General features: G+C 34.8%; 1 protein-coding gene across 1 annotated transcript; it reads left to right on the plus strand.

Moving 5' to 3' along the window:
* The first annotated feature begins 7,233 nt into the window (after positions 1 to 7,233).
* LOC132562767 (G-protein coupled receptor 54-like) lies at positions 7,234 to 118,569 on the plus strand. The gene is made up of 5 exons (XM_060227530.1): positions 7,234 to 7,892; positions 66,660 to 67,029; positions 76,684 to 76,819; positions 97,640 to 97,860; positions 116,340 to 118,569. Exons 2-5 carry the CDS (start codon positions 66,676 to 66,678, stop codon positions 116,763 to 116,765), a joined length of 1,137 nt encoding a protein of 378 aa, XP_060083513.1. The 5' UTR covers positions 7,234 to 7,892; positions 66,660 to 66,675; the 3' UTR covers positions 116,766 to 118,569.
* The last annotated feature ends 25,610 nt before the right edge of the window (positions 118,570 to 144,179 follow it).

The following is a 144,179-nucleotide window of genomic DNA, read 5'->3' on the forward strand; positions in this document are numbered from 1 at the left end:
CTCACGTGGGATCATATAAGCATGGCTGTCTTATATATTTATTATAAACATACAAATCAAAAACGTTTTTCAAGACTTGTTTCGGCAGCTGTGTTAGGTTTCAGTGGAATATGGTAATTGGTGTTCAGATGGCTCAGTATATCACTAAAATGAGGTTAGTAATTTGTGTGACCATCATTGGCTAGGACTACGGGGTATTAAAGCCGGTGCTAAGAGTGTCGAATGTTGTTAGACGGGATAGCGTTCTACTCAATGCCTGCACTATTTTCTGTTAGTTGGTGGGCGAATGTGGACGTGTCCTTACTTGCCTTCCTGGAATATCCCAGATATTGGATCCAGATTGGAGGAATTTTGCAGACCAAATCCAAATACTTTGACATTTTCTGCTGTGCGAACGTTCTAATCAAGTGGGGAATATCGCATAATCATGCTGCAAAATGGACCCAGTTCCTTGGCGCCGTGAAAACGGAATGGCGAAGGGTGCGCACTTTTCGTTCCGACACCGAATAGCATTTAAATAGTAATTGAAAATGACTAATGTAATTCGATTTCTATCGAAAATGCCACCCCGACTAAGTCCCGCTTGGCTACATAGCAGTCTGCGAAGCGTTCCTTCTGATGTCTCCATATTCGCTGCCTTCAATTGTACGTCAAACAAAATTTCGGCTCAGCGGTGAACAAAACATTGTTCCAAAGCCGAAAAAGCCATCGTCCGTGTCGCCGAGCCAAATCATATCGGTGCGATTATGTTCCCAAAAGACCAAGTCTGTGTTAGGCGACCTCAAACACTTTTGGCGACGTTTAAACCTGTTACGAATGGTCTGTCTGGCTGCAAAGTCCTTGCTGTTATGATTGCAGGATGATAAATGTTGTCAACTAATCCAGAGATTCCTACAAAGCACGATGAACCAACGGCAATGTATTCATATAACCTTTTTCATTGTTGAGTATATAACATAAACATATGTTACATATAAGATATGTATATGTACATATTAGAGTATAGATATTTCAGTGAGGAAGTAAAATAAAAGGATATGATATAATCCTCCTCCATGAAGAACTTTAAGATGACTTCCGCTAGCGCCGGAACATGAATCCAATTCTTTAATCTATTTGGACTTTTTATTGCAAAATATTCCTTTCCTACGATGACCGGCAAATATGAAACAAACATAGAAGACATAAAAAGCTATCTCTAGTGACTTCCGTGAAGTAGATATTCCGAGACAATGTGAATCCAAACTGGAAAGTCATTTCAAATGGGCTTTAGGGGATTTATAATGCGACAGGGAGGACTGGATCGCTCGGAATCAGCTGACGCAAATCCAGTCCGTACATTCATACAGACATTGTTTCCTACGGAGTCCTTTCGCATAATTGCATCTCTTACATACAACAGGAGACAGAGTGGACACGCTGATAAGCAATATGACAGCTTGATACAATATTCCTATTCTGCAAAGGTCAAACAATGACACCCGTATTAATTTCAACAAAGGGTGATTGATTTTTCATTTCACATAACATATTTCCTTATTATCAATAGTAATATAAGTTATCATTTCTGTCGTATTTTTTTTTCGATATGCGCTTCTATCCGTTCATGTTCAACCCCAATTTATGTTCCATGTCCACACTTTTAAACAAATTTGTCGCTTGCAGCGTATTTGGCCTTGAACCCGCAATTAAACATTAGTAAAAAGAAAGATTAATTGGTTTAACGTCTATTCTAGTTTCAGGTATTAAATTGATAATGGACGTTGCCTATTTTCAATTCACCAACACAATTTATATTAATAAATGGATGCAACATGCAACAATATATTTATACTGGCGATCTTTTGCCTTTTTACAGACATGTGCCTGTGTGAAACTGGCCTTTGCGCGACGTAAATCTTTAAATAAACATATACATCAATCCATCTTTAACACAGTCATTACCTGTGCAAAGTGAAGACATGTTGATGTTTTTTCTTTCATGCTTACCCTGACCGGAAGTATACGACATTATTTATATCCTTTCCTCTATATTCGTTTGCTTTATTTTGCTGATAGCAAAAGGTTTAACATGCGAATTAGCCAGTTACTTTTGATCTGGTTGACAGTAACCGCTGCATTTCTAACCCTGTCGACAAGTGTGTTACAGTACCACGAATTTCGATATGACCGGGCACTTCAGTATTTCATAATAAGCTTCATGTTAGGAATACGTTTTTTATTGTAGCCTTTGCTGATTGATGTCCCTCCCGAGGGGACTAATTTACCTCTCCCTCTATCTGCTTCATTCCTTAAATGGTTATCATCAATCGTTATATACTTATTAAGCATAAATAATCTTCCATAAGTTCGAGTTGCTTTGTCAAGCTTTCTTTTCCAAAAATATATCAGCGGTTTAGCTGCTTCATAACTTGAGAAATTTTCAAAGAAGTTCAAACACCTGGAAAACATATCAATAAGTAAATAAATAAATAAATAGAACAAGGTAAATATCGCCATAACTATTTTCAGAATTTTTTATCGAAGGGCTAGAGGCTTAAATCCTCAGGGGATTTCGATCAAAAATTACAAACTTACAATTGACTTTAACATTCTATTACACATTGTTGATGGAAATGTGTTACATAATGTCATATTTATTGCTGCTTAAAAATCACTTACGAAGTGATTATTTACTTTTCTTATTCATTGCAAACTACCAACAAACAACAACATCTTTATAAACCATTACAGTGTTATCGCTTGCGGGGGCCGGCAACGGATATGTATTGCCTTATCACTACTCAGAAGGCTTGTCTTATATACTTCGGAGTACTCAAATGAATCCAAACTTGTCATTGCTCTTTGTAGTTCACAACTAGGAGATGGTGGACTGTTCAAATCGCCATTCTTCAGTAAATCGCCCGTAAACAGTCATTGATATCGTTGTTTTCTTTAGTTGTAATGGAAGGATATTTCTCGATGATCGATACAAATTCTTCTCTTTTCCTATTAAATTTTTAGCCAGAGTAAGGAGAAGATATATTTTCTTAAAGTCTAATTAGTCATTTCTATCATTATCATTTCAATATAAGAAAAATACTCTCCAAGCGATCATTTTACTGCGCTATCACGTTTTCCTGAGAAGTACAAGGTGAAAATGTCTCTGAGATGATGCGTAAGTTTCATTTTGGTCCCAACCGTACCAGTCACAATTTCATGTCTGCTAAAAGAAATAAAAGGAGACCATTTTGGGTATAGACATATTTGTTATCGCTATTTCTCAGAAAGACCTTCTTTGATTTACATATAGGATTTCCTTTTTGTAAAATGATTAAGTGGAAAAGGAAAAGTAGAGAAAATGTCAGTCTTGCATAGAAGTAATGAATATTTTGCACTTCAGGGCCCAAAGAGCCCTCTGGGATCTTTTGTTAAATGACGGTTTCCAATGTCTGCCAAACCAAGCAAAATAGCTTTTGTTCCTGCTGTAGGGTATCAAGTGATGTCCTTTCACGAATGCTGGTTCTATTGATAGTTTGGTTTATTTTGCCACTACTTTGAAATATCATCATCCTGACACGAAACACAACTGGAAAATACCAACATGTCAACATAATCATAATCCACCCACTTAACTCACTTAAACTGGAGCAAACTATGAACAAAAGAAGCAGTTACATGGAGACGATTGAACAGAAAAAGTACAAAGGAAGAGTAAGCGTCTTCTGCTTCATCGACATCATATGCCATTTTAATCTTGGTCACTTAAATGATACCACGTTCTGAAATTATAACAAAATATATAACTACGTAGCCAACTGGCAAACTAGCGAGCGTCGTATCGCACAAAGAAACAAACTATTTCTCAATGATATCACTACAACAACCATTAAACTTCTCCATAATATCCATCAACCAGAATCATTTGAAACACGAAATTGTTCGTAAGCTTACGATAATTGCAAGAAAACTGTAATAATGGGGACATAACGCCCAATTCATACACATCCAAGCAACAAGGAACATAGAGTAGGTCAACCATATTCTTTGAAAATGTTTTCAATATCAACATCGATCTGATATCGTTACCATTTGAGATCTCAAACAACGATTTGGAGTCTACCAAATGCAGTCTAATCTTAGATCAGTTTAATCTTGAAAACCATTTGCGTTACGTTGCCTTAATTAAAAGGTTAAATGACTAGACTTGATATTTTGTAAGCTAGATTAAAACTTTTTCCACTGTTAAGATCTCAATCTGGAAAAAATACAAGAATGAATCATCTTGAAAATTAAAACATATCATTTCGTGCATAATTTGTTGATATACTTGTGCGTTGATGTCGTGCCAATTCAAAAGATCCCAGAGTTATCCGTTTTAGATTTTACTAATATTACAGAAGGATGATACACCTCATGTTGTTACACCCAACGTGAAGCAGAAAACAATACCATCAAATATCATACGGGACGAAAAATATCGCCAATCGTCATAACAATGTGGATTTTGGGAGTATACATTTCCTAAGCTAGACGTCTTCAATGATTTTATCGATCACCTTGATATCTAAGCATTCACAAGTCAAATATTTTGTTCAGAACTATTTCGCAAGGCTTTGCCAAGGAAAGAGGCATTTCAAATGAATTCAGACTCTTGTACTAGGCACAAAAGATTTCTTCAGACCGAATTAAGTCATGACATTTAAATATGGAACCTCATCTGTTCTCATACTGAACACATTTCCCCCTAATGGCTCCCTTGACATTTCCTGATATCTTGTCTTTAGTTGAACCTTCGTCCCTTTCTTTGACCGATATATCAATCAATCTTTCAAATTATTTGAGTTTATAGCCGTGCCTTCCTTCTCTGTCTTTTAAATAAACATCCTGGATTTTGAGTTTTAGATAGTGAAATACAGAAAATATGTATTGAAGATATTAAAAAGTCAGGTGTACAACGCGAGAGCAAAACATGAAGTTCATAGATTAAGATGAATTCAGTATTCATATAGTTAATTTGTTAGGGTGCTAAACAGGAATACATTGTTAGTAAAACATAGTATTGCGTCTAAATGCATGAATGAAGATACTGCTTTTTACAAAGATGTTATTGTGGGTTACCAATATCTACATATGCAAACCTATCTTTAAAGATTCAGAGTTATCATATGTATTGTATTATCTAGGTGCTTATACACACCAAGCCTTAGCAACTCTCACCAATAACTAGTGAATTAAAAGGCACAATCCCGCCTGTATATCGCCGTAAATGAAATCATCATTATGTAAACAGTGTTATCATGAAACAAATCGCTAGTTTTCATGAAAACACTAAATAATGTTTGAGTTACAGATTTAAATGAAAATTTATGACTTGATATTAATTTTTTTCGGAAGTTTGTGGAGAGGCAATACAAGTAGATATGGACATAAAGGAACAATTTCTATAAATAAAAGATCGGTTGCATTATACCAACATTGGATGGACGAATCTGTCCATCCAATGCTGAGCGTCAGGCAAGCAGCGTGTAGTACAATTTAAATGGCTGGCATGTCACGGTTTTGGATGAGGACCCAGGGCGTTTCACTCCAGCCTATTCTTAACACGCAAGTGAATTGTTTGATGATTTTCCAAAGTTTGCATCCGCTATAAAGTGTTGCTGCACGGGAGTGTTGAGAACGATATGTCAGTCTATTCAACCATTGCTCTGAATATGCATTCTGTATGTTCGAGGATAAAATGATTTTTTTTTAAGTAAAAACAACTTCTGTGATATGTTTGTTCCTCGCAATGGCTAAGAATTGTAATAAATAGTACATTTCAATGAAAATTAAAATTAAAAACTTTATATCATACAATGACCATGTCCACTGATAATGGCACCACCGGAAGACGCTTTAATACTAGTGTACACTTGACACGGGAGAACGATGATCCAAGTTGACACATCATACTGAGAATTGGCAATGGTATAAAGCATAACAGCAACATGATGGAAATGTGACGTTCTTCTAAAAGGGAAAAAATAATATTTGATAATTATACACGAAACGATAGATAGCAAAACGTTGTATTTGCACATTTCAACTTCACAGAAAATATTATTAAACGAATATTCTATTATACTGACGATTTACTAATGTTTAGCCCTTGGTATTCAGCAGGGTATGAATACTTTCTAAATATCTTATTGTTGTGGTAACCCGGGTCTACGTGTGAAATTTGACCTTTATTAAAGCAAAGATGGTTTCTACGCCGTGTAAATCTTTCTTTTGTCCATTTTTTTGCCCTAGTTTTATTAAATTTGCGTTAGGATTATGTTTATGGTGACATGTTGGTATTTCCGTGTTGTTTCTTAAATATTGTCATAATGCTGTAAAGAAAAAGTCGGCAAAGGTGGGTGAAATATAGAAAACGGGAAAATCTGACAAAGACTCGGCGGCATGCATCTCTCGAAGTTGTGTTATCTTAAAACGAATTTAATACTGTCCACATGGATGATAAAAGGGAATCATGTTCTGTAAATGACGCAGACACATTTTGTATGCCCAAACAAGGAATCAAATCTAAAACGCAAAGTTGACCTATGCCCATTCATTTGCCAAGTAACACTTCGACGTGAATATCAGTTTCGTCTTTTACCTTTCATTTGATGATGTACCGTTTGCAATATGCACGTTTTTGCTTTTATTGTCCTATTGGCTCTTTTCTGAACACTGGCGGGCCTTTACGAGTGCAACATCTGTAGTTTTCTGCTATATTCACGGTTTAACGATTCGTTTCACGTTACCTTTTTAACAACGTAATTGAATCCCAGACGCTAACTCCATTGGTCACTATTTTGTTTCTTTGTCGTTGACAGTGCTGCTGTTAATGGTCAACGTCGCACTATGGGTATGTCTACTCTTTAAATAAACACCACAGATTAAGTGATATTGTATTTGAATCGTTGATTGCTCTGTTGCAATAACGTTATAGAGAAAAGAAGTGCGTCCATGCGTATTGACTAGTAAGCAGAAAAGTAACCACGCGGTCAGCGCGAGACGAACTGCTGTTATTATCACGGCAGATTTAAAATCAGACCTACCATTAACCCGTTACAACGATTGCTGCTGGAAATTCTACTCACAGAGAGCAGCGCCATTCTAAGTTTGATACATATATTCGCTGCCAGCAGCAACGAAGTCTGTGTTTAGTGAAGGCCAGCGACAGCGATGGAGCTCTGTTAAGTATACGGAAGATTAATGCAATCGAATCGAGGTGTTAATTAAGCTTCACAGAAGAAAATGGAAATGTTTATAAATTTGGACAAAGAAACAAACACATGTTATTATATAGAAACTGGATGCAGTTCTACTTTGTAAAATGTTGTGATTTAATTTGTATACTTCTCGAGAAAAAAAAATTCAATGTAAATGCGCAAGGATTGACATTACATATGTTAAAGATAGCATTCTTTTGATATGTTGCAGCTGTACATTTTCCGCAACGATGTCAAACACTGATATGTGTTGTAAAAAGTGATACTTAGTTGGGCACTAAACAGACATGCTATATGATTGATGATAGGGTGTTATCATTATCAGTCTTTTTTTCTCGAATTCATTAGTGGACATAACTTGTTAAAGACTAGAATTCTCTTGGAACATTAAATAATTCTGTGTTACTCAACAGCAGTCTTCACATAGAAAACTCGCTTGAACATCCCGGGAACAAGTTTTTATTTCCCGAAGAATAATAGACATGTGTGTTACTTCATGTTGTATCTAAAAAAAAAAAAAATGAAATAGACTCGTCATATATTTTCGATGTTGTGTCAAAGAGCTATAAGCGGGACGTCTAACCAATATAACATCAGCAAATAGAGGTACAACAATATTTTTAAAAAAATCAACTCCGTGGCTCTCGCAAGGTAAGTATTTTCTTATCTTTTCTGTTATAATTCTTTCTTTGAATTAGTGTACATATTACATATTATGGTCAAAATCTACGCTAGCAAAATGTTTTGTCGTGACATTTAGTGTTCACATGAACGAAATTATATATCTTTCGATCTTGATACAACAAATTAAATTATTAAAATGATTAAAATATTAATCTTTAATAAATGACGAATAAAAAAAATGGAACGAATTTCTAATATTAATTAAAATAATTCTTGATTTCAAAAAACAAATCATGAAACGAAAAAAAATTTAAATACTTTAAAAATGAAGTCTTCTGACTATATTTTTATCACTGCTGAAATATACGTTGTAGTACAAGTATGAAACAGATAATGGATAGCATACATCTATCATAAATGGATGCATGCTTACTGTAATAAATATGTATTGTGATATTTTGAAGATTTCGATCATGTTTTATGCATGTGTACAAACTTGATGTAGATACTGATGTCGATCATTAACAAAGTATGGGCTAAGCCTGCAATAGGAGAAACAGGTCGTAATGATACGGTCGATTTGTGTGATGTTTACCTTGCTGTTTCAAACGTGTTCAATACGATACTCAGATAATGACTTATACCTGTACGGAGATACGTCATCAACCTGTTTAACCAGCTAAATGCAAATACGTCTTGTGATCTGCTCACCAAACCAAATACTTACTGTATGTTATATCTGGGTTTGGTAAACATATCGATCTTTTAATGTGTTTCAATGGACAGAAATACGGGACACTCGCAGAATCATCGATGTCCAGTGCCAATCATGCGATTGACTACAGTGAAAGCACAGAATAGCATTTTCCTATTCTTCACTGTAAAAGCATACGATGTATGATCATAGCATCAAGTGTATATTTGTTTAAATCTTTACATCCCAAACGTTATACAGTACATGTTTTGACCTTAATTTACTACCCACAGTTACGAAATGACCTTATAGATTTTTAAAAGTAATAGCCAAAATTGCAGTGCGCAGCAACTGAAAACTCGGGAGGAATATCCTAAAGTGTTCATACATTTTCAGGTCGGGGAATCGTAGACAAAACGACGAGAAGAGAGAGAGAGAGAGAGAGAGAGAGAGAGAGAGAGAGAGAGAGAGAGAGAGAGGGGGGGGGGGTGGAGAGAGAGGGAGGGAGAGAGAGAGATGGAGTGAGTAGGAGAGAGAGAAAGGGAGAGAGAGACAGACGGACGGACAGAGACGCCCTAACACCTGTTATAACGATTAAATATGTTTACTGCTGTAGCATTATTGTAAAGGTTGAGTTTCAGTTGTACGAAAAATGTAATATTTTCCGTCGTTTTTATCGTTTTCTTAGTAATAGTACAGTAATATTTCATCCTATACAAGTCGGAGACATTATGTCTTGCTAGCATGACATATGTTTCGACGTTAGTTCAGGAATATAACCGTTCCCTCAACACTTTCTGTACTAATCACATCATCTGCCTCCTGACTAGAAGATTCATTATTAAATAAGATACTTCATAGGATTACTACAACAATAAGCTCCTTATTCATTAGCACGAAGTATTCACTTTTACTCGCTATCGTAGATAAAAAGTAAACATATTACTCAATAGCAAAATTAAGCCTTACGCAGTATATTAGCTAGGTTAATTTAGCCGTAAGTCATTTACTAAATACGGCTATTAAGGCACACTCCCTTGTAGTCAATAGTATAATTAAACCGTAGATTATCTACTGGATAGCATAATTAAGACGCAACCCCCTTACCCACGTAATTTAGCCGCAAGTCCGTTACCCACGTATTTGAGCTGTAAAATCCTTACTCATGTAACTGAGTTTAAATCTCCTTTCTCTCGTAGTTGAACCGTAAATTCTTTACATATACAAGTGATGTGCAAACCCCTGATCGGTGCCATTTATCTAAATCCCTTACCCACGAAATATTAAGCGGTATATCCCTTACAAACGTAATTAAGACATCAACCCCTCATCAACGTAGTAGATCTAAATCCCTTACCCACGAAATAGTAAGTCGTAAACCCCTTACAGACGTAATTAAGACCTTAACCCTTCATCAACGTAATTGATCTATTTACCTTACCCACGAAATAGTAAGCCGTATATCCCTTACAAACGTAATTAAGACTTTAACCCCTCATCCTAGTAATTTACCCACGCAGTATTTAACCGTAAGTCGGGCCCCTAATAAACGTAATTGAGCCTATGAACCCCTACCCAAATAATTGAGTCGTAAATCCCTTATTTGATTACCGATATGAGCCGTATGCTCTTTTTCATAGATGTCAATAAATCCAACTATCCTATTTCAAGGAGAGCGTTAAGCTGTTCTATCGACTGAAATACTTCAGATTGTCATGGTTGGCTACTGATATAGAGTAGTAATTATCATTGGTGGTACGTTAATGAAACTGAAGTTTTAAAATACTGTTTTAATTATTTGTTAATCAAATTCCGTTTTGCTCTCGTTATGAAATTCAATGATATGTGTTGTACTGTCAAAGTAATTTGTTTATTGTCCCGTTTCTAATTGGATTTTATTTTCTCGGTGTTAATATTCTGCATCTTAGTAACAGCGTTGATTATATTCATTTTGACAAAAATTATATTGTAATATATACCAATACGTTGAGTATACAATTCCACATACGTTAACGAAGATTCAAGCATTGCGCTTGGCTTATTTTTTTCGACATACAAAACCGTACCTGCCTGTGCTACAGTATTCAATACACATGTACTTACAATCAAGTATGATAATGAAAGGAATATTTTGTGTTTGACTACATGTTGGTGTTCCTACCTTTTTGAAAAAAAGAGATGGAGACATCTGAATCTGAGATGTAATGTTACACCCTTGCTACTGCGTAAACCGCAGCTGTATGCCTGTTAGATTACTCTCCACGGCCGTGATATTTAAATATTTTCTAAGTAATACGATTCATCGTGAATGCGCTATTTCTGTATTTCCCCGTGTAATACCAACCCGAGGATTGGGGGAGGTGGGGGCAAGAATACGCTGTAGTGTTTCTGAGATTGTATCCATGCATTGCCAACGAATAGGGAGCACCTAGCATTTAAGGGTATGCTTTTTCGGTCTATTCCTTAATACATATATTTTGAGAAATTCCAAATGATTCCGAGGTTCACAGTAACTGTTCCGTAGCAGTTATGTGCACATGTGCTGGTGTCATTATGTCTTGTTGACTCTACAACATACATGATTGCTTTCAGCATCAATCATTGTATGGTAAACACTGTCCTGCGATGCAGAAAGCGGTCGAATACGTCAAGTTAGGTTCACACATGGTAGCATGCCATGCCAACACTTACTGCACGGTGCTGTTATAATAAAGGATGACGACCCTACCCAGCGTACCTCTACATTTTCTCCCCCGGGGGTTTTACGTGGCAAATGTATGTGCTGGTGGGTAATCACTTGGCTTAGATTCATGCGCTATCAGTTGTGACCAAGTCAATAAGGTTAACAACCTACATCGCTTTGCTATTTAAATGGACGACATTTCCTGGTATACACACAACTCTTGACCCCATACAGTAAGCATTGCCATTAGCGACTGTAATTACAAATAGATTAACTTTAATCGACTTTTACGAATTACATATTCTCGGACAATGTATTTATATATATCAGTTACATTTTAGAATAATCACTCGTATTTATACAAAACTACTTGATTCGAAAACATATACTATATTTGTTGTTTGAGATTACTTATGTAACTATATAACTGTTTTATATGTCTTTACCCTCTGGCTCAATGAAGTAGTTTGTTAGTCACGGTCACATGACTAACGACAGATGTTCAAATATAGTTTCTCCTTCGGTTTATAATTGTGAATTAATAATTTTGAGAATGTTCGGAAGAAAACGAGATGGCCGGCAGGCGGCCATATTACATGTTGTCATTTAAAGTTAGAGATACGGTAACCTCTGTATCTGGTGCATTGGCTATCTTAGTACTGACTGCGGAAAACACACAGCCATCTGCAGCCATCTTGGATGTTGCCAGTAATAATTTATTCATTCATGACGGGTTCTTGAAGACTCATTCTCAAATTTCTTTTTTTTTCTCTTGACTCTAACTTCACGCCGTCCATTTCAATCCTGATGGGGACTGTTTTTGATAGAGAAGTTCTGGATAAATCATTCTTCTAAGAATCCCCTTTGTCCTAACTTTTGAATTGTCCATTTTAGGATCAAATAGTTTTAGGCTGTTAAGGTTATATATTTTTAAGTTTTTGATGGCTCATTCGTAATTCTCCTTTTTCAATTTTATCTTAGTCCCTAGTTGTGCATAGTCAAATGAAAAACAATTAAAACAAGAAATAATTAAACATTTAAAAAACCGATAAATATCATACAAGATTGCCACCAAAATCCTGATTCAAAAATTGATTCGTGTTTAGAGTGCCAAGGCGACGCAATAATTGTCAGAGGGTCAATGTTAGGAAGCAATTCCATTTAATCGACTGCTTTGAAATAAGTAAAAACATGAGCTCCTATAGTCATCATCTACCTGCCTATGAAACCATAATTATTGTCTCTGTTAGTGGAATGCACTTCAGCGAATAATGAAGGAAGTGTTTATGTATCTTTCAATATTGGAACTCTTCTGAATGTTATGAATTGCAAGACTTCAACAAACGCAAATAGACTTACATATTAATCATCAAATGGCATAGCCCTAATTGAATGTATTCACTAAATGTAGATATTTAGACGTAGTATGTAAAACTGTTTAAATTTAGAAGTTTGGAGATGTGTATTCTGGGTCCTTAAATAATGTCATAATATTTTCAGTGATGGCCGATCATGAATGCGCAATCGAAATGACATTTGATGTCTTAAGCAAATTAAGATGTGAAAATACATATATTGGCGCAAATGACACGCACAGCAGTTGAATGGTCATGGGGACCGACATGTATAATATTTTGCAGATGCAGGATGTCTGTGAATGGTACGGCATGGTTGTATATATATCAATAACAGCGCTTGTACTGTTTCTTGGCTAGTTAGAATATGATGCTGTTTGTTATTCCACAAGAAGTAGAACCATTGCTCGTTTGTGTAAGTGGTGTATGAATTCGAAGATTACTACTTGATATAATTTATAGAGCCGAGTGGCATCTACAGATATGTGAATCTTATCTACCGATGATAGTTTGATAATTTGTAAACCATTGCTTTCTAATCCATTTGCTCTTGCAACGCACGAGGGAATGACGGTATGTTTACAAGATGAATATGATGTCTAGACGGTGGAATGTGCAAATTAAACCTGTTTAGATTGACACGGAAACAATAAATATAGAAGAATAAAGTCTTAACAGAATATACGATTGGCTACAGTTACTTGGTCAATGGGGGTTAATATAAAATAAGAAATGAACGTTAACCGCGAATTCTATGATGGCAAAGAACACTTAAGTTATGAATTATTTATTATCTCAACAAATCATTGCTACATTGACATTGGATATTCTTTTGTTCTTGGTGCGCAAGGTTAAAAAGGTCGTGTGGCCAAGTCATTTGTGCGAGGTTCTCTCAATTAGTGATCTTTGTATAGTTAATTATTAACAAAACTGCATCCTCTATTCCATTTAACGGATGTTTTAACTAACTCATTTTCGTGATGTTTGAACCATTTCACTGACGCTGCACAACCGTTAGAAAATCGATGAAATGAAGAGATCATCATTTTCATAGTTTCAATTGTTTCTGTGCTTGCCATCGGCGCGTTGACGACGGTCATATGTTGGTCACTCACTGGTGCTACAATAACACAGTAGTATGGCACTCCCAGCTGTTTCAGTTACTGTACCTGTAACACATAACTGGCGGTGCAACTGTAATGATAAGTGGATTACATTTTACAGTAACTTTCGACTTAAATGCTTTCCCTACGCTGCGATATATCAAATGCACTGTATAAATAAGTCCTGCGTATTCTTTTCTTCCATCGTTGAGTTTGATGCACAAGGACAGATTTGTTTCTTGTAATACGGCCTTTTCAAGGTTATGTCATTTCAGTGTGTTGACAGAACAATAGAACATTCCCTAGTGCCATGTAAACATATAGAAAGGTATGGAACGCTTCCTTATAACTTACATTATCGTTTTCTACAATAATCAAGATTTATATTTAAAATGGTTTTAATTGATGTGTATGTTCCATAAATAAACTGCTACAAGGCTGTTTGATTGAGAGACTTAAGTATTTCTAATATACAGAATTTATTTTTGGCTGATGACAAAACTGTTGATGTGTCATCATAAAAGCCTGTCGTAGTATAAATCTTCAGTTATTTCACTTTATTTTTAAACACCGTGTGCGAAACAAATTATTCAAATTAAACTTAATTATTCCGGTTGCCCCGGTTCCGCTCGAGGGATTTTACTGTGGAAGGAAACCGGGAAAACGCAACTGCTTTGGCAGATGAACCCATATCTTTACACATCCGGTCGAGGATTCGAACCAGGGACGTAATTGTGAATGACGAGGAAGTTACTGAAGCGCCATTAGACTACTGCAATGATAATGGATAAGAAATGTATTGAAGCGACTGTTTGCTTGTCTGAAACACTTTTACGGTTGTTGTGTTGTCTTATATTTATTTGGAAAGTTATTTCGTCGCGAAAGCTTGTACACTGTAATTTGATGGTGTTATTCACGGATTGAGCTTGTCAAGGACATGCTATCCCTGTAGTGGCACGACCTCCTTTTTCGTAACAGGTAAAACAATATCTACATTGACTTAAACACATCAACATATCTTGCTAAGTCTATTAGGGAGGTAGAGAGTCGGAAGATAAAAACGCAGTCGATATATCATGTAGAGAGAGCAAAGGTCTGGAAAGAAGTCTGACATTGGTCAATACTTTATACGTCTTATAGAGTACGTGAATCTACACAAGAACTTCGAAACCGCTCAACTGAATTTAAGTATAAAATACAGATACTGTCTAGTGAACACGGAGAAAACATTCATACATGTTTAAAACGTTTGCTGTGCTTATTTCTCTCCGAATTATTTTCTGGAATACTTGTAAAACCATTTTGGGAATAATGTCGAACACAAACAAGTTTGTTCAGTCAAAGTAGAAACGATATACATAATTCTACTGTGCTTAAGATTTTGTCCTTAAAGCTGTTGATAGGACGTTCAACAGTGCACTAAACCAAAATTATAATTGATAAAGTAATGACATTTTAATGTTCTATTCGGCTTTTTTATGTGTTTTAGGCGTGTGTCCAAGCTGATGCAGACAATATATTCTTTCATTGAATTAATTCTTTTCGCTCTATCAAATGTCTCCCTTCGCATTTTCATTCTAATGGCAAATATCCGGATACAGAGTACTTGCCTATAACCTTGATCTTTAGTCACACTTCCCGTACTTCCTCTTAGATCGTAATGGCAATGATGATAGTAATCGGTACATCATTATATTGGTAATAGCATCAGTATGTCGGTAGAGGAGGGAATTTTAGAAGACGCTTCACTCGGTGACCCTTTTCCAAGAAGGATTAATAATTTGGTCAGTAAAAACTGTAACTGGGTCAGCTTAATTTTCATTCTATGGCTGAATTTGTCTGGCGGTTTCTGTATTCGCGCTGTGTTAATAACACTTCTTCATAAGAAATAATGATGGAGCGATGCGACCACGGTCATGCTTACAACTACGCAGATGTAAAACCAGTTCACCATGACGTAAAACACATCGACCTAAGGTTTACGGCATGCTGGGGTCGTGGTGCTACAACGTAAACATTAGCCTGTTTCAGACGAACTTTTCTTACAGAATAATTGCAACTTTGGGCACATATGATTAATCGGTTTGTTGTTTTATTTTTTTTACATTTATATATATATATATATATATATATTTCAAAAAAGGAATATAGTTATCCATCTTCTGAAACATTATGTGTTCCACCGGTTGATGACCCTGATGATATTTTTATGTGTTGACTGGCGGTTAAGAAAGTTATAATAATAATTGTTTAAACACTAGGTAGATAAAAATCACCACAAAAAGAGAACATCTACAACAGAACATTACTCATTGAATATTGATTTGGATCATTACAGCCAGCAATATTTCTTATAAATCATGCCTCATCTACTATCGCCTAGGTGATTATTATAACTATAATCTTTTATGAATATTATCGGGATGTCATACCGTGTACTTAATTCGCAAGTCATATTTAGCATTGATAGAGAAAAACATCTTTTAACTGGTGAAGTATGTTTTATGTTGTGACTGATAAATTAAAACATTGACATGTCTGCGCAACGGACAAAATAGTATAGACATAACGCATCTAATTTTGACAGAGGATATTTTGAAAAATGATTTACGTCATAAACTTTAATTATTGATTTCCATTATTACATAGATTGAACAACATTAGTATTGTACAAGCGGTACATATTCGCATTCATTTTAAAGATACTATCAAGCGCTTGAACAGATAATATCAAACATTGATCCATTAGATAGTTGCGGGTATCATTAACTTTAAAATGAATATGTATCAATTTGATCTTGTACATTCATCTTTTCAATTATATATAGGATGTATAAATTCCTCATTTCCATATTAATTGTTTGTCTAACGCGACGGTAGATTTGAAATGAAAATTGATTAATATTTATATATCCATTACTGGATAATATATGAGATACACCTACAACAATAACATTGTCACAATTATTCGGTGGTTAATAGGAAACGTTGATGATGTAATATTAAAAAACATCGGGAAAAATCAATCAGTGATAAATAATATATGTGTGTAATGTAACTACAGCGCAATAAACATGTCGCGTTTGTAACAACAGCATAGCTGAAAACAACACCGTCTGTAGCCTCTATGGCACTGTTCGCAATTGATATCATTATTTTGAGTCCGTCTATGTGAAAAAAATTTGATAATAACACTGTCGAACTAATTTTTTTTCCTTTTCAATGGATGCACAATAATGTGGCAAGGCATGGTTTTATATATCAGATATGTTTAACTTGTATGAGCATTAAATTATTATCAAAATTATCACCAACTACGCATTAATCTTTTTGATTCTATAATCATAATTTTTATTCCACATTCTACGTAGCTTGATCTAAAGAATCATCCTATTTGTGTCGCGTTCGGCCATTTGTTCGTCCGGTTTCAACCGTTCTCTTCATAAGATTTTTTTTTAAATTCCAACAACCAAGAGGCCTATAGTCTTGATAGTCGACAAAGTTTGTGAGAAGAAGAAAAAGTTTTTTTCAATTTTTTTCTTTTCTTTTTCTAGCAAATTGTAATTAACTAGAAGACATACATGTACAAATATGCTTGACAAGACAAAAATGTTATTGAAGCCCGATAAGAATGGTGAAACGAATTGACGTAGACGTTTAATCAAAATAGCCGTAGTCACATTTGTTAAAACATTCAGAACACGTCTTGTAATTAATCAAAACGCAAAAAATATTTGGCTTGTATGTTCCCGGAAAATAAAGCCCGGCAACGCTAGCAAATGTAATTCCATGTTAAAGGTCAGAGGTATTCAATTTGTAAAAGCCTTCAAACGACATCTCATTAACAAAAACAGTTAAATCTTTACATTGAATACCGTATTCTGAATTTTCTATCAACAAAGAGGTTATTAGGGCCGAGAAATGGAATTTAAAAAAAAGACAACTGTACGATATCAAAGAAACGACAAATTTATTGAAAGACTGACAGAAACAGCTAAAAACAGAGCTGCTATGAAAAAATAGTAAGTCTTATCTTTGTGAGTTGAGATGTTGAGCATGTTTTAAGGCTCCTTAGTTTGCCTGTTGGTTCCTTTATTGTACACATTGTTCTCCTTTGGGAACGTGACATTAATTACTTGAATTGACCAAGGGTTTCATAGCAGGTGTCGTCGATGAATCAGAAGACGCTTCCTCTTCCGGAACACCTACTCTTTCTGCTCCTGATTTTCCAGAAGTCGCTGTATAATTCTGCGATAATCTTGGTACTTTCTTTTTGTTGTTGCTTAAAGGTTACGACAACTTTCAGATATGGTTAGAAAGTCGGTTATCGACTTTGTTTCTACATGATGTATTTGACGTATAGTTTTTGATAAGAAGATATAATGAGTAGACTGCCAGTCGACGGGATTCAATTGAATGAGTTATAATGTAAATTGGTCATTGAATGCTATATACCGATGAGAAGTACTTGATGGATCTCTCAAATTGATATGTATGTTTCTTTTACGTCCCTAGTTGTCCTCGTTTGGTTTTCGGACTGATCGGGAAAACACAACGGCTGCCAGGCGCCATATTGGATTTTCCAGCTAAAGTTTATCACCGCTACTTCTGCAAATGAATGTTTAAATTTCGTGTCATTAAGAACAACAACAGAGGAAATAAGAGAAAAGTGAGAAAAAGATCTAACTTTTAAAGAACAAAAACGATCAAACAATGGTGGGCGCTAAGACCCCTCTAATGTTCGTACGACCCATGGAAATGAAACCAGAGTTGCCTTTGTCCTCTAACATTATATTATGTTACTCCATAATTTAATCTCTTAATACTTCAATAAGAAATCAAATGTAAGATGTACTTTTAACAAAAGGAAAAACAGCAAAGCCTGAACATTTAGATTTTTACAAAAGTAATTTAGTGAGAGCACAAATGCATGTACTATTTGACCACACGTCTTTGGTCAACACTGATACAACTATTTCTTTTTCTTTATCCCTTTTCTCGAAAAAATTCTAAGTATATATAAGTAATCGACTTACATACAATAACAGTTCCTCAGTTTTGTCATTTTTGATAATCAGTTTCACTAATGATTTTGACACGATGCTGTAGCAACAAATTCTTTATCCAGAATTACAGAATGGGATAACTTTGCCTTGAACCTGAAATCACTTTCCGATCGCCAAGTCAAGTAGAAAATAAATGGCTACCATAATTGAAGCGGAAGTGTGTTTAGAGTGTCCATCTCGTGACTAGGGCTTATTGGATGGACCAATGGCTTTATTTGTCTGTTTTGCGATGCTTTCTATATCTGTCGATTGTACACACGTGCGTTCGTTGCGGTCATTCACCATACAGTAAATTGATTTCAAAAAGGGAAGTATCTCTTGTACATGCAAAAAAACTGTGCTAATAAAGTTAATATTTCATATTTGATTGATGTTTACTTCTTACTGTTGTTTTTTTGAATTGATGTATGTAGCGTAATAATTTGTTCTGATGAGAGTATGCAGTAGTTGTATCCATAAGTACATTGGATCTTATAACAATCTATGTGCGTTCTATGACAGGCATTTGCATGTTTGACCTTTTGACCACAATCTCAGGATTAATGTATAGCTTCGTAAATGACAGATCTAATGAATCCTGTTCTTTATTGAATATACTGTCTTAACGCCGAAAATAGATTTTTCCCATATATCCTTTTTTGGAGAGACACTGACAAGACAGGAGATATACTGCCCTCATCACAACACTAGTGAACTTTATTGGTTCTTGTCTTCATGCCTATTCCGAACTCCATGTTGTTGCCCTCGATACTGACTACAACATACTCTATCTGGTGTTCAGCTTTAACTTCAAAGCGATAAGAATTGGTAAAATGTTTTCATGGAAGAGAACGTTGTTCTACTTAATGAGTTTAGCCCCCGAGAGGAGTTTTTATTTATAAGGTTATTTGATACCGCAAACTCTCGTAAGGAACACAACCGTGTACTCAATACAGTGTTTCCCACTGTTATATCACACCCTATACACACTAGCTTGTCACGCCATACTGCGACATTGCTCGGTGGATGAGGTGACCTCTCCCAAAGGCTCTCTTCACATAAGGATATTACATCACAAAGGCATTAAAATGGTACTTCATGCTTTCTGCTTGTCGCTGAGCATTAACTGGGATGAATAAGGACTGTTTATGCAGTTGTTGTTATAATATGATCGGGTTGGTTGCTTACAGTCTCCAGACTGACATTTCAGTGTGATGACACTATCAATAAAAGCGACAGTCTTTTGCCTGATCATTAGTGGAAACCGTCTCCCAATAACATTGGTTAGTGCGAGGACGAAAACTATCCGCATATATTTTATTGGAAACTTGAGCTTAATGAATGACTGAATGTATAATTTTCACATAGGGGACAGAACCTTGTCAAGACAAGTAATGTGCTGAGCAAAGATATTGCAGATATAAGGTTGAGGAATCTAAATTGACGGAGCCATTTTGTTTTTATCACTTTTATGTCTTGGATTACAGCACAAAATTGAATGACAACTAATTATGTTGGATGTTCCCATACAAGGCAATTTCCTGGCACAAACAAATGGTTAAAAGAGGAATTGTGTTCAATTCACCATAAAGTCGCCAGTGAAATGTACTTCAGAGCATATAACATAAAAACGACGCCACAAAAATGATTTATTTTGAGGAGAAAAAAGTAAGATTTGTTTTCTGATATTATATTCAAGAATAACAAAATATGATAGCTATTACCTCAAGCTCATACACAGATTGATATGTTTTTGTTTGGAAAATGATTCAAGTCGTTGGCGCCTTGACAATTTAGAGCAGACATATTTATTTTTTAGCTTGGATTTGTTTTCTTTACCACAACTTACTATAATCAACTAGACATAAATGATTAGGGCAAATAAATTTCAGGAAATATATCATAATACGTATACATGCGTATATCCTATGACAGAGAGATTAGAGAATATAATTTATCGGCAAATAAAATGATAAGTAGACAAGATATACATTATATGATATTTTCTGGAGAATCATTAAATACGTCTCTGAGACAACACTGAATACAAACAATTACTATTCGGGTTAAACTTCCGTAGGTTAGCCTATTCAAGATCCTTTGAAATAGTACTGTAATAGCCTTATAAAATATATGGGTGACATCTTGTCTTTAAATAACAAGAAATTTATTAACAATCGTATGTACCTACCAGAATTGAAAAACCGAAAAAAAAAAAAAAAACGAAAGACTCCTCTACATTAGCCGCTTATTTCGATCTTTGCCTACAACAATACCAATACGGACAGCTCACCACAAAGATGTACGAGTCGTGTTATGATTTCAATTTCCAAATTGTGAATTTTCCATTGAACCCAAATAAATGGTGTTTACATGTCGCAGTTAATTCGATATTCAAGGGCTGATCCAATTATTATGATTTCCGTGCATGAAGTCGTCAACTGACTGTTGGACGTATTCTATACACAGATTTTCCAAAAATGGCTGATGAAAATAACGGGGAAGTTTTACGGTTGTCACAGTGGTGTCAGTGGTGTCGCTGTCATATACCTTGTTCTCATATGAGAACATGGCGTTTCTAACTTGGATTTGCCAAGGTTGACTTTGCGGATGTCGTCGGTTAAGAAAAGGATGCTTTCTCTTCCTAAACACCTGGTCTTATTCTCTAAGTACATTTTTCCACTTGTGTTTCTTTTTTTTTCGTATTTTGCCCTAGTGCTTTTAATTTGAGTTTGGATTATGATTTTGTTAACATTTTGGTCGACGTTCATACCCATGCTCTACTTTTGTCGTATAATTCATTATTACACACAAATTATGAAGACGTATTTCAACATGGAACGATTATGATGCATGCATTCTATACTATGTAATTATTTTTATCAAGTATTAAACATTATCATCACATTTCTGTGGATGTCGAATGCCTGGCTAGGTCCATATTGTATAACATCATATCAACAACTATGGTTATTAAAGATATTCCCCTTTGTATGCGAAGTGAGCGTATACGTACAGCACGTGTGTTTTATGGAGACTGTGAAATATCAAATTAACCCTCTTGCAATAGTGCGAAACTGAAGCCAACTTTGTAGTGTTACTGCATTGCCCACGGTTCCCAGCAGGACATTCTATGCTTGCGAATACGTATGCTTTGCGAGTATGTACAGGTGTAGGTTTCCAGTCTGATGGACTGCGTGTTTAATAGGACAACACTACCATGACTACTGCTAGTACGCAAACATTGTTGCATACAAGGAATGTATTACTACCTAACACACGGAGTTTAACTTGTCCACTTCCTGTGGTTCTTAAGCCGCCAACTTACAAAGTAGATAAAACCCGTATTTATCATAATTGTATTACTACTAAGCTGAACAAGGCAAATCTTTCCTGTTGTGGTGTATACACATTCAAGGTCACTGATGGAGAAAACAGAAGGGTTATACTTTGATTGTAGCATGTGCTGGAAAAGCCATTTAGCTTTAGGATGTTTTTTAAATCATTTCAGACAGGTACACATTGTCTAGGGAGATATATAAATGCTATTGGAAAGTTGTGTGTATTTCAATGCAGATGTAAACGACAAATTCTGCAGATGTAGAAACAAAAACCACACGTAAACGTTACGAAAACATACTGGTGAATATTTATCACATATACGCATCCACTCTGAAATATCAATCATTGCATTACATGTGTCCACACGTACAGTAACAGGTAGCCAAGAGTGGTGGAATTTTCATATTATTAATGTAATAACTTCATCGTGTTACATGCACTTTAACGTTACCAATAAAGATACAATGAGAATATCACCAGATTTGTATCAATTTAATAAATTGGTAGTTTTGTAAATGTATTTGCAAAAGCTTTTACATCACCAAACTTTTGCACCTGGTTAAATAACAAATAATATCTATGACACGAACGTAAACATTGTATTTATATAAATACATTAATAAAAATGAAATCTCTAAACAGACATTTATGTCATTTGACTTTAAAACGCATTCAGAAATGAACTCCGATTTGAACGTAAATTTGAGTCCATGTTGGTGGAAAAGCTTACCATAGACATAATTCGATGTTAAAAATTGTATGCACAACATTACTTTAATGATACGTCCTGATTATTTTGGGTGTCTATGTCATAGAGTCAATTATCTTTATCGCTTGTATTCTTATTGAATCATCGTATATCAGCATGGAAAAAACACGTTTATTTATCGTTAAAGTGAAATTATCACAAGATTATATTTAAGATAATGACAAATGTAGTTCTTGCTCGTTTGCAAGATCAGTTTCATCTGAAAGGTAAACACTGTAGTAGTGTCTAGCAGGGCTGCGGCCGGAAATAATACGTACTCTATGGCGTGGTAGAATCAATCGACAGAACAGGTTTTTTTCAGCAAGTGTATAGCTTAATGTTCCACTTGATATTCTTTAATCTGAAAAAAAGATAGCAATGAATACAGTAGTAGCTCACATCTATACGTATTTAACTATTGCTTCAAGTCTTCAGATCATTGAAATACCATATGTATCTGTAGAGTATAAATTTTTAACTACATCACACCAATGAATATATCTTTGTTCTGAACCTATCTAAAAATCTGCAAGTCAGGCCGCTGTTTATATACCACTTTATACATGATGTAAATATATCATGAATAAGGAGCTGTTTGATTTTATTGTTGATTTAAGATGCTGTGCAGGTTTGTTTTCCTGTTCACTTAGTTAATATAGTTTAATTAGAAACAGTTACTCGGCATTTTTCTTTCTAAGTTATACCTGTGTACGTACGCATTGTATGTACCATACATCCGTGTCTTACTTCAGGTGTACAAATTATAATGCACAGTCTTTATTTATACAGCTTAGAAACATTAAAACATAAAAGTTGTATGACTACATACAATATATGTCTTGGTCGCCTTTTGAAATGATTTTTAGACATTTCTGTATTTTAGTAATTAAATTCCGATTGGTTTTATAGTCAGGAAAACACCAGTAAGGGGAACCAAATATTACTATGAAGCCATATTTGTCACCTTTAACGCTGATAGTTAGTTAACGTCATACAAACACCATTTCCATTAATGATAGACCACACCAACGCGTATCTACTGTCATTGCGCTGACAAACACAGACTGATGACGACAATCAGAAAGCTTTACGATCGGCATTATCATATGATCGGGAAATATTTGTCTCATTGTGCGATGTGAAGTTCCATGTCCATCGTAAGATACAAATATTCCTTTTCTTGTTGGAAAGTTCATAATGGATGTCGCGGATAAGAAGACTTATCCGAAATTATGTACTATATATATCATATATCATCAACGTTTTGTACTTACTACGGATCAGGAACGTGGTAGTCTCTCTCTTTTGTGATCTCATCCGAGTTTCATCGATTCTCAATTTTCATAAATATTGAATTTACTTGTCGGTTGCTAATTAAGCATCCCGTTGTCTTTATAAGGTCATTGAAAGACAAATCATACTTGAATTAGAAAGGAAGGGAAGACCTTGACAAACGGAAATACCAGCCTGTCTACATAATCATAATCTAAACTCAAACTCAATCAAACTAAGGGCCAAATATGAACAATAGAAAGAGTTACACGGAGAAAAGGTGCAACGAGATTAAGACCAGGTGTTCTAGAACAGCTAAGCATTTTCTGCTTCATCAACGACACCCGATATGTAAATTTTGATATATCCAAGTAAGTAATTCGCATATGAGAACAAGGTATATAACAAAGGAACTACTAGCCAAACTTGCCGAGTTGATTTATTTCTTGTGGTATTCTTTAACAGCCATTTATATGACATCCTTTTCTGTACTTATACATAGCCAACAGGTCAATTATGGTTTCCTCAGACAATGAACTCATACGACATAGCGCCTCCTCGTTCTAATAGGTGCTTAAGGGAAGGTCAAATACACGATCAATCCTAGGAAGCAATTCAAATCTAGTTTTGTCGCCTCTTATGGTCATATGGGACAACAGGCATAGGCTTTACATTCTAACTGCTTCGCAACAATTCAACATGTTTTTATTTGGCCTTATACAAATTGGACTGTTGCGAGAAAAACATGTTCTGCATGTTATTAGCTTATGGCCTACGCAGAGTTGACTTGTCTTGTCTAAGTTTAAACAAATTTTAATAATTGCACACAAGTGCTCACCATCTTTGAATACAAATTGAAGAACAAGATACAGTAGAGCCGGAAAATGAATTAAACTGCATCATGCAGCTGCTTCGTCCTCATAGCTAATCTATATCTAGTAATCTAAATTCCGAGGCCGATCGTTTATGTATTTTAAATAAGGACGCCCAGGAACACTTTCAGAAGAGGGTGTAACACAAAAAGATAGAACAATAAATGATATGGACTATAACATAATTTTCTGTTTTCATAAATCTGAATAACTGATTAATCAATTTTATACATAAATATACGTGGATATTATGTATTCGCGCGTGTCCATGGTTAATGTAATTTCCTAGATACTGCATGTTGAACGTGCTGTATTTGATATGAAATATTCGTGGCACGCAGGTTCAATGCAGATTTTGTATAAATAACACATGAGCTTTGGAAAATGTACATCCTGACTACATTATACGAGGAATTACAAACTACATAGTTAGATTTGATTTAATTACAACTTGCACTACCTATTACCGGAAATGTTTGACGTCAATTTTCTATTTAGTTACAAAAGCGGATTTTGTCATTTTCATTTCCAAAAAAATAGATACACCCGAGAACAGTCAAGTTTGATTATTTCTTTATATGTTTACACCTAATTAGGTGATCACAACTTTTTTGAAGGAAAATGACAGGTTACTTGATTTCTCCATATAGCGAACTTTAACCAAATGTTAACTAGAGATATTCTGCAACTTGTAGTTTAGAATTGGATCACCTGTTGACATTAAACTATTACGGGTAATTGTATATGAAATTCTTATTAAAGGGTGACCACAGATTGTCATGCACGGAATATTCATGACACAATTTGCGATATTGGTTATTGAACCAAAAACGTTCCTTGTTCGGGAGAACACTCAGTAACATTCAGAATGAGAAACAATAGTTTGCCTTGCTGAAGGTTAGGAAAATGAAGACCTCAAATATCGGTGCATCACGATTGCATCTCAGCCCTAGTCTGTTTCCATTTGTATTTCATAAACCATTGTTTTTGCGATATGAATTTTCTTTTTAACCCTTTTAAAAAAAATAGTATTTCACCTAATTTCGTGCATGCCTGTCTTTTGGCATCCAGGAGTACATGCATAAAACATACATTTCCAATATTTTGAGTGGCTGTAAAAATGTATTGCATGATATCTAAATGTGCACTATTTAAGATATATATAAATCACATGTGAATATTATCAGTCATAAAGTACTTGTTACTGATGATGCTAAACATATTAGAAATATATTGTATATTATGTTACAGAGCAAATGCCGACTTCTCAGCTGATATTAGATTCTTCGTTAGCGTTTACATATTTGCTCATTCGAATTGATTGACTGAGCCTTCGACGATATATATTAGAGTGTTTGATTTGATTAGCACGAAATATCAATAATTAGTTTCCGAACTAATAATTGGCATTTCGGGGTTTTAAACTCAAAATGTCGTTATGTATTCATCCATATGATTTCATCGTAAACCAGAATATATTGCGTAGCCAATCGACCTAGGCTTCAACGTAATAAGAAATTGGTATGAAAAACCTCAATTTGACTGTGTCTGAACACTTTAATCCTTTGAATGGTTTCAGGGCATGATTCTATTGTTAATTATGTAGATATGTAAATTTCAAAACTACAACATTATCGAATACAGAATGTAAAAAATGATGCTTTCTATTCGGCTAACGCCAAATTGCCAATTATTTTCAACAATTGATAATTTCAAAAGATGCGATTGGAAACCGTTCGACCAAGGTATTCAATCCAAAAACCATTACAATCTTGGCATGAGCGATAGTTAACTTTCACCAGATGTATTGTGCTTAGAAGTGCGTTTTTTAATACAAAGTACAGTGACACGTATGACTCCAAATAAGTATGAATAACACTGACATGAGCAACATTTATTTCTTCAAAAGCTTAAGGTTAATGTCAAGCAGACGTGTTCGATGTCTAGCTGGTACTCCCAAGATGCATGTTCTTATACTATACATCAATGTTTTGTTATAATGCTGGGAATCTGCGCGGAACAATTACCTCGAATATGTGCTAACGCGTGTCTAACGATAACGTAATTGTCACCTGCATTTTTCTGTATTAGCGACATAAGACAAACCTCCTCTCGGCTTAATGGCCTCGTGTGAAGTGTTATATTTCATATTGCTACTGCAAGTGTTTTTTATAGCCATCGCATCAATTTCATTTCAATTAATCATTTGCCAACGCCTAGCTTTTAAAGAAATTAAATTAAATAAGTGCAGCGTCATTGCTTGATATGAACATTGAGCTTGTCTTCTCGTTGTCAACACTTTTACCTTTGAGACGATACATCAATACGAATTTGTGTCTTGGTATCCATAATATGACCTTCCTATCAGTAATGTGGTGTTTGCCATCCCGATTACTCTATCATTGACATCAAAGATACGATCAGTTCCCTTCAATGTCTGAACCATAAACACACATCATTCTGTTTACCAAAACATTATATAGGGTCGTTACACTCATGGCATATCACTTCAAAGCACCTAATTTATTTTGCAATTAAGTTAGAATTAATCAACACATGTCGCTAAAATATCTAAATATCACTACGTCATCAGACCGCATGGACGTCATCGCAACAGATTGCTATATGGAAACAATGTTGATATTCATCTAGATTACTTAATAGCGTTTTCACAGCGCAATTATCCTGAATATCATAATGCAATCCCCATATCAACTCCACAACCCTTACCCCCTTATTTCGAACACATTCATAACACACCGTTAATGAACTCATCAATTATCAATTAGTGTTCACGATTTAGTCTTTCACGAAAACTCCAATATGTAAAGGTTTCATTACCTTGTGTTTATTGTTGAAGATATATCAATAATATGGTTATGTACACAAGCTATTTGAAAGCCGCAAATAGGAAAACATCTGTTAGATTAATTAGGCAAATTATCTAATATGTTAAATTGCAACACATCTCTGAACGACAGATTATAAGTAATACATATATATAGACAGAGAGTTTGCTGTTTGATGTTGAAATCGATCCCTTGTATAAGGAAAGATGGCGTTTAGTTAACAAAGTAGGAGCATAAAGGAACATATAGTGTGGCATTTAGATCCATACAGATTAAGAAGGCGGTTTCTGCAATTTTTGAAAGATGCCAATCTGGCCTTCATCGCCTTCTGTTAAGTAAAGCTTGTGCGTCGACGGGAAATGCACATTGTAAGCATGGAAACATGTATCAATAATTCATCGTCCATTACACTCATGCTTTAGATTTAGATATAGCAGCATATCATGAATATTGCTGTAACGATTCTTCTGAAGCAGCCCTAAATCGTGTGTCGAGTGACTGTTCACCACTTGGTACTGATTTCAAATCTAAAAAAAACAGCTGTTAGCTAAACCGTGTTACGTTATATTTGGTTTGGTTTTATACGCTTGTTTCAGTCATTTCAGGAATGCCTCCATTTTTCTAAGGATTCTGGAATGTCTACATTATTGTAGAATTATTAAATTTAAGAAGTTGTTTAAATAGTACTGATTTCTTCTGAAGATAACGGTGATGACAATGTCCTGCACTCAAGGGGTAAAATACTAGCATTTGTCATGTACAACTACGGGATCGCACAGCGTTATGCAATGCATGCGCGATTTGCGCATGATAGACACGCTGTTGTTCGGATGTACGATTCTATTGCGGTTGAAATTATTTATTGATGTGTGGGAAAGGGTTTATTAATTTGATATATAAGAGTAATACTAAGTATATTTCCTAATTAAAGCGTTGATATATAGGTTGGACACATGAAGATCTATCAAATACAGAATTAGTAATAATATACACTTATAATTTAAAGTATTTTGGTGACCAGATTTAGTGTACAGACACTCAATTATATAAATCATATACTATTATTTCAAATGGACGTCTCTTTTTGTCTCAGAAATGAAACCATCAGAAATTTCAATATTTCTGTATTACTGCCATTTTGTAAACAAAATCTATATACTCAGGTAAATCCGATATGTTGTGTTTATTACACGAGGAACCTAGCCGATACGGATCCGTACCTGTCACCTAGGCGTGAAACTAATAAATACGATCGACAAACTAACAAATGCTTGGTCAAGTCAATCGAATTAAAATGTTATTATCACCGATCAATAGACACTTGATCGCTAATTATTCATCACTCAATGAGGTTTTCGTTTAGATTTCAAACCGTAATATCATCCACCCATTTTTACAAAAAGGCGCACAATTGTGCGCTAGAATGTATGCATGATGTGCGCACGAATACTTTGACTCGTTGTGCGTTACCATAGCAGTACTACTAACATGAAATAGGTAAATATTGTAGAGAAATTTAATTAAATTAATAAATAAATCAATGCATGCAGTTATTTTGAGATATTTTCCACATTAGTAGGAAACTTGACCTCCGTGACCACTGACAACGTCCTGTCTATCCATTAACACAAAGTTTGTATGAACTTTTGTTTGAGTACTGCAGACGTTACATATAACTGAGATGGCTAAGGTAAATATTTACTTTCGGTTTTATGTAATGACAAAGGGTCATTTGAAGACTGTTACGGAATTAAGAGTAAATTACGTAGTTTTTATAGTGCCATCACACAGAAATGTCAAAATCCGTTGCCACATTCGGTCACATTATACTGTCAACGAACTAGTCATTCATCTGATTTAATAAGGTATGATATTGTCTAAATACAATAATACGATAATGATTCATAGTATTGTTCATATGTGTAACTTGTGCAAATAATACAATATCGTGTAGTGTATGTATTGCGTGTATTTTATAACTGTTAAACATTATATTTATATATCATAACACGAAGGCATGATGTATGATATGGTATCGCTTACATGCGACATGTATGTTCCTCTGTACGATATGATACATAGAATATAGGAATGGGTAATGCACGTTTATAAACATGCAGTATAACATTGGGTTCATGCAATATATGACATGATGTTACATGTTTTGGTGTTTCTATGACATAAACGCCGCCAATGACTGTAGACTTATGTTGATTTTGTTGGAATAGTCAACATTATGGATTCTCCCCTCGCTAGGGTTTCACTGATAAGGATGATTTAAGTATCGATTCAATCGCTATATTAATGTACCGGCCATATGGCTGTGAAAGTTTTGCTGAATACATTTTGTTTGGAAACTAAAGATAAGAACTTTGACGTGCCTTACAAATCAAATAGTGGAGCCATGTATAATTGTGCTGTTTATGAGTGAACATCTGGAAACAGTCTCAACGAACAACAAATAAATTCTTCTGTGCATAGATAAAAGAATATGGTGTCCAGGCAGCTTGATGAAGGAATCCATTTTGTATCATGATATGTTGTCTTCCTCTTTACTTACTATCGTGTTGGTCATGCCTAGAAACAAAACAAATCACATTGATGCCGAATTTTAGTACATATTTTAGTTTTCTAAATCTCAAGGGAACCGTATAAGCTAGACGAAATAATGACTGTTTTGGGTTTTTATCTAGTGGCAATAAACACATTGCAAGGAAATAAACACACATATATTAATAGGTATTACCGATACCGTTGGTTTTATGAATAAGTTATAATTCTTCCTGTGGGGTACAGACTTTGCGTGAGTGGAAAATGTCAAATGATTCAACTCTAAGAGATGACATATATCTGTGTCTCTTGACAGTGTATTCATCTTGCCGTTCAGTTGAGCGATGGTCCCTGTGATGAGGCTATGGGTTCTGTCTCGTGGACGAAATGTGCCAAAATCTATAAAACATGGCAGTTACTAGTGTGCTTAACTTTCAGCATTACTGTAGTGTTATGACTTGTTCGCATAAGTATTTGTATGATGTGTCCGTCAGCGGTGCTAGTAGCCTTCGCCAGTGTATTTCAGTTTGGTAATACTATAAATTCGGCTTCATTTCCGCACACTATTGCGGGATCATATCGTAGCCTAAAATAACCACACACTGACCTTGCATACATGCAGAGGCCGCCCTGAAATTACCATTGCTGTACCAAGGATATTCAACAATATTAAACCAAACCTAACCACCCGTCAGAACGGTTTACTTTAGCAGCCGTGACGCGTGCGTTCCTCCGGCGTGACTATTTTCAAAGTATTGCTTTGATATTTTTTAAAATCATATTTAAGTTTATTTGCATTTCTCCCCAGTTAAACATTTTACATTTCGAATGAAAGCGACCAGACAAATTATTTAGCTCACATTGCTGGATATTTGTGAGATTGTCTGTTAGATTAAAACAAACACTGCAATCATGCATGTGTTTCGGAAATCATTTTTACGCTTCTGTTTATATTTGAAAATCTGAAAAGAGGCGGATCCCACAAGAACATCCTGAATTAGCACTATCATTTAGCGTTTGCTTAAGCAAGTAAGAATATGCTTTGACACGTGGACAAAAAAGATGTCCAGTTTGGAGTGAGCAAGGCCTGGATTTCATGTTGCCGGCAAATGTTTCAAGAATGTAATACTACAATTGCAGCCAGCCACATCAGTTTGGCAGCGATAAAATCACACATATCTAAACGTAAATTTTAAAATGACCTTCGCTGTTTCAAAGACGTCAACATTACGACAACCCCACCAAAACCCCCACAACCATTGTCATTCGACCTTACACAAAGTACATTAAATCGTGATGTCATTACATATTTAGTAATGCCAGTGGGCGTTGGTGTCATTCTTAACATTAGATTTATCGTTGATGGGATAAGCTTGAAATAAAATCTGATAAATTACATCAAATATTGCCACCGTGAAATTTCTGCCTACATACTCAGTTACCGTCGCCCACTTTAAAGTTGAAACTTACGCTATTGAACAAGTACCAATTTGTGAGACATTGCTGGGAAGTTTTTGTAACATGATGCGGGTTATATATCATATGTGGTTGTCTACGTTTTTAAATCATGCGGGTATCATACCAAAATGAAAATATGTTGAAGAAACAGTTGATTAAATAATATCTGTATGATAGTTATGCATATACAGGAGTATAGACATAATCTACCAGAAATTTTGATGGTGCTTGGTAACTGCAGGGCCCAATATACGTGACAAATCGTCAGTAATATGGCAATCTATGTAACGATATATTCGCGCCTGTTGTTAATGGACTGCATAAGCACTTCCCATTACACACCACAGTGTTTGGCGTAAAAATGAATAGAAAAAGGCATCGTATTCAAACCTCGATTGATTTACTATCTTCAGAACTATTTATTTCTCGTTTATTCCCCGTTGCATATTCAAGCACACATACAATTGTGCCTATATGATAAATAGATTAATTTTATGTATACAACCCAATTCGAAATGTGTGTTGGCTCTAATCTGTATTTGAGTGTGCAGCTTGATTTAATTCGTACAGAACCATGTTGTGGCCATAATGAGGTTAAAATGGACGATCCGTAACTTGATCATAATTACATACAGCGACTGGAATCGTGCCATGGAAACATTTCTAATTGAGCGGGCACCTGTCTTATAAAAATGTCGAGTCTTCAAAGAATAGAAGACGAAGCGGTCCGCTCTCTTTAATTTAAACGGTCCATAATATCATCATAACAAGAGGCAAAAATAACAAACACTCGTGGATCAGAATTAATTTTTATATAAAGCCGAGATGAAAATGTTCCTTCGTGATCCATCATACTCTAATACACCGGCCGGCGATCTAATTACATAAGGTTATAAACCTACACCAGGTGTGTGTATTTTAGGTTTCACTAGGGTATCTGTTACTACAATTCTCATTAGTCCGTTTATAGCCGACATCCAATTCGGTTCTGTCTGGTTAACTTACCCTTATACACATAACTCGGGCAAGCGATATCGATATCTAAGTGATTGCTAATACTTTTACGATATTAATGCATTACACAAACATATCTATAACATTCGTTAAGTTGATGGTATTGGAAAATGATCAATAAACGAACACACGGTTATATTACAAATCTCGACTACAACACCGACGATATAGATTGGTAGTAATGTGTCAATAAATAACAAAGTTTCTGCTATGAACTGTTGGCTACTTTAAGAATATGTCATTAAGATATTGTGTTTACATTACTTTTAATCAAACTGTCTCTAAATATTTCTATATTTCTAATTTGATATAGGTGCATGTACATATATATATCTTGATAATTTAAGCTTACAGATCCGACCTGCTTTCTGTATGAATAGAAACAAAAGTAAACATGAAATATTTTCATACGAATTCAATTTTTTTCCGGAAGAGGAAAGAAAGGACATATGGGATACATGAAAGACTAGCACGGACATACTGTGAATAGTATAGGAAACACCTGGTTAAATACAACAAAACAACCAGGCATACAAAAAAGCATCGAAGGTTTTTGGAGGTAAATCCTTATGTTAAGTAATATTCTTTAAGGCAAGCGTGCTAGTGGTTGTAATTCTTTCCAAATGCCAGTGTTTTTAAAAATAATAAATACTACTACAGGCTAAACGATCCGCATCGTAGTATACATGGCTGGATGTTGTGTCCTGCTTGGTATCTTCAATAGCATAGACCTATAAAGTCGGAGTCAGATCCATAATATCACATACACGAACGCACAGTCATATCGCATACATATCAGTGCGATCGTTTAATTGTTTTCATTTGTTAATTGTTTGCATAATCCATTGTTCTATATAAATATTGTATCTAGGCATCAAAAAGAGAGAGAGAGACCTGTAGTGGTTCCCTTGAGCCGGCTGTAGAGGAGACATCAGAGAGCCAATTGGCAGGGGGTGTTTGAATTATCCGAATGCCTTCTCGTAAAAAGAGACGGAAAGCAGGTCCCAAGAATGTTATGCTAGTAAAGGGAACATTGCTGATAATAAAAGATCTGTAGGACTCATTACAATGCTTAGAACACTTTTTTCTTTTCTTGCTTCTATTTCACAATTTCGTTTTCATATTTTGTGTCTCTCTTGAAAGGACAATTGCTGTTGCAACAACGTTAAATTCCATAAATACAAAACTAGCGAAACCTGACGAAGGTGAGACGAGTTCCGTTGGCAAACGCGCACAATCTCTTTTTTAAGAGTATCAAATTCTGCATCCAAGTAAAGATGTAATGACAAAGATATGTAAAACATAAAACAACTCAGGCATTTGTGGTGCTGGAACAGATCTAAGTTTGTTAATCTATGAAAGACACAGCCATTTAATTACTAAACTTTTAAAATGCGCGGAAACTCAAGTCTGTCAAAATGGGAAAACATCAGAAAGTTTATTATGAACTGTTAAAATTTCATTATAAGCATTTGTCTAATTGTCCGTTTATATATATATGTGAATTATAAAAAAATGTGAACTCTCTAGAAAAAGAAACAAAACAATATTGTCTAAAAAGTTCCTCCGACGTGTTCTTATATAGCAGTAGAACGATTGCTTTCACGGCTTAGCTGGAGGTCACATGATCTCGGTAAATAAAGATAGCTGTCTTTTATAATGGTTGCGTAACGTCCATCACGTGATCGGTGTAAATCAGTATCTCCAGCACGGATGCACAACTGCGGGAATCTCAACAACATAGATAGTGTCTTACGTTGAAGTGATATCTGGGGTTACATCTGCTTTCTAAATGTAGGATAACTATACCAACATATGGTGACTCCGGATATCAGATATTTTTCATTACATATTTGTCTCTGAGCTACAGAAATTGATCCAGTCGGTAAAACGAATTTATATAGAAATGATGATATATGAAATCTTATATCATGATGATGTAATAACTCTTCTAGCGAGGATATAATATCCAATGTTTGATCAACCACGCGTTTTCTTGTAAATGTATAGTCAGTCATTTCCGGTAAAATAACATTTAGCCTGCCTATCGAAGATGGCGTCGTCTTGTTGTCTAGCGTAACGTCGAACTATTTGACGTCAAAGAACAATACCGCTTTATTTCGTGTTTAGATTGGCTTACTTTTTTAATTAGCGTTTTCCTTTTAAAATGCAAGAAAAAGAAAATGCAGTGGTTTATCATTTAATGAGTGCGAAAATACACTAATTAAGGGAGGTTATCAGGTCACCTTGCCGTACACCAGACGTTGTTTAAACACAACGATATGTATGTTTTGGATCAGTCTGCAAAATCCCCCGATCTGAATCCAATAGATCTCATAGAGAAGATAGAAGATAGTGCGCCGGCCAAATCCCCAACCACCCCCAAACGAGGAGCGGAACGCCATCCCGACTCACACCATTTGATGAAATACAGGCTCCATGCGCCAACGTTGTAATGATGTGGTCCTAACCAATGTTGGTCATAAAATTACTAACACGTTCTTAGAGACATGCCCACCATGGCTTGTATATCATATAAAAACACGGATATCGGATTTTCGTCGGTAATTAAACGTCCATAAGTAGACATCCTACTGAATTATTTAACACCTTATTTACCATATTTCACTGAAATCTGACATAGCTCCTGCTCATAAAATCTTATTATTTTCTATCTATTTATTTTATTCGATATCAAACGGGAATTTCCGTAAATATGCTCTAAATGATACATGAAAATTCAGTTCGTAATAGTTACCAAGGTGACATTTGTCTATGATGAATGATCATGTATCAATAATTGAAAATGTGTTGACGTTTTCGGTTCAGTGGAAATTTGAGACAAGGAAGATTTTTTTCAACAGATATTGGACGTCATGTCGTAATTTTGGAGACTCCTTACAACGAACAACGTATTGCAGCGATGACATCAATCTTTTTATACATAGATTACAATACTCGAATGACGTATACAGCTATCCAATTACAGACTTTATTCCAATAGCAACTATAGTTCGCTCTGAGAAAAACAAATACACATCCTTCCCACTTCAATATGTTAGATAAATTAAAAACGACTTAATACATAGAGAAATTGGTTATTTGTAGTTTCGAAAATAAACATGCTGTATTCTACCTTGCAGTCATATCAAAGAATGGATATTTCCCCTCCGTCCAATCATCATTAATTTCCTCTGGGATTTTGCAGCTTTTCCCAGTTTTTCCTTCAGTACTGCAACCCAAACAAGTGTCGTGAATTTGGGAGCAGCATCTTTTCTTTACTACTTTTACAAATTAACATTTAAGCAAATAATGGGTTAATAGCTTCTGTCAATGACCATGTTACCATTGTGTGTGATAGTACTAAAGGGATATTTGTCTATAATATCTATTTTGTTTTTCATAATTCTAATGTTTTCTTACATGACAGTAACCGGAATCGTTGACAAATGTCAAACAGCCTTATTGATATGGAAACCAGAGCTCTAAAACAAGACATTTCACAAAACTTAATATGAAGTTCCTCATAACACTTAATTGTTTATGGGATTGAATTTCAATAAAGACTTCTCTATTGTTTTTGTCAAAATTATTTTGGTAGGCAGCAAAACCGTGTATTTATTTCCGTGTTGCTTATATTTTTACTCTTTCTAGATGATCCACTGGCTCTTCGTCTTTTTTGGCTAGCAAGTCGTATATATATAAATATGTGACGTATATAACAAAGTAACTGAAACCTGATTTTCGGTGCTCCTTACCTAACACTCGGTTTTAAATTGGATGCTCAAAGCATTATGTCTAGCCCATTCCTGTGTCAGAAGTTTCATACACATGTATATTGTACCTGCGAGGCATCATTACAACGGAATGATGTCTTAAAATGCCCAACTTAAAACTGTTGACAAACATTACGTTGCATGAAAACTGTTTGACTTGTGTCTTAATCAGATTTCGCATTGATTTTTTTCTTTTGGATAATATAAGAACTTCTTGCATAAAAGGGTTTCATGTATAGATTTGAATTGCTGTTTATACCAAATACAAAACACGTTTGATGTTGAGGTTTTTTTTCCTGTGAGCAAATGCCAACGAATATAGTTTAATATGGTTATATATACAAGGAACATTGCCTACTGCTATGTTCAATATTGCTTAATACGAGGTAGAATTTGGTAAGATTAAATTTATGTAGTTATACAGGCAAATATTTTACAAGTTGTTGCGGCAAAAACCAGGAACTAGCAACATTGATTTTCAAACTCCATTTCGACAGTGTCTTTCATAGTTCTTTCATGGCTTTTCGTTTTAAGAAGTCAATATACTCTTCTCACTTTTTGCGTTTAGATTAATGGTATTCGTTCAGCACCAGACACCGACTGAACGTTGAGGGTCTGCCTGTATTACTTTGTCACATCTTAATTGAGATTGCTGTGCCGCCTCGCAAGGCGTCATAATTTGTTGGCGAGATAACGCGACTTCAGAGACACTATCAGCTGGTAACAAACCAAAACTATTGTCTAAAGGATTGAGTAAATCCGACAGGGGAAAAATGCTATTCAGTTTTTTGTGTGTTATCGAGATCATTGATAATTGGTTTGGCCTCATTGTTATGACATGCTTGAAATATCAGAATGGTTCATAGAAACTATCAACCAGATTAAATAGATATGTTAAGTTTTTAAGCCACATTATAGTGAATAGAATTGGAGTTCTGATAAGACAAGCAGTAGAAGATTAGAGTGTGATTTTTCGATGATAACACCCCCCCACACACACCTTGGTCCTGATGAAGTAATGGCCCTCAGTTGTGTAGTATCCCGATGGCTTCCTTAACCAACCGCCTGAAAAGGTTGGTCACCCTGTGTCTATTTTCGACAAATCCCAGTCAATGATTCGATTTTGCTGTGTGCAATGATATGTAATTGCATATTTATTTATCATGTTATCACTCTGATCTGGTGATTTTTTTTTTCTTTTTTTGTCTTCTTGGGATCCTGCGTCATTCTGATACATTCAGACCCCGAATCTTCTGCCTGTTTCTTCGATATATGATGCGTACCAGTTCTTGCATCCGATTTTGTATACCTTTCTGCGACGTTTTCTTTGAGTGTGTTATCCTTAGGATGTACTAGAATATTTCGGAGTGTTTCGATGGCCACAGTAAATCCTATAAATGGTCTCTGACAGGCCTTTGATGTAAGAGATGACAACTTGTCATTTCGTTTCGTTCTTTTCCTTGGTATTTCGCATCTTACTTGCATTAAATTCATTGTTAGCTTTCTAGATTGCCATGTCAGGGTATCCACTTGTTTTCATGGCGCTATGAATGGGATTTTGTTCTTGCTTGTTGTCGAGTTCTTCTGTGACAATCGTTTTACATCTGTCGAACCAGGTTCGTACAACGCCTAACTCCTGGTGCTGCGATCGGAACTTGAGGTATTGGTCTGTGTGAGATTTGTCCTATTCTTCCACATAGGTGAATTTGATGTTGTTACTGGCATCTACATTAGTGATATGCTCTGTCAAATCTTCCTGTGATCCTTTTCTTGACTATTTCCAATATATCATCAACATACCGCTTCCACAGACTAGGCTTGCATTCTCTGGGGACCTTTGCCCAATCCTCTTTCTCCAAGTGCTCCATGAACAAGTTGATCACAATCTGAGACACAGGGCTACCCTTAACTGTGCCAAACCGTTGCTGATAGATGGTATCTCGGAAGGCAAAGTATGTTGTAGTAAGCACAAATCCCTGAGGTCCTGGATATGGAAATTGGTGTTCATTCGCAATACCGGTTTTGCTCTAGGCGGCTTCGAATGACACCAAATGAATTGTCATTGGATGAGCGTAATTCATAAGAAATATTGACATACAATGTAGCTGCATATCTTGTAATGATTCCCAGTAAGGAAAGGCGCTTGATAGTAATAATATGCATATATATCCACGATGTAGAAAGATAAGGTATCTTTAGTTTTTAAAATATCAACTATAAACAACTGCAGATGACATCTAAGTCAATGGATTCCCCGGGCCCATCCCCTGTCTACTTGTAGTTGTAGTTGGAAACTTGTATTGTAGTATATTATCAACAAACCAAAATGAAAATGGGAGAAGGCGCTCGAAAGGATTAATGCACGTAATCTTCAAATTCTTTGTCTATATTTCTAGAAAAAAATGCGCACAAGGCCATTAGGAAATAATAACAAGTCTGCAAATGGGTTATTCAAACAATAAGAACGCGTTATATCGCTAGGATCAGTCAGGCAGTCAGTGCAAAGTTATGTTGGGATTAATTTAATTATATGAATGCATCCTTACTTTCTTCTCCATGCATGCATGTGAAGCTACGTTTTTGATGTCTTAATGCCTTCGCGACAATAGCTTATTTAAAGAGCAGAAATAGTACATGTACATAGTGGCAATAGTTGCACGTTAAATAAAATAAACACATTTTCTTCCGTTTCACTGTGTGTAGCCTGCACATGCTGATATGTCGGTCTATTTGTATATTTTACATTAATGGTTAATTATCCACCACCTTTTTTGCTCTTGGTGCAACAACATCACATCCAACATCGGCTGTCGGGGTGGGCTAGATAGGAAATGTTTCAGGTGCTGGTTTTACAACAACCAAAGTCAATTAACAAATGTAGTCTGAAGCATAACAGATCGCAGAATTTCGCTGTTTGTGTGAGGGATGAGATTCGCATTCTTATTGACCCCTTAATAACCCACATTCATGTAGCCAGCGTGCTCTAATGATACCAAAATGCCAAACAGTCAAAACATTAAACCAAGAGACAAACTCAAGTATGTGTTTGAAGTATGTACATGCATTTCTTCTGCATAACGTTTATCAACTACATTCGTTGTAGTCGGAAATGGTACAGTACCAACGAAGCACCTTATACAAGATCGATTGATGGTGAAGCAACTAAAATGCAGCTTTAGAGTTATAAGAGTGATCTTACGAGGTACGAACTCAAGCAAATGTTCTGTGTTGATACATATATGTACCAAAAAAGTCATTATTTACAATGTAATCGAAGGTTTCACGCTAGAACCGTTCTGGTGAGAAGAATATATGAAAATCTTTCACGGCTGAATATTTTGACCATTTCTTAACATTCAAACAATTTATTCTGCTGTTAGGGATAGGATTGTGTATCTGCTCCGGGATTATTGTAGCGGTTTCAATATCCCCAACTGTCCAATGCAATGTTTGGGTATTTATATGCATGGTCAGACGCAAACAAAATAGAAGTAAGCCGATTCCTCTCCACAACCTGCTACGGATAATGTAAACCCGTTTTACATGGATGTATTTAATTCCCATGTTGGAGTCACACATTGATCTGTAAATATATCTTGCTTGTAATTATAAACTAATGTTTGATTTAAGGGTTTAATGCCTTTGCGACAAAGGCTTATATGTAGTGGTAGAGTTGTACATGTATATGCTGTCTCCAATTGCACAGTAATGTGAAATATCTTCCGATTGAGCTTGTGTAGCCTGCACCTGCTGACATGTTGGTCTATTGTGGTGCTTTTTAAAAATTCTTTTGTATTATGTGAGGTGTGTTTTATAATGATAAATTAGCACTTCCATGCACTTTTTTCAACTGTAATCTGAATGATCGAGTTAATGGTTAAATTGCCACCAACTTCAACCTTTATTGCTCCAGGTACAACAACATCTTAACCAACATCGGCTGTCGGGAGAGTATACCTTACAGGTGTATTGTATACACCTGTCTTCTAGCCCACCAGACATATACTCTATAACAACAAAACAACGACTGTTAAACTATATGTATTCCTAATTAATAGAAAGATATTACTTCGTTTTACAAGAAAGGCCTAACATTGTCACACGTTGTTTCCATGTGTGTATATAGGTGTTTTTATTTTATAGTATTTTTCTTTGAGTAGCATAATTAGGCCCTAATATAAAGCAAACGAATGGAACATTTATTCAATAAGAATGTAATGAATAATATGTATTGAAAAAGTGCTTTATAATATATCGCAACTAATTTTCTATAGAAGTAATCGTATATTATAAAAGGTCATCTTAAATATGGATGATATTGTTTCAATAATGTCAGAACATTTTTCTGAGCATCATTGATAGACCTGTCATAAGTATTTCACATATTAGAGATGTACAGATGTTTTCACCGCCATACCCTGAATACGCGTCAAGGATTTTTTGTTTCTTTTGTTATGCTTCACTTCAAGGACCTCTGAGCCAAATATCACTATTCTATTTTTCAGTACATCAAGTGAAATCGTTTGAAGATTTTTAGTGTTTTGACCAGTGTGAACTTGGTCCATGGTAATTTCTTTTTAGCTTAATCCTAGGAATCAGGAACCAAATGATGATTTATGATTCTTGGCATTATAGATTATTCAAAGATTTGCTTGAGCGTTTTGGCAAATTTGACTTCTGTGGCCTTTACTTTATGTCAAGGTCATTTCTTTCCTAATTATTGCTTGAATTAATTCACTCAAGCTACCAGCATCGAATCTCTGAGCGATTTTCATACTGTTCAATTGCTAAGTCACATGACCCGTCTTAAGGAATGGTAAATGCGTGATGCAGTGAATGCAGGTGTTAAACACCCATGTGTCGCGGTTAGATGTGTGGATCATCACTATTTGGCAGTTTGGCAGGATAATAAAGAAAGAACTCCCCCCCCCCTCCCTGTCTTTTTTTAATGGTTTTATTTCATGTCCATTATCGGCAATGCGATTGCTATCATTTTTATTTTTGTTACCAGGGACTATATTATGGCGCTTAAAATTCATATACGTTTTTTAAGTACTGAATTTATTTGTTTATTTATATTTATGTAACGTTTTCGTTCTTACAACATCCAATGTCACTAAACAAATGCAGCATGAAGCGTAAATGTTCAAGTCGTAGAATTTCATCGTTCGAGGGATGAGATGCTGGTACATATTGTCCCATAAATAATCCCCATTCATGTAGGTATCTATTGGTTCTATGTTATCTTACTAACACCATCTATCCTTCTGCCAGAAGCAGAATATATCATTAAAACATTGTATATTCATATGCATGATTAAACCTAACCAAACTGAATGTAGGCTATTTTTTCATGATCTGCCTTGGGTAATGTAAATGTGTCTCATATTAATGTGTTTAAATCCCAAGTTGGAGGGTGCACGTTGGACTGTAAATAAATCGTGTTTAATTATAATCGAGTGTATACAGTGATTGATTTGGTTGTTTCTGCATATCGCGCTGTCTAAATGTTCTCGTTAAGCTTTCCGTTGAAGCTTTCCCAGGTACCCCAGTTTCCTCCCACACTCTATCTCGCTCTTACATCAGCACCAACAAGAGTCACTGATATACGCTGGAAAACAACTTGTTCCACTATTGTTGCAATATGAATTAAGTTTATCATTTAATCACATATATTGACATAAGGATCTGTCACTTTTTACCTTTTAATTATTTGAATTTCATGTATTTTGTTATGTGTTTGTCTATCAATGCCGTTCAGCCTTAGAAAAATGTTGATATACAATTGAAAAATATATTTCTCACTTACATTTTCATGGCATTGTGAGTCCAATAACCAGATATTCTAGAACATGACATTTAATAAATTTATTCAATTCAACATGAACTAGGTTTGTATAGACAAAACATCGTTATTGTGTCGAGTGTTGTAATGAGAATATTGCTGGATTAAACGTGTCCTTAGTATCACACACTCGTCGGCTTATCCGATAATGCAAGGTTCAACAGAAATAGAACATGATATTTAACAAACACAAGTGTCTAAGCATCTGACGACTACGAACAAGCAGCATGGAGGCTTCGCAATTCCAGATTAAATAATGTGACGATTTCTGTAAACACCTTTGTCACTGATTGAATTAAACATCCACAAAGGTTACAACCATTTTAAGCAACCTGTAACCTTGACCTTTTGGCAAAAGTGTGACAATCTTGCGTAAGTGTTCACTTAACAAGTTGATCATTGTGAAAACAACCCACATCAGTTTTAAATTCTTTTGAATAAAAATGGTGTCAGTAAAGCAACTGATATCTGCCCAACAAAAAAAGTCGAACAGCGTCATAAGGTCATTTAACGGCTTCAAACGCATATAATATTCCGTAAGGAGCACATGAAGAAATTGCCGAGGTTATAATAACTGCACTATTTGGTGGTCTGTCCTGTTGACAACGTTTTCAAAAAATAGTGAAAACAATGTTAAATGGATTTCATTTCATATATCAACATTCCTTCCAGGCAAGTTACATCATTTCTCATAATTGAGTTGCAGAATGGACGCGTATTGACATAGAGTATTGAAAAAATAGCTTCGAATCGCTTATTCGGTTATGTCAACAAATCAAAACCACCTTTAAGTTGATGGTAGTCGACGTCACGTTGTTGACTTTACCAGGTCATGGTGTGGAGGATACTTAGTTGGTAAAGATGGAATAGCTGTAGGATGCAGTTCGCGTTATTAATTGACACTATCTAATTTTAGATTTATGGTGCTATTCACTAGTGTGGGTTTTTGTAAATATTTATCAATAAAAGGACATACCAAGACACTTGAAAGAATACGTCATACAAGTTTGCGTTTAGGCACAACATTCACTAACCAAGTCGAAGTTAAGCCTGTCTTTGCTTGGTTTGTTTTTAACCTCGCCTAATAGTTTCAAGGGTATCATAATCTTTCGCTATCTGAATTATTAATCAAGTTTTAGTGTTATCAAACGACATTAAATTCCAATTATTCTGTTTTTATACACCAAATACTTGGTTCCACGTGCGTGTTTGTGAGGGTATTTCAAGGGTTCCTGCTATTTTATCACAGAGATAACATTACTTTAGAGTTTTCTGTTCATCGACGCGTAAACACGCGTATGTAGTGAACACTTATACAGGCCGACCACGTAATCGATGATTCTATACCAAATCATAGATTAAACAGCACTTCGTTATTGGACTTCAGCGCGGGAGTGTCCAATACTCAGTATCAATCTGGCGTAATATCGATCATTAGATTTAAATATCCGACATAATTGTTTGTGTGACTCATAAGCATTCAGTAATAAATGTATTCTGTATACGCAGCGTTCAACTAGTGATGTATTTTATATTCACATGACACTTGTGGTTCGTCAACTGTCGATGGAACTGGTATTCCGTGCATTGATAGATTCGTTGTTTAAAATAACAAGAAAATACCAGCATGTCAACATAATCCTAATCCAAACTCAAATTCATTAAAGCTTGGGCAAAGATGAACAAACGAAAAATGTACACTGAGACTCCTGTAAAAAGTACAAGGAAAATAAGACCAGGTGCAGCAGAAGTGTAAGTGTCCTTTTCTTCATCGACAACACCCATCAAGTAAATATTTTTCAAACCAAGTCAGTAAGTTCTCGATTAAGAACACGTCAAACAAAAACGGAGCTATCAAGAAAAATAACGAGCATTAAACACGCCCAGTTTACCGCATTTCTAACAGAAGACGATGCAAGTTAAAAAAACATTTTTTTTTTCAAAATGATTCCGAGACCTCCCCTCTAAGATAATGATATCTTCCTGTCATTGTATCTAGGGAATATTCAAACCAGTTATTATCACTTCAATGACGGCGCGACGCGACTTAATATATATACAAACATCTAAACATTTCTGGATTTTTGTGTATATTGTTGCTAAAATGAAGATGCTTCCCAAACAATCCGTGATTCATCATCAAATATTTAATAAAATCAAAAATCAACTAAAAAAACGGCTGCAGATTGTTTCTACTTTTCTTTGATGTGGAGAAAGCTACCAAAGCTACAACTGCTCATGTTTGTTTATTGAATGTCGGGGTCACTCAACGGTTATTGATCTTATACTCTGGACACGAACGTCACCCAAGGGCTTTTTCATTGTACTGGTAACCTAACTCTGAATTTTTGTATTATGTTTACAACGAGCTGATATGTTCTCATTACTCACGCATCTAAATCTGAGCGTTGCTTTGACGAACGCTGAATCCTAGGTCAAAGAGCGATGAATTGTTAATTTTAAAAATGGAGCCAACGTCTTTCGAAAACAGCAAAAACTCCGCTTTCATATGCATTTAATCGTATTCATCAAATAATGATAAAAAGCAAATAGCGAAATAAACAAAGAATGGCTGTTGTTACGTTACTCCAAGGTAAAGCTTAACATTTGCAATGATAAAGACGGATGCAGCTTAATCATCATTGCTTTTGATTGAAGCATCGAAATCTATCTGCATGCAAATTTCGCAGTTTCATATAGTGCACCACGCTTGTTTCTCTACAGGAATAGAAATACCATGTTATCGTCAAATAAGTGTCATTTCAATATGTAATGACGTCTAATAGGACGTTAAATCCAACAAATTATATTGTTAATTTGAGCACGCAATGATCATTCCATTTCAAAACTTTGATATCTGCCTTAACCTATTATACCGTTATGGTTTTTTGCCCCAACAGGGCTCATCAAGCAAGTAATATTACATTTTACGTTTTGTTCAATTTACCATTTCAGGACTGAGATTAGCAGTCACAACTTTATGTGCATATATAAGCGCTTGAGAAACGTAAAATTACATAATTGACACGATTAATGTAAGCATGATGTGTGTGATTAGAATTTCCTTTCGCATATCCGTACCCATCATCTGTCATTCACATCGATAGAAAAATGTTGTTTTTGTACTGAAACCATAATTAAAGTCGTTATTTCAAGGAAACCATGAATCTTGTTTTGTTTAATGAATACACTAATTCTACGGATACTACCTCCACTCCTTCTTTACCATTCATTGAAAATTACCCGGGGACGACACCGTTAATCGATCACGGATGACACTTGAGTCGACTACAGGGATCCATTCATTAGACGAAGTTACGCAACAGTCCGGTCAATTAAGGATAAGACATCACCTACTAATACGATAATGCGATATCATTGTCAATGAAAACAACCCCCTTAAAAAGGGGGGAAAAATCTGAAGGTTATATCCAAAGGCTACTGATTTCTCTTTTATTGATTCTTAAAGATTAGGTATACAGGCGAAGGAATGCCTCTTCAGTGTCTTTTGTACGCACACAAGTGCAGATGTTCCCGGCTTTAACGAGATAATTAATTCAAATATAATTAGGCTGTACCGTTGCATAACGATGGTGTGGAATTAAGTATCTACTTTCACAACTATTCGGACTGCTTTAACAACTTGAGTGAATATTTAAATCATAAACTTCTAGGACGTCTCCAGACTGCTGATGAGCCCGTTTTCAAATATATGTTAGAGGAAGTGTTAACGCTGCCCTCTTCATGTTTTCACATTTTATTGTGATTAGGCTTTGCTGGCAGAATGTTGACTAGGATTATCGTGAAAGCAGCAACGAAAGTACTAATGTGTCAACGAAAACTTCCCAATTAAACTCAAGTTCAAGGAGACTAGGCAAAATATTACAAAAGGAAAGTTTTTTTCAAGTACACTCATGAAAGAGTACAATGAGAATAAGAATGAATGATGCGTTTCACCTGCTTCATCGACAACCCCCACCATGTAAATTATGGCGAATCCAAACAAATACTACCACAGTCCAATAGCACATCAAGGTAAACAACAGAACCACCAGGCATACTATATGAACATGTAACAAGAATGTAACACTTTCAACTTCTTATCTCACAAAGGAATAAAGCATTTCTCTATTAAACCATTATGACGAATGTAAAACTTCCTCAGAATCTTCTTCATTTTTCATCTTTCGGAACCCTTTAATGTGAATTCATCTATCAACTGTCGACATCTTGAACGAAATGTGTCTTGCAACTCAGACTCTACAAATCGACGCAATTGATTGTTGCTACACTCAACCAAAAGAATGAAACTGCTGTATCGTGGCGCGCAAGTGAAACTTCTCAAATAATCAGGATTGAATTATATGTCTCTTCTCTGTATTTTGATGTAACATTATGGCGCATTCTAGTCTTCACACATTGTTTAATGCTTTGTTTCTCATCACTTGCCGTATGGCTACATGTATTTCTCCTTAGATTTAATTATAAGCCAACTATACAAATAATGAAAAAGACAAGAATAAATTAATGAAAAGTGTATGTTGCCCTTTTACCCATGTCCATTGTCCTCATTTGATGTTTGCTGTTGGAAGGACTCACTGATGAGTTCAAAGACCATGCTGTATCTAACAAAAATGTATTCGAAGTCGCTACTCACTTGCCATTATTAAAACTTTGCAAAAACAGTTTTAAGTTAAGATATCTGAGTCAAGCTGGTTTGAATGTTTTTAGCATTACTTGTAATGAAATGTAGGCTTTCTATATCCCGCAAAATCCGTTTGTTTATCGTGTGAAATTGTTAAGGAGGATAATGGCATTTTTGGGTATTTACTTATCTCATTCTAGATGCGCTTCGAATGTTGTAAATGTAGACAAAAACATTTAGTTTTATTGGTAGTCTGCAGATATGGCAATGACGGAAAATCCATAATTGATAGTGTCTTGTCGCGAAAGAACATTTTCAGAGGACAATGGACTGTAATGATATATCGAACAGATATTGTGCGATTTTTTTGCAATTTGTTGTAAAAATACCAGAACAGATTTTTTGTATATCTCGTTATAACATTTTTGGTCATTCTTATCAGAGATAGCCCCTGCTAGGTGCTTACAAAAAGCATTGAGAGAACCACCAACAGTGTAGTAGGCAGCCGTTATTATCAGGACGTGACAGATAAACAATACCACCGTTTTATGGCACCATGCATTCACACGATAAAAGTTATATACAAATATTAATGCATAGTGCAAATAGGAGAACTAAGACATTTTACGACGTAGAAATATAATCAACAGTGTGGTAGTCTTTGATGAATCCTAACATGGTTTAGGTATCTTGATTATTGGATGAGCAGGATTTCTTTTATAAAGCATAATGAGCTTTAAATGACGATCAGAAGCCGAAATACCGTGACCAATTTTGTTATTGTCTTTAATATTTTCTCTTGATTCCGTTTACAAAGGAAACATTTTGGACAATGCAGCAGCTGGCGTTGCTATTCCTTGCTATGATCATTTATTGAATCAAAATTTCGACCAGTGATCGATTAGTTTAGTGATAAGTAGAAGACGGTTTAGACCCTGCATGTCACAATTCATTTCAAATGGTTGAGACTATCCAGACGTATCTTATGCACCTCTAGTTTTTGCTATATATTTTGACCAATTTCGAGTTTCATAATTCGAATCACATGCTTTAAAAGTTCAGACCTTTTTTTCATCAGTGACAAGCCCTTAATATTTCTCTGTAGTATATTCCCTTTTGAGTTTCAATTGAAAGACGGAAATCACCTGTTTGTCTTTTGTACAATCTTGGTCACCTCCCCATCTTCATTTTCATATTAATTTCGGCCATCTTTAATTTGACTCCGTGGCATTTTTGAAATTGCAACACTTAAGACACAAATGAACGATTTTTCACCATTTTATTATTATCATGTGTCTGTTACACAAATCAGAGCTCCTCACAAATACGAAAACCCTCAACACATGCACTTACCTGGCATACAGCTTAAATTACCATATCTGTTGATAAAATAAGTATATCGTCGACAAAGAACCACGCACCTCGTAATTTCAGCTAGGGTTTTATTAGCCAGACAGTTAACTGATTGATCAGGACCCCATACAACACGCACCAAATACCGTATGTGATGAACTAAAACTTTTGTCTACATTTGAAAAAAAAAGATAGCAAACACTTCAATTTGCGTTTAGTTGAAGGTACATACCATGAATTTTAAGTGATTATTCATCCCTCAGTTGTCTAAATTGAAGCCTGTTGCATGTTTAGAGTTTAATATCCTAGCAACAATCCTGTTTAAAAACAAACGATGATGATTAGACCTCAAATGGATGTCTTTAAATGTCATCACATTGAAACTGTATAACATCACTAGCATCACTAACGAGTCCTGAAAGGACGGAACAGCTGTATGTTGTAGATTAATGCACTTCTTGACTTTACTGTACCTAACTTTGAATTATTAAAAGGTGTTATCCACTTGTGTGTCTTTTCTACAATCTTACTATTGTAATGTGTAATACGAGATTTTGACAGGGATTGTAATGAACATAAGAGCAATAAGATAAAGTCCAATATATTGTAAGTCTCCTAATGACTTTGATATGATTATATCAATGATACACAAAGATGCATACTATGCCCTTTTTATTGGAGGCACTCTGATATTTGATTTTTACTATAGTGGAATTGCCCCAGTCGTCTCCTTTCAAATGATAACTTATCATTACTATTATTATCATTATGGAATTCCTGTTTTTGATGTGAATGAAAGCATATTTAATTATTGAAGGTCCAAATGATTTATGTTATCTAACATCACATCTTCTAATACGTTATACGTTAAGAAAAAGTTTTCATTATGATCGAAACAATATGACAGCTAAATCATTGACTGGAAAATATCTTTTCCAGTACCAGGTCGGTGGTCTGTGCTGAAACAAAGTTGCTGTCGTTTGATCAAGCAGTATGACATGACTTGACGACATGTCCATTATCCTCTTAGTAAACACTACAAATAATAAGGCACCTTGTCGTTACCGCCATAGAAGGTTTAAATGACCATAATTTGCAACGATTCCCCTCGTACGTTTGTCGTTTCACCAATTAGAATAACCTAGCATATGTATTATCCGTCCATAACGATAAGCTTATTCTCTCTCAGCTTTCTGTCAGCCGTTCGAGTGCGGATGTTATCATGGACGTACTTTGACAACTTGAATGGGTTTGCAGAAGTTTAAGTTACAATGCAAAGGTTTCAATACAAGATGTTTGTGATTGTCTGGTCATAAAATTGATGTATCTTAATTCTAATAATGCTAGTTGACGCTAGTGTTCCGCTGGACGTCTAAATTGGAAAAATAAATAGCTCTAGATATTAAACGAAAGAGCATTTTCGAATTGGAAAAAATAGATATATGAACATTCCTTTTCTAGACAAATCGTTTTAATTACATTCAGACTAATATGCATCCCATTTAAATGTTCGGGCGCAAGATATTGTTGATATTGATTCCAATGAAACACTGCAATATTCATCTACGTTGTACTTGTTAACAATCTGGTATTTAATTCTTTCATTCATTTTAGGTGCAAATTACTATGGTGTCGTATTTGCATATAGGGATTGTGTGCACTTTTGGAATATAAGATAAATGTCAATATGTGTGAATATATTGATGGAAGCATTGCTTGACCACATTTATGTGTTCCCATACAGATGTAGAGTGTTCGAATCTCCCACGATAACGACTGTCACACTGTTAGCAATGAGAGCCCGACCAGAATAACCGTCAAGGGATGTATTGTTACTCCACACATCGCAATGAGCTAGTCATGGTACACTGTTCAATCTGTCTAGTCTGCAAAGGCTTTGTGTGTCTTGAAGTGGATGGAGGAAAGCTTCCCACTCAAATATCTTCACAAAAGCTTCAAGTTTTCATAAATCTGGCCAAGTGTTTGTATAGCGACGTGAATCAGGTGACTGTTTGAATGATTTACGTGAAAACCAGACAATTAATAACACAAGGTATAAAAGAACACTATAACCATTTTGAGCATATTTTTTTTCAACAGACGTATATCTGCTCTGTTGACAATAACTGGTGTAAAACCAAACCAATTACTCATCATCTCAGTCCTAAAGTAGGATCCATAAGGATCAATTGGATAGCAATGTATAGATCTAAACGACATTCAAGTTTTCATGTTTAGTTGACAGGCAAAAGTGTTAAAAGGCAACCAATATATATCCCACTTTTGGACTAAAATAATACCACAATATAAAATGACGTAGATCGGATATGAACACAATAATCACATATGATGTAGTTTTACAGATTAAAAAATAAGTTGGATAATTATATATACAAGCCGGATTTAGAATTACACTTGTTATGAATATAAAGTGTCAAGAGAATTATACAAATCAAAACAAAAAACAAGACAAAATATATATGTACCCGTAGACGCACGAGGGATATAACATTACTAGCATCTTAAAATTTACGTTTAACGATTTTCAAACATTTGTCATTCGTATAAACTGAATTACAGAATCAAAAAATGCTTCATTCGTTAGTTTCTTAAATAATATTCGCACCACTGCATTTATTTACACAATGCAGCCCGGGTAAAATGGCATTTTGTGTTGACGGTACGTCCAAATGAGGTAGAAAGTGCTAATATTAACATAAAATGTTACCTCATTGACACACTACAGCTCAGACGAAGCACCGAAGGTCAATTTTCGATGATGTCCCATTACCATTACGCAAAACATGCCTAATTACATGAATTTTGTGCTTATTATTCAACTTTTACATCAAGCAGTGCAATAGACATGTTAATATGATGATCGATGCAGGTACTTAAGTGACATGTCTGGGTTATTGTTGTCCAATACTCGATATGAAAGCAGTATAAAACAAATCGTAGTTGGCCCCATCTTTTGAATGGTTATCAACATATACACAAACATGATATACCCTTGTAACTGGTTTATTCTTGAATGTGGCCTGTCTGAAGTATCATGTTTTATTTGAGTTATGGATGACTAGTTAGACCTATCAGTCTGTTAAGTTTTATAACGTTAGCTCAATCTGTGCTTCTTGTACTACTTAAACCTGTAGTCAAGGGGAACGCAAATAAAGTAAAAAATTGAACTATTAACCTGAATACCCATTGTTCAATTGACGTACATTTTGTAGCTTAATCCATTAGATGCTTCGATCTTATATCCTTATTAATTAACTATCAACTTCGTTCTAGGTTCACCGTAATGTTACCTCACAATGTCAGTGATACGCAGCTGATGTCCATACGAACTCATTTCAAATCATTATTGAGATAAGATAACTTTTACCGATCGTGATTATATGTTTTGCAATATCACTTGCCAGTTTCCATCCAGGAAGCCAATGTCTGTTCACTAGCATTCATTCCACTGTGAGCTGACACTAATATTTTGCCCCCAGAAAATAAGAGGTTGAGAATAAAGTGACAATCTGGTTATGACCAAATCAGTAAAGGGTATATCTGAGAGTAGTCGCCAATATCTAGGATATATATATACCTACAGGGACCAAATGTTTAATCAGTATAGCACACAACGAATCGAAGGCATTAAGTGTTTTATATTGTTAGTGGTGCAGAGACTACAAACGGACCGATGCCATTATGTCTCCAGGCATAACTTCTGACATCCTGGGAATCAGAAACAAAACGAGGAAGCAATTCAACAAAGTAATTTGTTACCAGCAGCAGGACACCACAACTTGCCTTTAGGCGATGAGTCAATGTTTTTTTCCTGACAATACCCATGTGCATTTAATGAAATGTAACGAGATAAAAGAATATGTTTGTCTATTTTGTAATGAGGTCTCATATCCTGCAGTAAACCTACACGATTTATACAATAACGACCATTTATTTTATTTCTATAGGGACTATGCTTTCTTTACCAGTTATAGTTTCACGGGCGATATAACATTGCACTCGAATATCGATGTATTTTCCTCTATAACGCACATTTATACTTGCTCTTTTATAGTACCATGTTCGAACTCCTTGAAATCAAATATTTGATTATGCTTGAAATCAGGATAACAATTACTCTACCGTCGAAAATCGCCCTTTTATGAAAATGTATTGTTACACGAACATGCAGTGAAATGCCGCAGATATCCTTCTTGGGCATTCCGATGTAAACCTATTGGAAGGCGCTAGATAAACTACCCAAGATAAGCATAGGGTGCCCAACCTAGCACGTCTGTTGTTACAAGAAGCTTAACCAATCAGGCAGTCTTTCTCAGACATCCGATATAAATGGTTCTGCCTCAGTTCGAGGTTTGTGCTTATTGATCATCCTGTGCTGTCCCTGAAAATACACGTTACTTCAACAGCCACCGATGCTAAGCGAATGTCCTCTTGCATGATAAAATGTCAAACAGAGCCCCCGTCTAAAAAAATGTTCGTTGGGGACTGCAGCGAACAACCGGTTATTGTGACAGTTCCATGTGTATGTGTTGTTTATTATGCTGGTAATAATAATTTTGATTAAATTGATGCATCTCATAATCATGTTGAAAACGATAACAATTCTTATATTTATATGATTATATCAAATAAATCATGTTTACTACCATTGCGTAACGGTTGGCAAATCACAATGGCTGTCATTATGAAAAGTGTTATGAAAATTCACACCAAAATTGTATTTAGCAAAGAAAAATTGACCAACTTCTTCCAGTTAGAAAACGGCCTATATACTTCATTCCATTAAGGTAATGAATTATTCTGAAAACTTACTTTGCATCTTTCAAATATATAATCCATATTCGATGCTCACAGCCTACTAAAACTATGTTTATTCGCCAAAGTCCAACGGACAAGTGCAGGAGTTGGTTCGCATAATTACAAGTGTGCGGACGTACATGTAATCATGTGGACACACTAGATACAAAACAAAGCGGGTAAGAAACTATATATTTAAAGAAAAAGATGCCAATGCTTAGTCGGCGATAAATCTGGATCGCCATCCTGCTGAACTAGAATATTTGTAGCAGTGTCCGGTGTGGAAACAAAGATTAACACAGATGAGGTATCGCATTGTGTTTGAGGTTTTTCAAGTTCAGAGACACATCCTAAGCTACCATTGATTCTGGTTAAACTTTCCTATTTCTTGTACCAGGTTTAGCCTTGTTTTTTGCAATGTCATTTATTTTTCCATAACGTTGTGTCCAATATCCAGCTGGGAGTCAATGGTTCCGGTGCATGATCGTCCAATCCCATTCTTTCGTTGAATTACATACAATTGAATATCGGAGTTAGGCTGGCTTTTCGTAATGAAAATATATTTCTCTAAAGGATAAAAAAGTCCGCATTGGAATGTTAATACATTGTCGCTGCCTCAACTGTGGCACTAAGCACTCGCATGTCATAACCACGTCCCGGTTCCCATGTGCCTGAACAGCATTTAATGAAGTCAATTGATATACTTGCTTTAGTAGTTCTCATCCACATGTTCACTTGGGTCTTCCTCCTTATCCAAAACACCAAAAAGCAACATCAACTGGCTATCTGGGTTGTCGACTTCACATTAGCTAGTACGCTGAGTATCCTGTCGTCCCAAGCCTGATACGATTGTGCGCATTGGTGAACGGTCCGGTAAAAGACTTCATTTCTGTTTTGGTCAATATCCAGTGTACAAAGCATGTCAACCGAACGCAAAGTCCTATTAAAGCGTTCACGTATTCCATTTCCTTGTGGATTTAAACATTGGCGCCCTGATCAGACTGAATCTATTTTGGACAAAGCAGATATTGTAAAGAGCATCTGTGGTGGTATGAACCGACATATTCCGAGTAAGTATGGCTTGCCAAAACTTGTGAAATGGTCTGTGATCAATAGAAGATATAAATAGTTTGCTGTCTCTAACGGAAGGTCGTCAAATCACACATGGTCTATTGGCTGCAATTTTGTATCATGAGAAGTGGAGCGCGGCCTCTTGCTGGTGTCTTAGCTCTGGTGCAACGACCTAACGGCTGAACCCTTTCCTCTATAACCCTGGACATTCCCAGCCAATAGAACCAACCGTGCATGTTTGATAATGTCCTTTTACGCCCAGGGTGTCCTATATCATTGCAAAGCCTGACGCTCTGTGAATGACAACGGTAAATACCAATCGAAGTCTGTTCTCTGTAATCGTCGTTTTATAAGATCTTTCTTGACATATTTAAGTTCTTAGATCCTGAACGCATTACACTTTCCATAGATCTTGTTGGACTCAGCGACTTCTAACGTAAGGTGCTGATCGCCCTGGAATTTTCTCAGCTGAGCCGGGATGTAATGATATCGGCTGACATACACATTGTGTCAATGTATGGTTAACCCTGGACAATGCCACTGCATAAAACATCCAAACATTAACGTCGAGTGCCCCAATAGGAATCGAACCCGAGTTTCTTACTTGATAATCAAACGCCTCTACCAACTGAGTCACTATAGCATGCTGAGCCTGCTGAGGGACGATAGACCGTTTTCAATCCTATGTACAAGCCACAGTATCATTCAAATGAGTTACAGTGGAGGTTAAAAGCCGAACTTTGAATATTCCTTGTAAATTCATCATGTCAACAAAATCAGAAATTATTTGCCATTGATCAGTCTTGAAGTACGTTAACTCTCTTTATTCGTCACAGTCATTACCATGGACATGATTATGGCCAAAATCGTACCGATGACCATTTATTACTTTTAAGTTGATGTATTTCTTTCGGTCCATTTTCGTCTCTTTTTATTTCAGATAGTCAATGGCTTATTCTCGTGTTCTTTCCCTAGAAAAATACTAAATGATAAATAAGTTCATCAGTCTGTTAACAAAATATAAACAGACTGACTGAAAGTTCATTACATATGCTTTGTATAGCATTACCTCACAGAGAAGGTAGATTGATACGATTGAAATGGTAAAATTGCTAATACAGTATTCATACAGGGGAAACAAATAAAAGTAAATTAATCAATTGCTTTTAAATTAATCAAGAATTAATATTACAAAAATAATGCGGAACAGATGTAACTAAGATAAAGTCTTCGTAGATTTGCTGTTTAAGATACTTGTATTCAGTCTTAAACTACCCAGCTATGAAACAGTAAACTTGAAAATATGTAAACTGTCCTTTTGTCTTTACCTGTTGCACACGTAACTTCGTTTTGTTAGATTGCAGTTTTACGAAAGACATGAGACGTTACTTTTCCGAAGGCGGCGTCAACATTGTTACCAAACTGGAATATAATCTAATCTATACATAGCGATCCCAGCACACATTACATATCCAATTCTAAATTTCACTTTCGTTTAATTGGATATTGCCAATTATCAAACCATCGTTGAAGTTTTTTATCTCTGTATCAAACTTAATGTAGTTATTTCCATACCTTATGCTTACATGCTATCTATTTATAACCATCCTGTCACACATTTATGATTCTAAATTTCATCTTAAGCGTAATATAAATTGTACAATGTAAAAGTTTCCGTTTGCGTCGGTGTTCTCACAAAGTGCAAGCACTGTGAAACCCAAACATTAAACAAATTTGAGATAAAAGCCGTTGCACATTCATCTTTATTTCCGAGTAACAAGTGCGGGGATATAAAATTGTTGCCTTTCGGAAGTATATGAGGGTGTGTTTTAGTGTGTAATGTGTCATGGTACATGTACAACGTCTTTGCAACGTTCGGGCAAAATTGTTTTAATCGATTTGACGTAAATTCCATTTATTTGTTGTTTTCTTTACCGTTTTGTCTGCAACATTACAGAAAACCTATTCAACCAATTTAATTAGACTTCACACAAATGTTTCTTAAATCAGTCTGTAGTCCTATTTTATTATCAAAGTCGAAGGTAAATCATGAAGCTGCTGAATATTTATACTGTCTTCTTGGCAGCAGTCTTTCACATCTATCAAACAGTTTTATTTGATCCCAACTGTTTTATTACAACCAAATTAACGTGTCCATGTTTAATAGTATAGAGGAAATGTATCACATTCTTACATTACGGCGATTTGGTCGTGAAAATGTCGTTATTTTTATTTGAATCCCGTGAAATAGAGCTATTATACACAAATTGTGTTTTGTTCCTACCGATTCTCGTTAGTTTGCCTGTTTGTTCCGTTGTTATACACTTTCTTCTCATTCGCGAACGTGACATTGCTCACTCGGATTGACCACGGTTTATAATGCAGGTGTCGGCGATGAAGCAGAAAACGCTTACTCTTCTTTAACACCTGGCCGTATTCGCATTGCTCTCTGTTATGAATCTTCATGTAATTTTTTCTTTTGTTCATATTTTTGCCCTTATTTCATTGAATTGGAGTGTGATTATAGTGATCACATGTTGGTATTTACCTGTTTTCTTTTTTAAATGTATATTTTTATTTCTTGGGTAAACGATATTAGCTCATGTGTGAAGTACTTGCTTGTATTTTTGTGGGACTGTTATCATATGGCCTTCACGTTTACTTTCTCCCTCGAGCTTAATGATTGGAATGAACGTTGAGGTGATCTTTTTACCTTTTATACTTACGCTGACCTAAATATTATGATAAATGGCAAACTTGTCTGATGTCTCGTTAGAATCAGTCAGATGATTATACCAGTGTGTTTCAGTATTTTTAGTATTAACGATAACAATCGTAACCTTGATGTATCACCTATGACCATAATACTAAGGTCATTGATTGAATGATCTTACCAGAAAGCTGCATGAAAGAAACTCTGTTTGCTATGACCTTCGCTTTAATTGACCTACGGTACAGCGAGAAAGTTGAGCATCAAGTAAAAATAGGCAATGATAATATAGTGATATATATGTAGTCTGCATGTATAATTGACAGTTAAATCATTCTGAAAAATTGTAAAAAAAAAAAAAAAAACAACAATCTCAATATGGCGTCAATAATAAACAGATTAAATAAGAGAAAACAAATTTAAGAAGCGCGATAAGTTCTAAAGTACTATGATAACACTTTTCTGATTTGATCGAGAGTGTTGACGGCCACGTTTCATAACATCATGCAATCAATGTCTTAACTCATTCTGTTCTGCATTAGACGTTTTTTACTATGAGGAAAAAAAAACAAACAACGAAAACATGTCTTTATCTATATCCAGGTAGAGGCCAATTATAATTCATCACACCATCGAGTTTCCTATGATCCAAGTAAATTACAATCCTGCTATTTGTAATCAATGTTATATTTAGGATACACATTTCCGCTGACTATGACACTTCAAACATTACCTTCATTACATAAGATTCCTAATGCCATACCAAACTATAGGTCTGTAAGGGAAGTTTTTACACATCCTCTTTACTTAGGTTGGTCGTTGACATGTGTTATTCAGTTTGTATCAACCCATTCATAGACGACTTTTCTCTTCAAATTTCGTTTTTCGATTCAGATGTTTTGGGTCTATAAATCATCATATATGTTTTTTTATGCAATGCAATATAACATAAACGGACGCTTCATTTAGTTAAAGATGATAACTTCGGATGAGAGAAGCTTGACACTGTTGCGTAAATACTTCCGACCTGGTCGTCAAGATAATTTCAAATCAAGTAGCTCATAAATTTTGTAACGAGAAATTTGACTTTGAAGTTGCGGTCATAATATAAAAAAAAATTAAAAACCTAAACAAAGCACACGCGTCAAACTTTTCAATGAACCTCAGGAGTATATATATATAAAAAATTGGTCATTCATGACTGAGTATTTTAAAGTTATTTTCATGAACAATGGCGAAGGCAGTAAATTATGCCAGTTTTTCTTTTAATTTTATAATTAAATCCCGTGCAATATGATCTTTATTTAGGATCTGCGTGTTCTTGAAATATTACAAATGTGTTTTTGTAAAAAATCGTACTGCAGACGGGACGGCAAATTTCATTACTAACAGATGCTGTTTCTACAATCGCCAGAACGCAATGCAATTAACAATTGATCTAGTGGTTTTTAGGCATGCGGTTAATATTATTGTTGCAAATCTTGCTACTTTAATTGTGGTTATATAGCTGTAATAAATATTGGTCGCATGTGGTTCTGTAATTAATCTAAAACTGCTAATTGTTTAAATATCTGCCAAACAACATGTGTACGACATACAAAGGCTATATTATCATGAGAAATGTAACGAATTCTCAAAATATCATTACTGCTTTTAAATTCGATTTTCATTATCTTATGAAAAAATGTTGATGACTTACAAGTGGAAAGGAAATGAAATGGAATAATCAGCTGTTTGTTGGAACATATTGGGTTCTTGAACTGCAATGTGGAAATATACGATTATGGTCCAAAAATGTAGTGTACAAATCGGTAGACTATTCCTTTGAACAAAATATATTATTAATTAGAAACACGTGGTTTGACATATAGAGATGGAATTTTTGTATTTCAGATTTCGATTAGTTAAATAAATCAGAATATTATCTGCAAATATCATCCAGGTCGGAATACAGGTGGTTTTGTGGATGCTTATGACATCAATTGCATTCATTATACTTATTTTGTTGAAGACAAAAAGCAATTTTTGGAACGCGACTTTATATATATATATAATTTATCTCGTAGAATCATGGTTTACCTGATAGTCCACTATTCTAACGCACAAGAAATTGAAAAAGTTCTTGGTGAATTAAGATGTTTTTGAAATACACATCACAGAATTCTTCACATACCCTAATATACGCTATTGATTGCCAATATGAGGAGTAAGACATGGCGTCATTCTGACTTTCATGCTGCTGGTTTTCTTATGGTGAATCAATTGTCAATGAAGGAACAAAATCATTTTCCAAAATTAAAATATATTGCCTACGGGATATTATTCCAATGGAAATCTTTAGATTTGTTAGGAAGAGTTGCAGTAGTTTAGTTTTAGATAAGATACGGAAAATGCAAATGACTAGATAATATTAACAAAGTTTACTGAGGCAAGATGAGTTCCCATCTTCATCTATTATAGTTGATAATGCAGAATCTTAGACAAGTCGGTAACAAATCTCCCTAGTCTTCTTAAGTTGATTCTAATTTGTATTAATAACTTATAACTTATGCGAACGCCCAGCTGTAGACTAAAATTGATGCATTGTCCCCGGAAACATACGGATAAAGAACTACATTTCTAGTGAGCAATCACAGACGTCCTTTGTGGACATTCCGTCATATATGAGAATATTGTTACGACCATGAAATTTCGTCATAATCTTAAACAGCATACATCTCCCAAACCCTTTGTTATGAGGTTACATAAATGTTGACATTTTATACAAAAGCATGACACTTAGTATTTTAAATATGCCATGAATATCCAATAAAAAATGGAAATGTCACTGATTTTGTATCTAAACGTTGGAATTTGTAATAAGGCGATACTCCATATCAACCAGTTTGACGGAGAGCTTTGCTCTTTGATTTTGTTGTAGGAAAAGATCACGGAAGTCGACTTAGATGTAGGATCCTGTCGTGTCTTTGATATCCAGTTCTTTCCTTTGGTGCATACGAAGCATGCATCTAAAGGTTTCTATCAATGCACGAAACTAGTACTCGTTCAAAACCCTCTATTATCTTTCAAAATATAAAAACAATCATGCTTTAATAAGGCGACGGTTTTGTTGGGCTTTGCTCGACGGATGCTGTTAACATATATAGCAGAGTTATTTTGATATTTCGAATTTCGTTGCATGAAAGACAGAATAAGACAACAAACACAACAAACACAGAATGAAACAGCTCACTCAACAGAATGAGATGACGGACTCAACAGAAACATAATGATACAGCTCACTCAACAGAATGAGATGACTCAACAGAAACATAACAATAGCACAACTCAAATGAAACATAACGATACCACAGAAGGACTCAACAGAAACAGAATATGGCAAAAAACTCAACAGAACAACACTTATTTGCGCTGCTAATAAGTTTTCCAGTGTCACATTTGAAACGTACATGTTTTTGATATTGCAGTTGACACAAACATCATGGATTTCAATTATTTCACGGGAATGATTCTTTTTCATGAGCTCAAAAATGATATTTTTGGGGGGATTATTGTGCACGTAATACACAATGTTAAACTAAACACGTTGTTAGGCGTGTGTTTACAAAAGACAGATCTGACATATTTGAAAATTAATTGGCTTCATTATTACCATATTCTGACACATCTAACAAGACTGAATATATCATTTCCCGACGTTTTCCTCACAGAATTGAACCATTTCATCACAATTATAAGCGACCTTTTGATACCATCAAACTGTCAAGTATGAAAGACACGTTATCATTTAATTCCTGTTTTTCATGTTATTTTTCCCGAATCTCCTGATAATTTGTGTAAATTTGGAACAAAGCCATTCAATATTTATACAAAATAATAAATACTATTGCCCTAATATCATGATTTTGACGCAGTGCCAAGATATTCTCTTAACAGCTAAGTAAGCATGAACATATGATTAAAATCTGGGGTCGTTGGTGTTACTGCAGAATCGCTTACTTATTGGCACAGTGGTAACAAGTCTTTTCAGCCATATCACCGTTGAAAAGCATGAATTATTTCCGAGTGACTTAGGAATACAAAAGTGGTCTGCAATCTAGAATTGATAGATTTTGATAAAATTTCATCGATCTTTCGATAAATTGATTTACACTGGTTAACATCCTGTCAACAGCTACGGTCAGGTAGGAACTGCATGTGTATGTTCATTGCCTGTCTTTGTCGGTTTTATAGTAAAGTGCTACAGTGTACCACGCTGAGTTATACCATATAGCATTCACCAACAAGACTCCACTCAATGAGAAGGGGCCAATGCGTCGTTATCCGACCAGAGTGACCCTACATTGTTTCGGTAGGGGATAGAACACTAAGCCTTATTCACAAATGCGAACACTGGAGGTGGTATCATTTCGACAAAGGAAATAGTGTATGGGAACAATGATTAATTTCAATGTGCAAAGCTCTTCAAACAAAGTGGTCCCGAAAAAATTTCAAATTTAGATATTACTGACAATTGAGGTTGACCTACGACATCTAGTTTTTATTGCATTTATCAGCAAAGAGGCGCGATAACAGCCTCTGTTTATTCCTTCGTTGTTTAAGACATCATGCTAATCAAACATCAGGCGTGATCTGCTTCTAATGTATCACTAACCATTGATCACATAATTAACAACCGTTCTGATCTGCGTGTGATCCATAACTGGTTTTAGTTTCGTAATATCAATATAGAATAACATGATATGTTTTGCAGTTGCAGAAAAATTGATTTTTTTTCTTCTGCGTGTCATGTTTCGTCAATTTGACGTTAGTACGCACCAGTCTCCATTTGCAGTTCCTGACGCGTTGGGTCAGTTGTCGTTTTTGCTTTTAGCCTTTCCTAGCGTTGTTTGCTCTGACCTTAACAAATCTTACAACCTTCATTTAATATGCAATCTATGAAATGTTTATTTCATAAATAATACTTATCGCATATAAACGGTTATTTACATGCACCTACAGTTTACTTTTTTATCAGTTAAATCAATATTTCAAATCCGTTACACACGGGTTTCTATATATGTTTTGTCTTAGTTTTATTGAATTTGAGTTTGGATTATGATTATGTTGGCATGTTGGTATTTTCTTGGTTTTTTTTTTTTTTTATTGAAGTTGTGTTGATATTTTGCTGTTTTTGCCACAAACTGAATCAAGTAGTGGCAATTTTAGGACACTGTTTCCTCGATAAAGACTGAAGCAGGGGACATTTGTATTTATGTAGAGAGTGCTGCGAGTCATCTCAGCTACGATGCTTATTAGATAAAGGTTTTCATCACTCAAGACTTTCAATCTTGACATAAAGTAATGTTTGTGCCAAATACGAGCCGCCATTTGTATCAATTAAAGGCATTCGTATGTAAATTACCCGTACGTAAAATATCGCGAAAATTAGGCTGTAATTTGCAAGTTGCAACGTTAATGGATATTGAAAAGAAAGATATAGACACAATTTGAAACACGGGATACAAATTCATTTAACAAACGAAAATTAAAAAAAATGGGTCAATAAAGAATACGGCTTTTGCCAATATGAAAAGCTTGTGTGGGGTAATCTGGTTTATCAACATAAAGACAGCGAACAAACTAATAATACAAAGAGAAACAATAGAAAGTGTATCTTGTTTTAACTTTCTTATACTATCCATAAAACTCATATGATAGAAAGACATGAGATGACTCTTTTAGACATTAATGTGAAATTTTAGAAACATGCATTACTTTTATAATATTGCTACTACATATCTGCTTTTGAAGGATACATTTTTACTTTGGGAACTAATGTAAAAAAACGATTAATCATCACATCGAGAAATGTGTTCTGTAGATATGTGCTGGAGGGTCATTCAAAGAGTCTATACAAGGTAAACATAACATGCTGATTGTGTAATTTAGACAGAATGACGTATACTGTTGCATTGTTTTGACTACGGTAAAGTGATAAAACCTGTATAGGATAATTTAATGTTGTTTTTGTTTGATTTATGGAGAGAACGTTCAGCCACTTTGATACGGCATTAGATCCGAATGATTGATATTATCACGAGATGTAGCATCGATTCCTAGTAGTAGCGAGTTGTTCATGTTCTGCCATCTATATAATTAAAAGTGAAAACATTAGTGTCCATGTCAAAGTATCTGTGAACGGAAAATTACAAATAATGTTTAGTTTTCTTTGAAGAACACAGATAACAATTTCTCTGTAGCGTCATTAATCTGTATTGACTTCACCCATACTTCATAAAACCTGTCACGTTGTCTCCGCGGACCAGTGGGCGCGCTCGTCAGAAGTCATATAGTCGAAATACTTCATAGGAAGGGACACTGTTAGCATTATCTTTGATTATATACCTGTGATGGACATTAACAAGGTAACTGCATGTTTATTACCAAGGTTATACATGTTATTCATGAATATCACTTTGACACGAGCATGAACGAATTTCATCTAAAGTCAAAGCTTCCTCTATTCGTTGTTGAATGTGTGATATATATCGTTGTTAATTTAAATGTGACGACCAAGGCGAGTTTCACGATTGGAACTGTCTAGAATTACTCTTCTTTATTGACTAACATAGCAGACGTCATTTGATCTTATCAAAATAGAATAGCCTCCAGAAATGATGGACATAATATCGGACATCAAACTCAATAGATAAGAAACATCTTTATGTTTGATGTTCGAGATGTTAATGTACAATCCTTGCGGATTTTGTTTCGAAGGAGGTCAGCAAGGCAACTTGAAATGCTTCAATACGAATATTTCCGTCCGATCATAGATGATTTTTCTATGTAAAAATCTTTTTACCGTATCCCCCATAGTTTCCATTCCATGGATTGGTTTAATTTCACAATATAATTGTAAAATCCCAATTAGGTTACCCTTCCATGTTCAAAGTTATTTGTCGAAATCAATCACATATCTTTGTTTAACGTTTGGCTGTCCTAGTGTAAATGTTTTACGGTCATCCATACACAAATGTTACAAGGATTATAATTGCTATCCTTATTGCATGAGCGCAAAAGGCGATTAATGTCCTCTTTTCTACACAGCTGTACTTTTCCTTGTGTCTCAAACGACAATGCCTTACTTTCGACCTTTATTTAAGTGTTTGACCATGTGAGAAAGTTATGGGTCCCCCATCCCTTGCCAAGACATGTAACGAAGGTTTATGAAAATGATTACCATCCCCTGCTCAAAGCTCAATATTATAATGGTGCTCGACAGGTTCATCCCTTGTCAGTATACATGCATACATCTTCTTGGTAACACTACAATGTCGGCGTAAGATCCGCACTGTCCTAAGGAGGCTTACAGAAACATATTGCATCCTTCCGCAAACACACTCACCTCACGTACATTGAATACATGAAAAGCCGTCCTAAGCTGGTAATAAGTCGGGAATAATAATAAACCAAATCATAACCATTTCAAGCTTTACATGGCCTACACCTTTTGATAGTCCATCGCTGTTGATTAAAATCCCTATTACAGAACGTGAAAACAATCTAGAAATACCATTGAGAAGATATAAGCAATATATTTGCAATAACATAAAAATGTCACCAGAAACATATAAATCACATATATATTTTATATCACATATTTGCAAAGCAAAACAGATGCTTTCCAGTTTATTGTATATTAGATTGGATAACGTTTTTGTTGATTTTAAGCACACAAATATTATTTACTGACTTCAAATCGCAATTTTATTGATAAAACCTGTTCTAGCTCTATCAGTCTCATATCGAATGTATAGAACCAGCCGTAACGTTAAACCCGAGTCTGAAGCCGTATTTTGTATGTTATTAGTCTCCTAGTATATTCTTTCTATCGTTCTGAAGGTCATACTTCAAATTCAATGCAGGTTATGACGATATGTTCAGATATTACCTATCTTAAGCTTTAAAAGTAGCATCATAACAGATAAAGTTGCTGGTCGATGTGGTAGTCATATTGCGGTTGTATATAATGACAGATGGTACGCTAGTCTAATACAATATATAAAGTTACCGTGCTAACGGTTACTCTCCTCTGCTCACATTATCGAAGAAAGGTCACCGCTGATACCATATATACAGGGATTAAATTCTTTCTGTACGGATGCAATATAAGACTGTATCGTCCTGTTTACGTCGTGTAAACAAGTATTAATACCTATTATTAGTTCTGAATCATTTTGACATGTTTAAACTAAAATATACATAATACCATCAGGACAGATCACTCCAGTCGATTGGAATTTTCGAAACATATCGTTAAGAGTATAACCCCTGCAATCTCTATTAAAGTACTTCTTTGTTTATGCTTATGTATATCTATATAATGTAATGTACCGTTCTCGTTGGAACTCGTGTGTTTCTTTCGGGTATCCTTTCATTTGAAACATCTTAAGTGCCCAGATTACACTAACTGCCGAACAGTATCATTTAGAGTATTTAAAAACAGCCTCCATTTTATCAATCAAACAGCATACTTACTGCATTAAAAGTTTAAATGCTTTCGAACACATTCTTTGCTACCACTTACATTACATCTGAAATAAACACTTTTTTATATAAAGCATGGAAAGCATTTTCAGAAACAAATACATTTCTATAGTCAGATGTTGAGAATTGTTTATGAACAGATGAAAAAAGAATATCAGTCTACGATCTCGCAATTACGACGTTTACGATGTGACAGACGCGACGGTCCTTCTGAACATTTGTTTTACTCTTTAAAAGTAGGCATTGTTTTTTTTTTCTTTTTTGAATAACTGTTAGTATCGAACGCGTGTTTATCATTCACATAATGAACGTCTGCTATCCAGTAGAATGGCTTTTTTTAAAAAGTATCTGTTACATATGGCATATACGACATAAGCGATATTTCAACTGATGATAGGACATGGCACAATGCATCTTGCCATGACTGATGAATGTTGATAAAACTTCCGCAGAATCGACGTCTTTGTTTAACTTATTGATCTGCTATTGTGACTTCTGCAGTCCACATATTTTTGAAAGTATAAGCTGTTTTGTTGGTCATTTTCATAGGACCAGTACTATTTCAAGGACTAAGGAAAGTCAAAAAGATTTGAAGTCAACTCACATTGTAATCAAGTCAATGAAAATTGTAACTTAACTAAAGTCCATAATGTCATGAATTTGTACGTTATTCCAAAATACGTACTTGTAGAGTGTAATGAACCACGATAGTAACTTCTTGCGCGAATGTTTCAGTGGATTAATGCATTAATGCTATGACATGATACTACTTGCACTAGGTTGGTCAAGGGAAATGGGGTGTTCAAATTAGAAAGACAATTTCCGGTTTTAAAGTTAATATGGCACACTTACCTTCGTTTCCCAATATCATCCTCTCATTCCGCAATCAGGAAATGAACGTCGTATCATTTACACTCTTACAGGTAAAAATATTAGTCTTGAGTTGTATCAATTAACATTACATTTGAGTTTATGTTGTATATGTGTGCGTTCTAGCTATATGCTTAGAAATCTTTCGATTTGAAAACGCGTCAAATATTATTTTCGTTTTTAATTTTGCAGTTCCTAAGACATCACAATGACAACAACAGACTCCCCACATTGGATGACAACCTTTCACACCCAAAATGCTACAACACAGAGCACAGAAGGTAACTTAACGGAGCCAGAAGAGGAACTGACCACGGACGGCATCATAGTTCCTGTAATTTGGGCGCTTTTGGTGATCATTGGGACAATTGGAAACGGAATAGTGATATATATACTGAGCAGGTATGGCGAACGAACTGTGACCAATATATATGTGGTGAATTTAGCCTTCTCGGACCTCACCTTCATTGTGATAGTGCTGCCCATTACGGCCATACATTTCGTTATACCCACGTACATGTTCGGAGAAGTCGTTTGCAGAATCAGCATCTACCTTATATACGTAAGTAATCAATCGTGGGGTTTATAAATGATTGCCTGAATATGTAAACGCGTTTTTGTATTTAACCTTTCAACTAAACATACAGAGCCGAAATGACCATAGGGTGAAAATGTGAATTGTTTTTTTCTAGATATAAGACTTAGGTATATACCATGTGATAAAAATGGTGCTTCAATTCTATTGGATGTGCAATTTTTTTTTTAAAATTCGTCTTATATTTTGTTTTCATTAAAGTTCGCCGAATGTTTAATTAAATCTAAAATCTGAAGATACGTTTCCTTAATCATATTTCAAATGACGATCAATGGCGCATCAGATGTTTAGTTTTAATCCGTCTTTGATTTAGAAATGTTATGGGTATTGTTATTCGCAAAAAAGATACTTTTGATGACTTCTAATTACCAATGATCAAGATAAGCATGCCAGCTTCTCTCTGTGATTCAATCAATTTCTTTTACATGTTATGTTTAAACATCTTAATGCGCCACATCACCACACCTTGATATTAGATATTATTATCAGAGCAGCACGGAACGATGGCATTTCATTTTTTTCAAAAACTAATTATGTTTACTTAAGATATGATTATATAGGCGATGCCTATTGATTACTAATCAATTTTGCTACCTTAGCATGTGTTAACAAAGTTTAAAACACATGTTCCCATCGCAACACAACGTTATCCATTGTTAGCCTGTTTAATTAGGCATTTTTATAACTTCTGACAACATAACGTGTCTGATATAGATGACAGGCAGGCTACTTCAAAGTGTCACTACGCCGCGTTAATAATTAAATGACTTAGATTTACATTTAAAATATCATGAAGCAATTCAAATGAAACACGTACAGAGCCGTTGCGACATTCTCGATTCAAATTCCGCAAACTGATATGTCAACACTACCTTCTGCAAATGCATATTGAACAGACACGTTTAAGGACTTCCGCTTTTCATTATATCATTATATTGTTCATCGATACAAGCCATATTTCGTAACCATGAACGAACAAGAACTCTTTAGAACGAATGGTGAAAGCACGAGTTTTGTTAGATATAGCATTTCACCTAGATGACACTTTGAATATATTTTTACAATCAAATAAACAGTCAAACATGTTTCCACCAAATGTTTTAACAAATATAAATCTAATAATGCATTATTAACATGGGGAATATTTGATTATGACTTGAAGTTCAATAATACTCACTATTGTTAGTTTTTTCTTGTGTACTTTGGCGGGTGTGAGTACTACGCCTTGTTAATTCATTGGATGTATGTTGAAATATCGCAGCAGAACAGTTTGATTAAAAACGAATTGTAAGGTACACATGACACATCTCACTACCGATTATATGAATCAAAATTATCAATAAACTTTTAGTTTTTCACACAGATCCAATTTTGAGTATCCAGTTACAGTTTATATGCAATAGAACGAAAATGTTGCCCTGCGGACGTAAAAAGTGATTAGTATTTCTCATAAAGAGAGGTGATACTCAAATTGATTGCCGTGTTGTGTACTTGATGGCGGCGATGGAAAACCACATAGGATTTGCTGTATCTCACTGCTGACGCCAACACTGCCCTTCATTGCCCTCTATCCTATGACGTCACGTAAACTCATTAAATTATCATAAAATCAATGCATATTGCCTTGGGTTTAGAATTAATTAAACAGTATTAAGCGATTGTATAAGTTGGCGTGGGTTTGGAAAACATTTGGGTGTCTTCTAATAACATGGGTTGCTACGATGGATGAAAATCGGAGACAAGTAATGAAAAAAAAACTGAAATAAAAAAAAGACAAACCGTTAAACATTATTACACAGAGACTAAGAATTATTTTTGATGACAAAGATTATTTGTTGGTATAATTGTTGAAATGACCGTTAAGTGGTATTTGTATTATGGATGTTTTACTATTACCAGTGCCCGGGACATACATAAGGAAGCGCTTCCATTCAAGCCTAATTAATATCTGAGTGTTTGTTAATGGTAATTGTAAGCTATATATCAGTGTATGTTTAGCTTTAATTTTAGCAGTCACTGGTCGCTAAGGTAACAATATCATTAAGTGGTTCTTTTTTTTTAATAAAGTTATTACTATAGCAGTCACATGTTTGCGGTCTATTTGTTAGTAAACGTCACTCCTGTACACTTACATACATGTTAACAAGATCTTGTACGAAAACTTATTGAATTCCTGTTCTGGCGGTTTTTTATTTTTTTTTTTTATTTTTTTACTATTTCACGAAATATCTTAATCGATCTGATTATTTGATTTTAACATTACAAATACATCTAGTCGAATGAAACCCCGAGCGTCGGGGCGCTGACCTCTTTGAAGGGTATATCGGGTAGCCTAAGTGTACGGCCTGTTGTCTTCCACTGCATGATTGTATTAGACAACTTAAATTGGATCAACTCTAGACTCTGTGCCTACCATCAAGGGGAGAGGGGGCACTCGACGGACATAGTCAGATGTGCTACATAAATTCTATCTCTTAGGATCTTGTTATCTTGTTTTCTTTCCTGTCCGCTGTTTCTTTATGGGCTTTGTTTTCTACTCTTTGTGTCCTTTTTGATATTTTTGTCACACAAATATGACATAAAAACGATGCTTTTCTTTAATGCATTACACAAGCAAAACATTAGTATTTTTCCGTCATACAAATGAGAATTATATTATTATACTTGAAACTACTAAATTTTCTATTTTTAACACAGTAGTCATTCTCAAATCACAAACGCAATGCTCTACCGTGTTATTGTTATGTCTGAAGAATTATTTTTTTGATAATTTTGTCTTACAAATTCTAAACTGCTATGCATTCGCTACCTTTTTGGCATCACACTTTCTGTTTTTATTGATGATTTCCAATTTCCCACTTAATGAGTTGTTTTGAAAATTATAAATGCAAATATTTGTACAGCAACGTCTGAATATTATTATACCGATACAGAGTACTGCAAATACTATTCACAGCATTTGTTCACAGCAAACTAGAAAAATATCCAGTTTGGTTTTTCTCGTCAACTGCAGATTGTGCCATCATTTTATAAATTTAATAAGAATGTGTCAATAGGTTGTGGCTCTACAACTTTACATCGGAACTGCCATCTTTGCACAATATAAATACCGTGATTTTTCTGTCGAATATAATAGTCCGTGAGCCATTTTGAGAATGACGCCATCTTGAGGACTGCAATTCAAGCTGGTCGGTATCATGTTGTAGAACAAATAGTAATAGCCGCCATTATTATTATTATGTAGCACATTGCAGACGTCATAACACTGACCTAATTTAAGTTTTTGCACGTATAATGTGATGATACTGATACATGATAACATTTCATGCTAAATGTCAGTGTTTATTACTTTTTACTACAATTTAACGTAAGAACGCGGAGAATCACGTAATGTTAATTGCTTTTCTCCTGAAGTTCATCGAACACTTATCTTATGTAGACAGCGGTTTTTTTTCTATGATTTCTCACATCGTGGCGTGTAATACATTGCTGGCCTGGACAAACAATGAATTCTCTAAGGAGCCCTATTCTTGCAACAGTACATGTTGTGAAAGAAAATACGTTTTTTATTATTCAATTGATCGGTGTGTTCTTTCATTTAATTAACCCCAAATCAATAGAAAAAATTTAACATTTATCTGAATTATTAGGATTAATTCGTATTTAATGCATAGTCGGTATCACTGCATGCCGAAACCCATGTTAACCCTAACAGGACGTAATAGCCGCTATTGGGCAATAAATCTGGGGTCGTTTTAGTCGAGCATATCGTAAATTGTGATGCTATTGTTCAAAGAGGTGTTTAGTGTCTGTGACTAGGGATTCTTCAAACTGCAGGTGTAGATTGTAAATTCAATCAGATCGATTTATAAAGCTTAATTAAAAAGTTCAAGTAGAAATCTTCATTGTGTTAGATTTTTAGATTTAAAAATCATTACCTTGCAGATTTAGCCATGGTCTTTTTGTAGCCAGTAACCCAATAATGAAATGCAAAATCTGCGATAACACTGAATGGCAATTAAAGTTGCACATCCACTTGGGAATGAACGTTTAAAATCGCATTTGGTATTTATAGGGATTAGATGTTTAAGAGATTCATTCTGTGTCAATAACGAATGCGATTATTTACACTGATATTTACTCTTGCCAGAACCACTGCTTTCCACACCAAATCTAAATACATCTTTGTAAAAGTCAGGTTTACATCTCTGTCAGTGTTCATGTTCGTTGCCCAGATGTATTCCTACTTAATGCCATTTCCTATGTGTAACGGCTTCGTCTTGTTTGCGTTCGCCCCATCACGTGGCGTACGCGGGTTTTCGTCGATTTCTAATGTTGTGAAAGGCACCATTAAAACAAACACGATATTTCGCATCAACCGGCATCTAATCGTAGCCAGATATCTTGTGTCTCGAATAAGGTGGCAAGCAAAGCTTGAAAACCATTAGAGTATTTTTGAGTTTTGCTTTTTTCCGCGTTTTTTTTTTTTTTTTATATATATATGTGTGTATATTCTATCCCTCTACAAAAATGTGCATGTATAATTAATGATTCCTGTTATTTCAAGGACGTTCATAAACCTCAAGCATACAAAGTATATGGTTGTGTGTCCCAGCAAAAATATTTCGCTTACGATATTCCACTGCTGGGCTTGGTTTTAAGGTACAATACAAAGCAGAGTATTACATTCATCGCTAATTAAAGGTTGACTTGTATTGTGTGTTATCGATAGCTGTTTATGGAGACGTAGCGATTCCGATGTACGTGAACTGCACGAGATGGCAACGAGATGTTAGTTGTACTCTTAATCGCTACTCTGTTACAAAGCGCATGATCAATAGTTACCGGTAGTTCGAAGCATTAATCCATCAGCTTTTATCCAAATTTAGACGACTTTTGTTTTTTGTCATTGCACTGTAACTCTTTGTAGTACATCGGTATTAATTCAAAAGAAATACTGAACAAAAAGTTAAAAGTTTTGATTAAAGAAATATTAAGTATACGTACCATTATGGTATTGAGTGTATGATGTATTTCTTGTGGGTTTACATCCACGCTTTCTGCCAATGTGTTGTCCTTGATTAACAATATCTCCATGTGTTTTTTTTTTTATATAGTTCACATTTTCCATCGCGTTTGTTTGTATAATCAGCTGCATTCTCCTTATAACGTTTATCGGTTTTCGAAGCGCAATATTTGCAATAATTTTCAAAATATACCATTTGAATTATCTTTTTTTTTTTTCTTGTTCTGATTTCGTCCTTATTCTTACTTTTTACACGTTCTATTTCTGATACTGAGCGCATCTTTCTAGAATAAAAATTATATGTTTTTTTGATCGGTTGTGTTTATTGAACTCAGAGTTGCTTTAAGATGGATTGACAATGAAATAGATTCATCGCTGGTTTTTTGAGAGGAATTAAACGGATTGAATTAAATTGATATGAATAGCAAACACAGGAAAGACCGGAATTTTTTTTCCAACTTTTAATGATGAAATAAAGAACAAACAGATGTGAGCGCAAATATTCTCTGTGATCTCTTGTTGTATTATGGACATGTATCTTGCAAATAGAAAATGCTGCAATATATAACTTTTATAAAATTAGAAATTAGACATACGAAGTTTTACATAGGAAGTTGATAATTTTTTTTAATTTATCCAGTTTCGTTTCAAAAAATAAAAAACAAACAAAAGAATAAACAAAACAAAACGACGGGATGTTGACGCATCAATTAAGGAACACGGTTGTCATGGTGACAAATGCGCTCATGCGTGATACAAGGGTCTCAGGAAAAACATAACATGTTAATCATTAACTACGGCAGTGTTCTTTCTTCCATCTATCATGCGCGATATCACGACACAGAAAATAATTTATGAACATATACGTCCTTACGCATTTATTTAATGTTGACATATCAATATACATGATTATAAGTGACATGGTCGCTGTGGATCTTCTCGCGTTTCATTTCAATTGTATCTCCGGATTTTGACATTTATTATTAAACATACAATCATAACAATACGGACAGGGCATTTATTGGAGTGAACGGGAATGTGATGTGTAAGCTTTACAAAACTACATAAGCCAACAATGAAACACGCTTTGTTGACTTATTTTTTATGAACACATTGACTTGCTTTAATCTCTACGAAGCGTTTACATAATCAGAACAGACATTTGTTCTTTATTGTTTAACGTTCAATACACCATCCTGATAGAACTTTTTCGAGTTTCAAATATTGGTAAACTTCCACTAACCGTTCTTCAAGGAATACCATACACACTCTTAAAAACCGTTTTTCGAATATACATCTTGGGAGAGCAGTGTCGTGTATTATTATATACATGTTTTTAGTCTTGTTACTTAAGAAATGTAAAGTTATATCCCATAAGCGTATATATAAAATTAGCAAGTGTTTGCCTATCAAAATATGACAAAAACGTATAGATGTTTGTAGTGTAACATCTTGTCTTGAGGGCTGATGCATCATAACTACAACTAATCAGTTAATACGCTTGCTTCCTCACAAAAAAGTAAACTACTTTATGATTACAAGTATCACCACGAACGACGGAACCATTCAAGGTCGTTTATGTTATGCTTCAAAGGTAGATTGTTACAATCTGAACAGCTATACACAACGTCAGTTTTACTTATCAAATGTGATGTTATGATTTTTCAGTTTCATGACAAAACAAATGTGCCATCATCATTTGACTTAATCTTTAATCGACACTTGCAAACAAAGTCCTGAGTGGGTAGTAAAATTCACATCGGTCAATTTCATGTATATCAAAAATTGCAATGCAGTTTACATGAAGATAGTTACTCCTTGAGATATATATTATTATCAATATGCCAGTTTTGCTTAACAAGCGCATAAACGTTCACGCATGCACATAGCAAGGAATTAAACGAGCTAAGACCAAAGAAAATAATATGACTTTGGGCTTGCTTCCATTTTTGTCTCGACATCGGGGGTATAATTAAAGTCATTTACTTGTTCCCGTGACATATATATTAGTCCAGTCTTCCCACGCATTTGTAAGCTCGAACAGATAATGGCACCATGCACATATCTGCCTTTATCGTAGCGACAATGCCTTAACATGGCGTAGTATCACGGAGATCACCGTAGAACGTCCACAGTTTCTCACTAGCAATACGTTTATCATACTACGTCATGGACGATAGATGCCGATGGGAATTTGGTTAATGGAATATAAAAATAATTTAAGATCGACGTGTCAATCATATCAGGGACGTTTTTGGGTCATTTGAGAATAATTTACAATACATGAACTCTTAACTGTAACGTATATGTTATCAAATTCCTTATTGATCTAGGACTATGATAGCAGATTACGCCGTCAGAAGGAAATTATCCTGTTACACCGCTATCAAATCATAACCAAACATCCAAACGCTGATATCCACCGACAGCTTGCAAAGCCTTGTTGCCGTGTGGCTAGGGCTACCGATTTCAAAGAAGCGACACACCATATCATTAACGAAACATGCTTATTTTCTTTAGAATGATTTTGCTGATTCATACAGAACTGAGTTAGTGCAAACCATACTGGGAAAAGATGTTAGGATTTTTGATACGACAGATATTGATTGATCGGGATTTAAAAATGATTTTGTAATATTTTTAGCAACATATCAATAAAGTACATGGACATATGCATAAATGTACAAATATACACGCAAATATTGGATATCTACAATAACAAATGTATCATATACATACATATATATCGTGTTTCTTGTTCATATTACGTAAGAACATATAAGCCTGCCTATATATACGTATGCTTCCAGCCTTCTTTCGTTCTATTGAAGTGATTGACATATCAATATATGCCAAACGTTGTGGTTTGATTGTTATATCAAGTCTGCATTTAACGCGCACCTTGGTTACAAACATGCATGTGAACGTTAAAATCGCTTAACTATCCATCTAAAACATTCCACAAAAATAGCTTATCGAGGAAAACGAGATTTTCCCCCTGAATATATCAATAAAGCAATGATGTTTTTTAGCCTCGCACAAATTAAAAATGGATATCCTGAAACTATTACAATAAAACATAGCACTTTATTTGATAGTTAAGATAAACACTGGGTCTTCAGGAAACCACGATCAGAATGCTCCCGCTCTTCACTGTGCAAATTGAACATCTGTCTTGAATGATAGTGTTATCTTAACGAGACCAATACAGCCCTCCTCTATTTTCTTATCATTAGGCATTTTCATAATGCGACGATTTATCGAGAATGTGAGTGATAAGAACGTTTTACTTGTTACATGCACATAAACCATTTGAAGAGACCATTAATATTGAATACTGCCGAAATAATGGTTTCTTTGCTTGACTACAAGTCGCTTAGGCAATTCACTAATACGCATCTACCATCTATATTATTGAAATAGAAGCATTCATTATACGTATTGATGTTAGGGTAGCCATTTCATATCCCTGTACTTTAATCGTTTATAATGGTGTAATATTAGTCTCAAATATGGTCTAGAACCCGCACTCTTGAGGAGGAAACTCGCAATAGAAATAATGATGTCTCAGAGTTGTCGTATCTCCATCATAATCCGCAATACGCAGTAAATAATTTAAGGCCGAACCATTAGACACCATCTCATGTGTATATCTATATCATCTTCCAAAGTGTCAGTGTTAGATAAAATACTGTTTGTTACATCTATATGGAATGAAAAGAGTCGTTGATACACACCTCAGCGGGGTATATTTGTACTTGCTCGCTTTAGGCATAAGTGACTTAATACGAAATGAAAAAGGGACCCCGTTATCGTCAACATTTATAACGTTTAAATATGTGTAGATTCTATAGCACGGTAATTTATATATAAAGGTCTATTTCATGTCACCATTGACATTATTTCACTTTCGGCTATAAAATATTCGCAAATGTGTGTACTGCTGGTTCAATCAATGAAGCAATAGATTCTTACTATTCCGGAACACCTGGTCGTATTTTTTGTACCTTTTTAGGAGTCCGCGTGTAAATCTTTGTTTTGTTCATTCTATGTCTTAGTTTTACTGAATTTGAGTTGGATTTAAATTCTTTGTTTAAGTAATTTTTTTTTTTTTTTACATTTTGTTCAAAATTAAATCGTTTTGAAAGCCAATCGGTTGTTCAGAAGACTATGATATAGCTTTGATATATACGGGAATATATAAGATTTTCTAGCATCCTTGGCCTATTCTCTTATAATCAACCAGAAGATGAAATGATCTTAATGTGTAAATGTGACATACTAATAGTCAAACCAAACATTTTTGTAATGCACATAAAATCCGACCTTCTTAGAAGATAATTTCAGATAATTAACCATGTTTACGCACGAACCCAATTAAACCATAGTTTTACGTGCTTTAACCTAAAACGCGTTATAATTTCCTTTACTTAATCATGTATAATCGTTGATGGCGAATTAATATGTTCATATTTGGATATCTAGGCGTTATTAAAAGCTGAGAATAAACTACAATAATGATTTATTTTGACACCAGTATATTTCCCTTTATGACGTCATATACTATATATATAGAAGCATTGTTATATTCACAGGTTACCCTCCATGCCACTTGTCTTACGCTGATGGCGATGACGATAGATCGCTACTTTGCCATTGTCTTCCCCATACAGTCTATGAATTGGCGGAACGCTCTAGTGGCCACAATTGTCAGTGTAGCTGTCTGGATAGGTAAGTCATGTAATTATGCCAAGAATAAGATGCCAAACTGCTTCAAAAGAAATCCAAAGTTTTGAATCGGGTACAGGAAGATAACAGATGGCACATTTGGCAAAATAACCAGTTTGATGTAATGAATGAAAATCGTTTTTTTTTTTTTTTTATTTATAAAAAATATATTAAAATATATATATATTGCAATTTTATATAAAATAATACGTTGAATAGAGTATAAAATGGACATACACCTTTAGTGTAATATTACACAAACCACCTAAGACGCAGTGTAGAGTGTTTTTCATTTCGACCAGTTCAATCCGTGCTTCCTCTCATCATAATGGTATTAATATTATTGCTTTGTCGATTGTCTTCGGGTCGAGTATCCTGCTTAAGCAGTCTACCTCAGTGTAATAACTCTATTGTGACTATATTAGTTCCGTCACATCACAAAATGACAAAATTCCAAAAACACACGAACTCAATATACGTTCTGGCTTCAGATACATAGTGAGGTAGCCCTGAAATAGCCTAGCTGTTATAAGGCGTTAAGGCGTACAAACTTTAGCAGCTACATATTCCATGATGAAATCATTGATGGTAAATTTGAAATATGGTCGCACACTACCTGTTGTGGTTTCAATTCCGGACAGGACTAAATATCTTTGAAATTCTTCCTTTTTCAAATATTTGCTTAACTTTGCAATTACTTTAATTTGTCAGGATTTTTTTTTCTAAATTTCTGAACACTTTTACAAGGCTTTATCTCTTGCATCGTTTCAGCAAGTAATGGTCGTGTAGCACCAAAGAGAGGGTACAACAGGGGACTTCAAAGGAGAAAATAACAATTAAAATGACTTTTTATTGTGCTATCCAATACACACAATGACATTCAGCAAACCGGACTATAAAACGTCCACTCTCTGCGAACCCTTTTTATAGCACATCTTTTGCGATGACGTCACGTTTACATTATCATGCATTGGTTAGACATGTACATTTGTGAGTAGGTAATTACGTTTTGGTCTGAACATGGCGATACGAGGGTGTTAAGGTGAATCAATATATATTACGACACTCATCACAATGATTTTCTTGCTGAGTGTGACTGACTTCTCACCAGCCAGTGTTCATCTTGTTGAAACATGCAATACAGTATTAGGTTTGACAGAATAGAGGACAGAGACATACAATTTTTTTTTTTTTTTTTTATTTGTCGAAGGCCATTCATCCGAATGTTGTGAGTGAGGACTGTGTTTTTTACTATCAGAAAATAAAGGTTAGTTATGGGCACGAGACACATTAGATGCAGACAAGTAGATAATACGTTGAAAGCATGCTTACACTAAGATCACAAACTTGTCTAAAGCTTTCCCTATACAACATGTTCATGAAGGAAATCTAAATTCCTGAAGGCAAATCTCTGTCTGTTCGCCATGTCACTGATTAAGCTAGAGCATGTCACTGTGATGAAGATAGCAACGGATCTCAATCAGGACTATAGCTCCAATATAAAGTAAACAAGAAAGAATTTCTTGGTATTTTTTTTTTTTTTTTTTTATAAATTCACCTTCCATCCTTTCATGGCAAATCTAACACAATAGACTTGCTTCTGATGTCATTACCCTGAAACCAAAGTGACAGCAATTTCCGAATGAAAAAACAGCAATTTGTAATTTAATCAAATATCGGTAAATTTATAGCTAGGAAAGAGAACTGCCGATGGGACTTTTTCTGTCTGATATATGATTGTAGTGGTGGTGGTGGTGGTGTTGGAAGGGGGAAAAGGACAGTGTCTAGGGGAATGCCACTATATGAAGACGAGTGTCTAGGGAGACCAAAAAAAAGTGTCGCAATTAAGACCGTGCGTGTAGATCAAGTTTCGTCTCGTCAATCTTCTACCAAGTAGTAGACATAAAAGTGATCTGATTTGCTCGTTCTTCCCTTATCCAATAAAGTCACAGACCTCGTCTCTTCTCTAACTTCCTCGTTTCTCCTTTTACACGCTCGTCTCTCCTTAATTTTTACAAGTTAGTGTCAAAGTCATTGTCATACCTGACATCGATTCGCTATATTATTTTATATACATATTTTACAACTGTATTTGCAAATCTTAAACTAGTGTCACAGTTTGTAAGATGATCCAACGGCGAAGAGTTTCAACCTTTATTTCTGTACATCTGGCAATACAGCTGATATCTGGTGCACTTTGTTGAAAGGAAGTTTTGATGAGTTTTCGATTTTTATCGAAAGATATGCTGTATAGATTTTTAATAAATTGTTTTTAGTTGAAGTGCTCTCCAGTTGTGGTATAGCACAACGCACCAAAACCTGCTTGCGCACATCGCACACACCTCTTCAGAACACACCATGATACAGTATCTAACGTACAGCTGTGCGGTAGGATCGCAAATTGTTGATTAATATTTCGAATTGAAAATTAAACGGAAAAAAAAACTTGTGTAGTTATGACTAGATAGCGGCAAATAACACTTTAAATTTGTCTGAATGTATAATTATAGATGTATTGCAAAATGATAGAGAATCAAAAGTGATACCGTCGCATATGTAATGTAAATAAAATTTCTGTTCTGATGTTGTAGAATTTTAGATGATTATCAAATAGAAGACAAAAACACAAACATAAAATTCTACTTGATTTATCACTTTAATGATTGGCATTTATTGGCCAAGGCTTCGACAAATTTTAAACTTTTCCTGGATGAAAAGGCTCAGATCTTGGTTGAAGGTCGCCGCGACCTCAGTATGGCGCGTGAAACTTATCCAACCTTCTTATAGAAGATTTCCAAAAACCGATTGAACAAGGGAGACAACTCAAAAATAAATCATCTATAGATTTGATCTTTATATGATAAACCGAATTAACTTATAGATATTAATTCTTATTAATTGCCGAGACAAAAAGAGACGTCCATTTAATGGTAATATACATACAATGAAAATACAATGAGTGTCTGTACACTAATGCAAATCAAATATGTTAATAAAATCACTCTTAATGCGACATTTTGGTAAGACGATTTTGCTGATATAAATAAAATGTTTCACCTTATGAACAATGCCAGTAGGTTTTCATATATGCATTTTAATATTTTAATTTGCGACTGTAAAACGGAATTCCCTCCTTGTTGATGAAGACTTGGTATGTAAACTTAAAACGTCATACATGATAACACATACACAAGACACATATTACCTGTAAACAAAATGTCCTCCCGCCTGGAAAGAGCTGCGGCAGAGAAAATGTTTCAGCCTCATCCAGAAAGCAACAGATGGCCAAATGACAAAGAAATCCCCAAATTTTTGCTGGGAAAGCACCAATGTAGATGTACGTATAACATAGATAAATTCTACACCACACTTATTCTAATCATTCTTAAATTTATACGAAACGTGTACGAATCGTACATCATTACGAGAGAAGTTCACAGGTATGTAACAGAAAAATTCGTCCAGTTTGCCTCCCCAGATGCTATAAACCTTATGGCGTTATCGGAATGTCTCAATGACAACGATATATCTTTTTTATATGAATACACTAATGACCACCAAACAGAAAAGCAACATTAGCAAACATGCACGTGCAATTATTTTCTTCTGAACACTCCTACTTTTGAACTTATTTACCTGGTTTTATTATTTTCAGATTGGTCTGATATCAATATAACTACCATGTTGAAAAACTCCTCCACATCCTTTAAAGTATTCTTACCAAACATTTCTTAGGTCATTAAAACATTACCATTAAGATATATATATACTTGTTTTAATTATCTAATCATTGTTCCTACTCAGATTTTAGATTTGATCCTTTAGCCAGATATCCGTCAAAAATAAATTGGACATCATCCTTAGTTTATGTCCGGAGCGAGAGACCGAAATTATGAACAGTTTTGTTCGCGACCATTGAACGTGCTTCAACAAGGTTATGGACAGCTCTTTTCGGGTTAACATGGTTTACAATAAATTAAATGTCAATTTATACTAGTATATATTTTTTTCTTTTTTTTTTCTTTTCCCGGATGTCGTTTTTAACATACATTTTTGATATAAAAGATTGTACAGTGAGCACCTTTTTTTAACATTGATGAGTATTTTCACCTGTCATTATCTACACGAGTACCGATTTTGAACTCATCAGTTGAGTATCTTTTCATTGTCATTATCTACACGAGTACCGATTTTTAACTAATCAGTTGAGTATTTTTCCATTATCTTTTTCTACACGAGTACCGATTTTTAACTGATCAGTTGAGTATTTTTCCATTGTCTTTATCTACACGAGTACCGATTTTTAATTGATCAGATGAGTATTTTTCCATTGTCTTTTTCTACACGAGTACCGATTTTTAACTGACCAGATAATTCCACAAAGTACAGGTTACCGTTCAATTGCTTCTGAGTAGAATCATCTTTAGCATCTTAACTTTCGTTAAAGTGATTTCTTTCGTCTCGGAGACGGTCGTCACACAATTGTCTTGGCAATTAATGTAGTACTGTTGACCTTATCCCTAGACAGTACGACAGCTTCACACGCTGTTTGGCGTGGGACGGAACTATCCGTCTTTCACACGATCACTGACACTTCAGCGAGAGACAATGACATGACATTCGCTCCACTGATTAACCGCGATATCATGTCTAAAGTTATACAGTATGAAACTATTTTGATGAAGAGATTTTCAGCAGTTTTGTAATCGCGAAACTATCTTGCATATGTCTCCTTATATATGTTTCGTATTTTCAACTTTTTAACACTAGGTAAATCTGATTTCAGTCACTGGTATGATCCTTTCAAGGAATCTAGTAATTCCTCCAGATAAACGAAGTTGCCACACTTTTTCGACATCGATTAAGTGGTATCCATTTCTTGAGACGTGCCTTATTAGATTACTAAACCGTTGCAGTGTTTGTGTGTTTGGGGAAATGTTTGGGAAGAGGCGAAACGTTTTTGATAAGTTAGTTTTCGAGACACACCGAATTGAGATTTTGTTCAAAACCTTGTAATAACTGCACAATGACGTGTTGCTACTCTACCCACATGTTCAGTTGATGAATGGCTAGGCGTTCCAGGAAGTAAAGATTCTGCACATTGTAACTGCAGTTATCATTACTTTAACGAAAACTAGACAAAAGCATGAAATATTCATCGGAACCCTTCTACACAACGCCATCAGTATCGAACTGTGCCTAATGAGACAGCTCATTTAGCTAGTTTTCAATCCGACAGCTTTGATCCTACACTGCAGAACGCAACTTCAGTTGGTGGAAATCGATCCCACCCTTCAGACACTGTGTTCGCAATATCGTTATTATGGAAGCGTAGTATGGTGTCCATATGTACAGTTGGATGAGGTAATGGAGAACTAGACAGTAACACTGAAAAGCTGATGTTAATTCTGCTTTGATTTGTACATACGATTGGATATATATTATATAACTGTATTTTCTATCGTTTTTATGTCCACTTTGTCAATTCTATATCAGATGATAAAGACTGCAACATTGATACGGAAAAGTACTTGCGCACAAGTCGATGTGTACGATATGATAAACAAATCTCTTATATTACCCACCTACACTTGTTTTTTTATTCATATCATATTCTTTTCAAAATCATAACTCGTCATTATCCTGTATTAATCTTTAAATTATTTCCCTGAAGCTTGGTTCCAAAACCAATAACAGACCAAATGACGTCGAAGACTGAATAATTACGTTATTCTTCAATGAATGAGAACATAGCCTATCCTTAAACAAGACTGGTGCAAAGGAAATTTGAGTAAACGAGTGTCTATATTTGTAACTGAATGGTACTATAGAGGAACTTAACATGCATTCTGTTCGAAAGTAAATAGCGCAAGTGTTAAACAGTATTTGCATATAATGCGATATTTCACAACAATTCAAAACCACTACAATGATAAAACTATCATTATTTACATTACATAACTTAAATTCTCGAGAAATGGATTAAGTTACGTTTTGCTTGAAACAGTATCCATTGGTGGTCACCATCACTGTTGCTTCACAGACTCGTTTATATCAAGACCAGATGTTTCAAATACGTGTTTGCTTACTGACAACCCGTGGTCTATTGTATGGACGAACGCTTGTCGTTATGTTTGTATACGACCATTAGTTCGTTTTTGTCAAGATTTAATCAAATAAATATGACATCTTCACGTTATGTTGGTGTTTTGAAGTCGTTGAAGACATTTTGATAAAAGATTTTGAAACTCAGGGATTGAAATAAACTATAGATCTCGCCGTAATAGTTTAGTGTATACTGACTTTATCTACATACAGTGGAAATTCGTTACCTCTAAATTCAAGGGACAGTGGAAAATATTTTCACTTATCCGACTCCAATTTCGACTCAAAAAAGTATGAAAATAAAGGTTGACAATGTCAGTTTCCTGATTACGGTTGTACGAAGTAGGGGTACGATAGCTCGCAAGTGAGTAGTTTAATCTGAAATGGCAGTAGATAAACAAACAAAAAATTGATTCTACTCTCTCCTTTGATTTCTTATTCATCCAAGCAAAAACCATATAATAACAACTCCAATCAAATGCATTTGTACTTAGGTCGTTCCGTCCTGCACATGTGTACAATACCCTTACTGACAAAGCACATCATATATTTCACGGAATGACAATAAAACTAATTTAAACTTTGCTGTTGATACGCTACAAGAAATGATGCATAAAGCTACTGATCACACCAATATTACTTAACTACGAATAAATAACCATATGTAAAACGCGGTGCTGGATAGTGTTTACCTGTTAAAGAGAACATTGTTTAAGCGCTAGACATAACAAATCTCGCACAGATATAGACTCTATGCATGAAAAATACTTTAAGCAAATCATTATCCAAACACTTAATCGAACAAAGTTCCAGATCACAATCCTCTAGTAAACAAGTTTAGAATTAGTTTTTCTCGGGATTGTGGGGATCAGATTTCGTCAAATAGTTCATACTGATTGGACGGTTTCGTTTTTATCGTTACTTAAGATGCACGCAACCAAGCTAAATGTTTTCATGTTCTGTGTAAACGCACTACATTTTAACGAACAGGTAAGGCACTGCTACAGAATGGTGACACTAATTATGATGCCAAACTTTAATTGGATCATTAAACTGCTAATTAATCGCCAGAGACCAGGTGTTGTGTATACGATTGACCCCCGATACGCCGTAACTAGCCATGTGTTACGCATATAAGTGACTTTCAACTTTGTGCATGTATGTACTGATATCGACAGAGGACGTGCCGATGTTTTGGCAAAAATTAATTACGAGACAATGAGTGACGTTTCCCTTGCTTTACAATTGAAGGCACTGTAAAATCGCTTCGACTCAACCGAAATTTCGACTCCATGAAATTCGAGTCATCCGAACTAAAATTACAGAGATACAGAAGGAAAAAATCGGGAATTGAAAATTATTTCGACTTAAACGGAATTTCGACTCAAGCGATTTCGAGATAACGAGTTTCAACTGTATATCTAAATAACAAAATTGACGACTTCGCTCAGACTGCCTTGAGCCTTTTTATCCAGCTTCTTTATTTCGAATTATGTAAATGTGTGTTCTCACACCCTTTTTAAAACACATTTCTACTTTTTTTAATTATCTGATGTAAGTCAGTTACAAAATATATCTAATGATGGGGGCTGCTGCACCTTCCCCGTCTAGATTTTGACTTTTCGCCGATCACTTTGGATTTTCCTTAGTCATCCCCTAGTCTTCAAATTTTAGGCCCTTAGAATCACCGCCGAGTCCAAGAAGGACGAAACAGCTGTATGATGCAGTTTAATTCATTCTGATACAAAATTATGAAAAGCTGCTATTCATTTGTGTGTCTTCTATACAATTTTTAAATACCGTTCCTTTCACATTTTCCTGGTCGTTTTGTGTCTGTGTTGATGATCTGTTGTAATTAATAATAACAATCAATTCAGGATATAATGGAGCATGTGACAACAAGCACGGAAGTAATCGGGCTCCCGTAATATTTAATTATTTTAGATAGCAACATTTTCCAGTACAATAAGAACCACAATAATCCTAATGATATCATTTTGTTATAACATCCTATTTTCACGGTCGGTAAGATATGTCATAAATCTGTGATATTTCCTTCTATCATTTTGTGTTCGTTCTCATCAGTGCTGTTTGATATAGATTCTGTTTTGTTGACATGTTGGTATTTTCTTGTTATTTATATTGTAATAGTCGTGGTAATAAACAAACATCTGGATGCTGAAAAGGAGATACAATATTCATATATGACCTGATAGTTTGTCAATAATATAATTTTTATTTGTTTTATAAGCAGTAGCATACATTCATAAGTCTTATATAAGTTTAAGAGACTATAAACATAGAGTCAGTAATCTAATGAAAAATCACTAATTGAAATATATGTTGAAGTGATAACGATTCACGTTACTTAAAATGACATGTCTATTGTTACACATAATTGTGTGTTGTATTCACATTCTTTCTCTGGTCAACAATACGATTAGACATAGAATATAATGATACTTGCACAGGGCTAAAACGTTATACGAAAGAGATAACGAAAAATCGAATTGAAGTTCCTGTCAAATGTTAAAGGGAAGGAGTGATTGCGTGTGCACTGCTTTGCCGCTCACGTGTACGTCATTGACCAATGAAATTCGTCAAAGGAAGACAAATAATCATATAAAGTGTCTACATCGATTAGCTTATAAACTTGTTCCTCAAATATCAGATTAAGAGCATGGAGACTTTTTGAAGACTTCTTGAAGACATCTTTATAAAGATACATAGTGCGGAAAATGCAATTTGGTCAATTTTGAAGACTGTCTGCCCGGACCCGCTGTCAATTTACCGATTTGAGGCAATTACAAAACATGATTTATAGACATATCTCTCATTACCATCATGAATCACAAACCATTAACGGAAGCATTTAAGATGTAGACAAAATAATCAACTACGTTGTAATATATGTAATATATGGTCGATGAAATTAAATTGCAGAAATAAATGTCAAGATGTCTTTCGAATGCTAAAAATGTTACAGATTTTAGAAGGTAGGTGCATGTATGTAATCACAGACAACTGAAATAATTTATCTGACTGGTGCACTCGAAATTCTGAAAATATAGGAAAAATGCTAATTACTAGATTTATTCAGTTATGGGGCTCGTGCAAAGCCTTGTCTAAGTTTTGACTTTTCTTTCGATCGCTATGGTTTTTCCTCACTCGCTTCCCAGGCTTTAAAATAAAGACCTTTTAGCAACACTAACGGGTCAAAGAAGGGCTCTATTAAGCAATTTTAGCTCTTAATTTGTATTTTAAAAGTGTTTTTCACTTGTATGACTTTTGTGAAATCTTTCATTGATATCATTGTAAAATTGATACCAGCGAAGGGGCTATGATTTTGTTTGTTGTAAAAACGATATACTTAAATTCACCCCCTTCTATTTCAGTCTATAACCTATCTTACGTTCAGTGTCATTATATATGCTAACAACTCGTTTTTGGTGAAAGTATTAAATGGCCGTTCTGTCAAACTGTGATGAATTCAATCTCCTTACCAAAGATTTATTTGAAGTCTGTTTCTTTGATACCAAGTGGTCATTTGTAAATGACTTGCGATAGGGATTGGTCAGTCCGTGAATGATTATGTTTTATGGTGCCATATCGACATTAAAGTATTTCCCTAGAAGCCATTATGAAATCACCGTTATGACACAAACACCTGTGTCCTCAGCGACTTGGATGTCGTAAACACATAATAGACATAGTTAATCAAAATACATTAGGTAATGCCAAATGATTCCAGAAAAAACGAAAAACAAAAAAAAATTAAAAAAAAAAAAAAAAAAAAACAATTTCAGCACATCATCTTTCATGATCTAACCTGCATTCGCTTTGTAACATTGTTGTTTATTCATTCATCCATTAAGTGATGGAGGCGAGTCGGATGTGGGGGTGGGGGTGGGCGATGGTGGTGAGGGTCAATCGCTCAGGAACAGCAATGGTCGCTTTGTACTTATTTCACTTAAGCATTCATTGATAAATCAAATGATTATTTTTCCAGGTGTTTATTCTTAACAAAATTACTTTAAATTGACATCGACAGAGTTAGCGATCACATGTAACGACGAGCGGATCATATGACATTAATTCCTGTCACAGAATATGTTGCCATCGAGTAGCCCAATATTTTTTAATAATGGAAAAAGTATTAAAAACAAAACTGACAACTCATTGAAGAAATATACCTTGAATATGCTGTTCCCTCACTTATCAACATGTGAATGTATTGCGTTGTAAATTAGCGGTGTAATTACTCTCATCAACAAACACTTTACCTCTTCATTGGTTTCGAGTTCAGCAAGTATTTATTCTAAAGCATCGTACGCCCCATCTCACCCCAGATAATTGATGAACTCTTTCTTAACAAGTTATGTATATAAAGTGTATAAATATAGGGACGTCTGTGAGAATACTTAAACCAGATGTAAACATTGATTATGAAGTAGAGTTTTATAAATTAGATACGGTTAATTGAAAAGCGTTCAGTAAGGTACAGCTGTTCCCTTTGGTGCATCTAGGGCTGGACTCAAGCTCTAGCAAGTGCATATGTCTTAGCGAATGATTATCGAACCCAAGGGAAGCAAGCACTTCGTTACCACCCATTAAGTAATGATAATACCTATCCTTATTGAAAAGCAACTTTATGTTTTTTTGTTTATAAACACTAATATTCCAAAATTGCAACGTAAGAGAGAACGGGAACAAGACATGTAAATAACGGTCTCCTAAGGAGGCAACAAAAGAGAGGAAAGGAACGAAACTTGTACATAACGGTCTCCTATGAGGCAACAAAAGAGAGGAAGGGAACGAAACTTGTACATAACTGCCTCCTAAGGAGGCAACAAAAGAGAGGAAGGGGACGAAACTCGTACATAACTGCCCCCTTAGGAGGCAACAAAAGAGAGGAAGGGAACGAAACTAGTACATAACGGTCTCCTATGAGGCAACAAAAGAGAGGAAGGGGGCGAAACTTGTACATAACGGTCTCCTATGAGGCAACAAAAGAGAGGAAGGGGACGAAACTTGTACATAACTGCCTCCTATGAGGCAACAAAAGAGAGGAAGGGAACGAAACTTGTGCATAACGGTCTCCTATGAGGCAACAAAAGAGAGGAAGGGGACGAAACTTGTACATAACTGCCTCCTAAGGAGGCAACAAAAGAGAGGAAGGGGACGAAACTTGTACATAACTGCCTCCTAAGGAGGCAACAAAAGAGAGGAAGGGGACGAAACTTGTACATAACTGCCTCCTAAGGAGGCAACAAAAGAGTGGAATTGAACGAGACTTTTGAATAACTGTTTCACAAGAAGGCGACAAACGAGAGGAGTTGAATGAAACTTGTTCATAGCTGTTTCCAAAGGAAGCAACAAAACCGGAATTAGATTTGTATATCGGTTCCATAAAAAGGAAACTGTATCAAAAGGAGACAACAAAAAAGAGAAAAAAATGAACCGTTGTGTATAACTGTATTGAAGGGAGGCAACAAAGAGAAAAAGAAAATGAGACTTGAATTTAAATGTCTATTAAGGAGGCAACAAACGAGTTTGAGAGAAAATGGTTTTACATGCCTGCTTCATGAGATGAGGCAAGAGGAAAATTGAATTCTAATCATTACACTCTTTGCTTCTGCCTCATCGGGCACTTCCTCACTAATATTGAATGTCGCCGAGAATGGTAACAAACAAGTCTACGAAACTGGCTCAGGTGATAATGGGTCGGCAGGAAAGAAACAAGTTTGTCGGCATATCACCGTAGAAGACTTTATTGTTACAGTTTTATTTATGTAAGTGGGAAGATACTCTAAAAATGTCAACAAGTGATCAAACCATCGATAGATGACAACGCCATATGGATTTTCAAATAGCGGCAAGAAAGACAGCGATGCCAAGGATATAAATATGAAATATAAAAAAGTGAAAAGTTTTGCGATTTAAAAAAGAAAATGATAATTTCTGTTGAAGATGTTGTAAACTACTTCAGATATTGCGACATATATCTATTAAACGTGTGTAATAAACAGATAAAATGGTCACATGTACACTATTGATTTACTTTTTCTGTCACAATCCTCAAATGCATGACATTCTAAAGAGATATTAATAATAATAATTTACGTTTAGAAATAAACCGATTGCCCGTCATTCTGTAGAATATAAATGTACAGAAATACGACACTTAAGAAACAATTTTAATATATATTTAAATGTTAGAAATACTCATCAACAGGTACTTCTAAAGAAATAACAAATACAAGTTTTACCTGTCTGATATCTAGCACACCTACATGTAGGACATTTTCTTCTTCAATAAATCCAGAAATGAATAAAGAACAACTAATGACCAATGGGACTATTACATTTCCATGATGACCTTTGACTCAAAATCCAAGATACATATATATTGATTGTTCTGTTTTTATAATCTGTCTCCAATCAACAGGCGCAACAACTACCAAAGGCATATGGGTATGTGTTACTGCAGTAACACCGCGACAAGTCTTTGAACCCGGCAACATATTTGATTATGGTTGATTATTGAGTGTCTCTATCGGCTTTACCAACCATTTTAGGTCTATATGACCAATAAAACATCATCTTGTACATATTATTTCAGAAAACACATCTTCATACCGTATCGACAACGTTAATGTTGCTTGGTACTGCCAACATGGAAGGCTTGGTTGATTAAGAGATGTTAAGATTGTCTCTAGCTTCAACTATGGAATGTTACCATGACGATTTGGGTTTTGATGTTCACACATATCAACCATATTTTATCAGTTGAAAGTTTTGATCTTACTGTACTTGGAATACTTGAACATGTCCCTTTTAGCCCGTGGTTAATTTAACGCCTGTGATTTTAGCTATATTCTCGTCGCTCTATGGATCATGAAATGTAGATGAGCCACAAGATAATTCATTATTGTTGGTACAAACCGATCATAGCTAAATCAATTTCTGTTTGTTCATATATAAATTGTAAATAACTTCGTTCAAAAATATTCTTTTTGGTCAAAATACTCACATATTTCAGTTCAATATGTTACTCAAATGGATAGAATTAACAGATATGAAATGATGCTTAGTAGATGTAGCAAGTAGTTAATCTATGTATCAACTCATTTTCCTTTTTAAAAAAGTCTTTACATATTCATTAAACAACTAATATTCCAGTTTATAAACCGTTTCTATTACGTTGTCCTTGATATAAACAGTACAGTAAATCAGTCAATGTAATGAAAAATAAATATATGAATGCGTTCGTATAGAAAAATCATAAGGGAAATCGGTGTAGTGATTGCTCTTGGCATTAATAGAAGGCACAGGGACTTATATCCGAGCTTAAATTCAGATATGAAAATATAATTGAAGCTGTTCGGATTAATTGTACACGATTCAGGACAAGTCAACTCGCTGTTCAATCAGACAGAGCAATATAAAGCCATTACTTGGATTATATTAGTAACTGAAATGTGTCAGATTAATGTGAAACAAATCCTAAAGATCTTTCACTTCTGCACTTTTATCGAATATCTGTTATTAGGAGTTTGGAAATCGTGTTATAGAGAATGTTGGAAAATATTTAAATTGAATGTCAAAAATGTAGCTATTTAACAACAAAATGCATTCTATTAAGCGCACTTAACATTTCTTTGAGTTTTATGTTTTAATAAAAGTGAAAAGGAAAATCACTCTTTGAACGGTACAATATTTGTTTATTGTATAGCAAATTATCAATAAAACAAAACACGCAGATTCACGTTTAGCGATTGTTTTGATTACAAACATATAGATAAAAAACTACGGTCTTATATCTCTTTATCAATATCTCTTTACATCAGGAATGTATTGATATGCGTTGAGTCTTAAAAGTATTGATAGCTTGTCTCATGCCAACAGTAATTGGAATTGGGAAAAAAACAGGAATATACATTGTATCTCGAAATAATTAAAGTCGGTAATTACTGCAATTGCAATATCAATATTTTCCCCCAATTTTCCACTGTGAGAGATAAATCAACAGTGTTATCTAGTATAACAGGAGTTTAACATAACGATATAACATGTAAGAATGGATGTCCGTTGCCATAGATACACTTGGTACTACTTTCTTTATGTCACTCTCGGCAATGGCTTGTAGGCTCCTGATCGCTCTTATGGTTAGCCATTAAGTGTGTATATACTATCAGAGTAATCATGCATCCTCACGTCTGCTGTCATTTAATATCGGAAACAGAAGAGAAGGAACCGAAAACTAGACAGATCGCAATGTCACAGCGAGGTCAATGCCACCACCTGTTTCGCTAGTTTATGATATTTTCGTGTCCCTTAATGGTGATTTAGTACGGAAACAAAAGAAAATGTGAGACAGTATACTCCATGGAAACACGTATTAAGCTACTGTCCAGTATCTACGAGCCTGATGAATATTTTGGTCCAAGAAATTATTAATTATAAGAACATTAAACTACATCAAACCAGAAAAGAATCTCATTTAAGAATATGTCGGAAATAAGAAAACAATTGGATTAGTTCACAAGAATATCCATCTGAAAGTAATGTTACTGGCTGCTATATCACCACAAAACATGCAGTGTGGCAATATATAACTTTATTCAGGCCATGTTTAGCTACAGATCCTGAAGCAATCCGTCGATTATACATTGTGATTCAAACCCGGTGCGGTTTCGGTCTTTAAATATATGTAAATTTCGTTTCTGAATTTGTTTATTTCAATATCACAGACTGCTGTTTTATATCCATGTGTATGTCTGCTGGCGATAGAACAACATCAATTGTCGATGAACGAGCAGTGTATTTGAAATGGTCCAACTGCTGGGAATGACACGCGTATGAATCCGTGTTGTTTACGGTATACCTCAATCTTTTCGTATACAACACACCATCCCTTATCAACTATTCTATCTTAGTACAGAAAGCAATCACCCGATATTAATAACTCTCAGAAATTCAAGTATGCGTAAATGCACATTCTTATTCATAATTCCATGATTGATTTTTTTTGTTACCTCCTCGGTTTAACACTTTAGGCCCCTTTCTACAGAAACATTAAACGAGGAAACGCCTGTATGATGCTGGTAGAATCATGTTTTGGCGCCAATATAACCATGTATTTTTCATAGTATTCCTAGTATTTCAAAGGATCTAGGGACTTTCTTCTTTGTTTTCATAGTTACATAATTGATTTTTCTTTGTTACCTCCTTGGTTTAACACTTTAAGCGGCCCAAACATCTCTACCGAAACATAAAACGAGGAAACGCCTGTATGATGCTGGTAGAATGATATTTTCGCGGCACTGTAAAAAATTATATCTTTTCATGGTAGTCTTAGTATTTCAAAGGATCTAGGGATTTTCTTCTTTGTTTATTATCTTATGTTTGGTGCATTTTTATAGATGGATCAAAATGTGTTATAAATTAGTTTCTAAATCACTTGCTTATAGCGTGTTGTGCACATCATTAAAATTTTACCATAATCCTCTAGATGTCAATTTACGAATTGCCGTCAATAAATGAGCGCTGCCTGTAATGCTTTAAAGAAACTCTCTTCTAACTTTATTTTTTTTTCTTTTAAAAAGTATCAAAGCGCCTTTTCAAGAATGTAACACTGTCAATGCAAGTTGGTCGGGTCGATAAGATCGCACTTTTTACGCAAAAGATATATTAACGGAGTGATATTACGCTATATGAATTTAGACACGAAATGTGCCCAAGCTAAGTACTTAAGGGGTTAATTGGGGAACTGATGCAATCCCAAAAAGGTTGGAATGTGAAATTCAAATGACACTCAAAAGATCCTGTTCGTTTTATTTGCGAGTAGGGAATAGTCCTTGTTGAATCTATCCAATTTCACTTTAGCTGAATTACACTATTCTGACGTAAATCGGTATGAATTTCACCAATGCAGGCGAGCCACTGACTACGGAGTTAACGCCCTGAGATAATTCAGCAATATCACTGAAGCCTTCTAAACCTCGTCTTTGCTAAATTGCGTCAATGCTTAAAAGATACAACTTTGTTTTCGACTTTGGAATTCTTGGGGAAAATCGTAGAATCGTAGTTTTACAAAAAATATTTTGAGTTCGATCAAATTTTGATGAAGGCGTGTAGTAGAATTGTTATCAGACCTGAATTGTAAGTCCTCTATTTCATATCGTTGTTTGATTCAGTTGTGGTTTTCGTTCGTTATTTTCTTTTTCTAATAAATCTTTTTCTAATAAATCTTTTTGCCTTGACATTGCTTAACAATAATAATGATAATTATAGACCTTATTTAAGGTCTTTTATGATGACAAGATCTTCTAAAAATTCCAGACAGTGGAATTTTATGTTTAAAAGTTGGATATTTATTTCTTACATTCAAATTTCAAAATTCAAAAGAAACATTTCAGGTCTCTTCATTGCCTAACATTGTCTGGTAAACCATTCAAAAGTTTGGTCCATTCAATAAAAAAGGCAATTCTAATCTTTTCTGTTTTATGTTTAAGGATGACACATTTCCTTCAAGTAGATGACCTGGTATGTCTATCGTGAAACCTAAATACTAATTCATTACAGTCCAGATAATTTGGACATTGTTTATAACATTGTACATCAAAACACATTTATGATATTCAATCTCTTATGTATGGTAACCATGTGAGTTGAGTAAAAAAGTTCTTCGTCAGATACAGAATAATCTGCATCTAGTATTATGCGTAAAACTCTCTTCTGCAAGTTTTCTAATTTTAATGTATGTTAGAAAACAATGTCCCAAAATATTGGTTCAGTAATCAAGGCAAGGTAAAATAAAACAGTTGAAGTAGGTTATTCTTGATAAAATAGGCAAGAACTTTTTAACTTAACTGATAGGTTTTGAAATTTACGATTTTGATAACATCCTGGCCATGTTTGTTTTACGTTAGGGTATCATCAATGCACATACCAAGTAGTTTGTCATGTCTAACATGTTCTTATCTTATGTTGTCACACTCATCACGTGTAACTTTCTGTTTTCTTCCTAACAACATCACTTTAGTTTTCTCTTTATAAACAACCATTTTGTTGTTTTTACACCATTTCTGTACATTTACAAAGACAGACTGCAGACATGATTTAATGATATAAATACACTTAGCAGAGTTCTGCATAGTTTTTCCGTCTACATACATGTACCATTCACACTGCTTAGAGTGGAGAGGCATGTCATTTATATACGGTATAAACATCAAAGGCTATATCATAGAGCCCTGTGACATACCAGTTTATTTCACAAGAGCTGCTTAAATGATTTTTGTACGAGACACTTTGATATCGACGTGTTCGATAGACCGTAAAAACTCTCATTGCATTGTTTGAACAATGTAGTAGAATGTTGTTTGTAGTATAATATTGTGGTCAACAAGATCAAAAACATTTCTAAAATCAACGTACATTACACCACTAATATTTCCTATATCCATCTCTTCATAATATCTATTATTTACTGCTGTAAACTCAGTCTGACAAGAATGTATACTTTTATAACAAAACTGATTGGCAATGAGTAAATTGTGCTGAATCAAGAAATTAAATAAAGATAAATAGAGAGGTGTTTTGTAGGATTTTGGTATCATAGTTTAACAAGAGATTCAGAATCATGAGCTCTCCCCGACCATCAAAAAATCAAAATGGTTGTTGATTTTTTTCCAACTTGACACCCAGTCATGATATTCATAGGAAAACGCAATAGGATTATTCAGTCTAATGAGACTTAAGATATACCAAAGGTTGACGACATGAAATCTCTGTAAAACGACAATAAACCTTTCTCCGATCTAGTCAGGATTGTCTTTAACTGATATGATCTTTAACTGTAAGATTCATGTCTGTTCTACAAGGGGTGATTAACCACTTTGTAGGTGATATGACCCGACGGGTCAAGGTGACTGATACCTTATAAATATCGGCCTTTTTTCTTCGACTTTTGTCGGATTTAGTGTTTTTTTCCATTCAAATACTGCACTTCCTTAACATGTGAATTGTAAAGTTGGTCTGACATATTAGGGATAAGCAACTTTTTTTTTTATTTAAATTTGAAAAAAGTTGATGCTACCCCAGGGACAGGAACCAAAATAGGACATTTGCTAAAATGTTGCTTTACTTCAATTCCTACGTTTCCGTAATGCATTTTTGCAACTGCATTTAGTCTGAAACATTAAGGATGGACAATTATTTCCAAAATTAAGAAAGTTGTTTAGAGTCCAGTAAGCTGTGAGGTACCGAACATTTGCTTTCAAACAGACTGTAATCTGGATCATCACATGAGGAGGACAATCATTTCTAAAATTAAGCAGGTTGATCCAATCCCAACAGATAGAGGTGAGAGCCAAGAATAAGTAATTTAGATAAAATTTGCTTTGAAACTATTCTCGCCTAACGCCTAAGAGGGTTTCAATCAAATTCAGCATGCACCATCAATGTAGGCATTCAACTATTCTTAAGTACGTTAATAAGACCGCAGGGGTAAGGGAAGCAAAAGAAGATTTTAGCATCAACTTTCTTGCCAGGTTTAGAATCCCTTGATGCACAATTTCAACTTAATTTCTTTTGAAGAAAATCACTTATGGAGGACAATGATGGAAACCGCGCCAGTTTGGAATTAAAAATGACCTTTATCACCATCGATCAATATCTAATGCGCATATGATCGCTATTTAGTCATAACTACTCAAGTTTTCGTTTAATTTTTAATCCGTAATATTAGCCGACCAGTTTTACCAAACTACGTAACTGCGATTTTATCGCACAGAAACTGTAAGGTGTTTGTGTGCGCGCACGATGTATGCACTATGCTTGTTTGTTGTGCGTTACCACAAGTGTACCATCAGTGATTATATTTCCATTATTTATTAATTGCTCTCATTTTTTATCGTGTTGTAAAGAAAAAAAATGTATACTCGGCTTATTTTTAAGTGTAACGACTGATCCAGTCACATTTGTATTCGTATACAGGAAATCTTGGTTGCCCCGGCCAAATCACTCTCCGCTCTCTGAGATGTGAAATCAATACACTAGATAGAATAATTGACACGGGGTCCAACTGTTTTTCGATAACTGTCAAATTAAAAAGAAATGCGTATACGTCTTTGAACGTTTTTGTATTCATTTTTAAACGAGATCTCCTTTTAATTAATCAAATAATTTCTCGAAAGATTATCTATATTCCTATCACTTAAATGAGGATAGAACGTTCATTTGTGCTCACGATGTATACAACATGTGCGTAGTTTGCGAACAATATTCGCACATCAAACAGTACTTGAAAAACAGTAGATTTCATCAACAAACAATAAAAATTAAAAGCTACCAACTACATAAGATTTTTTCGGAAGGTTTTTTTTTCTCAAAATAATCAATACACCTACATCTTCACGTGTATGTGGTAAGGAACCGAGATTAAGAACGCGAAGCAATTGAAATTGGCAGCTTAGGACAGAGGATGCAAGTTTAAGTTTAGAGATTTCTGTTAGCCGATAGACTGCCAGATTGTTACATAATCTGTTATTGATTAGATGAAAACTTTCTCTGTATTTCTTTGAAATATTAATTAGATTCACATCTGCTAGCACTTTGTTCGTAATGTATCGTTCATCTACGACCCTGTTTTATCGAGAGAAAAGGGTTTCGAGGGTATTTCGATTTCCTCGTTTTTAAATGAAGTTGGTAATGTGTCTGAACAAACGTTTGAAGTATAAAAAACCTTTCATTTAAAGATACCCTTCAAATGTTTTGTTGTCCCTATTTATTCACATTTTTTTTTATTCATAACATTAAGAAGTGCGAGGCGTTGAATACTTTGGCTGTAAGTCTTATAATCACATCTGTTTAAACTTGCACATTTGCTGTATAATGTACTTGTGTACGCAAAGTTATATATATTAGTCAAGTATAGCCCGTGCAGGAGAGTCTGGTTAAATGGGTGGGTGGATGAATGGGGTGGGGTGTTTGTAAGGGGGTGGGGGTGGGGGGAGGAGTGTGTTTGGGGGGGGGGGGGTGTTTGTGGAGGAGGGGTATATGTGGTACGCTTCTACGATACCGTTTGTACAATGTTTGGCACGAATTAAGCTTTAACCCCTGCAGAATCTAGGGCATTACATCAGACATCAATATTAAATCTGCCCCATTGAAACACTTAGATCTTAGACTTCTCTTTTGCTTTTAATCCTCTTGGTGTCATTCTTGACATCCTTTTAGTTTAAATAAGACCATGACTTGTGTATATCAATGTATCATTAACGTGTGTCGTTAATGCACCTGGTTGTTGCGGTAAATTGAGAACGTTTGGTTTTCCCCTATCGCAATCCTAGCTTTCAAATTTGAGGCCTTTAGCTTCACCCAGAAGGACGAAACAGCTGTACGATAATCATTACTTTAAATATATATATGATTTTTTAACTTAGATATAATTCAAAATCTGTATTGAAAAGGAAATTTCACTTGTGTTATTTTGTACAATCCTTGATCACATTTACCGATCAATGATGTACTTTCGGACTTTGCCGTTCTCCCTTTTACCTTCTCCTAGTGCTACATAACCTATATTTACTGAAGACCCCTAACATAAAACAATGTGCATGTGTGTTTAAAATACATTAAAACCTTCATTTTATCCATGAAAGAGAAGTTTCCATAATATATCTGTTTTATGTTCTTATGTTTTATTTTCAGTTTCCTGCCTTATATCTCTTCCATACGTTCTCTTCACGAAGCTCGTGGAGGAAAATGGAATCAGCCTGTGTACGCAAGAATGGCCATTAGAAGGAATGAACAAGGCCATGACACTGGGCGTGGTTATAACGTCATACATCCTGCCCCTTGGCGTCATACTTGGCTGCTATGGCAAAATTCTCCAATATCTTTGGTGGGGAAGTAAATTAAAGAAAAACGACGTAAGTATTTTTTCATGTTTTGCCTTTCAGTTGCATGATCATTTAAATACTACCATAGCATTTCAAACTATCACGCATGTTTTACATTATTTCAACAATGACAAAAAGAGCCATTAAGCTTTGCTGGTTTTTTTTTACTGAAATCTGAAAAAAAATATATAAAGCTAAATGTTCAGTCATGACCTAGAGTTTTAAAATTGTTCCAACGCAGGAAATAATAAAAGCTGTTTATTTTCGAGTTACTACAAAAAGAACAAAGTGATTCAAAAGGTTTTTTGAGTAGCAAACGTTGTCACTGTTTATAAGTGAAAGCGAACAACGAGGCCGGTGTCCTTGGAATATATACATGTGCATTACATGAGATACTATCAAATTTGTAGAATTGTTCAACATCTCTAAGCTTGATCCAGCATAAACACTTTAAAACATGATCACCTCCAAAGCAAGCAATTAATATCATTTAGATGAAGCTATTGTAGATACAAAATCGATGAGATTCATTTGGAGAAATAACTGAAGTTTAGAACTTTGTCTTACTGTATATATTTCTGAATCAAGTCTGACAGTAACATACATTTTCCTGTCACCCGTATATTATGATATACCGTAGGTATCAAATATACCTACAATGTTGAACAATTAGGGTTATTAGGTTATTACGAAAGTTAAATTCGCTGTACCAAAATAGACACAACAACTTCCATAATTCCAATGCAAATGAAAAAATAATATTATTACTTATCGTGATATTCAAAACAAAATATATGATGTTATAACTTACCAAGTTTATTCAACGGTCTTGTCATGAAAATAAATCGGCCCTCCTCATTTGTACACTTAACTACTATTTTAGCAATGCAAATACAGTCAGCGCCATTAATTCACAGAAACATATTTTTTACCCGATAGAAATCGTTTCTCATATTAACATAGTGAACGTGTAAGAACGGGTACCAGTATCGCTTTTAAATCTCACTAATTTATTTAACAACGTTTAGACGGCTGTAATTTTTCATAATTTTATTGTAATGAATTTTGGTGATGATGATGACTTAACAAATAGGAAATATACATCAAGTTAGTTAGCGTTCAATCATCATTTCTCTGTGTTTTATCGCGGACATCCACAGGCAGTTGTCAAGGAAAGATGGACCGACGAAACGTGAAATTAACTACGATAGGTGTGGTTAGACCTAAATGTGTTTTCTTATGTCTACAAACAATTTTATTCTGTACGTGTGTGGCGGGGTGTTTAGTATAGTATCCGTCTACAGGCTTATCTTTCTTATTATACATACTTTTTTTACATATAACTCCTTATTTGTTCGGAAACAAGTTTGATACTATAGAGTGGAAATGCTACACAATTTCTAAGACTTGAGAAATAAGGTAGGATATTGGTGGCGTACGCTTCGTGAAGACATTTGGATGGCTCTAGCAGACGTTTTTTTCACACTCACATTAATCCAAACCTGACCTTCTGTGGTGTTTGGGTTCCAAGGGTGTCTCCTCCAGGGACATTAATGAGACAGTAATGAATTGATGGACAACACGCGCTACAAGACTGGAGATCTTGATATGTGTGCTGTTATCATTTCGTTGCTGCTGACTTGACACCTGTCAACATTCGCCCATGACCGTTGTGAGGAGCAAACGAAATATAGATAACTTTTCTATTATACCACAATTTTTACTGTTTTTCTATTATATATATATAAGTGTATCCTCTTTTGAACAATATTTGATGGTTTCCGCTGAAATGTACATATGTTAGTAAATTATCACTTTGATCAATAGTCTACGTAATGTTATTTCGTCATATATGATAACGCACACGCACAATACACCAGTAAGATAAGAATGGCATTCCACATGAATAAGTCAAAAGGACGGCCAGGTAAACAGAAAACAATCCTAGATTTTGGCGAAGAATATTATTTTGACAAATGAAAATTGATCAGATGAGAAAGCAATCAGAACGGTGCTTTTATTCTGTTGGATTGACAGACAAACTGACAAAGTGAAACTAAATCAACGTTTTGCATGTTGTTTGCAATCCGTGCAGGTTGGAGCGAGGCTTAAGCAGAAACGATGGCTATTAACGTTCATAATTGTAAATTCTTCCGTTTTTCTGAATTAAATTTGAGTTATAGTACAACATCTCCTCGTTCATAGCCAACTCGGGTTACGAAAAACACGTGCTTAAGTACTGTGTCATTATATTGTTCTCTGCCAACACATGAGTTTGTGTATACAAATGAACTATCTCGTTCTCAAAACTGTCACGTAATGTTATCGGTTTTGAATTCGAGAAGGGCTTCCGATTAAAATGAGTGGTCAAACTGGACATTGGAAACCGACTGTAAATAACAGGATACCTGTAGTACAGAAACGATATTGGAAGTGTATAAAACACGAACAATATATTAAAAGAATAACGTTTTCAGACGATGTTACTTTAACATAGGATGCGTCATCAGAATGTCATATGTTATGCACAATATGTCATTATGGCTTTTTGGACACCTCTGCGAGGGTTGTCATAACCTGCATGTCACGCTTTAATACATTTAAATAACGGACTTATTCAGAATATACACATACGCTTGACGCTGTTCAAAAATGGCGAAATTAGGAAATTTATTTCATAATGGGGATGTTTCACCTCCCTGTTTCTATCTTTACATTTCTTTCTTTCACTTTGTGTTTTCCTCGGTTGCCTCCGAGGCCCTTCGCATCGTTGGCGAGTCCTAAAAGGACAAAAAAGCTGTATGACGCAGTTTCTAAACCATCAAAAGGTGCTATGCACTTGTGTATCTTATGTACAATCTTTGATGGCAATAGTTTAGACCAGATACGTATGGCCACTTTGAGTAATAGAGCTTAAGTTGAAAAGTATTGTGCTCAGGAGGTAATACTAACTTACTCTGAAATCTATTGAATTATGAAGCTAATACACCTCATCTAGGACTTAAAAAATTCTTTCCATCTATTTGAGTTTCCACTACTCGTCTCTTAGGTTTTACAATTAAGGTGATGAGTTCTAGAAGGACAACGGTGCGGTATGACGCAGTTTAATTCACTATTCGGCTGTAGGGTATGCAATTCTAAATTTGTACTTAAACGGTGCAATTCACCTGTGTGTCGTTTGTAAAATAATGAGTTTGCACGGTGGTAGACACTATAGGTAAGGTTTTAGTCCGTGGCGTTTGCCTAACCTGCATATCCGGTTTTAATTCATTCGAATACTGGCGTGTTTTAGAGTATACATATGTACTTGACTTTCTTCTGAAGTAATAGAATATAAAGAATGCATTGGATCGTTCGTTTAGTGCACCTCTTATCGAGATTTTTGTTCCATTACTTTTTTCCAGTCGCCTTCTGGCTTTCACAGTTTATGCCCTTATAATCATAACGAGTCCTAGAACACCTTAACTGCTATATGATAAATTTAATTCATTATGTGGTGGTTATTAATCAAAATTCTACATTTGTGTTAAAAAAGTTGCTATTCATTACAAGTTCTTAAGAATTTTTTAAAAGGGGCGTTAAGTAGTTGTACATGTGTTTTTTAGGGATGTTACATAGCTTTTCGCATTCGATGCTGTTATGATGTGTATCTAACATCGCAATATTGCATACTGTTTTCTGATTTACATGGTTCATATCACCTATAAACTATTATTGTAACATTATGATAAAATATTCAATATAAAACAACAAGACAATTTCAATATGTGTGAACATAATCATCATCCAAAGTCAAATTTTACAAAACTGGGACAAATCAAAGTTAATGAGAATAGGATATACGAAAACGCAACAGACAGGCAAATTAACGAGCAACAAACACTTTACTAATGTATCTTCTTATTACACAGTACCGGCATATTTCTCAATGAGATCACCATGACGACCGTCAATGTTTCCTACCGATACTGTATATCAATTCGGCTTTTGAACCTTGTGCCAGTGTTAGTTGACATCTTGCAAAGAAAATCTCGATATTGGTAATGGACCCTTTGATATCGACTTAAATGTGACATGTTAACATCATATGTTAGGCATGCAGTGTTGTTGCTATCCAGAAAAGGAAAATTAATATCGGGGAAATTGAAATCATTACGCATATCATACAGTTTGATGGAAAGGTGTCCATGCTGGTTTCATTGTAGTAAAAGATCAAAATAAGCGGATGATGTAAAAAGGTCTGCCATGTCTTTGATTTCAAGTACTGGCTAGTATATGTGATGGACTGGACCAATAAATTTCTTGTTCTTTACAGACAAGATATCATCAATATACATGAAAGTGAGATGACAATGGCTTTGCAAGGTCGTAGTGACTTGTTTTGATAAGATAGATGTTGGTAAACAGAAACTCGGTAATTTTTATTATTTTGCTATATATATATAGATATATTTCTTCTTTGATTATTTTTAACGGAATACGCAATAGTATATTTCACAACCGTATATAGGTACTGCCTATCATAACAAGAAAAAAACAGTTTCTAATTGGGTATAGTGTTGTACAGACCTGAAAAATCAAATGCTATTATAGACGAAATGTTTAAGAAGATGGTGTTGAAGCTATCTGGAGTTATTTGATATACATATACTATTAATTCTTCTTCTTCAGTAAAAATGTATCTCATTAAGACTATACTTAGATTGGTAGTAAGACGTTTGGACAACATGTTGGTTAAATAGCTGGACGAGCGAACAATGAAACGCTGTTCAAATTATTTTACTGCGAAGGTTAGGAATCAGATATAAACTGAGGAGGTCCGTATTCTTTCACTGATAGGGAATCTATACTAAATGATTGTAATAGCGAAAGCCTGATAAGCCAGAATTTCTTCTTTGGAAAAATATCATAATATATTGATGGAATTTCCTTTGTTATCCAGCAAGCCTAAGAATTTTTGTAGACAGGAAATATAAAAATGTGTGCAGATCAAGTTATTAGATGTCTTATTTGCAGGCACAATAACATATCTGTCATGTAAATATCAGACATGAATTTATCTCCAGGATCGAGGAACATCCAAACATTTACAATGTACCATCTTTCCATGATGAATCTAAATAGAATTAAAAAGATAACACAATTAAAAAAAAAAAAGCTCTCAAGAGAACCAATATCATGAGTCCAAGACATGATATTCGATTTAGAAGGATATGCTTCCAACTTCCTTGAGTAATGTTGGATTTAATGATCAGGGACTAACATCGTACATATGGAGAACACTGAGAAATCATATCATACCAAATAATCTGACTGAAACCTCAGATGCTTGATTTGATAATCTTATCAAATTATCAACAACATTATATAGAAATACACCAGAGAGTTTGGACTTGTCCAACATCGTTTTCTTTATACCTTTATGAAAAGGTCATTCTGGTTATACATGGCACAGCGGTAAAAATTGCCTGCGTTAAAATCCCGACATGATTGTTTGTTTCATGGTCAGTCGCACTCTAACCATTGACCCTATTGTTCGTTAAGTGCTTGTGATTCTATTCTAGGTAGTCATTTAGTTAATTCAGGGGACATCGCGTTCATCCATTTCTTGTTAATGTTGTCCCGTATATTTGGTATATGGTCGGCTTATTGAATTGTGGAGTGATCTTCCGGGCCGACAGGGGACTGGCTATTGGATCTACGTTCCCAGTGTTATTAATCTAGGTCAAATTTGTCTGCGCGAAATTGGGTAATGGTAGACTAGAAGACTATGACGATGCTGCAGTGTGATGTGTTCCTGTAATATGTAATCCCGAGACATTTTAATGACAGTGCCATTTTTAACGGAAGTGCTGATTGGGCGTTCTATATTCATCGGAATATGTTCACAGTTCATGGATACCTAGATCTGTTTGACTCCCTGCTACCACCAAATGGGAACAATTAACTTATGTTATCTCAATCCGCTGTGTAAAACTCTTAAATTATCCCCTTCTCCCTACTTCAAATAATTTTATCAAATTATATTTAACTAATATTTTACGAGGTATTTGAGGTGAAAGGCGAAATTGTTACCACTGCAACATCTCATGAGTCAAGAAAATCTTGCTTGCTACACAATATGCGAATTTCCTGTCTCGTCTGGTCTGTCTAGTATATATATCTTATGCAATATTTGGCGCGAAGTAACTTGACAGGAACATGACGTTTTATTCAATTATCTTTCTTGCATTTTTCTGCAAAAGGAGAAAATTTAATTGAATCATAAGAATTGAGAATAAGAATAGATATTGAAATGAAATAAAACCAGTTGAAGATTTCGTCCAATGTTATAACATTCATGCATGGAAAATATAATCTGTTATCCTAAATTGTCGAGATCAAATGGTCTTAGTCACGGGGTGACATATCCTATTTCTAAGTAAGATCGATTTCGAAACCCAAACAGGTACCAGTTGCAATAAAATCCCATATTCTAACTTAATCAATTTTTGGATTCCTTCACAAAAAGTACGATTTTGTTTTCAAAATATCATTAATTTTAAATATTACGACTTCAAAGCTACAGTAACTCTAACTGACGTCATCTTTGAAAAAAGGAAAAGAAAACAAAATAAAAAGGAGCCAAACAGGACAATACATGTAGAAACAATACCACAGCGGTCAAATGTGTTAACAAGGCCTAGGGTACTTATTTCTAACCAAACTTTTCTGCGGTGAAGAGTTACTAGATTTATTCAAATAAATGACTTTGGCCAGCTTTTAGTATTACATGATTCAAATGTGTTAACAGGTCCATGTAGCTGACTTTAGACCTGAAGCTTCTGCGGTGAAGAGCTAACAAACTTATTCAAATGAATAACCTTGGTCAACTCTTAGTTCCCAGGAGTCAAATATAGACATTATGGCTTCTTCGCCTTCACTGAGAGGATCATGGTGCTGATATTGGCCCTGTAGCGTTCTGGGGTTTTGGGCTTCCAATTTTTTATAACTGAATTTGACTTAAACGCGATTCGGGGGAAAAAGGGTCGAATGTGTTATTTCATGGTCATAATGGTTAGACATATTAGCATTTTTAAATGGCTGCGTCTCAACCTTAAAGCCCCCGCTGTTGATATTTGTTTCCGAAACAATATTGGATATAGGTCTACCACCTCCAAACATTTATTGACTGTGACCAACTACCAACGTTACAGCGGTCAAATATGTTCAGAACCAAAAAACGTATTATCTCAACAAGCTATAGATCCTAGGTCATGGTATTTTAGTAGATTTATTTTTAGAAATAGGATGTCTCGTTTACAGAAATTGACTTTATGGACCGATAAAGTCTTCAACGTAAGCTGTAGAACAGGTGGTCGATTCGAGACATTGAAACCTCTTATTTGCATTGACTTTTAAATTATTCAGTATTTGAACTGACTTGATAATTTAATACGTCTTCCTACTACTATTACTACTACTATATCATATACGGATCTTTAAAGTTAGATGACTGTCATAACCCAAGGACCTCTCGTTTAAAACACAATTCATTACCTGTATTATCGCTTCGCAAATTCTGGCAGGGATCTGTCTGTTATCAGAAGTTATGAATACTGCCAAGCCTGCTCTCTCTATATATTATGCCGAGCCACTGAAATGAATCAGAGGTATGATGATTGTATTTGTGGATATTTCTATCAGAATATCCTCTTTTGGTCGGAAATAATTTCCTTTTTAATTTCCATTGGCTTTCCATAATGTTTCATGATTTATGTAGCTGTCAGTCACTAACGGATAAAATTTAAATCTCTTTTCAGGCGTTTAGATTTATAGAGATGGACGAATTGGTCAGTTTGTTCAAAATCAATAAAATCTGTCAAAATCAGCACGGAGAAAACAGAGATTTTTACACACCAATAAGAAACAATACTGGAGTATGATTTTTTATAGTATACATCGAGTGGATAAATCTCCATCACCATTTCTGCGTTTCGTCACTTCCTTTTTGCAACTTGTTCATAAAAATAAATTCATATTAACCCTATTAATAAACTATTTCAAAGCCAGATTAGATGCCTTGAAACAAACCTTGACCTTTGATATTTCATTTGTGTATATTTACACGGAGAACGTAGTCATTTTTAATCCAAAGCAACAAACAAGCAGGGTCAACCATTTAGATTATTCACTAAAGGAGCTCTGTTTAGATGGTTGTGAAAAGGACGTGTATGTACATTAGTTCATTGCTACTTGCATACTTCTTTATAATTTGAACGTTTTTAGGTAGGCATTCGGCATAAGTTATTCGGGTAACAACCATATATTAATAAGAATGGGATTTTTCAGCGAAAAGCTTGGTTACGTCCTAGATAGACGTTACAAACCATATCAGTGTACCACTGAATATTTGTCACTAAAATAGTAGGCAGGCATAACCGAAAACAAACAAAATGTCAGCGACGACAATGTATAATCCTTATATCGCTTTTCTTCTTTTGGAATGTTACATGATCCCAAGTGAATTCTTGAAGCATGAAGTGGACAAGAATAATCGTTCTTTGATAAATAGCAACAGACCATATATATACGTTGGTGTCATTGGATCAAATGCACGAAATGCGAATTCTGATGATGTCATCAGTCACTGACAATCGGAAGACATAATCAAGTACACTTCGGTGATTTGCTTTTGGATTTCATGAAACATGAGCAAATGAATTAACAAATATCACAGGAAGGATGTCATAAAAACCCACAAGATATTTGTATTTGCACTGTTACTTCGAAAAATACATGTTATCTCTGAAAAAAATGTCTGCTTGCTTATGGAATTCTACAACAAACTAAGACAAAGGAAGGCAAGGCGAATCTCCAAAAAATGGGAACCCAAACTGTGGTTTCCACAAAATGTGTCTTGTATTGCAACCTTTGATATTATCAATTGGTGATGATGATGATGGTGGTGTTGATGATGATGATGATGATGATGATGATGTAAGAAATAATGACAGCATGAGCGTTCTTTTTTTATTTTGTTCATGAAACATGTATGACACCTTCTATTGTGTTAGATAGAAACATAATGACAATAATTTCATTAGTGTATGGAATTGCGTAAATTTATTCCATCAGCGTTGACACCGAAATCGAATCAGAACGTATTATCCGTAAACTTTCCCTGGGGAAACAATTTGAATGCTCTAAAATGATCACTGAACCATGACGTTCTCATTAGAGAATACTGATAATATTTATTTTTTCTTTATCTTCTGTTCTTTTTTTTTTTACATTGTTTCAAGACCTTGCAATGTCTAGTTCACAGCTACAATGTATATTAGTTGCTATGGTTTCCTGTCATTCAATTTCATCGTACACCAGTTTTACTATTTCTAATAGATACCTGAATTATTATAAAGATTCACCTCTTAGATGTAGATGGATGTCATTTTGAATGTTATTTTACTATAATATTTAAAATTTCCCTTCGCATCCAATCAAATGCAACACTTTGTACGTGTTTTTTCTTGTGCAATAACATCAGTTACTATATGTTGGATTTGATAAAGAAAAAATATAGGCTTTCTGAGCTCCGAGAGTTAAACCCCACCGTGTCCATAGCGTTAAGCTCGACAGCCGATTTCGGCGAGAATGGAAGAGAGATAGAATGTAGTAGAAACAAATGGCGTAATCGGATCAGGATTCTAAAAATTCTCCCACTGTGGAAGTTATGAAGTTGAAAGTTTGTTCTGAACATACCAAATTTAGTATAGTTCATTTTCTATAGAAAATGTTAACTTAAGATACAGATTGCATTTTGTCTATATTACGTATTGAATTGTAGTAATATACTGTCCTTGGCATGATGTTTTTTATTTATGAACTCACAAAATAGTACACTCTTTTAAGAAAAGCAATTTCAAATTCAAATTTGACACTCGACACTCGGCCGTCCAGTACGGGCAAATAAGTCCAGGAAATGCGGGAAAGTTCGCCTATATTTATAAGGTGAGCGGTGACCAATTTAAACTTCCTTTCAACATCTTGCGTCATTTGAGGGTGGCTTTTTGGAATATGCGAGATGAGTGCATGTGTTGAATTTGACATTTGAAATATGCCACTCCCTTCAATACTGTAAATATTTAATAATTTAATAACCAGTGTGGCTAGACAAGTTCAAGCACAGAACGCACCTTGATTTATGAGATCCGACGTTCATCAACCTCAACGTCCTTGTAAATAAGGTATGCTAGGTTGTATCAACCCCATATATATCTTTTCGTGTATTCTGGTAGGTAGAGTTATCGTTACTTCGTATCTGCAGACCGGGGATAGATTCATTTTTCTTCTACCAAAGGGAGCATAAGCAATTCGGAAATTGTTTTTCCCTATTCTAAAGCTTGGAACCTTAGTTTTCCATTGTCTGGTGTTTTTTTCTGTATTTATTGTGTTGGTATTCCTTAAAGCATTCCTCCACATTTCACCTTGGTTGTCGTTTACATCCTTTCAAAATAACTCTTAGTTTATGACCTCACATGTACATGTCATCGAGTGCTCCCTGATACAATGAAATCATTTTCGGATAATTGAACAGACGTTACAGAAGCGTGTCTTCCAGGGAAATGAATATCAAACTCGTAAAGCTGCCTAATGGTCACTGTAACACGTAACGCGACCTCGATAACTATAGACACTTCTTTAGATGTGACCAAATTACCTTGGGAATACGTCAGACCTTATGTCTGTAGGGATACAAGATGAGACATGGCATCATACCGTCTGTCAGTGTCCCCATTATTGCCCATAATACAAAGTTATTAGAATTATCAAGTGTACATATACTGTCGGAAGTGAAATAAAGCCTACTAAAGGATATACTATAAAGAGATGAATATATCACAAAACTGGCCTGTTATGTCAGCCTTAAGGCTACTTACAGATCAAATTCTTGAACTCGTGTAAGATTTCCACCTTACATCAACACTCACGTGAGATCATCTATTTTATAAATTAATCAGTTCATAATGAGCTATTGCCATACAAAGAAATCACCGCTTTTTATGCATTTATCTACATCAGCATTCAAACAGTACAGTCTGTATTTTCATATGCTGATAAAATCAGGTGGGAATGCGACAAAAATCAGCAGTTTTCATTAACTGAAAATTAAGTTTACCTTGATACTGAATTGGGTACTGTTGAAAATGGTCAGCATCGATCGGTTTTCTCGATATCTTAACTAAGGTCCTCACTTCATGTTCACACCTATCTGTCTAAGTGCAAAACAAAATACAGTTGACAATATCCAGCGTTGTTACTTTAAATATGGAAAGCACTCCATCAGATTCTGATTCTCCGAAACACTCCTAAAGAGAAATGAAAAAGAGAAATGTTTTTACAACAGAAGGAAACTTAAAATTCTGTTCCTGATCTAAAATATTCAACAGAAATATTAAGTTAACAAAGTATGAGTAATACAGAAGGAAATGTGGTCGACGTCGTGGAAATATCTTATTTTTATATTTGCTCTTAACGGGAAGATAAGCCATCATAACCGGAAAAGTCGTTCCTATCTGTTCAAAACGGTCGCATGTATATTAAACAAACTCATCAACGCAAACTTTCATTTATTTATTTGTCAGTTCCAGTACTAGATTTCTATGTTTTAAAATTAACTTGGTTAGGAAAATTTGGGTTGACATTTTCAAGTTTCCCGTAGTTTACACTCCATTCATTTTCCCTACGCCATCCTTTCAATTTCCTCATAATATTTATACGATTTGAAATGGGAACCATGCCCACTGTACGATCATTAGCAACATTTAATCATCTGTCTAGATTATCTTCGTGCTTAAATTTCGTTTCTCCCCAATGTGTTTCCTTGCCACCGTCTCACTTCTGGCCTTTGTATTCTTCCCTGTGAGAAAGGTTATGGGATCGGTTCCCTTGAAATTAAATATCAAAGTCATGAAATGGTATGTGATGCTTAATGCTTGACTCTCAGCAGTGATTTCGAATGGGAATGCACATTTCAGTGTCACTGTAATGGACCAAGGGGAACAAAAGGCCAATGTGCCCAAGACATGACATTTCAGTGAAGTAATACCATTAAATTGGTACTCTGTCGAACTTTAGGTATGAATGATACATACGAATATTTGTTATACGATGGAAAGTGATAAATGTTTAACGCAAATAAGTAGTTTTGTTTTAACACACTGCATAATACAAATCAATGATATGTAAATACGTACTGCCAGTATGAAAACATAAAGTGCAGGGCTATCTCACGATATGACAGCGAAGTGTTTTGGTACGTTCATCAAAACTGTATTGTGTAACGGGAGGATGTATTATTTCAGAAGCAAAGCCATTTTGACATTACGTTTTTGGTCTTCAAGGAAATTCACTTAACATCTTTACTATCAGGAATGAATTTTGTTTCCTTTTGGTGTTTAATGTATATGCAAATCCTTAAAAACGAAAACACTTCATACGATGGAATGGACAACACGGGTAAACAGGATATAATTATGTGCGTAGACTACTAAGGAAAATCGGCAAACTGATAGGGTGTTAACACTACAGTAGCGTGACCTGTTAAAATGTGTCAAACGATTAACATATTGCATTTTGTTATTGGAGCCGATATTTCCCAACATTAATTACGACTTTCGATAATAACTGTTTGGACAATATCGTCACATGCATCTTCATGTGACATTCCATTGTTACATTATAATGGTTCCGATAACAACAGGTCTCATAGCTTCATATCACATTTTTTATGACTGACTGCCTATCCCAATATCAAATCAGTCAGACTTCCTCATCTTTTCGTCACGGGAATACTAGTCTTGTGTCTTATGTAGTCGACTATTGCATAGACTGGCAAAAACGCTCCCTCACGCCAACGAAACGGAGTGAGTAATTTAATAGATGTACATCAGAACGTTCATCAGGCAGGATGCTAATACATACAAATCATATCAAAGGGTAATCTCCTAGGAATTACTATGATAATCTGGAAGAGTCGGGTCACGATGAGTCTGCTGCGGCAACATCACAAAAATGTGCTTGTTATTTCAATACTGCGTCCAGAACTAATCATTCCATGTCTGGCTGTTATCTTACAGTCCGCCGTCAATCAATGTATATAGTATAAGTTATATAAACTATTTGTGTTATACAGCTTGTATAAATGATACAATAGCAAAACCAATGTTGCATATCATCATAAAATAAATTCTGATGTTCGTGTGAAAATTTATTGGTTTCACTGAAGATGGTTTATTTTAAAATATCGTTTATCATTGGAGTTTGTTCTCGTTTTTATCTGGCTGTATCAATGTTATATTCTACACGATGGTAATCTGTTTACAATACCGACACTGTTCAAAAGTGATTGGCTTTAAAAGATTGTTTTATCTGTAAAACTAGCTAAAGACAATGGTGATCATCATTATGGCGAGCTTGTATTGCATTGAGGGCAATTACACGTCAAATATCTTTAATTAAGAAATGTTCTTGACACGGAATTTCTCGCTATAATGTTACGTTCGTTTGAAACAACTGAATGACGCCATTCACCTTTCATGACGACTGGAACTAATGGAAGACTACAGTATTACGATGCCTCTCATCCACCGACCATAGACACAAAGTGCGTAGTTCCCATCTCGAATTGATTATTATTGTTTCTGGTGTGACACGTCTCACGACTGATTAGCCGTTCCGAGACAAGGGTCATTGTCCAAGTTTACCACAGAGGATATTGCTATATAGAAACAGTTTTTGATTTATCAGATTTCTCAAAGAAACCGCTTGACCTCTGTCAATACGTGACCAAGCGTTTTCCTAGATTTTCTTTCCAGGAAGGATAAGCCAACCGGAAAATTGAAAGCGTCGCGACATCGTGATGTATCATGAATGTAGAGTTATATGTTGAGAAGATAATGATGGATTTGGCGCCATCTTCGTTTTCCCTAGATGCACATCATTCTGTATAATAGACAGTGCAATGTTTTTGATTTATTGTCATTACATAAGAGAAAGAAAAGTAATGTCAGTCTTTGATTTTATATTTGTAGAGATATTTTGGTTGATAATTCAAAATGTTGTGCACTGAAAGTTGTGTTTAGATTATGCAGGAGGCAGTATGCGTGTGAAAGACAGCATCATAAAATCCGAAACGGTTTGCGTAGGTGGAAAGGGACAACTGAAGTAGGTTGTCTAGCTGACAGATTCCATGAACCGAGTGCTAAACATAAAGTAAACAAATAATCGCACATACACATCGAGAAAACTACAAAAACCACTTAATCCAGATGGATGGGTGTCTTCTTCTTTATCAATGACACTTCCAAGGTATATACTGATGGAGCTAAGTAAGTCATGTTCACAACAGAGAGCAATGAACAGTGGAACCGACACGCATAAGAAATGAACACTCAAATCAAAACGCATGAGCAAAGACCACTGAAACCAATACGCATGAGCAAAGAACACTGAAACCAACACGCATGTGCAAAGAACAATAGAACTAACACGCATGAGCAAAGAACACTGGATCCAATACGCATGAGCAAAGAACACTGAAACCAACACGCATGAGCAAAGAACACTGGAACCAATACGCATGAGCAAAGAACACTGAATTCAACACGCATGAGCAAAGAACACTGAAACCAACACGCATGAGCAAGGAACACTGGAACCAACACGCATGAGCAAGCAACACTGGAACAAACACGCATGAGCAAAGAACACTGAAACCAACACGCATGAGCTAAGAACTCAGGAACCAATATGCATGCTAACGAGCACCAAACAAAATCAACCTCATATCACACAATGAAATAGAAAAATAGTGCAAACATTGCAACACGAGAAGCCCTTGAACCCTAGTATTGCGATTGTAACACAAAGTAACAACACATTTCAACACATATTAAGAATAAATCATAGTATAGTGAAATTAAGAATCAAATCGCATCATATAGCTTGTTCGTCCTCCTCGGCTTCTCAGGGCTTGTTGCGCTAGTAAATACTAGTCAAGATGAAGCGATGCAACTTAAACAATATTATAAACTTTGGTATGATTTTGTTACAACTGGTTTTAATTATAGATTGTCTTCATATTGAGACTAACTTAATGACAAAGCTAACAATACAAAATATATCAGGAGGGATGTTGGAATCGCTGGTCTTAATAGCCAGGTGGTCTTATTTTGAGGCGAACAGTAAGCGCGTTTTAGTTGTTGATCACAATACCTTACAATACTCTGTATCAATATTGCTACTGGATTGTGGTAACTGTCATATTGTAGATTTACATAGTGCCTGAAAACTGATATTGGGAATGCTACAGTTAAACTCTGCAAATAGAAATTTGATCTACCTTTTTAGTTATGTAGTAAAAAATAGTTTCAAAACTCATTATTTTGCGTTGTTTTTACCAGGTTTTCACTCGCCTATAGTTCTTTTGTTGAGTGTACATCAGGATTTGATAAATATGGCCACCTCTTCCTGTTTTATACTAAAACATATTACACAAGATCACGATTGTATTGAACACAACGCAATATGTTAGTGCGTGTTTTCCCCAGAAAATGCTGTGTTGTTTGTAGATGCATTGATTGATAGTCCGGCTCCAAAGGAAATGTCAAAGTGTAAACCAAAACCGTGCCAGGCTAAACACCAAAGCGGACATTTACATATAGACGCAATTTTTGTAATTTATCATATCGCTCTAGCAATAGTTTAGTTTGAATATCATGTCGGCTCTGATGATGACACATGTATCTGGGACAATACATCAGTTACAGGATCATACCAGGGACATCAGAAACCTAAACACAATCCGTATTCAAAGCATTTGTTTTGGTTTACATGGAAAACATCACTACAATAGTAACAGTGTGTTCGGAGAATGGTAAAATAAAAAAAAGGAAAATTATGTATGACATCCCTGATTTTTCTGTGATCTGTTACTTGGTTTGAATGTTGGCCATTCATTACTTCAATTTAATTTCAATTCTCCTATAAATACATGCAACATGCAAGAGATGCAGGAGATGCAAGAAAAAGAAAAATATATATTGATTGCATTGAGATGGGAAGCACATCAAGGGCCCAAGCTATAATCTCTATGGACGTTACAATTATTACAAGTCTTAACTAGTTGAAAAGTTATGGAGCGGACACAATTTTCCGTAGTTCATTAAAAGGGTACAATGAGAAGCTTCAGACATTGATCTTTGAAACAAGGACTAGAAAATAATAGAGGAAATGAAATTACATCACTTAACTGCCTTAGAAATAGATTGGTTTGTTCTTATGATGCCAACAATGGTGTTAAACGTTTTACTCTGGCAACTTCCTTAAGAGATGCAATTGTATATGTGTGTTTTAGAATGCATATGATAGATAATTGATCTTTGTACAGCAAAGTTCAGTTGATTACTAATTACAGTATCATTCATATGAAAACCAATAATTTCCATTCAGAACAATCAAGTTAAATCCTACTCCTTTCTATTCTTAACAAGGGCAATGAACGCTGACATATGAAAACTAAAAATGATTGATAAGAACTCAGGCAAAGGGAGTTACAAATTGCATCTCTCAATACCCAAGATGGCAGTCTGTAAGCCAGTCTGTCGTTCAAATTGGTTCCAAAATGCATTATGCACATACAACTAGGGATCAAGGGATACCTACATATGCAATTTGAGAGTGAATCATCTAGACCCTCTCAGGAAATAGCAATAGCAAATAGTAAACTACATGACATGAAGAAGGAAACCGCTTTTAAAGAGTCTAGATATTATGGCAAGAATGACTGTAAAGTTATGGAGCCGAAATAACACTCTGTAGTTCAGCATGTAATGTACAATAAAAACATCTAAGACTGAAGGACAAAACAAGCTTGCGACTGACCTTCACCAAGGGATTTACAGTCGTGCAAAGATGCACCCTGCTACCATCACTGGTTATAAACAAATGAACTTGACACGATGTTCTCTACTTCAATGTAGTTAAATGAATTAAGTTTGAGAACTTAGTCTTTTGAGCACAAACAAGCCTTTGGCACATGAGCAATATTCTAATAGTTGTTAACGACCATGCACACTGTCATCCATATTATTACAAAGTGGTCATTGATATATTTGTATTTTCAATTTGGCTTTTCTTTCTGTTGCTTCCCTCTAATGTTTTAATTGTTCTGTACGCCGCTCTGTTACGGCTTGTCACAAAGTTCGGGACGGACAAAGCCATTATTATATAGCGTTATAACAACAGCTAAAGTTATATGTAAAAGACGTCTATTAGGACTCCTGTAATTGTATCGAAAAACTACACGAAAAAACAATATATCAACATAATCATTATCCAAACTTAAGTTAAATATAATTAGGGCAAAAAAAGTATGACATGTCAGGTTCTGAAATAACAACAAAGTGTACAAAAAAAGAACAAACAGGAAATATACTTATAATCCCGTAGCGAGGTGTTTGCAGAGCAGATATTTAAAAATAAAACAATAATACTGACCTTGAATTGTAAGCGCTTTATTAGCTGTCTGTATAATACATCAGTATGAGAACTTTATTTGAAAATGTTCATGTGGTTGTTTTGACTGATCTTTTAACATTTTTCATTTCTGCATTTTTGTCGCCCAAATGTTCTTGGTCCTTATTACATTGGATTCATTAGGCCTTAAGAATATGATTGGCTAGTTTATAACCGAGGCAGTACATGGCGCCAAGTCATAGATTCTATTGCAAATTATTTATCGGATTTTCATAAACGTTTTACATACCTATATACATATATATATATATATATATATATATACATAGATGTATTATAATTCTTCACATTTACAGCATACTCATAAGATTATTAGCGATGTATGCAAACATTGCTCATTTAACAAAACCGCGTACTCTTGTATAAGCCTAAATCATCATCCGTAATATCGATTAATCGAAATATGATGATCGATTTTATTCATCTAGAGACTATGCAACGGAAATGTAAATGTTTTTAAAGCTGAACATCAAACTAAGGTAACAAGAAGCAATTTAAAACTGTGGTTAGTCGAAGCCATAAGACAGATTCCACAATGGAGCTTGCTTGTCCGAACATAAACAAATTGAAATACTTCATTTAAAATTATATAAATAGAAGTGTTTTTTTTTATTTAATCACACGTATCATAATGAAATAATCCAATATTTAAACATTTTTTTTCTAGAACCGTTCATTACATGTTTCTAACAAAGGTAGCAGGTAGATGGGCATACGGTCTTTTAATATGTTTGTCGTGGCATCGTCGATAAATCAATTTGCCAATATCAGTTATGTACGTACAATATCTATATATAGCTTTAGATGAAAGTTTGTAAAGGCTGCAACATACTGTTATATTTAGTAATGTTTCATCCAAATACATATTTCATCAATTTATTTGGATAATTTTTTTTTTATTTCTAATTTTCAAATTTTGCATTGTGTTTCAGCACGAGTGTAACGGGGCGCCTATGTCATTGAAAAGTAAAGCACAACAAAACCGGAAACGACGTGTAACGAGGATGGTGGCAGTTGTTGTTCTACTCTTCGCCGCCTGCTGGCTTCCGATACACGTTATTACTTTGTGGATGGCGTTTGATCCAAATTTTCCGTTAATAGACCCCCTTCTTATTTTCAAAATATTTTCCCATACATTGTCTTATGCTAATTCTTGTGTTAACCCGTTTGTGTATGCATTTTTAAACGATGGATTTCGAAAGGCATTTCAGAGAAGGTTTCCAAGTTTTAGTCGATGGTGCAGCTGTCTCTGCCGGAACCCCAAGGAATGCCAAGAGACTAGTATGATAGACAAGGCCGTGGAGGCTAGACCTGGACTGGAGCAGTCTGAACTCCTTACAACCACCCAAACACTGTGAGTGTAACTCTAATGATCGACGGTGAGCAATCGTGGAACTCTTGTACATATTTTGCATATTGTATATCGATCAGGGCATAGAAAGGCATATATTTCTAAAATATATATATACATTATTGTATGACATGCTATGTAGAGCATAAGTATAACTATAGAGACTAACATATAAATTATAGCTAACAATTTAATGAATGTTGTTTGTGGAATGACAACTAATCTCTATAATATTGATATTAGGAAAACTAATTTGACAAATCGGCATTAAATATATGCATGGTCATGTATCGTTGAACCATTGTATTTGTCTTCAATTACAGTAAGCGTGCGTGTACGTGATGGACCTATTGTTGTCGTTTAGACAACAATCACTGCGATAAACCACCAGGTAAACATAGATATTAATTTAGACTCAGACTCACTATTTCAATTTCCTATTGCACCTGACGGCATTTGAAAATCGTGTCAACAGACCATTCCACTAACTACTTTGTTCGGTATGATATTAAACTTGGCACAAGGCAAATATGACCGACATTGACCTGCGATATATGAAGTAATATTATCATTTCTATACCACAAGATTCATGTTCCAGATATTTGCGGCCATCAGCTCTTATATCATAAAACATATATTGATTCACGTTTACGCTGACCATTGTGCAATGCATGTGTAATAATTTTGCATTTGTTTTTTTAGAAAGACACTAGACTTTATCAAAAATTACGCTGTATAATTTAGCATAAGGTATGGCCGCAAACATCTGAAACGTAGGTAATGTCATTTTTCTCCATCACTGGCTGAGCATCTAAATAATAACGTCATGCGCAAAGCGTAAATTCATGCTTGAACATTGTGTTAGAGATGGTCTGTTGTGGAAAATGCATAGGATGCATTTTTTCTCTTTTTTTTTTTTTTTTTTTTGCATGAGGTGACGTGTTGCGAAATTTGCGTGTTCTTCCCGATTGACAGCATGTTAAAACAAAAATTGTGTAAACCATGTCACGCAATCCGTAGATTTTGTTATGTAAATACCACACTATTGGGGTGTGATGTGTACACAAAGTAATTAAATTTTATTGAAATTGTGTTTTAAACTCCTATTTCATCATTTGTAGTACAGCATGATCATATTCTTTGACTCAGTGTTATGAAATACTGTTTGGAGCTGTGTGACATGTTAAGGTGAGACTACTCAAAGTTTAAAATCATCCTTGAGAATGCAAACCGCAGGACGGATTGTAGATTGTAGGATGATAGATTTTTTTTCATAACTGTATTTTGTTAATCCATTTAAACTTATGTTTAATAACGAAACAAATTTCTTGTACATATTCAAAAATGTTCATGTTCACTTAAGTTGACTTTTGTTTGTCAATAACTGGAATTATACTGCACTATGTATTAAAATTAATTGTGTGCAAACATGTCAGTTTCCTCAGATATTTGATTAAATTGTTGTGATCAAACACAGACCTGATACATGTTTCGTGTTATTTTGTACAGTTTTCTGTTTTTGAGGGATTAACAAATGGTAAGGATGAAATTAATATAATTCCAAGATCAATTTATAAACAATTCTTTTCTATTTCAAAATTCAATTACTCAAAACGGTTTTCCTCATTTATAAATTGAATTAATGATCTGTGTTACGTTCTATATGCTCGGGCACTCCACAACTTTGGAACGTGTTACAAAGAATAGTGTATTACAATTAAAAGATATTTATTTTTCTATCATTATTTTTAATTACCAAAGTAGTGTTATGTGATATGTTTGTTTTATTGATATACATTGTCCTTATTACGACTTGACTTTAAATCTAAAGGTATTTGTGTGGGGGGAGGTGTGAGGGGGATGTGTGTGTGGGTGTGTGGGTGGGTTTGGGGGGGTGTGAAGTGTGTGTGTGTGGGTGGGTGGGTGAGGGTGTGTGTGTGTGGGTGTGTGGCTGTTTGTGTGGGTGTGGGTGTGTGTTGGGGGTGAGGGTGTGGGTGTGTGTGGTGTGTGTGTGTGTGTGTGTGTGTGTGTGTGTGTGTGTGTATGGGTGGGTGTGGTACGCTTCTACGAAATCATTTTGAGAAAGGCCACCCGAAAAGAGCTATTTTTGAATTTTTGAAAATCGTATCTCGTCTCTCCATGAAGGTAATATACAATGACAGATGGCAACTCTAGACACAAGGTGATAATAAGATATTGAATATGCATGTTCTTTAATGTTTATAAATAAATGTTGAGTGTGCTGTGGCCACTTTAAGAGCCGAGACCTTTTTTATTTGTAGAGACATATTATAAATTTCTGGAATACGTTTGAAGATGTTTCCATTCAAAGTCTTTTCTACTTGTTTTATCCAAACGAAAACAACAATTTTTGAAGCACTTGTTGCAAAGACAGTCGTATCGTATAAATAATGTTTATATGATGCCTTTTCTTTACAAAAAAACTTGTTAATATCAATAAATTCTCGTTTCATATGATCAGATATTCCTCCCAGGTAAATTTTCAGTTGTGTTTATACAATTAAATGAATAATGTCCATGTAATACACCATTATACACACACATAAACAGGGTAAAAATACTTCTCTCGTCGTATATCTGTATTCAACTAATTTTGTTACATGCTGTTGTTTGTAATGAAACAATATGTCACCTATTGTTAATCATTTTCTATTGTTAGTAGTTGTAATTAATTATCACATGGCTATTACATTATACATTAACATATTCTTTCCATGGTTGATTACTTGCTATGTATATAAATAATTCGAATATTATAAAGGACATATTGATATATTGTACAGGTAAACTGTGTGTTGATTTTAGACGTTAAATATGTTCATCCTTAGAAAACTAACACAAAATACTTCACATAACAAATCACAGTGATTGTCAACTATCTTTAAACGTCATTTATATTGTCTTTGTTTAATCATTATATACTTAAGAAACTAAACAATACTACCTATGTTATATATATGTACCGTATGCTGCTTTACATCCATGTCCGAAATATCGTTATGTATGTTGTGGCTAGTACTGACACCGGCTTGGTGGCGTCTATTTGTGTGTTTCACCATTATTACATGCTTCTTTTGATTGTAATAAACCATACTTGCCAAATTGGTTTTGTTATTATTTGACTTTAACTTATCGTTATTTTGGATATCTAAATCAGTATACAGATATTTACGGAAATGTGTTTACCTCAGAGATATGTTATTGCTTCCGGCGAGAAAAAAATATTATATGGTTAAAAAAAATCTATTGATATCACATGCCAAATCTGTAAATGCTTTGGTTTACACAAAATTCACCTAATTGTAATTTTAAAAATAACATCATTCAACGATGTTTAATTAACAGGAAAAATGAAAATGTTTCACAACACAGATGATATTTCTTTTGGAGATGTCAATTTCCTCTAACATCAAAACGCTATACATTTGTACGATTCAATTAACCAAAACACCAAAGCGCTGTTAAATACTTAAATGCATTGTATCTTCTTCCTATCATGAGAAAGCAAGTATCCTTTCCGATTGAGCTCCTACGTGCCAATGATATGAGGGCAGTAACATATTTCGTCTCCTCTGGCGTCTATTACTCTTGTATTCTCAAAAACCCCGAAACAGTCACTGAAACAAAACTGATTTAAGTAAAAGCCTTTATTTCTCAAAGTCCTTGATGATACAGTACATATGATAGAATATTTATTTCTAGAACATAAGTTTATTTTTATCAAGTGTCAAGGCTCTTTTCTTTACGTTTGACGTAAACAAAGCATTCAACCTTTGGTTTCAACATTTCAAAAGGTCAAGGAACATCAACATTAACAGACTTGGTGTCAACGCTATGCACTTGCACCTGAACAAATACTTCCACATTTGTCTGAAGATATGTTTAGTTCTGTTACGTTTCCCGTAGAAATGGATTCACTTGAAATAGTGTCTATGTTTACCCAATTACCTTATTATCGCTGCAGTCCTATAGACTAGGTTGTCGCCGTCCATATTATGTGTTGATCTAATTTTAACTTGGCTTTCTAACACTTACCAAATTCATTTATATATGCTATATCTAAAATAAATTTTTCGGAAATGTCACGAAAGACAAGGTATAGATGTAATCAGTATGAGCTGTGTCCAAATCCCATGTGGTGCGGTGAGCTCACAAGCCATCAGAACCGAATTATCGGTCTTTCCTAAAGAACATTAGATTTCCTAGAAAATCGGGTCAATGCTGTCATCTCAAAACTGTTGTCTGTGTCCATTTGCTGAAGCGAATAGCAACGTATCGTTGGTCGATGCATCTTGTTTACGAGAAGCAACGTCTTAAAATCCCAATGTAAAAAGTGGGGTGTGATTTTGAGTAGAAAACTGATTGTTTTAAAATTTGCTCATACATTTTGTTTAAGATTAATCTTTTATTTTTTATTGAAATAAAAGTTAAACAAGTGCGACAAGAACAAAATCGGACCAGTTCAATCATGATATAGAGAATATAACTCCGGATGAACTCGGTACGGAGAAAACCTCCGCTGCAATTCAATATCAATCCATTTCGGTATTTATTTGACCTGCAGATCTCGTATAATGCAGGATTAATTGTCTTCAGTTGAGGCATAATGGAACATCATACAAGTTTATCAATTCATCAAGACCAGTCCTTGTAAAAACTTGACAACTTGCGTTTAGCGAATAATTAAATTTGATATTACAAAGAGAAGTTTTTAAAATGTGCACAAATTCTTTGAAGGGCTCTAAATGTTAGAATTAAGAGGTAGTTGGAAAATTAATCCGAAATTAATCTGATAATGCCCAGTGATAATTCAGTTAATTTGTTAAGTTCCATATCAAATTTGAAATTGAAACTCTTGGAAGCATTTAACTGTCATACAATGTAGCGTGTTGGTTGATAATGAATCATTCATTTTTTTTTTTTTTTTTTTTTACTTCTTTTTTATCATGCCATTATTACGATTTGCAAGGGGAAAATGGTCCAATAATTTTATATAATTTTCTCTTTAATCATCTTAGTGCCATAATGTTGTCGATATGTGAAGCATGAAACCAGCTTTGGTAATATGTAAAACAAATTATGTCATTTTGATGATGACTACCTCGTAAAATAATGGAATTTGACAGGGTGTGATTTTAAACATTAACGCTGTTCGTTACGTATGTACAATACCATGACGATATTGACATATCGTCTTTGGGTAAACGATCTGAGTAAATGCTAATTAAAGTAAAATGTAGTGGAAAATTCTGAAGGCAATTCTCTCAGCTTCTGAATACTTCACCGAACAAACCCAAACTAATTTAAAAATTCATTTTGTTACTAGCGAAAATATTAAACACAAATAGATTAATCTGACAAGATTAGGTTAATTTAATTCTTAAATACTGGCATAACAATTTGAAGTAAACTACATATGATTTTTTTTCTATAATCTAAATATTTTCAAAAGTGTGATATTTTAGAGTGTTTTGAATATTGATGATAACACAAATATTAAATTTGACTTTAAAACCTCAAAAAAAAGGGGGTTTTGAATTTTGTTTCCTTTTCATTTGATTCCTCGCTATCAAGCTGCGTCAACATGATAAATCAATAGTGTTTGTCACACTATCTCTTTGGCACGATTCTATTTAATCAGAAATATTGAGAGGACAATAAAAGAGAGAATAGGCGCGATTTTCCGCTTTTTGATATAATACTTTTTCCGCTTTTTGAGCGATAATGGCGTGTATGTGTGGGTTTAAACCACGTCATGAGACCGCTTGGCATCACCTCTGTTGACTTACAAAACCAGCTTTATAGCTGGTTCAACATGGCAATGTCTTTTTGATATAGTCTTTATCACTAAAGTCCATATTTGTAAGAAATGGAGTAACCAGACTCTGTATCAAACGATATTACTATAGTCTGTATCATAAATATAATTTCACACAAATATTTCAATTTCGTTCGCCTTGGATTGAAATACTCGCTTGTTTGTTTTGTTTTTGTTTTTGTTTTTGTTTTTATTTTTTTATTTTTTTATTTTTTTTTTTGTTTGTTTTTGTTTCTTTTGTTTTGTTGTGTTTTTGTTTTTGTTTTTTGTTTTTTTCGTGTAACATTCATTTCGGAAAGGATATCGTGATTTAGATAAAAACCGAGTTCACACAGCATGTCATATCGAGTAGTACTACATACGCAACGCCAAATCTGATTTTACAGAACCAAAATACCTTTAATAGACAATTTAATATTGTTATTTAAGTCTTGGTAAAAGAGTTACCAACTCTTAATAACTACATGTGATACTTTTGACAAAATAAGAACAAAAGACACGGATATTCCTGAAAACTACAAAGATGATAAGACCAAATACAGCGGAAGGAGAAGCTTCTTCAGCTTATCGACGACAAGTGACCACAGTGAAGTGTACCCGCACTGACGTATGTACTGTGCGAGATTGTAAGTAACTGGTCGATTTTTTCGACTGTACTATTATCTTAGGAGAAAAAAAAACAGAAGAAAAAAGTGTGACGAGATGGTAAAACGATGGCAGCAATGTACTGTAATAGGTTTTTGTATCTTATGTCACCACAGTGTCAAATAAAAAGTTTTTCACAACGTAGTTAGTATATCATCGTTGTAAGTGTGGTGTAGATATCGGCCCAACCTGTCTGTATAATGTATTTTGTTCACGACAAATATAGCATCTAATAGTAATCGTCTCGATAATTATTTGGATTATGGGTGAACAGTCGTTAAATCCTGTGTCACGGATATGTCATAGACAGGCATAGCTTTATTGCACCTTATTCGTTAACATTTTTACGTACATGAGGGATGCTTGAATGTCATTTTATCCCTTTTAGGAAGATAAAACAACATATGCGACCTATGATGACTTGCTGTCACGCATCTAGGATTCCCAGATCAATTCCTGATATTTGGCCAAGTTGTGTTGAAGGAATTAAGACTTAATGTCATATAAATATATTGCTTCCTATCACGTTTCGACAAGACATAGCTATTATATCTGCTTGTCATATACAGGAGCTAAATCAGAGCGAGTTCCATTGGGGGCACGTGCTATCTAGACAATATAGAGTTAAACTATGTAAGCTTTTTCTTTAAATATATAAAGCTCCAAGAGTAGTAATTATGAAAAAATTATATCTAGTTTCATGTTTGTCTTTTTATGGTATGAAACTTGTAAAGTCAAAAATTGTCAATCCTAATCTTATTTGGACCGTTTACTGAGAATTGGTCGTTTTTTTCATTTACTAATAAAACTACCTTCAGATCTGCATATCGGTAATGGAAATCAATGTGAAAGACGTAAACTTGAAACCATACATTTTTAGAAATCAATTAATTCATCACGTTAATAAGGCGGGTCGCGTTACCTTCTACAGTGTGTATTTTCACATTCTTTTGAATTTTTCCTGATCAGCTCTGAAGCGACCTTGAAGGACGAAGCGGCTTTACAACTCGGTTTCACCCCTGTTTAAAGCATGGCCACGTTTGTCTATTTTACTATATTACAAATTTGTTACAGATTTGTTTTTATAGATAAAATCCATATGAGTCTAATTCATGTTTGATCATATGTATATAAAAAAAAATCTGCATCAGAGATGCAAGTAAAGTATTTGTATCTATAAGGTGGATGTTAGCCCCTATATCCAAGGTGGTGACCTGTGACTGAAGTAGAAATGTGTACGACTGCATTCTTAATGTACAATTGTCAATTACTTACGTCAATAACCTAGAACCTCGAAAATAAGATCTTTCGTAGTAAGGACAGGTTTATTTGTGAAAATACTACAAGCTTATTTTCAGAATTGGCCTATTTTCTTAATGTCAGTTTGTTTTCGAGCTTTGGGGGTTTTAAATCATTAACAATATTACAAACATCGGGGTCCATATGGGAAGGACACTCACTACAATGTATTTAAGTAGTAAAACCAATCGAAAGTAAAACAAAAAAACAAAATGTGCTGCGAACATTTCTAAGATGTTTTATCAATATTCATTTCACTGAGAGTTTTTGATATAGATAATATAGAAATGTCATGAGTCACTCAATAAAGACAAAAGTAAAAACATACTGTAATTTCGGGTGATGATATTTTGTTTCATTTCAATGTTGACCTCAAGGTCATATTTATAACGTAGAAAGATGACACTGCCAATGTGAGATAGTGACTCTGCGACAAATAATTATTGATAGAATTATCTTAAGTTCGTAAAACTTTATGCTAAAATCCTTACCAATGATTGTCATTGGACGAGTATCAATGGCAACGTCATGTAATCGCAAAATGAAGGCATCATTCAGATAGAGGTGACGAACTGTTGGCTGGATTTTTACTGCAAAACATTTACGTTAGAACACTTTCGTCTTCTACATCAACAAAATTACCTGACAGTTTGAAGGAAGATTTTGTAAACACAACGCCACGTGGAAACCCCTTGGAAAACTATAGCATAACCGTGGAGGTACATCTACACGAGACTGCTGATTCAATACACTAATACAAGTTAAATAGTGCCGTGGGAGAAAACTAAAGACGCGATTATGTTAAACGATAGAAGAAAATAATTATAACATAATATGCCTCCAGGTATTTTTTAAACATCTTGAAATGACGTGAGTCATTAACAGAGGTATTATATAAGATACCGGAATGCACTGTTAGAGAGATTGGTCTCGCCGAAGCGTAAATCAAAATTACACCCATCACCATGTTTCTGTTCATAGGCGAATTAAGTAACAACCTGTATTTATTGTGTTATAAAATAATAAAGTATTGTGTCGATCACATTGAGGAATATCTAAATACAACTGCATAGAATCATAACAATGCACATATAACCTTGGCGAGTCTCTGTAAACAGTTGTATTAACAGCTTAACAGACAGTGTCGCAGTTCATCATTTAGTGCTTAAGAAAGCCAAACATGGTTACCGAACATCAGACTACAAAAACAACTTATTATGCTGTATCAAAGTTTATGGAATTGTTCACATTGAACTTAGTATGTCTAAACAGATATATTATCTAGAAACCTCAAGTGAGGTATTTGTAAGCGCCACATGATGTGTTTTATATGCCCATTGTTTGACACAACACATACACCTTGATTTGATATTTGTCCTGTTAAATATGGCTTGATGTTGTCTGGTGCTTCCTCTGTACAGTAATTCAATTTATATTAATGGCAGACTGCTCACACAGTAAATTCTCTTGAAGTAATCTTCTATCATTAGCACACGAACGCATTTTATTTACATCAAATATACATAAAAAATGACAGTTTTTTGCATTTTTTTTCATTTCGGAAAACACAGTTTATTGATTTTGTTTTTTAAAATTCCTTGGTAAATAATGATAGATCTCAATACAATAGTACACCCATTCCAGAAGTGATAAACAGCGACCTTTATAAAATGCTTTGCAGACGAATAGATTGGCCCTTCTGTCAGTGAATTTTCATTTCCTGCTAACTTTATCAGTCACCAGAGCTACGATTCCGAGTAATATGCAATCCATTCAATCGCCTAAGTGGTAAACACATCCCGACGTTTCAAGAAAGATTACAAATTGCTCTGAATTGAATCTGAATCCCAATAGTAAAGACGAGTGCACGACTAAACGTATGAGGAATATGAGGACATTTGGTTTGAGACTAAACAATTGATTATCTTTATATATCAACTATCTGCATCTGCCAAATCAAACCTATACGTAAATTAACTCGACTAAAAAATAATTTGTTTTTGGCATATGTTACAAAAATAATTCATCAATCTTTCAATTATTTTTATTGTGCGTTTGCTACTGTCCTTTGGAGAGTTTCAAAGCAACATGAATATATACCATTTGGTATTGCATTGGATAATAATATAGAATGGAACTGAAAGTAAAAACTGCTACCACTTCAATAACGAGTATAAAATTTACGACATGCTAGTCTCATAGTAACAAACATTTCAATCAAATGAAATTAAATCTGAATTTGTGTAGCGTTTCGTCGTCATGTTTTTATTTCTATTGTCCGTCAGTTCGTTCAAGAAGGAAAGCGGTAAAACATCCGATACATATCCCGCGGACAGAAAACCTTTTCGGTCTAGAATCCTACTGTGGCCAAAATATTGAATATAATTAACATCGAATCCCTTTTCAAATGCAAATTTAAACAATATGTATATCTAATCAAAAAGCAATTAACATTGATATTGATTTTGAAGCTTACACGATATATTTAATGACATGCTCTAAAAACCGAAAATAGGACGTCGTTTCTTTCCTGTCAATCCTCTGCTACCTCTAGCATATAAAAATATGTGCATCTCCAGATCTAGATTTTGAATTACCGTTCGATCACTATTGGACTTTCCTCCGTTACTGCCTAGGTTGCAACATATAGACCCTTAGCATCACTAACGAGTTCTATCGTTTGATTCATTGTTTGGGTTTACGGTATCTAACGAAACGAAAACAAATTTACGTTACACTCCTAGGAAAGTAGTCTACTGGTATATCTCGGCCACATTCAAAATAAGGAATTGATTCATTGAAATTAAGATATTTTATCATAAAAAATAATGAATGTATGTGCAGTAACAATTAAAGGTATTTTGATAAGAATCGCCGGTTAAATATGCACACACACACACACACACACACACACACACACACACACATATATATATATATATATATATAACATATTATTTTAAATATGGTCAAATAGGCACCCGAACACAGAAAGCTCGACTCATAAAATTATAATTTTTGCTTCCGTACTAGAATTAATAATCGACGCCACTTTTAGATTAGAAGTAAAGCAGACTTTGGAACTAAATGAAAAATGTAATAAATTAAGGGTTATCTTTATAATATTGAGAAGGGGTTTGATGAGGAGGTTACTATACTAGATGCATCGGTGGTAGCTCGAGATGTACCGACTGCCAGGTATGTATGACCGAACCCGTAAGCTGTGGCAAGATCATTTCTCGTTTATACTGAGTGGGTAGCAGGTTTGGAATGGGTTGATTCAGTTTCGTTCCTTTCGTTCCAATACCCCAACGAATGGCTTGGTATGTTGAAATGTTTTGCTACGAGTAGGCCTGGACGTTTCCTTTTTGATGGAACATCAGTGATTGTCGATCCTAAGAGTTAGTGGCGTTTTGAACTCCCCAATACTGCAAATGGCACTTGGCACATGTAATCGAGTATATTACACTGACCGATGTGCAGGATATGATAGTTCTGACCGTTGACCTCACATTTGAATGAGCTGGTGTTGTGAGTATACGGATAAAACTTGCACCTCTTACTGTTGCGATAAGCTAGTATTGGTGGTTCCAGAAAAAAATGTTCTTAACATTACTGGACGACGGTAGGATTTGCAAGCGTTTCTAAAAGATCGTTGACAATGGATGCGTGCCAGGGTGAAAGGCCACCACATAAGGTACTCTCCCAGTTTTTGGCCGGTCTAGGTATTCATGTGTACTACCCCTGTCTAGTTATTAAACTCTATCGATACACATAAATCGGTCGATATATATACATAAGAATGAGCTCTGCAAATCTTCATAATCATGATTAACAAGCAACAGCTATGTATGTGTAACAACCCCTTTAGTCTGCTTATCTTCCATTTTGCGTGAACATGAACAATTTCCATAACATCTTGCATGGTCATGGCTCAAAACAAACTCATGAGAGTGCAACCGAAAAATCACGGTAGTTTGATACTGACACTAATGATTAATTTCCGTTTTTCGTGGTAATGAAAATTATACATTGTATCGTTCTTGACATGATAGCATGAAAGCAAACTTTATGGCATTTAGAAAAACAAATTCGCTATCGTAAAAATGTTGTGAATTAATAACCTCAAACACAATATTGTCTTGAAACTAAGTTATTTCATGGGCATATGCAACGTTTTACAGTCAAAAAAGTTTTTCTCATGAAAATCAAAGATATATCAATGCCCATTCGCTCTGCCACGAAAAAAAAACCTCACGCAAATTTTCACGAGAACTCTTTTTTTCAAAACGGTATTCTTTTATTATGACTTGTCAAGGATTTTTCTGTTGTAAGTCTTGTGTGGAGCAAAGAGAAAATACATCATAATCTTAATCCAAACTTGAATTCAATATGACTATGGCAAACATATGACCAACATAAAGATTTACGGGAACTCCTAAAAATGTACAAGGATAATACGACCAGGCGTTCCGGAAGAGTAAGCGTTGAGAGGTAGACGTAACCAGCACCAAGTAATATACATCTGAAGCAATGTTAAAGTTCAAGTCCTTCTGAATATATATAACACTTCTGAAAGCCTATTGATTCAAGTATTTGTATTTCTTTTGATGGACCAATATCTCCTCCGCTAGCAGAACCTACAAATTGCATACATACACAGAGACATACAACATCATCTTCAATAAAGGCTTACTACCGATTTCACAAACAACAGGGAGATAAATTTTGTTATCCTCTTGGCAATAAAGTGATTGTCTGCAGCTTTCTGGTACAAATATGTTTGCCATTAGCATGCCGTTTGACAGTGTAGATCCAAACATCCTACATGGAATTGAGACAGAAACGGACAGGTCCCCGGCTACAAATATATATGCCTCCAATTGGTTGGGTCAAATGGGATATGTCCTCCTAGAACACTCCATGTCTTCGTGAATAACTAACAAAGCATTGCTATGCTAAAGATATTTTTATTTTTATTTGTACGTAATCATATTACATGTATATCGCTTAATTGTATGTTTTTTTTTTATTTTTGAGAGAGTAAACGATTTTCCAAAGTCAATTGAAAGTCAATGATTTTGAAAATACTTCGCACTGACACTTGACTGAAACAGCATGTAATTGACACATGTCCATAACTTTCATACCCTATCAGTAACGTTGAAATTTAAACCGAAATTATGCAACGTATTGTATATTTTAAACTGACTGTGTAGATCTTAACGACAAGAGTTCCACCAAAGTCATACAAGATGGGCGTATTAAGGGATATCGACACAACGAAAAAGAACATGTGAATAAGCTAACAAAGCAGTGACAAATTAATCGATATACAAGCGATAGACAAGTTATTGACCTGCTGAAGATTTGGAATGTTAAGTCAATTATAACAGACAGAGAAATATATTTGTATATTCAGAATCAGTCACATGGAGCATCACAATAGACCGGTATCAAAATAAAAACATAACAGACGTGTCAAATACTGGTGTTACAAAAACACGCTGCCTACATGTTTTTCCAGAACTTAATTGCTGTGTGAACAATCCCTGTGGTGTATAAATCATCGGCGTGTGTCCTGGGTGCAAAACACATAACCACAGACTAACTAGTCAGTCTAACAGGAAATATTTGATGAACGACTAAAGCTTCCGTTTGCTTGATACACTTACATAGATGTGTTGTGATTGATGGATCTGACACCAGACATATATCAGCGGAAGTGTGATGAATTTGTAGAAATGTGATTGTCGGATTGTCCTTAGAGTTTTATCACCTTTTCCACTCACATAGGAGACGTTAGTTCTATTCGCCTCACGATAAAATATCCAAGGCTCTGACGGGAAAGCAAACGGCCGACCGTATGCCACTCCATGTGGATCAGTATTGAATGTCGTATTTATTGTAACTTTTTGTAAGCAAGAGCAGCATGGTGGTTCCGTTTTAGATATATCTAAAAATGGGGAAAAAATTTACACAATAAGATCATTTTGGGGGAAGAGACAGGGGAGTGTGGTGGGGTGCGTTACCATTAGCTATGTTGGAAGAGGCTACTTTTTTCAAACAAGTACCTTGACATAAAATAGCCATTTTGGCAAAGTTATCACCTATCAACTGACGACTACATAAAACACATTTTAAATGACATGTATATATACACATTGTACATGGTTAGATATGAATATTTTTCAGTTTAAAAAGAAAAGAGAAGGGACATAATTTTACAAAAAAGTTTATGTTTTCAACATTTATTAATCAACTTCTTCATATATCTTATGTGTTTGCAAAACCTAGAAATAACAGATTGTATTATTAACTTCATATATTAGCTAACTAGCAATATTCTATAGCTTTATTTCAGTACTACCGTAAATTTCTGTGACAAAACCATAGCGGTTTGAAGATTGGAAAATTCAGACTGAACAAAAGATTAATATTTTGGGCGGAATTCAGTCTGGCATTAGCTACTTGTAGTACTTTTTACACGGGCATTACCTCCCTTCCTGGTGGAATTTTCCTGCATCGGGGAGATATGGAACGTCACAAAATGAGCAATGGAAAAACGGGCAAATGCTTATCATCCTTAACCTTACTGAATAGTAATGAATATTTTAACATGTTTTGCCTCTTTATTAATGCAAAAGAATTATAAAATTATACATAGGAGATTAAAGTTAATGTTCTTTCATTAGGGACGGATACACCTTATAAAAACGCAACATCTATTCCAGGGTAGAAATAGCAACAGAAAGCCTAAATGAATAAAAAAAAAAAAAAAACATGAAAATAAAAGTGTTTTCTTTCTTCAAAAAATTCATAGCAATTGCATAATTGCTTACATGAGAAAATACAAAAGACATTATGAACACAAATGCTGGGAAATAAACAGAAAAACAGTGTGGTATGATAAGAATCACAGCGTTGTGTAAACAACAGAAGTTAGTCAAAACGTAATATCTAATAGGTTTTTCGACAACACCAATAGCAATCTGAAAATGTAAATCAAATTGAGGTCGGATCACAATGGGAAAATCTCCTGATTACTAATTTGTTGAAACCGACAAACGAAAGACAATAAATATCAGTACGGTTGGAGAAAAAGAAACCGTGATTCATTTGAAACAAATTACTTGGATTTTAATTTTGCGTTGACAACAAAATAACCGCGGACTCATTTCATTAAGGTTCAATGACACTGTTATTGTTGTAGTTTGATAGAAGTTATCATGAACAAGGCTTAACGTGTCATTTGGAATTCCTCAATTCAATCCAATGAAGGTGTTCATATCCATTGTTTCAGTACACAACAAAGGGCAGAACCGCAAAACTAATGTATTTAGTCACAGGAGCTCGGGCACTTTAAGGCCCTCCCTGAGGTTAATTCATCAAAAAAATCTAAATGTTCTGACATCATGTAATAGAAATGGTAGCATAATTTGCTATTGTATTTTAAGTTATTGAGTTTGTGAGAGGTACTGTTTAAGGCAAAATGTCAAACATGGCACCTTTTTCTCCTCACATTCACAAGAGTAATAAACATAAAACAATACGTTTATTCACTCTAGAGGAGTACTGGCGTAGGAAATGTGAGTTCTGTTATCTTATGAATAAGGCCTATATTCAATAGTACAAAGTGTACGAATCTTAATGATACATTTAACGATATATTTCATCATGTAATATAAGAAGTGAGGTATAAATCCAAGTCTAAAATTATCAAAGTGTCTCAACGCCAATTAACGACATTTTAAGTTTATTTGGGGCCGGCATTGATAGTGCACTGGTTTGTTCAAGGGGATTTCAGCACGGAATTTTCATTACATTAAAACGTTATGTCAAGCTCCTATCTGACCAAGACAAGTGACCCATTAAAGTTTATAAACTAGTAATATTTATCGCGGGATTACCGTAGGGGGGAGGGGGAAAGAGACATAGTACATATACAGATTAATTGACAAATTGTGACGTAACACAATTTCTGAGTAAATTATGTCATCATCACCATGTTCAGCCTTTTTCGTGTTTAGCTTCATGTTCTGATCATCTTCATTTCATGCTTTCTTTATTCGCGCATCATAATTTATTCATATTAGCAAAACTGTATTTAAGACAATGTTTATCTTTAGCACAAACAACGATTGAAAACTGTACAATCGACACGGTAATAAAGGAAACGTCTTCCATCAATTTCATATAAACGTCATATATTATATTATATAAAATTAAATAAAAATAATTTACCATGATTTACAGCAATTGAGGTCATATGTACCATGGAATAATGTGTATATACATGTTATACTGAACATATTGAACACACATGTGTTGATGCGCTGTTGATTCATTGTCCTTGCTGATGTACTTTCTGCCTTTGATGCCTAAAGGTATGTGCATGCACCAATTTATTCATTTCGAGACGTATCATTGCATCAGTGTATCTACCAGTTACCCCGATTCCTGCCGTTGCCCATTTCCCATTATGAGAGTATACTGTAGGTCGTATTCTATTTTTATGCAATAGATACATATCAAGAGCTCCAAAGATCCCTTGCACAAATCAGCAGATCCACGAAATACAAATTAGCTGACATAACCAGCCGCATTCAGTGGCTAAAAGTACAGTACATCAGGGAAAATTAATGTTTTAGAGTCTGATTCACGATGAAATGTTTATCACATGCAGTGTATTTTGTATTCCTTTTCTTGTCTGGATCGGTTTTTCCTTTTGGCAACGGAATTGAAATGGTTAATGATATATTGAATTATTCTACATACCCATTTACGATAATATATCTTAAAAAGACCTATCGGCGTTTATATGTAAAAGTCGATCCATTGCAAACCATAGAGCAATTATAGATTGAACGATTCAAAGTTCATTTGGTCCAAGGAACATTTAGATGCAGCATCCATGGAAAAAGCTGTACATCCATCTCAATTAGTTTACAGTTCTTAATTAATGAAAATGAAATGGGTTATAATATGGTACAGTAGCTACGACAGTTGTAGTTACTTTGTTAATGAATTTGAGTCGTTTTCGAAACACAAGATTTTTTAGCATGCACAACGCTTATTATGTTTTACATGTAAAAAAAAATCCTGTAATTAACTTGCTTAAATTAATTCAACAGGAGTGTCATTTTAAAACGATGTAACAGTTCCCCCTTTGCTTCTCTATGACACACTGCAGCTCCCTGGTGGTGAAATGGTTCAATGTCCTAATACGAGTTTGTAAAATATTGGAAGTTCACGCATTAATTTGGTTTGGTATAACGCTCTCCCAGTGGTGTCATAAAGACAGGTGTCAAGGGGACATCAGCCGAAGAAGCAAAGCATGGAGAATACATTTGAATCCAGGGGAAGAGGAAATGATAAAGGTCTCGAGTGTTGATGTGGGAAATACATCAATCTCAACATGTCCTAAATAAAAGAAACGAAAGAAACCTCTATTGTACGGCAGGCCTCATATTAATGGAATTTTATGATCGCGTGGCAAACCTGAAGTGCCGTGTTTTATTAGTATTCCCTTTGGTGTTTAATTTGGCGTGATTTGCCTTAAATTTCCTCCATGGTTTAGAGATCCCGGAAAAGTATGGTTTGTTTACTGATAAGGTTTACTTCCTTGAAACTTGAAGGTGATTTCAAACTGATGCAAGTGATATATGACCATTCTTCTAGTATTGGTAGAATGGTTCCACTTTTTAAATTGGTATGGGTTTCGCAATTTCAAGAGGTTTACACGCACATCACATGTGAAATCACCTCACATACATAGACTAGTCGTTATTAAATGCCATAGATAGTGTTTAATAACCTGATGTCATGGAGAAGTGGCTGTGTTCATAGTGCCATAAAACAGTAACATTCCAAACGTAATCGAAATCAGAGCAAATATTGTCAGGAATTGTTATTGAAATAAGATAATATCTGTCACAAAATGTCATCGACATAATATACTATCTGTCACAAAATGTCATCGAAATAAGATAATATCTGTCACAAAATGTCATCGAAATAAGATAATATCTGTCTCAAAATGTCATCGAAATAAGATAATATCTGTCTCAAAATGTCATCGACATAATATACTATCTGTCACAAAATGTCATCGAAATAAGATAATATCTGTCTCAAAATGTCATCGAAATAAGATAATATCTGTCTCAAAATGTCATCGACATAATATACTATCTGTCACAAAATGTCATCGACATAAGATAATATCTGTCACAAAATGTCATCGAAATAAGATAATATCAAAATGAAATAAGATAATATCTGTCACAAAATGTCATCGAAATAAGATAATATCTTTCTCTAAATGTCATCGAAATAATAATATAATATCTTTCTCTAAATGTCATCGAAATAAGATATGTGTCAAACATTGTCAGCAAAATAAGATATATCTCACAAAAAATTGAAATAAGATATATCTCACTAAATATCAAAAATTAAGATCATATTTGTCAAAAAAATTTAAATAAGATATTTGTCACAAAACGTCTACGAAATAAGATATCTGTCTCAACATGTCATCGGAATAAGATAAAATATTGTCAAGGATTGTCATCGAAATAAGATATTTATCACAAAATGTCATCAAAAAAGATTATATCTGTCAAAAAAATCGAAATAAATTATTTGTCACAAAATGTCTACGAAATAAGATGATATCTGTCATAAAATGTCATTGAATTTATAGATCTTGTCAACAAAATTCATCGAAATCTGGTCGAAAAAAGATATTTGATATCAAATGACATCAAAATAAGATAACAATTAAAGTCAACGAATACCAACGAAATCAGATATTGACCACTGGATGACATTTCGTTTGCACTAGTCTTTGCTGTGGATGTTGTCGAGGTCCTGCAAAATACACCAGAGTACCAGACCCAAGACATTCAAGGGTCAATGGATATTCCACCCGTTTTAAGAATGAAAATTCAACACGTGTTGCAAATGGGAGAGGACAAGCTAGTGAGGACTCCGATGGAATGAGTCCAGACGCGTAATACGGAAGCCCACCGGAGGTGACAGTGTTAAATTCACGGAGGCTGACATGCTCAAATTTAATGACATCAATATTGATGATAAACTTTGTATCCTGATGCGTAAGCTGTTACAGTTGGACTTTATGAAATTTACACTGGACAAGGTCAGTACTAAAGCTAGCAAGGCGTCATCGATATACAGAGATGAAGCTGTAATGGATTATAACAAGTTGATTTAAAGACAAGGAGTCAGATAAACAGTGTAGAAATTTTTGGACTTGCTGAGTCAAAAGGGCTAGACATTGATGCTAAACATGTCATTACAAGCGTTATTGTGAATACTCTTAACATTCTAACTGGTCACGAGATGTGTACTCAGAGAGCGCACCGCTTCAGAAAGCATGTGGACGTCACAGTCAATCAGCAATTAAGCCCCGTCCATTGATACACTGTAGCGGGCTTAGCTGATGTGAACCTGATAATGTCAGAGGTGGGACAACTACGGAACACAGGCTATTAAGATGGTAGGAATTTCCCAGAGGAGATTTTGACAGCAAGAAAAAAGCCACAAAAGATTACGAATGGAGCATACAAATGTTAGGATAGTGTTTCAGCTAAGTTGCGAGGGCTGCCAGATAAGTTGTAAGCCTTATATTTAAGGATTTATTACATTATTTTTCAACATACTCTCCTTCAGTGTCTATACACGTTTGCCAGCGATGTTTAAGGACATCGGTGCAATTTTTTCAAGAAATCCTTTGCTTGACCGTTCAGGAAGTCCTCCACTGCATGTATGACGTCATCATCTGACCAAAAGCTTGTATAGGAAATAAATGGCCTTTCTCAACTTTGGAAAATAGATGAAAGTATGACGAAGCGAGGTCAGGCGAATAAGGCGGACGTTTATTCAATTCAAGGCCCCAATCGTTGATGGCAACTATTGCAATGACAGAATTGTCCTGGTGAAACAACAATGAAGCCATATATTTTTCAGCTGATGGAACATGATGGTCTTTGGTGTAGGTGAGCCAGGGTAATTCCATTAATTAATCTGATTTTTTTCCTCTGAGATGAAATGATGGACCCGCGTTTCATTCAGTCACAAATATTCGCAAAAGATAGCAGGATCTATGTTAAAAAGGTTCAGATTAGCGCGCGACAAAGTCAACCTGGTGTTCATCTGATCAACTCTTGGAAGTCTTGGTACCCTACGGGCTGAGAACTTTCTTATTGCACGATCTTCCGTAAGAATGGAATGTACTCTTTCCTGTGAAATCCAAACTGTACTTCGCTGCAAGTCGCCTGCCAGCCATATAATCGACTCCCTGGACGGGCCTCAACCCTAAGGCTCTGCATGTCACGCTTAAATTACATTATCCATCTTGTCACTGTAGCATATGAAGGGGAATCGCTCCCTAATGATGCTATCATAACAGTATGGATATCCCTAGGTGCTAGACCTTTCTTATGCAAATATGACATAAACTGACCAAATGATACCAGTCTGTGGGTACACAGCCTTAAATAGTCAAGAATTGATGTCTATCATCTCTTGTATAGGTAAATGGGAATATTGCCAGAAAGGAGCTGCCGGCACTGGAAATAATGAGATATTTTGTTATAGTTATCCCCCTTTAAGTATCGTTAGGTAAACGTTTGCTACTTCATTTGATTATATTTTATTACTGATGAGATGATCATTAAAATTTATTTCTAATTATTCCTTTAGTAATGAGAAATACATTACTCTGGAAAGATGATTTTATTGGAATGTAATTGTTGATTTTAATTATGCAAATGTCCTGGTATTTGTGCTAAACAAGACTGTCACGTACATAAAAGCAGACAACCACTGATACTCCGGGTTGAAAGAGAGGACAGGAAGTGGTCCATGACACGTGGTCGGTCTTTGACCAGCATCTCCTCAGAGACAGTGGTTGTGTCAGTTGCTGTTTTTGTCGGGAAACAGACTGTCTCTGCCTTTGAATAGATCAGGGTACCAGGTCGCTGTCGTGGTACAGGACGGGTGTTTGCTCTATTGCAGGACACGATACACGTCGCAAGTGCGACGTACTGATTGTGAGGACAGGGGTACTGTCCGAGCCCATGCTTCTTATGTATTGATTATTTTTAATTGTTCAGCTGCTTGGCCAGATTGCCGAGAGTTTCAAACCATCACTGGGGCAGCTCTGTATGGGCTGAGAGTAGAACTCATGCTACCAGGGGGTGCACGTTACAATAATAAAGTGAAGGTTAAAAACATCAAAATGAGACTAGGAAATGCGGAATAAGCTATGAAAGACTAGAACATTATCAGCTTCAGAAACAGACAATGTAAAAAAAGTTCTGGACATTATACGTAAAGGAAATAACATATAGAGCTACAACAAAAAATCAAATAAAAATGATAAAATAAACGAACTTAAAGACCTTTTATTAATGGTTGATAAACCAACTTACACTCTTTTTTACTCCAGATGACGATACTATCGAATTAAACGAAAAATATGAGAAAAACAAATGCAACTGATGTTTTAGTGTTTGAATGTTGATACCTGAATTAGCATTAAAGGTCATTTAACTGCTGAAAATGGTAAAAAGTGCTGGTCTACATCTAATTATAAATGACATTTAACAATTAGTCAGGTGAGTTTATTGATTTGATAGGAATTAGACAAGGGGAATGCATCTGGCCCTTTTTATTTACTATGTATTACGATCTTGATTGTGAACTAACTAAGAGTATATCAATTAATTTCCAAAAAGTATCTCATTGCTATATGCAATAACTATCATTGATATGGATACTCTGTATGATGGAAATGAAGGTTAAAGTTTTTAGCAGGAATGGAACACTTGTTGGCTCCTGATATGTTCTCTCACATTATGAAAGTGACTAAGAGCTTGAAAGGGTTGGTAGACACCATGTTGTGTTTTTTTCTGAGGCCCAGGAGACACTAGTCGAACAATGATCCAAGGTAATATTTCAAAGCAAAAAGTGGACGAGAATGTAATTGGATTTAGGTTGAGACACATGTGAAGTTTATTTGATAAACTTGTCGGTCCAGTTCAATCTTAATGGGAGTGAAGTGTGGGGTTTCCATACCTTTTACGGCCATTTAGAGATCATATTTAAATGTCTGTAAAATGTTATCAGGTTAACATTCTACTACTGTTTAAGGAGACCTCGGTCGTATACCATTGAGACTATTGAGATATGATAAAAATATCACGTACTGACCAGGAAATGTGCATGGAAAGGCAACTAATTCGGTAAATTTACTTTATAGAATTTTTTTGACGGTGTCATGCGAGTTCGAAAATGTCAGTAGTTTGGCAAGTTCAGTGAGTTCTTTGCTTCTTACTCGTTGATTTGGCTATGTATGGTATTTCCAGGAGGTTGACAGTATGAATATCCTTGTTGATGTTATCTAAAAGGAGATCAACTGTTGTCTAAATGCAAAACTGGAATGCTGCGTGACTGGATCATCCAGGTCTAGGATTTTCAGACATGCAGTTTTTGGAATCGAAAATATTTAGATGTTGTCAACATCCTAAAGTTTAAAGCGGCAATGACAAGGCTGAGCGTTTCATTACAACGTCCCAGTACAGAGATATGGCGGTAGCATAAACCAGGTTCGATGCCCTAGGAAATGAGAATATATTGTGATGAAGTGGCAAATGGGTACCAATTTATGGTTGTTTGTAGTCATTTTTTCAGACTAAAGATAGCGACTTCTACCAAAAGATGTTATGATAGTCCAAGTAGAATAAAGTTTATTGAATTGATTGCTTCAGAAGATATGAATTGTTGTTTCAGGTTAACGAAAGAAGATATGCACAATGTGCTTTGCTGTTAAACAGTTGTGGATAGATAAGAAAATATGGCTTTGTTTTAGGTTGTTTTAGGTTTAAAATAAGAACTAAAAACATACGTGGTCTTTGTGCATTTTAAGAACCTTTTATAGATTTGGTGAATTGTAAGATTTAAACTCTAACAGAAAACAAAATTGTCATAAGTTTGTGTAATTGGGATAGACATTGTCTGTTGTTTCACCTTAATGTAACTATCAAGGGAGGATACTAACAGTGGATATTCGGCTTTAGCCCTGGTTTGGTGAGTTCAAGCATAGTCATTGGTTACTGCATTCTGGAAAAATCCCATTTTCACCAAAATAGGTGGATGTTGTGTTGCGTCCAATGAATATTATGTTAAGTACAACTGCGATAGATTACATTGTGATTTGTTTATAAATAGAGTGTTACTGTGGTTTTATTTTACAATAGAAGATAAATTGGCATATCGCAATATCAGCTTAACACATATCATATTTTACTGCTTGTTACCATTAATTATATATAGTGTTTAACATGTTCAAACTTAAGTAACTTTTTCTGCGTTTCGTTAGTATAGCAGAAAAATATTGTCTGTAAGTTTTTATTGCCATATATAGTATAGGCGTAGGCTGATGAATATGCATCAGGCCAAATAGGCGAGTAAGGCATTTTGCACGTGGTTTTCGTTGTACTGAGTCAGGTATACAGGTGTATTGTATAGGTGGGGTCATTCTAGCCTTGGACAGCATATCGTACAGGCTGTTTTTTATTTTTTAATGTCAGAATTTAGATTTAGTAAAAATAGAATTTTTTATCTATGGGAGGTAACTCGGACATGACAAAGTATATGTAGGTAGTGAGCCAGAAGGTTTTCCAGAGCATTTAGCTCATAGAGTTTATCTCGGTTTTTAACCCTGGGCTGTATTGTATGGAAATGGAAGTTTAGAAACAAGAGTTATTAGTAGATATGATCAAAATATTTCGGAGTATGTATTTCAAGTAATTTTATATGAATAATACAATAAAACAAAATATGTGTCAAATATTAATAAACTAGCTGTTCAGCAGGCTAAATGCATACCTGGCATTTGTGTTTTTATTTGATAAAGTGTTTTATGGGAAATAGTTTAGACATAGCCTTTCCTATACCTGTCGAATATGTAAAATACAGAAAGTGTTTATTTTAATTGACTTATCACAATGACATACCATAATGTACCACGTTTTACCGCCCATTGTATATGTTGATTACCATACCCAAATAAATTCATACCTATTGATTAATAAAGATGGATAGTATAATCCTATTTTGATATCAAACGTTTAAAAGCAAATTTGTACTGATGAAAATACCAACATGTTAATAAAATCAAATCAAGTCAAAATTCAAATTCAATAAAGCAAGGGCAAAATATGAACAAAAGAATTATTTACTTGGAGACTCCAGGTGTTCCAGAAGTTAAGCTTCATCGACGACACCCGTCATGTAAGAAGTGGCCAACCAAAGCATGTCATGTCGGAATAAGGCATTGTCGAAATCGATTAATGTCGTTAAAAAACAACATTGCACTGCTAGTATATAACATCATTCCTTCCATCACGCGGTTTATAAAAAGGAAATTTACCACTCGTCACTCTTTTTGATTCAAAGAATACTCTTGGTGTATTTAGTTGATTAATTGGTCCCTGAAGAAAAAATTTAATGGTGACTTTAAGAAGACATATCTGATTGATTTAAAAGCTACAATAACATATTTGATAGAAAATTAATTGACTCTAGTTTGTAAATATTAGCCCACACATAGGCCACATTCTTTTCCTAAGATTGTAAAAGTAAGAAATATCTTTAAATCCTTGTATACTTGTTAATGTTTCGATAATATCATATACCAGACGTCGGCCTCAACGCCTGATAGCAAAATCAAGCTAAAAATGTATGGAAGATATAATCTAGATTTGAGTGAATGTGGGTGCGAACTCCGCCATTTTCTTACACTTTAGACTGCTCGACTAATAAATTCCAGCCTTCGTCAAATATGACAATTTGATAATTCCTCTTGACTGTATTCAAAAGTTTAGAAAAAAACTCAGAAATATCAATATGTGTCACAATGCTCTAGTGATCATTACCAGAACATTTATTTAAATGTATTTATGAAAATGCAATGCTGATCTTGGTTAACATTGTTGATATTATATCCACATGATGTTAGATGTAAAAATACTCACATACTATGATGTTACCAGTAATATCAAGTTAATAGGTTGAGAAACTCATTCGAGATATTTCACACAAGTGTTAACTTTATGCTAAGATATTGATATGTCTTATATATTCTCATCTTTAAGAAGGTTGTACACAAGACAATCTTGTGAAAAGCACCTTTCAATACAAATTAAGAATTAGATACAGAAGTACCAAGTAATTAATTAATTGTATCAATGTTAGTGATGCTAAGAGTCTAAAATTGCAAAACATAAAAGGGGACGAAGAAATGAAAAGTTATCAAAATAAAAATCAGAATCTAGAAAGACAAGTGCACTAGCCCCGTAATTAGACAAATTTCACAATTTTTCTGTACCTGATAATATCAAAAGAATGTCGCGAATATATTTATATTCTGAATCGTGAAAGCAGGAAACAAAAAACTACGTCGATTTAAAGTACAACAGCAGTGTCTACCACCTGCAATACGACAGATTGTACAAACGACACACAAGTATTTGTCGTGAACTATAATATACAGCATAACCAACAAAAATATGTAAATAGGTTGACGATGTAAATTTAGGCGAGGATATTGCTACAGACGGACATAACGATGAAGCACGTCAGGATAAAAGAATTTCCAAATAGAGCGTATATATACATAATACAATACAAATAAGATAAAAAAAAAAAACGTTGCTACACGTTAGCACATCAAGCCATAATCTCAGATTTGAATTGATAGGAAAGGATAATTGAGGAGACATAACTAAATGAAAGAAGTGCTAGCAATACAAAGCTGTCAGTGAAACCCTATACAATGTACTCCGTGGTAGAGATGTTGTGGACACAACGTAAAGCCCATCAGGAATGAGTGTGTCAAAACCACGAGAATATGACGATATATGGCACATTCCGTAAGGCTTTAGACATTACAGCTACTGGACTCGTGTACTTGAATATAAGGTCGACTTTGGTTGACAAAACAAATCGTCGAGATTTTAAGCGGGTCAGATTACGATAAATATTTCGGTAAAGTAGGTCATGGCCTTTCAGAACATCTAAATCTTAGACCTATATCTGATTTCATTCTAGTAGTACTGAAATTATAACGTTTTATCATTGCAACACGAAGCTGTATTCTTTGATGAAAAGACAACAAACGCGTCATCTGACTTACCTTAAAATAGCTAGCTTAGCACATCATCAGTACAATGTAACGTTATTCCTCATTTCACTTGGTATATAAGTAGTAATTCTTGTCACGGCTTTATTATAGAATGAAATAATTTTTTTATATATATACAAAATAATCATTTTTTAACAATTTTGCTATTGTGAAGTTTCCATTTCTTGATAGCAATATCCCTGCATCTACAACCTATGGTATTATTATGTCACAATTGATTCGATATTCAAGGGCCCGTTCCCATTCTCACGATTACATGTAAGACGTCGTCAACTGATTAACAAACACGTAACACAAGATTTCAAAAGATGCCAGTTGTTTAAAATTATGACGACGTGTTATGGTCTACATAGTGATCTCATTCACAAATATTCTATTTCGTTGCGCGACATGTAGCTGGATGTATTTGAAACTCATTAGTTTGTCTGTTGGTTCCATTGTTGTATACATTGTTCTCATTTAAGAACGTGACATTACTTACTAGGATTGACCAAGGTTTAAACGGCAGGTGTCGCCGATGAAGCAGATGACGCTTTCTATTCCCTTTTTTTTTAGATTTTTGCTCAAGTTTTATGAAATTCGTGTTTGAATGATGAATCTGTTAACGTGTCGGTATTTTCTTGATTTTTTTTATCATTAATTAACATGATAGTTAAGAACATGCAGTGATGTCATCTTTACGCTTATAGTACTAATCCTTTGTGCTCCAATATAAACTGCTGCAAGTCAGACCGGCTATGTGTAACAGCGCTTTCATTTTCACCAGTATATTTTCATTATCAAACATCATACAATGTACCAAATTTCGGTTTTATTTGACAGTGAGTCAATAAACGGAATCCGAGAGATGATGAACAGCACTGTAGGCCCTGATCATCTAACAGTGGGAGTATAAATGACATGTATCATTTGAAACATAGAAATGATTAAAAGGCGTCTGCAGACAAATTCTAAAAGTATTTTAGAACTCTTCGTCATTTTGATTTATCCATTTTGTCAGTATATAAGCATGCAGATATTTCTCAATAAAAAAGTAATCTTTAAGATACGTTAATAACAAAATAATACTGGGTCAGAATCTAATCGCTCTCCAACGTCACGTGATAAATAGCTACACGACTAGATGATGACTCGACGACTGACATTTGTTTAAAACCTGTCACTGTTAATGATTGTTGTTTACGTGACTGTTCTACTGTCACTTCTCTTCTATAACTTTAAAAATGAAATTAATCTGATTTTATGCTATGCATGCGCTGCATTCAGGTCAAACTCCTGATATCATATAATTCTTTGTACTATCAGCGCAAGTTATTCTAATTGACAAATTTTATTTTAATTGACATTATTTTCCGGAATCGAGGTGAGTCCCAGCATTTGTTGTCAAATGTATTTCCAATTG

Source organism: Ylistrum balloti, unplaced genomic scaffold (genome assembly GCF_031769215.1).
Source record: "Ylistrum balloti isolate Yb309-2 unplaced genomic scaffold, AGI_CSIRO_Ybal_v1 Utg371506, whole genome shotgun sequence".
Lineage (NCBI taxonomy): Eukaryota > Metazoa > Mollusca > Bivalvia > Pectinida > Pectinidae > Ylistrum > Ylistrum balloti.

Excerpts from the sequence above, each read along its gene's own strand:
- LOC132562767 (XM_060227530.1), top strand. The coding sequence starts at position 66,676 with ATGACAACAACAGACTCCCCACATTGGATGACAACCTTTCACACCCAA. Across the intron at positions 67,030-76,683 it reads TCAGCATCTACCTTATATAC|GTTACCCTCCATGCCACTTG; the intron begins GTAAGTAATCAA and ends TTATATTCACAG. Across the intron at positions 76,820-97,639 it reads CAGTGTAGCTGTCTGGATAG|TTTCCTGCCTTATATCTCTT; the intron begins GTAAGTCATGTA and ends TTTTATTTTCAG.